General features: G+C 45.4%; 1 protein-coding gene across 1 annotated transcript; it reads right to left on the bottom strand.

Annotated features, from left to right (window-relative positions):
• Positions 1-65,631: 65,631 nt before the first annotated feature.
• Positions 65,632-124,270, bottom strand: MAP3K9 (mitogen-activated protein kinase kinase kinase 9). The gene is made up of 11 exons (XM_066608398.1): positions 123,168-124,270; positions 108,519-108,932; positions 95,275-95,455; positions 91,828-91,976; positions 90,439-90,614; positions 90,080-90,320; positions 88,312-88,434; positions 85,135-85,288; positions 84,020-84,123; positions 79,185-79,976; positions 65,632-77,827 (listed from the first exon to the last, which is right to left on the bottom strand). Exons 1-11 carry the CDS (start codon positions 123,658-123,660, stop codon positions 77,352-77,354), a joined length of 3,303 nt encoding a protein of 1,100 aa, XP_066464495.1. The 5' UTR covers positions 123,661-124,270; the 3' UTR covers positions 65,632-77,351.
• Positions 124,271-130,781: the final 6,511 nt, after the last annotated feature.

Here is a 130,781-nt window from a genome sequence, read left to right as displayed (position 1 = left end):
GCTTGCTGTATTCTCATATTTTAAGGGATGCTTACTGCACATATGCTGCCACCTTTTCATTGGCCCACGCCAGTCTTGCTCTGGAGGGGTTGGTGTACTCAGACTCCAAAGGATGTACAATTGGGAGGTCATAAAAGTCTTTTAGCAAGAACTACTCATTTCTGAGACTGCTGGTTAATCTGGTTATTACCACACTAAAGCCTCCTTCACACGCGTTTATGCATATTTGTGCATGTTTCTGTGGAAAGAAAGTTGCACATTTTCGTGCACAACTACGTTTTTTTACTGTACATTTGCGCGCGTAAAAAAAATATGCACAGATGATCCTAGCCATTGAAATGGCAAAATTCTTTAATGAGAGCCAGATGTGTTCTTTTCCTGCGCAATTGCACTGGAAAATAGAGCATGCTGCAGGGTTTTTTTGTTCAATGCAATTGCGCATACAAAATACGTGCTTGTGAATTAGCCCATTAAAAAAAATCAATAGGTTCTATTTTCTGTGTATTGTGTGCGCAAATACGCCCACGTGAAGGGGGTCTAAGGGCTCATTCACATGGGCATATTTGCGCATGTAAAATTTAGGAAACAGATGTGCCAGCAGCATAGTTATACCACAGCCTGGGGAATCCGGCCTTTCCCATCACTATAATCTCTTAAAAGAGACCTATTTAAGGACAATTTAAATTTATGTTCACACGTAGCACATCTAATCCTATCCGTTCATCTGAAAGGAGTTATGTCTGCAGCACTTGTATGGGTTTTACTAACTCCATTTAGATCTATGGAAAAGCCAAGGAAATTTCTAGAACACATCTGGCAAGTGTGAATATACACTAAGGGTGGGATTGTTATAAAGTCAATTAGCAGATCAAAATGAAATTTCCATTTCTGGATGAACATTTCTTTTCTAGTAAACATAGACCAAGGTATTTTAAAAATTAATCCAACCTGTACAAAAGCATGTAATAAGCACTAAAGAGTAGAGATGAGCGAGCACGCTCTGATACAGCAGTTACTCGAGCGAGCATAGCTCTTCTCGAGTAACTGCTTACTGGTCTGAGCGTGCTATGGGGGGGAGGGGGCGGTGGGCGGTGGCGGATAGCGGCGGGGAGAGAGAGATCTCTCTCTCATTCTCCCCCCCACCTGCTCACCACCGCCAGCCCCCCCCCCTTCCCGAGCATGCTTGGACCAGTAAGCAGTTACTCGAGAAGAGCTATGCTCGCTCGAGTAACTGCTGTATCCGAGCGTGCTCGCTCATCTCTACTAAAGAGCTTTTCCAGATGGTCCCATGGATCAGTGTTTCTAAGCCAAGCACCTGCTACTCAATTAAATTATATGAAAGAATCCTGAACACTATATTATCTGATCAGACACCAGTCTACCCTCTGGGGTCCACATGCTACAGGTTCAAATGCTAGACCGGAGATTGTAACCAAAGATGCGGCATTGGCTTACCATCAATAGTCATATTTTTGCATAGAAAACATGTTCATCTTAGGTTGGATTCATATCAGTGTTTTGTCTTTCATTTTCCTGTTCTGTCCTAATAACAGAAAAATAGAAAAAAAACTGATCCAGTAAATTCCCATTGATTTCCATGCAGTTTCCATTTTTTTGACATTAGAAAAAAAGACTGACCTGCAAGACTTTTTTTCTGTCCTAAAAAATGGAAACTGGACAGAATTGATGACAGATCAGCTTCAGTTTGTATCAGTTCCACATTGTTCTTTTTTGTTTTGAAAAGAAGAAAAAAATGATCCATTAATAAAAGAAAGAAGGCTGATGTTATCCCAGCCTTACCAGGTTAAGGCTGTGTGGGGGTTCCAGTTTCCTGCTCCATTCAGGGAACAGAAAAGGGGAATCCTGTGGCAGAACAGCTTCATCTTATGACAGAACTGAACAGCGCTGAACGGACCCCATTTACTATAATGGGGTCCATTCAGTTTCCCGCTCAGCCACCTGGCTATTTACCAGAAGAAAAAGCCCTGCATGCAGTGCTTTTTCTTCTGGTATTTTGTGCCGGTACTGCTAAGGAACCTCCCAATTGAGGTACCTGCACAGATGTGAAACCACCATAAGACTTTTGCTTTGTTCTCACAATTCCATGCCCGGCACCACAGTCCAAGCGCTGATGTGTAGGGTTGAATTATAGCACTGTTCTTCTTGAGCTGCTAAGTTTCAAAAGTCTTTATGGAATTAATATAAGAATTGTATAGCCAATCATCAGTCCTGCGCTACCAGCTATTTTCATGGTCAATGTTTTTTCTGCTATTATTTGATGCAAGTTGTACAATTACAGAATATACAAAAAAAAGATAGGAACAATGACCAATGTAAAGGTGGCTTTACACGGGACAAATATCGGTTAAAAAAAAATTGCTCTAAAAAGCTATTGTGAGCAATAGTTGTACCATGTACAAACAAAGTGAATAGTGAGCGAATTCTCGCTCAGAGTAAAAAAGGAAGTCGCTCAACTCTGAATGACTCACTGTTCAAAGTGAATGTAGGCAAAAAAATCTAAAGAGATCTCCGGTATGCTCTATCCCTATTCACTGAACGACTATCACTCCTGTGTGAAATCACAGCTCCACAACTGAATGAAGAGGCGCCTGACAGTCATCCCATGTAAAGTAACTGCAAGGCCATTTTTATGCAATATACATCAATTATGAGTTCATGACTTTATTAGCACGAATAATCAGACAGATTGGTTTCTATGCCAGGTTTAAGGTGTGAATCTCTATGGGCCAAACACAAAAGATAGAAGGATAGATAAGTAAAGTTAGGTTGGTGCATTATAGGATATGGTCACTCGGGCTGTCCTATCGGAGATGTGTTTAGAGCCTGTAGCAATGGATAAAAGTTTTACAGATAACAAGATATAATTGAACCGCTAGGCAAGGCATCCGACCTCTACTAGTGGGCGATGTAAATGCAAGTGGCATCAAAATAAATTGTAGTAGGTTGTATTGTGGATTCTCTCCAAGGAGATATACCAAAGGTGTGAAAGGAATGGTCCGACCTAGAGCCTTTGTAATTAATCATTTTAATATCAAGGCAGAGCTGACACTCTTTCCCATATGTCCACCAAATGTGGAAAGTAGAGTCTAAAAGCCTACATTATCTAAAGCAGTAGGGTAAGACCATGGAGTAAAGTCTGTCGACCTTAAGGGATAGCTATAAACTCTACAGCTTTTGATTGTGTCGAACATGGCAAGCTGTGGAAAAGCCTAAAGCAAATGGGAATATCAGAGCATCTGGAAGAATTGATAAGATCACTTTATGAGAACCAAGAAGCCACAGTCAAGACTGCCTTTGGTAACACTGACTGGTTTGAAATCAGGAAAGGCGTCCGACAAGGCTGCATTCTATCTCCAGCCCTGCTCAACTTGTATACCGAAACGATCATAAGGTGATGCAATCTGGATAAATCCCCTTAGAGTGAAAATTGGTGGAAAAAACATAAATAGTCTTTGATATGCTGATGGCACAACTGTACTTGCAGAAAGTCGAAAGGACTTTGAACACCTAATTCGAAGAGTCAAAGAAGAAAGCAAACACATGGGATTGCATCTCAATATCGAGAAACTAAACCTGCTGACAACAGCAAGCAATGTTGTACCACGCGTAACAATCGACAATGATGAAATTAAATCACTCCAAAATTGCACTTTCCTTGAATCGGGCTCTGAAATCAAATGAAGAATCAGCCTTGGTCGTAGTGCAATGCAAAGAATGGCGAAGATATGGAAGAGCAGAGACATCAGCATTACAACAAAGATCTGAATAATCAATGCAATCATTTTCTCAATAATTACATATGTATGCGAAAGCTGGACACTCAAGAAAATAGGCAGAAGAAGGATCGAGGCTAGAGATGAGCGAGCACCAAAATGCTCGGGTGCTCGTTACTCGGGATGAAATTTTCGCGATGCTCGAGGGTTCGTTTCGAGTAACGAACCCCATTGAAGTCAATGGGCGACCCGAGCATTTTTGTATTTCGCCGATGCTCGCTAAGGTTTTCATGTGTGAAAATCTGGGCAATTCAAGAAAGTGATGGGAACGACACAGCAACGGATAGGGCAGGCGAGGGGCTACATGTTGGGCTGCATCTCAAGTTCACAGGTCCCACTATTAAGCCACAATACCGGCAAGAGTGGGCCCCCCCCCCCCTCCCAACAACTTTTACTTCTGAAAAGCCATCATTAGCAATGCATACCTTAGCTAAGCACCACACTACCTCCAACAAAGCACAATCACTGCCTGCATGACACTCCGCTGCCACTTCTCCTGGGTTACATGCTGACCAACCCCCCCCCCCCCCCCCCACAGCGCACACCAAAGTGTCCCTGCGCAGCCTTCAGCTACCCTTATGCCACACCACCCTCATGTCTATTTATAAGTGCGTCTGCCATGACGAGGAACCGCAGGCACACACTGCAGAGGGTTGGCACGGCTAGGCAGCGACCCTCTTTAAAAGGGGCCGGGCGATAGCCCACAATGCTGTACAGAAGCAATGAGAAATATAATCCTGTGCCACCGCCATCAGGAGCTGCACACGTGGGCATAGCAATGGGGAACCTATGTGCCACACACTATTCATTCTGTCAAGGTGTCTCTGCATGCCCCAGTCAGACCGGGCTTTTTAATTCATAGACACAGGCAGGTACAACCCCCTATTGTGAAGTCCCTGTGGACCGACAGCATGGGTGGCTCCCTGGAACCCACCGGCGGTACATAAAAATATCCCATTGCATTGCCCAACACAGCTGAGGTAGTAATGTTGTGCTTAATGCAGGTGGGCTTCGGCCCACACTGCATGCCCCAGTCAGACTGGGGTTCTTTAGAAGTGGAAACAGATGCATTTACAAGTCCCTGTGGACCCACAGCATAGGTGGGTGCCAGGAAGCCACCGGCGGTACATAAAAATATCCCATTGCATTGCCCAACACAGCTGAGGTAGTAATGTCGTGCTTAATGCAGGTGGGCTTCGGCCCACACTGCATGCCCCAGTCAGACTGGTAATATGTACCTTAACAGTAACCGCGTTGGTGGTAATGTGTTGGTGACTGCGGACCTAGTAGCGCGGTTTTATTTTGTTGGTTTTCGGAATGTGGCCAGGATTAAGTGGGCTGTGGCGGGGGATGTTTTTGAGGCACTACGTGTCCTCTCCACGTGTCCGTGGTTATATGCACCTTAACAGTAACAGCGTTGGTGGGAAATGGCCTCGCCGCCATCATGTCTTTGGGAAGCCTCTGTTTCCACACCCCAGAGACATACCATTAGCAGCGGTATAGGCAGAGCCCATAATTGGTAACATTTCAGCGGTAGCATTAGGACAGGCCCCACTAACATATCACTAGCAGCATTATAGGGGGAGCACAGTATGCGTTCCATTTCAGTAATAGTAGCACTCAAGACAGGCCCCAGTAACAATTCCGAAGCAGCAGTATAGTGGGAGCGCAGTCTTCGTTCCATTTCAGTAGCTGCAGTATAGACAAGGCACAAGTTACATTTATGTAGCTAAAGTGTAGGCCAACCCCACACACCTTTCTGTACCATGAGTGCAGGCGAAGAACATAGAAATTGCTATGATTACACTGTAGGCGAGGGGCCACAAAAATTGCTGTATCAACAGTACTAATGTACATCCACAAAATTGGCCATGGCCAACCAAGAGGGCAGGTGAAACCTATTAATCGCTTTGGTTAATGTGGCTTAAGTGGTAACTAGGCCTGGAGGCAGCCCAGTTTAACGAAAAATTGGTTCAAGTTAAGGTTTCAACGCTTTTAAGAGCATTGAAACGTATAAAAATTGTTTAGAAAAATTATATGAGTGAGCCTTGTGGCCCTAAGAAAAATTGCCCGTTCGGCGTGATTACGTCAGGTTTCAGGAGGAGGAGCAGGAGGAGTAGGAGGAGGAGGAATATTATACACAGATTGATGAAGCAGAAATGTCCCCGTTTTGGATGGTGAGAGAGAACGATGCTTCCATCCGCGGGTGCAGCCTACGTATTGCTTAGGTATCGCTGCTGTCCGCTGGTGCAGAAAAGAAGTCTGGGGAAATCCAGGCTTTGTTCATCTTGATGAGTGTAAGCCTGTCGGCACTGTCGGTTGACAGGTGGGTACGCTTATCCGTGATGATTCCCCCAGCCACACTAAACACCCTCTCTGACAAGACGCTAGCCGCAGGACAAGCAAGCTCCTCCAGGGCATACAGCGCGAGTTCAGGCCACGTGTCCAGCTTCGACACCCAGTAGTTGTAGGGAGCAGAGGCGTCACGGAGGACGGTTGTGCGATCGGCTACGTACTCCCTCACCATCCTTTTACAGTGCTCCCGCAGACTCAGCCTTGACTGGGGACCGGTGACACAGTCTTGCTGGGGAGCCATAAAGCTGGCAAAGGCCTTGGAGAATGTTCCCCTGCCTGCGCTGTACATGCTGCATGATCTCTGCGCCTCCCCTGCTACCTGGCCCTCGGAACTGCGCCTTCTGCCACTAGCGCTGTCGGATGGGAAGTTTACCATCAGTTTGTCCACCAGCGCCCTGTGGTATAGCATCATTCTCGAACCCCTTTCCTCTTCGGGAATGAGAGTGCAAAGGCTCTCCTTATACCGTGGGTCGAGCAGTGTGTACACCCAGTAATCCGTAGTGGCCAGAATGCGTGTAACGCGAGGGTCACGAGAAAGGCATCCTAACATGAAGTCAGCCATGTGTGCCAGGGTACCTGTACGCAACACATGGCTGTCTTCACTAGGAAGATCACTTTCAGGATCCTCCTCCTCCTCCTCTTCCTCCTCCTCAGGCCATACACGCTGAAAGGATGACAGGCAAGCAGCATGGGTACCGTCAGCAGTGGGCCAAGCTGTCTCTTCCCCCTCCTCCTCATCCTCCTCATGCTCCGCCTCCTCCTCCTGAACGCGCTGAGATATAGACAGGAGGGTGCTCTGACTATCCAGCGACATACTGTCTTCCCCCGGCTCTGTTTCCGAGCGCAAAGCGTCTGCCTTTATGCTTTGCAGGGAACTTCTCAGGATGCATAGCAGAGGAATGGTGACGCTAATGATTGCAGCATCGCCGCTCACCACCTGGGTAGACTCCTCAAATTTTCCAAGGACCTGGCAGATGGCTGCCAACCAGGGCCACTCTTCTGTAAATAATTGAGGAGGCTGACTCCCACTGCGCCGTGCAAGTTGGAGTTGGTATTCCACTATAGCTCTACGCTGCTCATAGAGCCTGGCCAACATGTGGAGCATAGAGTTCCACTGTGTGGGCTCGTCGCACAGCAGTCGGTGCACTGGCAGATTAAACCGATGTTGCAGTGTCCGCAGGGTGGCAGCGTGCGTGTGGGATTTGCGGAAATGTGCGCAGACCTGGCGCACCTTTCCGAGCAGGTATGACAAGTGGGGGTAGCTTTTCAGAAAGCGCTGAACCACCAAATTAAAGACGTGCGCCAGGCATGGCACGTGCGTGAGGCTGCCGAGCTGCAGAGCCGCCACCAGCTTACGGCCGTTGTCACACACGACCATGCCCGGTTGGAGGCTCAGCGGCGCAAGCCAGCGGTCGGTCTGCTCTGTCAGACCCTGCAGCAGTTTGTGGGCCGTGTGCCTCTTATCTCCTAAGCTGAGTAGTTTCAGCACGGCCTGCTGACGCTTGCCCACCGCTGTGCTGCCACGCCACGTGACACCGACTGCTGGCGACGTGCTGCTGACACATCTTGATTGCGAGACAGAGGTTGCGTTGGAGGAGGAGAAGGAGGATGGTGCTTTAGTGGAGGAAGCATACACCGCCGCAGATACCACCACCGAGCTGTGGCCCGCAATTCTGGGGGTGGGTAGGACGTGAGCGGTCCCAGGCTCTGACTCTGTCCCAGCCTCCACTAAATTCACCCAATGTGCCGTCAGGGAGATATAGTGGCCCTGCCCGCCTGTGCTTGTCCACGTGTCTGTTGTTAAGTGGACCTTGGCAGTAACCGCGTTGGTGAGGGCGCGTACAATGTTGCGGGAGACGTGGTCGTGCAGGCCTGGGACGGCACATCGGGAAAAGTAGTGGCGACTGGGAACCGAGTAGCGCGGGGCAGCCGCCGCGATCATGCTTTTGAAAGCCTCCGTTTCAACAAGCCTATACGGCAGCATCTCTAGGCTGATCAATTTTGCAATGTGCACGTTTAACGCTTGAGCGTGCGGGTGCGTGGCGTCGTACTTGCGCTTGCGCTCAAACTGTGGCGCTAGCGACGTCTGGACGCTACGCTGAGAGACATTGCTGGATGGGGCCGAGGACAGCGGAGGTGAGGGTGTGGGTGCAGGCCAGGAGACGGTAGTGCCTGTGTCCTCAGAGGGGGGTTGGATCTCAGTGGCAGGTTGGGGCACAGGGGGAGAGGCAGTGGTGCAAACCGGAGGCGGTGAACGGGCATCGTCCCACCTTGTGGGGTGCTTGGCCATCATATGCCTGCGCATGCTGTTGGTGGTGCCTCCCCAGCTGATCTTGGCGCGACAAAGGTTGCACACCACTGTTCGTCGGTCGTCAGGCGTCTCTGTGAAAAACTGCCACACCGTAGAGCACCTTGACCTGTGCAGGGTGGCATGGCGCGAGGGGGCGCTTTGGGAAACAGTTGGTGGATTATTCGGTCTGGCCCTGCCTCTACCCCTGGACACCGCACTGGCTCGGCCTGTGCCCACAGCCTGACTTGGGCCTCCGCGTCCTCGCCCGCGTCCACATCCTATAGGCCTACCCCTACACCTCAGCATGGTGTATTACCAGTGATTTGATTTCCCAGGCAGGAAAGAAAGTGGCGCAAGCCTGCTGTAAAACATAGCTGGTTGCGTCTGATTTTTTAACGTTCTCCACGCAGCACACACATACCCAGAGCCCCGAGGACTGTCAGAGGCAGGCCAAATATACTTTTTTCCCCTTTTTTGTAAAAGGAAAGGCCCACTGCGTCTATTCACTGAATAATAAGTTTAATAACTGTGTTGTGGCCCTGCAAATGTGTCAGAGAACTGCAGTGATGCAAAGTTATTCGCTACAGCAGATCAGGGATTTCCCATGCAGGAAAAAAATTGGCGCAAGCCTGCAGCCAAAGTAGAATTTTTTCCCTTGTTTTTCAAAGGACAAGCCACACTGCGTGTATTCAATGAATACTACTAAGTTTAATAACTGTGTTGTGGCCCTGCAAATGTGTCAGAGAACTGCAGTGATGCAAAGTTATTCGCTACAGCAGATCAGGGATTTCCCATGCAGGAAAAAAATTGGCGCAAGCCTGCAGCCAAAATAGAATTTTTTCCCTTGTTTTTCAAAGGACAAGCCACACTGCGTGTATTCAATGAATACTACTAAGTTTAATAACTGTGTTGTGGCCCTGCAAATGTGTCAGAGAACTGCAGTGATGCAAAGTTATTCGCTACAGCAGATCAGGGATTTCCCATGCAGGAAAAAAATTGGCGCAAGCCTGCAGCAAAAATAGAATTTTTTCCCTTGTTTTTCAAAGGACAAGCCACACTGCGTGTATTCAATGAATACTACTAAGTTTAATAACTGTGTTGTGGCCCTGCAAATGTGTCAGAGAACTGCAGTGATGCAAAGTTATTCGCTACAGCAGATCAGGGATTTCCCATGCAGGAAAAAAATTGGCGCAAGCCTGCAGCCAAAATAGAATTTTTTCCCTTGTTTTTCAAAGGACAAGCCACACTGCGTGTATTCAATGAATACTACTAAGTTTAATAACTGTGTTGTGGCCCTGCAAATGTGTCAGAGAACTGCAGTGATGCAAAGTTATTCGCTACAGCAGATCAGGGATTTCCCATGCAGGAAAAAAATTGGCGCAAGCCTGCAGCCAAAATAGAATTTTTTCCCTTGTTTTTCAAAGGACAAGCCACACTGCGTGTATTCAATGACTACTACTAAGTTTAATAACTGTGTTGTGGCCCTGCAAATGTGTCAGAGAACTGCAGTGATGTAAAGTTATTCGCTCCAGCAGATCAGGGATTTCCCATGCAGGAAAGAAATTGGCGCAAGCCTGCAGCCAAAATAGAATTTTTTCCCTTGTTTTTCAAAGGACAAGCCACACTGCGTGTATTCAATGAATACTACTAAGTTTAATAACTGTGTTGTGGCCCTGCAAATGTTTCAGAGAACTGCAGTGATGCAAAGTTATTCGCTACAGCAGATCAGGGATTTCCCATGCAGGAAAAAAATTGGCGCAAGCCTGCAGTAAAACGTAGCTGGCTGCGTCTGATTTTTTTTAACGTTCTGCACGCAGCACACACGTACCCAGAGCCCTGAGGACTGTCAGAGGCAGGCGAAATAGAATTTTTTACCTTGTTTTTCAAAGGACAAGCCACACTGCGTCTATTCAATGAATAATGTATGTCTTCTGGCCCTGCCAACACAATTCTATCCCTGTAGTATTAATGCCGGGTGCAATGGTCTGCACAGCCGGTTTTGAGAAGAAAAAAAAAAAAAATGCAACACTGCTAACAGCAGCCTGGACAGTACTGCACACAGATAGATGTGGCCCTAGAAAGGACCGTTGGGGTTCTTGAAGCCTACACTCACTGCTAACACTCTCCCTGCCTAACCACCACTTCTGTCCCTATTGCAGGCCGCAATGCTCTGCAGATCCAATTTTGAAAAAAAAATAAAAAATACAGTGCTAACACAGTACTGCACACTATTAGATGTGGCCCTGAGAAGGACCGTTGGGGTTCTTGAAGCCTACACTAACTCCTAACGCTCTCCCTACAGCAGCTCCGGCACGATAGCACTTTCCCTCAGCTAACTCACAAGGCATCTGAGCCGAGCCGCGGGAGGGGCCGATTTTTATACTCGGGTGACATCAGATCTCCCCAGCCACTCACAGCAGGGGAGTGGTATAGGGCTTGAACGTCACAGGGGGAAGTTGTAATGCCTTCCCTGTCTTTCAATTGGCCAGAAAAGCGCGCTAACGTCTCAGAGAGGAAACTGAAAGTAACCGGAACATCGCGTGGTACTCGTTACGAGTACCGAGCATCCCGAACACGCTAATATTCGCCCGAGTATCAAGCTCGGACGAGTACGTTCGCTCATCTCTAATCGAGGCCTTTGAGCTTTGGTGCTGGCGGCATATGCTGCTCATACCATGGACAGAGATAGTAAAAAATAAGGCGATCCTAGACTGTGTCAGACCAAAAGTATCACTAGAAAGCAAAATCACCAATTCTCTGAAAACAATATTAATGTTTGGCACAGGCAGTGGGTCCAGAAGAAGGTGCCAAAGAACACGCTGGCCAGACACAATCAAGGGGGACATGAACATAACTGTGGAAAATCTGCAGAAAGCGGCCAAAGACAGGGGAGCATGGCGTATGCTGATCCACAAGGTGACCGAAAATCTGCAACGAGATATCATAATCATAAACTCTATGTAAGGTGTCTATAAGTGGTACCTGCCAACTAAATTTAGAAGCTATGGTGCAACTTTGATACCAGGTTTCAAGAGGTATGGGGAGGGGGGGAAGCTGTAAATAAGTGATAAGAATACCTCTGTCTGAAGCATTATATAGACAAACACTCAAATGCAATAGGATTTATCCTAGCTGGGGTATCACAAAGGAGTAGAGAAAATTGGATATCTGGAGGACCCAGAAACCTTTTTTATCTTATTAGTGGCATATATTGAATATTAAAATGTGTCCATGTTGTCAGTTTCCCATGAAGTAGGAAGTCATAGAGAAATCTAAGTTTAGAATTTTTACACTATTGAAACTGGTGGACGGTAGAACAGGCGGGAATATTGTATTAGAAAGCATAAGCATCATAAAGAAAACACTACAGTCGAACCTCAAGTTTCGTTGTCTTCTAGTTTCGACGGCTTCCAGTTTGGCAGATTTTTCAAGCCAGAATTTTGCCTCTAATTTCGCTGGCTGCTTCTAGTTTTGCCAGCTGGCTGTGATTGACTGAGAGGGCTGTCACTCAGCTGATTCAGCCAATCAGAGTAATCCCTTGCTGGGAGGCGGGGAATTCAATCCCCGTCACTAGCAATAGATGGTTTGCCGGCTTGACAAGCGCCCGACAGCCGGCCAGAAGCTCTGAAAGCAGCGGTGGGGACCCTGATGGCACCTGAAAGGTGAATATTTATGCCACCTGCAGTCCTATGAAACACCACAAATAACACAGTGATAACATTTATGACAGATAATGATGCCACCAGTCCTATGTAACAGCACAGATAACACACAGCTCTAGATTAGGCTGCTTTTTTGGTATTAAAAACCATATTTATTATCTATTAAATGTGGTTTGCTATGTTTTTTGGAATGTCTAGAACGAATTAATTGGATTTACATTGATTCCTATGGAAATAATTACCTCAAGTTTCATTGGTTTCAAGTTTGGCCAATTGCTTTCAGATGGATTACCAACGAATCTAGAGGTTTGACTGTATTTTATAAGTAATATCTGTAAGCTAACTGCAATCAGAGATCTTGAAAACCAATTTATACAAAAAGTATATTTTTACTTTCTTTTATACAAAAAGATTTAAAAATGCAATAAAAAACTTTTTATTATACAAACAAGATTTTTTACTGAAACCCAAACAGCCCTTAAATGCAACACTGCACAATAATTCAGCCTTATAGGCCATTCAAGGTGTATAGAAAGCTGGGTTGCTCTATGAATACCATACAGGTTGCCGGTGGTTGTTGCCAGCCAGCATCTCTAACACAAAGGAGGGGAAACCAAGATTAAAGGGAATAATATACGGGTAGTTACAACATATTACAACTAGAGATGAGCGAGCATACTCACTAAGGATAATTGCTTGATCAAGCATTTTCCTTAGCGAGTATCTCCCGCTCGGAATGAAAGGTTCGGCTGCCGGCGCGGGTGAGAGGTGAGTTGCGGCCATGAGCAGGGGGAAGCGGGGGAAGGAGAGAGGGAGAAAGAGATCTCCCCTCCGTTCCTCCCCACTCTCCCCCGCCGCTGGCAGCCGAATCTTTACTCCCGAGCGGGCAGGTACTCGCTAAGGGCAATGCTCGATCGAGCAATTGCTCTTAGCGAGTATGCTCGCTCATCTCTAATTACAACCCAGAGCACCAAATTCCACCTACCAGATAAAATAAAGAAATCCATGGTTTAAATACAGAGGTTTATCAAACTAACGGAAACACCAAGGATTGATAATGGTCATTTAGGTGCTTCCATTATTTAGATAAACCTCCTTACGCCTACACACACGCTGGAATAACGATAGAATGAGTATGATGAGAGGCATTCATAGAAATGTCAATGTCGCTGTATCCCACTGTGTAGTCCCTGACCTAAAACAACCTAGTCTTCCAGCTGAGCAGTCTGTGCTGCCTCTAGGCATGAACCTGCCCTACATAACTGGTTTACTACTGCGGAGAGGTACAAAGTACAAGATGGGAAAAGCAGCATTAGTTAGTGGAACGAGATGTCGACAAAGGAGTACAAAATAGGAGAAACATAAAGGTGGAGGGAGATCAAAAGCGAACAGAAGAGCAGTTACTCATCGCAAGCAGATTCCAGCGCTCATTTCTTGTAAAACCTTTTTGGAAAAGTAAAGCAACCTGACTAGTTACTACAGGCAATGACTACGCTTTTACTCTGCAACATTTTTAATATAACTCCTCAAACATTATTTCCCCAGTCGTCTCCACGACAGCACCAATTGAGATTGCCTCCTCCTGATAGAACAGGAACACACTGAGAGGTTAAAAGCTCCCCCCCCTTCCTCACTTTCCTCAGTGTCTTCCTGTCCTGCCAAGAGGCAGGATCTCTGAGAGGAGCTGGTGGAGAAGCCAGCCAGGATTACTTACAGGCGGATCGGAGGGCAGTGGCTCAGCCTGTCCTCCCTTCCAAGCCAGACGACTCCCGGGACGCCACATGGGGTGGTAACCCACGGGCCAGGTTCCTCCCGCGGCGGCCCATGGGGGGTACAAAGCAGGAGCCTCAGTCCCCCTTGTCCTCCCTGCAGAAGTTAGAGCGCGGTGCTCCAGGAAGCCCTTCGACGGCGGGGGGCGGGGCGCCGCGTCACGTGTCCAGCGCGATGACGTCATCGCGTCTGCATCAGGCGCGGAGGGGGCGGGGCTTAGCGCAGGAGCGCGAAAATTTAAAAAAAATAGGAACCTGAGAGAAGCCAGAACAAACCAGCACTACAGGTCGCAGGGTGTCTGCAGCACCGGTATAGTAATGAGTGCTCCAGCCCCAGAGACAGCTGAAACCTCAGCCTCAGCGGCCATAAGTAGCCAGTGCGGCAAAAAATACAATGCAAATATCCAGTGTATTGTGTATGGAAAATTGCATATTTACCCGCAAAAAATGCTTTATTTGTCAGGGGGATAAAAAAGACATCACCCCCAGAACAAAACTCAGAAAATGCGTGGAATGCGGGATAAAACTGCCAGCTACGTACCAGAGGCCTCTAGGCAAGGCATGCGTAGCTAGGCTAGTTAAAGAGGAATCGGGAGGACGTTAGGAAGCTGGTGAAAGAAGAGGTAGATCAGCCCTAACGTCACAGCTGGCGCCGCCAGCGAAACGCCAGAAAAGGGCGTATGTTCCTGACGAGCCTTCCGACTCCGAGAGTTCTATCGGGTCGGAGCAAGAGGAAAAGGCGGCCGAGGAGTCCTCAGATTAGGAGGACTACAAAAAATACTTATTCCATCAGGACGACTTAATGGAATTGATTAAGTCAGTCAGGGCTACACTAAAAATGGAAGAGCCCAGAGAACCACGTACCCTACAAGATGAGATATTTGGGGGACTAGGGGAGAGGCGCAAGCATACCTTCCCTGTCCACAAGAATATCACCAAAATAATCCAAAAAGAGTGGAGGACGCCGCACAGTTAAAAGATCCCATGGATCGCAAAACTGAGGGCCTTCTAAAGAAATCATGGGAGGCAGCGGCAAACATACTTAGGCCAGGGATCGCAGCCACTTGTGTGGAGCGAACTCTGGGGGTATGGCTAGAACAGCTACAGCTACACCTAACCAATAAGACGCCGAGGGAACAGATCCTAAATTCCCTTCCGATCCTGCGTATGGCAACAAATTTCCTAGCGGACGCCGCAGCCGAAACTGTCAAACTCTCGGCGACAGCTACAGCCCGGTCTAACTCAGCCAGAAGAGTGTTATGGCTGAAATCGTTGTCAGGCGACCTAGCCTCAAAAAATAAGCTATGCGCCCTCCCGTTCTACGGCCAGTTTTTGTTCGGACCGAACCTTGACAAGATTCTAGAGAAGGCGGCCGACAAAAAGAAGGGATTCCCGGAAGAAAAGCCACAGAGAGGGAAAACCTTCTTCCGGGCCCCAAGGCAACAGCCAGAGGCCTACCAAGGCAAGGGCAAGACAGGCCGCTGGAGTTACCCCAAGGGGGGCAGAGGAAGGAACATCCTCTTTAACCCCCACCAGGGGGAGCCAAAGCAGAGACCCTGACGCCATCCCCGTAGGGGCAAGACTGGGGGGGCTTTGTGGATCAAGGGGCCGCGATTTCCGAAGGTCCATGGATCCCAAAGATCTTACAGCAGGGATACCGGATAGAGCTGGTGTCCCTCCCCAGAAGAAAATTCATTATCACGGGAGGCTCCAAACAACAGTTACACCTACTAAGGCAAAGCGTTGGGGACCTGCAACAACTAAATGCAATATCCCCCGTACCGCAAAACGAGGAAACCCAGGGCCATTATTCCAGGCTCTTCCTAGTAAGGAAACCCTGTGGGAAACAGTGGATGATAGTGAACCTGAAACCTCTGAACACCTGCATCAGATACAGAAAATTCAAGATGGAGTCCATCTCCTCAACAATAAAGTTGATTCCCAAAGGAGCCTACATGGCATCCATCGATTTAAAGGATGCTTATTTCCACGTACCGATCCACGAGGGGTCCCGGAAATACCTAAGGTTCGCAGTGGATATGGGCAAAGGAATAGAGCACCATCAATTCAGATGCCTGCCCTTCGGGATCTCCTCAGCACCCAGAATCTTCACCAAAATTATGGCAGAGGTAGCCGCCTACCTGAGGAAGAAGTCGGTCCTAATAGTACCCTACCTGGACGATATTTTAATAATAGCAGAGTCCAGAGAACTCCTAACGAAACACCCGAGGATAGTGCTAGAACTTCTCCAATCCTTAGGATGGATCATAAACTGGGAAAAATCCAGCCTAGATCCCGACAAACAGAAAACATTTCTGGGTATAACGCTCGACTCAGAATCGCAATGCTCCTGCCTACCCGAGGAGAAAATACAAAAAATCCGACGGCTAGTCAAAACCTTTTTACGGAGATGATTATGCACAATCCGGGAAGCCATGTCTCTCCTGGGAAGCTTGACTTCATGCATTCCAGGAGTGGCATGGGACCAGGCTCACACCAGAGCCCTGCAAGCCTCAGTCCTATCCACGTGGGACAAAAAGCAGTCCTCTCTAGGGACAAGAATGTACATTCCAAGCGCGGTGAAAACATGCCTGCGTTGGTGGGCATCCCCAGAGAACCTGCGGAGAGGGGTTCATTGGCTACAAAACCCAGCCACTCGCATCACAACGGATGCAAGCGCCTGGGGATGGGGAGCGCATGTGGGGAACCAGTTCTTTCAGGGCCCATGGCCTCAAAGGACAAAAGAACAGCCCTCAAATTACAGGGAACTACAGGCCGTATGGCAGGTCCTACAGCAGTTAGGGAACTCGCTACGGGACCAGCATATAAAGATACTGTCAGACAATATCACCGCGGTCGCCCATATACGACACCAAGGGGGCACAAGATCTCCCGCTCTGCAAAACATCGCACAGAAAATTTTCCGCTGGGCAGAGGGCTGGATCCTCTCGATCACGGCAACCCATTTGAAGGGGACGCTAAACCAAAAAGCGGGCTTTCTCAGCAGGAGCCAGGAGATCGTCCGACAGCAGTAGACGCCCTAGGCCAAGACTGGGGAGAGGGGCTGGTGTACGCCTTTCCTCCTATACCGTTGATCCCCAGAGTCTTACAACATTTCAGAACCCAGGTATGCACACTAATCCTCGTGACCCCCTTCTGGCCCAAAAGAAGCTGGTTCGGTCTTGTAGCAACATTGAGCGTCCAGGACCCAGTCAGCTTCCCTACCTGGACAGATCTTCTATCGCAGGGGCCACTGAGCCATCCGAGCCTAGACAAGCTCCACTTAACAGCATGGCTCTTGAGGAATCCTCACTAAAAGAGAGGGGATTCTCAGAGAGAGTAGTAGAAACGTTAATGTCCAGCAGAAAAAAGACTACCCACCTTATCTACCAGAAAGTTTGGAGAAGGTTTTCCTCATGGAGACAGGGAAGGGATCGCGGGGATTCTATCCCGGACATCCCTCTAATCTTAGAGTTCTTGCAGGAGGGCCTAGAGATGGGCCTCTCTCCAAGCACCCTGAAGGTCCAGGTCGCAGCCCGTAGCGCCATATGTGACACAAAGTTCGCAGACAACAGATGGGTCAACAGGTTCCTAGCAGCAGCAACTAGATTACGGCCTAGGCCCATAAATCTTTTTCCAGACTGGAACCTTAATTGGGCCGTAAGGGCCATGACAACGGTACCATTCGAACCGATCGAAGCACTACCCATAAAAATGCTTACTATCAAGACCATTTTCTTAGTAGCCATCACCTCCGCAAGACGGGTTAGCGAGCTGCAGGCCTTGTCCATTCGCCACCCGTTCCTGAAAATCTCGGACACCAAATTAGTCAAATTAGTATTTAAACCGGACCCGGCATTTATGCCAAAAGTAGTATCACATTTTCATAGGTCCCAAGACATAATAATCCCCTCATTTTTTAGTAAACCTAAAAATGAGGAAGAAAAAACCCTAAACTGCCTGGACGTTAGGAGAGCAGTCCTAGGCTACATAGAGGCGACAAGCCACTGGAGGCGGGACGACAACTTGTTCGTCCAGTTCAGTGGCCCAAATAAAGGGAGCAAAGCAGCAAAAAGCTCCATAGCCAGGTGGATCCGCCTGGCCATCATAGAGTCTTATAAAGCCCTCAGGAAGGAAATCCCTTTAGCTCTTAAAGCCCATTCTACAAGAGCAGTAGCCTCCTCATGGGCCGAACATAGCTCAGCCTCGGTCGAGCAGATATGCAAAGCCGCAGTCTGGAAGAAACCCCACACGTTTGTTAAACACTATAGGGTAAAAGTGCAGCAGGACGAGGACATGGCCTTTGGCCGCAAAGTCCTCGCGGCAGCAATCCCACCCTAGGGAAACTTTAGTTGGTACGTCTCAATTGGTGCTGTCGTGGAGACGACTGGGGAAAAAATGGATTATACCTACCTGATAATCGGGTTTCCAGGAGTCTCCACGACAGCACCCGTACCTTCCCCCCCTAAATTGATAGAAAAGAAACTATATAATATAATATAAAAAAACATATATATAATATAATTTTATTTAAAAAAAACAAAAAAAAACCCCGGTTAAAAGAAAAAAATCTAAGTTGAGCTCCTACCCCGGCAATTCGTTAGAATCCACTGAGGAAAGTGGGGAAGGGGGGGAGCTTTTAACCTCTCAGTGTGTTCCTGTCCTATCAGGAGGAGGCAATCTCAATTGGTGCTGTCGTGGAGACTCCTGGAAACCTGATTATCAGGTAGGTATAATCCATTTTTTTGAAAGCCAAGGAAACACATAAAAGTTACACAGATAGACAAGGATAGAAAGATCGACCCAGTGAAGGTGTGTGTCCATATGTTTTCCTATTTATATATCTACGTGTAGATAGAAATAGGCGGATACATCAGATTGTTATCTCAACCCCTTTGTAACCCGCCTATTTTGGGCCTTAAGGACAAAGCGATTTTCATTGTCACATTGCAAAGGCCATAACTTGTTGGCATAGCCCTATGAGGGCTTTTTTGGTATGAGTTGTATATTTGAATGGCACCACCCTTGGGGGACATGTAATGTGCTGTATAATTTTTAAGACATTTTTTAAGGGGAGGGAAAACCCGCAGAAATCCTACCAAAGTTTTGGGGTTTTGTTCTCATAGTGTTCATAATTTGCTAAAAATAAGATGATAATTTTCTTATTTGAATCAGCAGTTTATATAGATTTTACTACTTCTGCACAATAAAAAACATATTTTTTAAAGAAAAACTATTGATTCTGCATCATCACATTCTAATTTTTAATTCAACTTTATTAATTTTTTTACACCATTTTTTAGTCCCTTGAGGGCACTTAAAGATCAGCTCATTCAGTTGCTAGGATAGTACACTGCATTATGAATGCAGTGCATTCACCTAAGCCTATGACAGTACCCTATTGGACTTTGCGCTGATTTACATAGAGGCCTTTGTTAGGCATCCAACTGTCATGGCGACCCATTGGTACCTTGTGATCACATTAGGGAATGCTGATGGGTGACAGAAGGAGCCCCCCTCCCCCTGTAATCTGCTTGCATGCTGCAGTTGCTATTGATTGTGTCATATAAAGGGGTTCAACTGTCAGGATCTGAGGTTTGTCCTCTCCTGGCTGTTAGAGCAGGAGCCTAATGGTGAAAAAGTAAAATGGAAGTGCCCTCAAGGATTAAACTATTAATACTGCTTTTGTAAAATAAAGAACCAAAATATAATGCGTTTAAGGGCTTATTCACTAGCAGAATCTCGCGCTAGTTCTATGCATTGCGAGACACACAAATATGAACTCCATTCTATTGAATGGACTTATTCACATGAGCGATTTTTTTTTTCCTTGGAGCGATGTTGCAAGGATAACAATCACAGCATGGTCTATCTCTCTCTCAGAAAGCCTCGCCTATTGTGACAGTGCATGGCACTCACATGCCGTGCGATGTGATGTTTCCCATTGAAATCATTGGTTAACATTTGCGATCGCCATTTCACAGAGAATGAGAGTCGATTTTGAATAAAAAAAACACCTTGCATCTGCGTGAAAAACTAACATAGGCAAGCTCAATACTAGACTAAGAAACAAGCTCGCCCATGTGAATGTAGCCTAAGGCCAATTTCTCATGGCCATGAAACTCGCTCAAGATTTGTGCGTTGCAAGATGCATAAATATTGTTCAAATATGAATGCCATTCTTTTGAATGGAGTGATATACAAGAGCAAAGTTCTCCAGCACCACATCCAGGTGCGGAAAAAATCGTGGCATCTTATCGCGTTCCTCAGAATGCATCGCTTATTGATTTCAATGGGACCTTTAATGCTTCGCATTCTAGTCCTCTATGACACATTAAACTCGTGCAAGAGGGTTGAAACTTCATTGCTGGGCAACAAGGCGTTTTTGCCTGTAAAACATCTCACATTCATGGCTAAATCCCGTATGTAGGTAGCCTAAGAGGCATTTTTTGTCAATATTACCTCCAATATCATAGCATGTATGGACAAGGAATGTATAAATATATCACTATGTCCACATGCTTCATAAAAGTAAAGGAGGATCTTTATTCCTGGATCTCAAGATTAGCTTTGGAGGACCAAATTTCATCCTCCTTGACAGCAGTACTCTCAATTTTTGAGAATATAGTCTGGTGTGAAGATCAATTGGGATAAAACTGGGCCGCTAGCGGTTGATGCGCCTGTGACCTCTCCGGCCTTCCCTGCCCCTTTGTGGTGGACAGACAGGTTAACTTACCTTGGGATAGTGGTGTAAAAGTCTGCTGACCGTTTCTATGAGAAATGGGAAGGAAGCAGGATGTGACGACACACAGAGAGCAGCAGCCATCTTTGCAGAGAGAGAACCAAGTGTCTGTGCTGCATGGAGAGTGTGTGGAGATCTTATAGGACTTTCCTGTGCAGCTAACCTGTGTGTAATTCAGTCCAGAGGCAGACAGAGTGTAAAGAGACAGTATGTTCAGTGGAGCCATGCTGAAAGGACTGTGCCCAGTGGCTAACCAGTAATACTGACATTGTGGCTGTGGACATTGCCACCAAAGTTAAAGACTGGCAGTGCTGTTGAGTACCGGACGGTAACTGCACAACCCTGGCTTATATCACACCGGGGTGTATGGATTCTGCAGGACTGTCGGTGTGCTGAGCTACTTGCTGTTGGATTTCATTGCCTCCATTTTGTTTTCCTGCCTGCTGAGAAGAATCTTATTGCCTCGGATGTTGTGATAACCGTGAGGAGAGGACACTTCGCTATACTAGAAAGGGACGACATCGGGCCCCAACGCGCGCTTCTACAAACTGTAAGCAGTCCACCCGGACCACTGGTAAGAGGGGTGCGCACCCAAATGTGAAGTTAGGGTCAGTTAGGGATAGTTTTAGGACTATTGTTCTTTCAGTGTCCGTGCTGTGGAGGTGGACATAGTAACCGTGGAGTATATTGTGAAATCTAACTTGAATTGTTCCAACTATACTGTGTATTTTGCTTGTCCTTATTCCTGTTCTTTTACCATTAACTTGCCTTTATTAACCTGTAGTAAATACATTTTTCTTAACTTGACCACCCCGTGTGCGTCCTTTCTGGTTGCGGAGACCAAACCACCTGCCTTGCTCTCGGTTCACATCAGGACCGCCCCTTGATCAGTGCAAGGTACAGGTTAATCCAAGTCAAATTTTTACACAGCATCTACTATACTCCCACTCGCTTGTGTACCATGGGCCTAATTCCCAATGCAGACTACACAATTATGCATATGTTTTGGGAATGCCATGTTTTGCAGACCTATTGGAGAGATGTCCTCGAGTTCTAGGAGACGCAGCTAGGGGCCCCGCGCATCCTAAAATCTGTCTCTTTGGCCTCGTGGAAGACATTCCGGTTAATACAGTAGCATGCACTCTATATAAATTGTTGTTCTTTTATGCTAAAAAAGTTATACTGCTTAACTGGAATCACCCCCAGAAACCTACTAAGGTTGCTTGGCAGTGTGAAGTAAATCCCTCTATATAAATTGACATATATGGCCCGAGGTTGCCCCGCCAAATTTGCTAGGATATGGGGTCAGTGGGTTGACTGCCCTAATACCGCATCAGGCATATCTGACTGATTTCTTGGCCAGGGGAAAATTGGGAGGTCTCTCCTCTCCTACTTCTTATTATGCGCGAGGATACTGATTGTTTGCTGTGAGGATGGTTGTGTCGTGGGCAAAACTTTTGTTTTTATGTTTTAGTTATTACGATTTCCCAGGTTGGGGATCTAGGGTTCTGCTGTTTGGAAAGAAAGGGGGGGGGGGGATAAAATAAAAGGGTATATGTAGCTAGAAAGGACGGAAAGAGCTTGAAAGTTTTGACTATTGAAATTCACAAAATACTGCTGATGTCTCCTCCTATGCATGCTTGTATTATATCGTATGAGAATACCCCAAAAAACGTTTCTTTAAAAAAAATTTCAGTATCATTTTATTGCAGCGAGTACACCACGCTCCCACAATATACTTAATCATTAACAAAATTACTAAAGTGTTGCCTTTGCACTGGAGGAGAGATGAGAGTTGCCCTATCCAGCATACAAGCTGAAGTGCGATCTTTGCAGCATCTATCCGCAGTACTGGCAGCATCTGACCTTGGAATATCCCTCTCTAAAAAGCCAATTAAACATCCTAAACCATAGCAGGAATCTAATTCAGTCTTTAGATTGATTACCAGCAGCGCTATGAAAAAACCATGAAACTAGACTGTAATATATCACAAAATTTGCCAAGAGGGATGTTGGAGGAAAGAGAAAATATCCATCAAAATTGCAATTTTTCACTGCACAATATCTAATTTCTGTGGGATTCGTTGAGTGTTAGGGCAGTAGTAGTACTTTAAAAATCTCAGATTTTATGCCAACGATGGAGACAGCCTGAGGCTGAAATGATGCTTTAAGCCATCAGTACATACCCAGGGAATTGTAGGTAGGTGCCAATTAACCATATAGTATGCTTCAAATGGCTCATCCTAAAGCAGGTCTCAAATAATCAGAAAGTAACAAAAATGACTTACCAAAAAGTGACATTTTAGTAGCCTAGAAATGTACGGTCAGTAATTGGCTGCAGCAGTCATATGTCTGTATCGAAAGGGATCAGGAACTAGAGACTGGTAGGGGACTCTGGAAGCATCGGAATGGGAGATGCCAATGGGTTGAAAATGGGATATCAGCTGTATATCACAGCCGTCACTTACTGTGAATGGTGCAGCCACAGCTTCCCAAGCCTGAACATCCACTGGTCATAATTCTACACCCATGTGTGGGAATGCAACACAATGGCTGTGATTGGTTCATCGAGCGCTGCAGTGATTGACTGAGCTGCGGTGCTCGAGAACCAATCAGAGCCAGTGGTTCCTGGAGGCGGGGATTTTGAACCCCCCAAACCAGGAAGCGCTAGCTTAAAACTACAGACAAGTGTGCAGGAGCTTCAGAAGCAGATGTACGGTGGAGCGCAGAATGCCTGCTAGGTGATATATAGTTTTTTTTTTTTTTAAATGTAGCTAGGGCTTATTTCAGGGCTCAAACAGTAGAACTTCCTACGTTAAAAGTTAAATTGCGCCGCACAAAAACCACGTTTTCGTACAATGCGATGCACCACTAAACTAATACATGAAATGAAGGGACTGGAATACCCAGAGAGGCTATCAAAATTGGGATTATTTACCCTGGAAAAAAGATGGCTAAGGGGCGATCAAATAACTATGTATAAATACATGAGGGGACGATACAAGGCTCTCTCCCAGGATCTGTTTATACCCAAGACTGCAACGGTAACAAGAGGGCATCCGCTACGTCTAGAAGAAAGCAGGTTTCATCACCAACACAGAAAAGGGTTCTTTACTGTAAGAGCAGTTAGACTGTGGAACTCTTAGGTTAATTGTTAATCCGGGTATACAGCAGGTAGGAACTATTAGGGGTTGATCCAGGGAGTAGTCTGATTGCCATTAGGGAGTCAGGAAGGAGTTTTTTCTCCAAAAGGGCTAATTGGCTCCTGCCTCTTGTTTTTTTTTTGCCTTGCTCTGGATCAACAACATAGGAGGATAAACAGGCTGGACTAGATGGACATTGTCTTCATTCCGCTTTACATACTATGTTACTATGTTACCACAAAGGAAGCCTCCATAGGGAAACATGGGCTACAATACATTGTAAATCACGTCTGTATAGGGTATGCCGCGATTTTGTATTCTTGCAATGTAGCAGCCTACAAAACATCGCTCGTGTGAAAAAACCTATTGGAAAGCATCGGTTTCACATACATGCAATTTGTAGAAAATCGCACAATTTTGTCGCCCGTGTGAAACCAACCTTAAGCCTGGCTCACATGACCATAGGCTCACTGTGTTTTACCGATGCAGTTTTTAGACTCATGATAAGCAGAATGTATCTTCCATACACTTTAATTGTGCCACTTACACGAGCAGCGCAAAATAGTTATTACTTTTAGAAACTGGCTGACTTAATACTTTCCTGTCTGATCAAATATTTCCATCAACACAGTAATTAACTGAGACCTGCTGGGCCCTATGGGGTCAGATCATTTACACCTGAGGTTGGATCAGGAGATGGTATTTTTGTGCTTTGTTCTTGTTTATTTTATGTAGCCTTGACTCAAAGTATCCACAAAGTGATTATTCTTATCTGAGAGATGATACATCATAATATGTTGATGAGATAAGCAAACATTTCTGCTAGGTTTGCTTCAAATATAATGCAAATATGGCTGAGTAATAAAAGATTAAATGGACTTGTCTAAACAGACCTGGATATGTTTAATTCAGTGCAGTTGGTTTTCACTGCATTTATTTTATAGGAGGTCATCCCTGTATATCTACAAGGAAAACCGTATGAATATTGAAACCAAATGGTTTTCTGCTATGGACATGAGGGTTTTCAGATGAGCTTTCAGACAGGTCTACACCTAGAGAGGGATATGAGGTTTGAAGGCTCAAGTTACAATTCTATCCATAAAGACATGATGCATTAGTTGCAGTTATGATGTACAGGCAAGGATGATACAGAGGAAAAATAGTTCTACTAGTGGTGCTAAGCAAACCAAACTAGTAGAACCATGTTTCGGATCAAACTTTGGTAAAAGTTTGGTTCAGCACACACCCTAGCCAAGCTTTAAGCAAAGTTGTACCGGTTTGGTTTGCTCAACACTAGTCCTGAACACTGGTATATTACACTGTCTAAGAGCCATATGTATTACATTCTAAGTGTTATTGATGGCTTTTATGGCTCTTAGACAGTGTTATATAGCAGTTTTAGGGGTTTTAGTGAACTTCTGTTCAGTCTGAACTAATTCTTACGAAGCTGAACTTTTTGCAAACATTTGGCAAACCTGCCGAACACAACCTTCACAAGTTGGCTCACCACTAGCAGCTAGCATGGTTTGAAAAATTCAATGACCTTATCAGTAATGGGTTTTCCTATTAAGGGTTAAAGGACAGATCACCAATAGCAGTTTGACAGGGGTCATAGGTAGCGATAAGCAGATGAGAAGGAGCTGCAGCCTCAGTTTCAAAATGCCATCTCTTCTGTAATGGTTGGTAGTGCAGCTTCACTGTCATTGAAATGCATGTGAGAGAGCTTCATGACCATTCCGGACCGCTGCAGAAGAGTATTTTGAGACCTCCAGCAGCGCTTTCTCATCAGCTGATTGGCAGGGGTCCCAAGTGGCAGTCCCGCACCAATTCTGCTACTGGAGACCTATCCTGAGGATAGGCCATCAATAATTTTCTGGGTGAAAACACCTTTAATTGTTCCCTTAAAGCAATTTAGTCTATAGCAGAATGTCTCAGCTGCCGCTATAACACTGCCTGATTATTACTGTGCGTTATGACCTGTAGAATAGTGTTTAATCACATGCATCTAGAATACTGCTTAGTAGAAAAGGTCATTGTAGGTCATTACTTCCAGCACTAATACTGCAGACAAGGGTTGTAGTCGCCATTTTTGGATAATAGGGGGGGATGTCATCTATTCCTTTATTGTGCTGTAGCCATCTATGCCTTGAATAGCGCTGGGGTACTGAACAGATACAACCTAAACCTATAGCTCTCTTGTAAGCCTGTTAGTCTTTATCAGTGTAGGATGTAGTAACCATGACTTTTGGGTAGTAATCAGGTGGTAGAAAGTTTAAAAGGGAGTCTGCCAGCAGTGTTGCATTAGTAATACTGCTGATATGTGGGACAATCCAATGCAGAAGGGAATATACTTGCCTTTTAGATGAGTTTTATCATCAATAGGACTGTGAAAATCAAGTTTTAAGCATCTACACACCACAATGGGAATACTCTGCAGACGGGACCTCTACTTCAAGTGCTCTGCTCCTTATTCAGTGAGCTGCTTTACAGCGGATTGACAGCTACAGCAGTCTCCTGGTTGGACAACTCATCTGTCAATCAGAGCTGTAGAGTATTCTACAGGTTATGGCTACTAGATTAGTAGAGTTGAATTGTTTAGCCAGGTATTTATTCTGATTGCCAGATTTGGAATAGGAAAGTAATGTTTCCTGAAGCTAAAAAGAAAATTGGCTTTTGCTTTGTAAGGATACACTGTTCTACCAAAAAGTAATTGAACACCTGAGCAAGAATCAAAAGTAGTATTTATTTACATATCGAAGGGAAAATAGTTCCAGGTCACGAAGGTAAAGTGCAAAGTATTGATTAGTACTGCATTAATACCAGACTATGGTTCAGATTATAAACCCGACACATTTCAAACTTAAACGTTCTTATTCATGATATGTGTCGAATAGAAAAAGCATCTGCTTTTCAAAACCAAACTATCAATGTAGATGACATCATTGTGTAACTCCTTGCTGTCCATTACGAGACAAACATTGTAAGTATGCTACCTGGATTTAAACTATCACAAAATGTATTTTAAAACAAGACCATATGTACTGTATTTTTATTGATAATTCATTCCATAAGGGGTTTTGGTATTGCACTTAAGGATTCAGTAGGCTTCTCGGGTAAATAATGCGTGCTGCCAGTTCCCATCTCTGTGCGGTTTATAGACTCGTTCTATAGCATAAGAGTAAAAAGTTTAAATATTCTGTAAATGACAACGAAATGACGGACAACACCTGAAGATCGGAGCATACTTTTAGTAATATAGGCTAGATATGTGTGTTTTTTAGCATGTGACTAGTGCATCCAATGTATTTAATATTATATTCTGTACATTTGCTTATGGCTAAGACACAGAACAGCACCAGAAATGTGTCAGAGTTTTTTGCACTGTGGCTGCAATTCAAATATCTTTTTAAAGCTAAGAAAGTTTTGGCTTTTAATTTTTCAAGCCTGGGTTGGCTTTTCCTATAACTAACCTAACTTTCATGCTTTGTCCAAGCAAACACATGCTCTACATGCCGATGCCTGGACTTGAAGAGCTGGATTTTTCTTTATATATTGATATCTTCTACTAATATCTGATACACTTCAGCTGATATTTCCCTTCATTCATCCTGTAAATGTCTAACTAGTTCTCTCAAAGAAAGTGCATCAGTCAATTTACAGTAGTCCAAGGAATATTATCATTGGACAGTTGAGCAATGGAAGAACAGTCTATGAAGTGATGAACCATACTACTCCATCTTCAAATCAGATAGACCTACCTGGAGGAGGCTTGGGAAATGCCTTTTAGCTGAGTGTATTGTGCCAAGAATTAAGTACAGCAGAGGTTCCGTTATGGTCTCGGGATGTTTTATGTGGCATGGTCTCAGTGTGTTGACTGTAGTGGCAAGAACCATGAGAACTGAGGTGTACCTTGACATTCTAGACAATCAAGTGCGGCTGACAATGTGTTAATACTCTGGGAATGGTCAGCAATACTTCCAACAAGACAACGTGCCTTGTCACAAATCCAACGCTGTTTTACATTGGTTAGAGGATATGGATGTTCCACAATTGGACTGATCTGCAGAGTCCCAACCTCAACCCAACTGAACATCTTTGGGAAGAACTGAAATGTCAGGCCAGGAAATACGAACAGCAAACATGTTTTTTGAGATAACTCGACAGACGTTTGCAGGATGAGTGGAGGGAAATACTATCCGCAGTGTATCCTATGTTAGTAGAAAGTATGCCATGCAGACTATCCAATGTAATTAGGGCCAAAAGAGACCCCACTAAGAATTAACCCCTTAGTGACAGCCCCATTGCCTTTTTTTGTCCTAGCTTAGTGGGCTTTAATCCTCAGGGACGTAAAAACATGCTTCCTCTGAGGATTAAAGCCCCGTGGGCTGAGGACGTGACAGCTCCAAGCTGTCAGCTCCCGGAGGTAGCTGACAACCTGGAGCTTTCATTGGGGTGCCGCGGAAAGCCCTCCCCCGTTTATGCGATTGGCACTATCCACTGGATATCGCTGATCGCATTAAATCACATCCATGGGGGCTGCTGAAACTATTCACTCCTGTCCTTGGCAATTATCCAATGACCCGATCTGGTCTAAAAAGGACCTTCGGCCACCTCCTGCGCATGCACACCAAAGGAAAAATGGGGACACATGTGCAGAAGACCGGATCGTCATGGGACATTTAAAATCTCCTGCTTCCCGATTACTGAAGGTAGCCGGGGAGCAGGAAATGTCACCGCAGTGGCCGGTCCCCGGGCCCGTGATCGCTGGTAGCCAATGGATAACAGCGATTACGGAAAAGTTCAAAAAGTAAAATAAAGTTATAGTTTCACCTTCCCTCATGAAACGGATCAATGAGGGGAGGTGAAATAATCACCCGCGTGCTCCGTGATGTCCCATGGCGATATGGTCCTTCCAGGACCTTACGTTGCCTTCTGCGCATGTGTGCCCAATGGAAGAGTTGGGCGCGTGCCGGAAGGGCTCGTGCCCCGGGTGATTTAAAATCCCTCTGCTCCTGGCCAGCACGAGTAGCCAGGAGCAGAGAGATATCACTGGAGACCGCTGTATGCGGTTCCTGGTCACATGATCACTGTTATCCAAAGGATAACAATGATCATATAAAGTAAAAAAAAAGTGTAAAAAAAGTTTAAGTTTCATCTCCCTTCACGAATGATATCCATGAGGGAGGATGAAAGTACATAACTAAGGTCCCCAGATTTATCTGCGGACCTTACCCCGACTTCTGCGCTGTCGCCAAAGTAGCGGACGCATGCGCAAAAGCCGCAGATTGCCCGGGTAATTTAAAATCTCTCTGCTCCTGGCTACCGAACGTAGCCAAGAGACTGGAGATTTCACTAGGTGCTGCGGTAAGCAGTCCCTCGTCATGTGATCGCTCGCTATCCAATGAATAACGGCGATCACGTAAATGTAAAAAAAAGTTAAAATTTCACCTATTGTCACGGATCCGATCCATGAGGGGAGGTGAAATTACTTACCTAAGGCCTCCGGCGATATTCCTTGATGGAATCTTTATCTGCGGACCTTTCCCCAACTTCAGCGCATGTGCCCATTAGCAGAATGGCGGAAGCAAGCGCAGAAGCAGGGGAGGACTCGGGAAATTAAAAATCTCCTTGCTCCTGGCTACTCAAGGTATTCAATGGTATCCAATGGTTAATGGCGACCACATTAAAGTTAAAAACTGTGACTTCAATGCTCCTTTTGATTTGGGCCCAATTATGCAGCCAGACAGAAGATTAGGGCGACAATGGGTAGGTTTCTAAAAACAGGACAAACAGGGGTATCCATTTTGGGGCGAAAGTCTTCATTCATATTTGTGATGTATAAAAAAACATAAAAATGACATATTTGCAAAAAAATGAAAATTGTATTTTTTCCATCTGCTTTGCTTAGATTCATTCAAAAACTGTGGGGTCAAAATACGCTGTACACCCCTAGAGGAATTCATTAAGGGGTCTAGTTTTCAAAATGGGGTCATTTGTGGGGGTTCTCCATCATTTTGGCCGCTCAAGGGCTCTACAACTGTGCTATAAAACACCTTCAAGCAAAATTTCTGTTCTGAAAACCACCTCCTGCTCCTTTCGGTTTGGCCCCGTTGTGCATATGGACATAACATTAAGGTCACAACGGGTATGTTTCTGAACACAGGACAAACAGGGGTATCCATTTTGGGGTGTAAATCATTATTTTCATGTGTATTATAGAGAAAAAAAAACTGTCTTTAAAATGACATATTTGCAAAAATATGAAATTTATTTTTTCTTCTCTAAATTGCATTAATTTCTGGAATAAAACTGCGGGGTCAAAATACTCATGACACCCTTCAGTGAATACATTAAGGGGTGTAGTTTTTGAAATGGGGTCATTTGTAAGGGTATATATCAGTCTGACACCTATGAGCCTTTGCAATCTTGGCTTGGTGCAGGAAAACAAAGTGTTCCTCAAAATGTTAAGTAATGTTAAATTTGTACGTCTCCTAAATAGTTAAAAAAACTAAGTTTTTCATATGTGCCCAGAATAAAGTAAACAGATGGAAATATATATCTTAGCAAAAATTTGTACAGTATGTTTACACATATTTGAAATATTTCAGTTGAAAATATTTTCCCAAATTTTCCCAATTTTTGCACTTTTAATTAATATACACAAATTCTATTGGTCTATTATTACTACCTAAATGAAGTACAATATTTGGTGAAAAAACAATGTCAGAATCAGTTGGATATGCAAAACTTTTACAGAGTTATTCTATGTTAAAGGGACACATCAGATTTCCAAAATCTGGCTCCGTCACTAAGGCACAAAATGACTACTTTTGATTCTTGCTCAAGTGTCCAATCATTTTTGGTAGTTTATTTGTCTTCCTCTGGATCAACTTTGCAGGATAATTGGCTGGTCTGCACGTATGTATATATTTTTCAGCCTTACAACCCATGTATGTTATTCTGCAACAAGCTTGTTCCATCTGTTTCCAGGTTGGATGAAGCAACTCTGTGGCTTACAATAGCAGTTCACCTAAATACAGTTTGCTACAACAAAGAGACATCTGCTTGTCCCCCCATGCAAATCTCAAAGTGTATAACCACTTGCTTTTGAGATATGCCATAGAAGTAGTGACAACCACATACCTTACAGTCTTCAGTCGAGGGCTTTTTAGTTTCCCTCATCCAATGACCATAGATGCTTGTCTTCATTACACAAGGTGCTATGGGATCCTCTAGTTTTGGATGATTGCACACATCCCCTCCCTCCAGCAGATAGCGGTTCTTTTTCTTTAGAAAGATTTAGGAACATCGACTCTGCCAACTGCAAGCCTGCTGTGTCCTCACAAAATCAAGGTCATTTATTGTGTTTATTTTCTGGTGCACCACCTCAGCAGAGATAATGTCAGGAGAGGCACAGCTGCCAGAGGCTTGATAAGGAACCGGCCAGCAAGATCTCTCTGATGTCTGCATCTGAGAAACCTAGCAATTAATTAAAAATAGCGCCTAAAATACCTCAACGTGAGTCTTCTATTCTTCTATCTAATACGGATTTCTTTCTCCTCTGGCGAGTCCCATTTTTCTTCAGTTTCAAAGCACGCTCAGCGTAATTTAGTGGAACACTAGTGGAAAATGTCAAGAGAAAAGAATGTAATTTTATCTACTTTTGGTTACTTTTTAAGATCTATTGCCAGACTTTTTGGTTCTATAAACTACTGTATAACTAACTCATCACCAAGTAAATAAATTCAGTTGTCCTCTTCAACCGTATTGTTAAAAAGGTTTTCCACTCTTTCATTGAGATAGCTGGATGAATAGCAATATAGCTGCCATTACACCTCCCATAGGGGTTTTGACCCAACTTTCCAGATCACCTGATTATTGTGGGTCTGGCTTCTGGAACAACCCCCACCCCAGCAATCAGCTGTTATCACCAGGGGAAGTCCTGTCCGACCATCTGAATATGAATGGCAGCCATGATGTACATGGACAGCCTGGTCTGCCACTGGGGGAGCTGTTCTTAGTTGCTCTCCTTTCTGAGTCGTAGAAAGGGGTCTTGAAAAGGAAGAGCCATCTTCATAATGTCTATTTTCCCCAATAGCGTATATGGAAAGTTGCTCATGTAACAACTATCCACATGGAGTAGTAGGTCATATAAGCACCATAGAGGCGGCCCAGCTTAAAGGAGTTGGTAAATTTAAAGATGAGGTCCAACTGCTGTAACCCTAGCAATCAGCTGTATCATTTGGGGAAGCTGTTAGTGCCTCCATTCTACTAATACATAGTCATGCCAAGTCCTTTAGAGCAAAGTGTGAGTCTTCACTACATATGGGAAACGTCCTTTGTTATGTCCACATGGTCAAAACAGAAAACTATAAAGGGAAGTTCATTGCTTGGAACTTCTCTCTATCAGTGGATACAAAGAGCCATTGTTTACGGGCATGACCATATATTACATATCTACTTTTTGATTTTTGTGAGTGCTATGGAAAGTGGAGGCACTAGCAATTTCCCACACAACAACAGCTGATTTGCAGGGGCTATAACAGCCAAACCTCCACTTTAAAGAGAGCATGTCTGCAGATTCATGCTTCCCTAATTACGGGTAGCATTAAATAGTATCAGGCGCCTTCATTACAATTAATTTATTTTTCTTCTAAAAGAGTCCAGGTTTAAAATAGAGTCAGGCTCTAAGGTAAGAGTCCACTGGGTGGGGCGTAGGATTTAACACTTTATAACTGATGGAACTAATGAGTGCCCTACAATTAACCATCGGAATTATGGTACAAGGAAAAGACGAATTAGCCTTACCGGTAAGACGGTTTCCTGGAAATCTCCATGACAGTACCACCTGAGATTGTCTCCTTCCTGATAGGACAGAAAAAACACAAGTGAGCTTTAAACGATCCCCCTTCCAACCCTCCTCAGTGATTATTAACGAACAGGTAAGGGTATGAACAGAATTTTTAATATATACATGTTTACAAAACAGTTTATGGGAGGGAATACATGGGTGCAACCACAGAGACTTCCCAGAAACTGGATTACCAGTAAAACTAATTAGTCTTTTCCCCATTAGTCTCCATGATACAACCACCTGAGAAGTACCAACGAAACCAACTTAGGGAAGGACTACTGCAGAAAGGACTTTACGTCCAAAGGCTTAGTCTTCATTTGCCTAAACAACTAGCCTGTAATGTTTGGTGAAGGTATGTAATTCCTTCCACACAGCCGCTTTACATATTTGATCAACAGACGCTGAAGCCTGTTCTGCCCACTAAGTGGACATGGCTCTGGTAGAATGGGCTTTCAGACCTTGAGGGATTGGTTTATTAAACGCTTTGGATGCCTCAGTTATAGCCAGATGAATCCATCTAGACAGGGGCGTAGCTAAAGCCTCATGGGCCTGGGTGCAAAAGTTTATCTTGGGGCCCCCCAATTTCTCTTAACCCCTTAACGCAGAGGCATAACTTGAAGTTCCTGGGCCCCGATATAAAGCCCCAAACTATAATGCTTTATTCATAGTACTGGGCTCCCTATATGGGGAAGAGAGGCCTTATGGGCCCCCTAAGGCTCCTGGGCCCGGGTGTAACCGCATCCCCTATAGTTACGCCAGTACATCTAGAAGTAGAGCTGTTAGCTACTTTTTTTCCCCACTGTTGCGACCTAAAAACTGATAAAAATAATTTTTGTCCTGCCTGCAATGGATTGTGGATTTAATGCACCGGAGAACTGTGCTAACATCAAGACAGTGAAAACTACTTTCTTGGTCATTTTTTGGTTTGTCACAAAAGGAGGGAATAATAATATCCTGGGATCTATGGAAAGATGACACTGACTTGAGCAAGATCGAGTGGTCTCATTTGAAAACAATTTTATTCTCAGTGACCCTGCAGAATGGCTGCTGAATTGATAAAGCCCCATGTCCACTAGGAAATTCGGGCCCGCGCGGATTCACCATGCAGAATCCCGCAGCAGGTCCCTCCTTTCCCGCGGACATGGGGCCTGAAAAACGATTTAACTCACCTGCCTGGACGCTGCGGGTTCCCGTCCGTTGCAGCCGGATCTTCTTTCCCTCTGCCCGGCAGCGTGCCACACTCATGTGCCATTCTCTCTTTTTTTTTTGAACTCCTGCTCTCCCACGCCGGAGAGCAGAAATTCAGCTGCAGGTGTACCACGGATCCGGACGGCTTCCATAGGCTTCTATGGAAGCCTGCGGGAGACCCGCAGAAAATGGAGCATGCTGCGGGTGATTTCCCACACGTGCGATACGCGCGGCAAAGACAAATGACATCCACGTGGATTTCCTAATTTTAATTGTCCAGTGGACATGAGGCCTAAGGCCTGAAGCTCACTAAAGGTCCACTTACACGCACCGATTATCGCTCAAAGTTTGTTCAAGCGATGGCAAATGAGCGATAATCGTTGCATGTAAAAGCGGCCATTGTTCACTTTTCGCCTGAACAGTGATTTTAAGGCGAACTTAAAATCCATTGTTCAGCCGGAAAGAGATAACACAGACCGCACGCTGTGTTCCCAGCGGGAATCAGAGATTACATTGTATTCTTTCAGTAGCCCATGCGAGAACAATTCAGCTGTGTGCAAAGCCCAACCCACATGCTGGTCTCTGCAAACAACTCCTGGAGGCCCTTTTACACGCAAATGCAGGTGATAAAGTTTTAATGGACATTAGTGTTCATTAACACTTTATGCAAAATGATCGCTAAATCGTTTGAAAGATTGTCTTTATGTGTAAACGGGCCTTTACTCTTTATGCTGTAGTTATAGCGACTAGAAAAACTGGTTTTAGTGTTAAGGTTCTAATTGGGATAGAATTTAAAAGGTTCGAATGGAGCCGACGCTAAGGCTTTAACCCCTTCCCGCTCCAGGGCGTAAGTTTACGTCCTGGCAGCGGGATACTTCCCGCAACTGGGCGTGAACTTACGTCCTGTGCTTACAGTGTCGCCGCGGTGGCAATTACGGTGACACAGTAGTGACGTCTGTTAACATTGTTAGCAGACAATCACTACGTGCGGGCCAAGGACCAATCACAGCGGTGTGAAGAACTCACTGACCAATCACGGGTGAGAAGAAGAAAGCCCGCTGTTTATATTATAGTCTCTCTCTGCAATCACCTCACAGTGCTTTCAGCAGTTGTAGAGAGAGATAGGGCTCTGTAAAAAAAAGAATATAAAAGTGATCCGTAGTGTAGTGAGTTTGTAGTGAGGTGTAATCAGCAGTGTAGTGTAGTGAGTGTGCACTGTAGTGTAGTGTAGTGTAGTGTAGTGAAGTGAGGTCTGATCAATAGTGTAGAGAGGTGTGCTTTGTAGTGTGATCTGTAGTGTAGCTGGGATTTGTAGTGTAGTGTGTGATCTGTACTGTGATCAGTAGTGTAGTGTAGCTGGGATCTGTAGTGTGCATGATCAGTAGTGTAGCTGGTATCTGTAGTGCAGTGTGATCAGTATAGTGGTGTAGCACATTTCGTAGTCCCCCTTCCCGTCATTAGTCAGCGTAGTGTGTAGTTAGTCAGCATAGCGTGTAGTTCCTCAGTGTACTGCGTAGTCAGCGTAGTATATAGTTCGTCAGTGTACTGTGCAGTTAGTGTAGTGTCAGCATATCTGTCAGTCTAAAAAAAAAAGAAAAGAGAAAAATAAAGTTTGTTCTGCATTTCTGATCCTGGTCCCTGGTCACCCCATCCCAGTGATCCCGCAGTGTCCTGTACAATAACATTTTCTTTCTGGAGTGCATATTACACTTTTATAATGGCCCGCAGGAGATTTACTGCTGAGGAGGCGTACACACATATTGCCTCTGATTCAGATTCAGCTAGTGGGGATGACGCCACTTTTCTGGCATTCTCCTCCTCCTCCTCCTCATCTTCACCTAGTGAATCTAAACTCCCTGTACCCCCAAGAAGGCGTCCAAGGACCGCCACTACTGTAGACCCCGATACACCTGATGTTAGTTGGGGTACCCCTGAAAATTTTAGACCCCAAATCCCTGACTTCTTTGGCAACCCAGGGATTCAGTTTGATACTTAAGGGCTCAGAGCGAGGGACTTTAAGTTTTTTTTTTTTTCAGATGATTTTATTGCCCACATAATGACCCAAACAAATTTGTATGCCCAGTATTTTATACAGCAATATCCCACCTCCAGCTACGCAAGACCCAATAAGTGGACCCCTGTGGATGCATTAGAAATAAAAAAATTTGGGGGTCTTGTGTTAACTATGGGTCTAGTAAAAAAGCCGACCATCAGGGTGTACTGGAGTACTGATATTTTGTATCACACTCCTATGTTCCGCATGGCGATGTCAAGGACACGTTTTGAGATGATCCAAAAATTTTTACACTATAACGATAATGCTGAGTGCCCCCCAAGTGATCATCCCAATTATGATTGCTTGTATAAAATCAGGCCAGTATAAAATCAGGCATACACCCCAGAAAAAAATATTGCAGTAGATGAGTCCCTGGTGCACTTCAAAGGGAGGCTTAAATTCCGCCAGTACCTGCCCAGTAAGCGGGGACGGTATGGCGTGAAATTGTACAAGCTGTGCGAAAGTACATCGGGGTACACCCACAAGTTCCGCATTTATGAGGGGAAGGACACCAAAATTGAGCCCCCAGAATGCCCCCCAATGCTGGGAGTAACAGGGAAAATTGTGTGGGAACTAGTGCACCCACTATTAGACCTGGGTTACCATCTATACCTGGATAACTTTTATACCAGTGTCCTTTTGTTTCAGAGCCTCGCTTCCAGAGGAACAGTGGCATGTGGTACCATCCGAAAAAAATCAGAGATGCCTCCCTATAAGATGCTGCTTAGGCAACTGCTCAGAAGGGGTGAGAGCTGGGCCCAATGCAGCGACAAGATGTTGTGTGTCAAGTATAAGGACAAGAGGGATGTCCTTATATTGACCACAATCCACGGCCACAGCAGTACCCCCTGCCCAGTATGAGGTACCAGTACAGGAATCCCAAAGCCAGACTGTGTCCTTGACTATAATAAGTACATGGGAGGGGTAGATCTATCAGACTAGGTACTGGAGCCATATAATTCCATGCGGAGAACACGGGTGTGGTACAAAAAACTGACCTTGTACAGATGGCACTGTACAATGCCTACGTGCTATATCAGGGTGCAGGCCAGAGGGGCACCTTCCTTGAATTTCAGGAAGCCGTTATCAAGGCCCTAATATTTGGGGACCAGGAGGTGGGAGAGCAGCCCAGTACTTCTGGAAGCGAGGCCACGAGGATTGTACCAGGGCAGCACTTTCCCAGTGATATTCCCTTCACTGGGAAGAAGGGAAGCACCCAAAAAAAGTGCAGTGTGTTACAAACAAGGGATAAGAAAGGACACCATGTATCATTGCGAAAAGTGCCCCACACAACCCGGCCTGTGTATAAAAAATTGTTTTAAGACATACCACACATCCCTGAAATTTTAATTTTACTATTGCCCTGACGTTTTACCCTGATGTACTTCGCACAGCTTGTACATAAACCCACATGCCAAGTCCTTCCCTTCTGAGCCCTGCCATGTGCCCAAACAGTTTACGCCCACATATGGGGCATTTCTGCACATAGGAGCAATTGGGTAATGCATCATGGGGTACCTTTTCTCCTTCTGCTCCTGGTAAAAAATATAAATCTGGGTCTAAAGCAAAACATTACTGGAAAAACTTGAATTTGTCGTATTCAACTCAAATTGTTAAAAAAATTCCTCAAACAGCCATGAGTTCAAACCGCTCACTACTCCCCTTACTAAATTCCCTGAGGGGACTAGTTTCCAAAATGGGGTCAATTCTTGTTTTTTTTTAAATGTACTGGTACCTTGGGGGCACTGCAAACACTACATGGGATCTGAAAATTATTCCAGCAAAATCTCCATTCAAAAAGCCAAATAGCGCTCCTTCTCTTCTGAGTCCTGCCATGTGCCCCAAACAACAGTTTACATCCACATATGGGACATTTCTAAAAACTGCAGAATCCTGGTAATACACTTCGAGTTTTCTTTCTCTGCTAACTCCTGCTGTTTTATAGAAAAAAATGGTTTTAAATTGAAAATCTGTAGAAAAATTGAATTTTTCTAATTTCTGATGAACTTTAGTTTAATTCCTGTAAAACATCTAAAGGGTTAATAAACTTCCTAAATGCCATTTTCAATTCTTTGAAGGCTGCAGTTTTTAAAATGTGGCGATTTATGGGGGGTTTCTGATATACAGGCTCTTAAAATCCACGTCTAAACTGATTTGGCCCTTAAAAATTCAGATTTTGAAATTCGCTAGTAAATTTGAAAAATGACTGCTAAATTTATATACTTTGTGGAGTCTCAAAAAAAAAAAAAATAACGCTTAAAAAATTATTGCAGTATAAAGTAGGCCTATGGGAAATGTTAAAGGAGATGTCCCGAGGCAGCAAGTGGGGTTATACACTTCTGTATGGCCATAATAATGCACTTTGTAATGTACATTGTGCATTAATTATGAGCCATACAGAAGTTATAAAAAGTTTTTTACTTACCTGCTCCGTTGCTAGCGTCCTGGTCTCCATGGTGCCGACTAATTTTTGGCCTCCGATGGCCAAATTAGCCGCGCTTGCGCAGTCCGGGTCTTCTGCTGTTCTCTATGGGGCTCCGTGTAGCTCCGTGTAGCTCCGCCCCGTCACGTGCCGATTCCAGCCAATCAGGAGGCTGGAATCGGCAGTGGACCGCACAGAAGAGCTGCGGTCCACGGAGGAAGAGGCCATCTTCAGCGGTGAGTAGAGAAGTCACCGGAGCGCCGGGATTCAGGTAAGCGCTGTGCGGGTGGTTTTTTTAACCCCTGCATCGGGGTTGTCTCGCGCCGAACGGGGGGGGGGTTTAAAAAAAAAAAAACCCGTTTCGGCGCGGGACATCTCCTTTAATTATTAACTATTTTGTGGTGTTTCACTATCTGTCTTACAAAAAGAAAAATTCAAAGTTTGAAAATTGTGAATTTTTCCACACTTTTTCTAGTTAAGACAAAATTTATTGATGCAATTTTTACAAAAACCTAAAGTACAATATGTCACGAAAAAACAATCTCAGAATCACATCGATAAGTAAAAGGATCCAAAAGTTATTACCACATAAAGTTACAGATGTCAGATTTGAAAAATAAGGCTTGGTCCTTAACCCCTTAAAGACATGGCCTATTTTGGGCTTAAAGGGGTTGTCCCGCGCCGAAACGGGTTTTTTTTTTTTCAATAGCCCCCCCGTTCGGCGCGAGACAAACCCGATGCAGGGACTTAAAAAAAAAACCGCACAGTACTTACCCGAATCCCCGCGCTCCGGTGACTTCTTACTTACCTGGTGAAGATGGCCGCAGGGCTTCTGTGCGGTCCATTGCCAATTCCAGCCTCCTGATTGGCTGGAATCGGCACACGTGATGGGGCGGAGCTACGAGGGCAGCTCTCCAGCACGAGCAGCCCCATTCAAAACGGAGAAGACCGGACTGCGCAAGCGCGTCTAATCGGGAGATTAGACGCTGAAAATTAGACGGCACCATGGAGACGGGGACGCTAGCAACGGAACAGGTAGGTGAATAACTTCTGTATGGCTCATAATTAATGCACAATGTACATTACAAAGTGCATTAATATGGCCATACAGAAGTGTATAACCCCACTTGCTTTCGTGGGACAACCCCTTTAAGGACCCATATTAAATCCCAGGTTGGAAATAAGTTAAACCTTAAAATCCAGAATCTATCTGTTGCTTTCAGAAACCCATGTGACTGAGTATTGCCATTTGGAATCTTAATATATTGGGTGAAAGGCCCATGTCTAGCCCATTTTGAAGAAAGTAAAAAATTTGAGATAAATTTGGGGTTAAGAGTTGGAACCTTGATTCCCCACGCCATGACGTGACCTTTTTCCATACTTTAAGATAAATCTTGTTGGCAGTATCCTTCCTACTAGCTAGCAAGATTTAGATCACTCTCACTAACAGACCCTTCTCCAAGAGTATGGCTTTTTCAGTATCTATGCTTAAAGATGAAGGTTTAATACATTTTGATAGTCTAATAAACCTGGAAAGGTTGAAAAATGAACTAGTTCCTGGATGCTTAGGCCTCATGTCCACGGGCAAAAGAAGAATTAAAATCCGCAGCGGATTTTAACTCTTCTCCCGCCCGCGGATCCGCACCCCATAGGGATGCATTGACTACCCGCGGGTAGATAAATACCCGCGGATGGTCAATAAAAGTGATTTTAAAAAAAATGGAGCATAAAAAAATCTGGACCATGCTCCATTTTCGTGTGGGTCTCCCGCGGGGACGGCTCCCGCAGGCTTCTATTGAAGTCTATGGAAGCCGTCCGGATCCGCGGGAGACCTAAAATAAGAATATACTCACCTGCTCCGGATCTTCCCTTCGCCTTAGTTGCAGTAAGTCCCCAACTCCCTATTGCAATAGACTTAGTTGTGACGAGGGGAAAGAAGATATTGTTAAATTTTGATGAAGGAGAGAAATAAAGCTTTATGTGGTATCCTTCCTTTATAATGTCTGGGTTCCAGGCATTCTCGCAGAGCAAAGCCCACTTCCCCGAAAAAAAAAGTCTGTCTTGTCCCTACCCGGATGGCGTCTTTGTTTTAGCCTTTAAGCATCCTTTCAATTGGGGTTAAAGAGGAAGTTTCTTCCTCTACCCCCTGTTGCATAACTCCAGCATCCTGTTTTGACTTTTCCTATACTAGCCTCTTACTTTTGCCCTGAGATAAGAAAAAGAACCTTTTTTTTTTTAGATCTTTCCTCAGGAAACCCTCTTTTCTGTCTGAAGCCTTTTCCAATTTTTTTTCTAGATCTGCTCTGAACAGAAACAGACGAGGGAAGGGCAAGGAACACAACTTATTTTTTGACACCATATTCCTTAGCCATGATTAAAGCCAAGACAAGCCAAAAGTTTGACCGACTCTGCTGTCACGTCTGACAAGAAGCCTTTGGCTATTTGAAGAACCGAAAGTGAATCTAGAATCTGTTCATAGAGTGGGGGGGAGGGGGGGGGGGGTTGTTCTGAATTTGTAATTCTAATTAGTTTAGGCAAACAAAGTGTTCTAGCCACACATGTAGCTGCCTGGTTTAAATAAGGCTGAAGCTTCCTTCCATGTCTTTTTTAGAAGACTCTCGGCTTTTAAATCCATAGGATCCCATTCTACCATGTAGCATCTTCAAAGGGTAAGGAGGTACACTTAGCAACTTTATCTACTAGGACATATACTTTTAGTATGGCCTCCCAGTCTGCACAATCATCCTCTGAGAAGGAATAACGTCTATTAATCGCGGTTAGGCTTCTGGAAGCGTATATCCGGCGCCGTTTTAACAGCTGGACAATAAACTCTACGTTGGGAGAGCTAAAACTGGTGAACGGGTGTACAAATCAAGCGTTTGGGTGCCCGTTCAGACGGCATGCGCCCCGGCGCATATACACCGAGACTGCCATGCCGACGCCCCTTTTCCCTCCCTCCCCATCGCAGGCTCATCTGTCCTCTTCTTCCTGCTCGTTCTTTGCAATGGGCAGAGCCAAGCACCGTCCCATCTCGCCTCCTCTCATTGATGGCTACGGACAAGGGGCAAGTAGAGGGCGGGAGCTTAGCTCTGCCCCCGTCCTGCCCCCTCCCATTGCAGAGAGCCAGCGGGGAGGAGAGGACAAGTGAGCCTGCACGGGGGAGTAGAGCAGTGGGAGGGTGTTTAGCAGCCACGCTACTAAACTCCCTCCCACTTGCGGTCGCTCCCATAGGAGCCCATGCAGCTGCGACGTATTCCGGCCCAAAAGATAATTCCAGGACTATCTTTTGGGCCCGACGTAAAAACGCCCGGCGCTATATTGGCCTAGCTGGGCGCTTTTATGTCTCAGGAATACAGCCATGTGATCTGATGGATTGGAATCCAATGCATTAGATCACAGCTTATATCAGCCAGCCGTGAAAATGGCCGACTGATATACGCTCGTGGGAAAGAAGCCTCAGAATGAAAGAACCAATTTCAGGCTTCTTCCTAATAAATTTGTGAACACTCTTGTGGACTGGCAAAGTGTGTTCATGTTTTTCTCCAAGCCACCAAAGAACTCATCCTGGATGGTTCTAGGTTTTTTTTGGCTTATCCATGTTAGGAGTGACTCTAATTGCCTTGATTAATTAGTCTATATCATGAATTGAAGAGGAATTTTTGTAGTCCTTATTATCAGCAGAATCGTTCACATTTTCCATGTACTCAGAGAATATTACACTTTTTTCGGAGTCGAAGCAGTTACCAAAACTAATTGTTCTCTTGACCAATATTGGAACAGAAGAATTGGCAAAGTGTTTTGAGGTGCCAAAGCAGAGCGCACTTCATCTCAAATCAACACTTTAATATGATTCATAAAATCTTCAGATTCTTCCTTAAGAATTTTAGCTATACACATTTTGCATAATAATTTAGTGTATGCTGGAGAAATATGTTTTTACATGACGCACATTTTTTTCAGCCTGACTTTAGCAGATACGGCAGAGTTCTTGTCCGTCTAACAAAATGAATAGCAGGGAAAGAGTCAATGCACATACACATAGGCATAGACTATATGATGCACTCAAACGGTTTGTAGCTGGTTCTGGGTTGTTAGATGCTGGAGAGCTCATAGCTTTGCTAGCACTGCAGGCACTCTTTCCTTTATTTAAGAAATGGAATTCAGACAGGGAGGTCTTGTCGTCACCTGCCTCCTGTCTTTATGCGGTTTCTAATGCTCCATTCGGTGCTCGCAGGCCCCGCACTAAAACGTCAAGCTGGACACAAGGCCACAACAGAGCACCGTGTACACCCCTACAGCAAGGTCCATGTGCGTCTAGCGGTGGTGATAGATCCTACCCAAGAAGAACTGCCCCTGCAGCATCCCGCAAATATGGTAGTCCTGAAAGGGAGAGAACAGTCCCTGCTGCCTCCAATGCACCAGAAGGAAAAGGAGCTCTGAGCATCTCTCTGAATACCTGCCTACTTACAGGAAAAACATTGAGGATGGGAAGGAGGGGGCGCTTAAAACCTCTCTGTGTTTTTCCTGCCCTATTAGGGAGAGAATCTCAGGGAGTGCTGTTGTGGAGACGACTGGGGAAAAGTTTTGCCTTATGTTTTAGGGCTCATGTCCACGGGCAAAATATGATTTAAGATCCGCAGCGGATCTCCCGCATGCGGATCCGCATCCCATAGGGATGCATTGACCACCCGCGGGTAGATAAATACCCGCGGATCGTCAATAAAAGGGATTTTAAAAAAAATGGAGCATGGAAAAATCTGGACCATGCTCCATTTTCGTGCGGGTCTCCCGCGGGGACGGCTCCCACGGGCTTCTATTGAAGCCTATGGAAGCCGTCCGGATCCGCGGGAGACCTAAAATAGGAATTTAAAGTATTTACCATCCGTAGCGGACCGGGAAGGTCTCCTCTTCCTCACGGCCGCATCTTCCTTGCTTCGGCTCGGCGGATGTGCCCGGCGCATGCGCGCGGCACGTCGACGACGTGCCGGCGACGTGCCGCCGGCGTCAGGAATTCATCCGCCGGCCGAAAATGAAGATCCGGCCGTGAGGAACAGCTGACCTTCCCCGCCCGCGCCGGATAGGTAAATGCTTTTAAATTGCTATTTTCGGCGCTCATGTCCGCGGGGCAGGAGGGACCCGCTGCAGATTCTACATGGAGAATCTGCAGCGGATCTGATTTTCCCCGTGGACATGAGGCCTTAGTGCATTACTGATCAAGCTAAATAGAGGTGTTTATAGCTGAAGATGTTCAGGTTGTTCATAAATTATATTTCCTGATCACTTAGGGTGATTTCACTCGGGGTTACACTTTCCTAGACAGGAAAGGGGAATGTCCATGGCCGAACAGACGCCATTGACTATAATGTGGTCAGTTTGCTTTCTGCTCAGTTACCCAACCTTTAGCCAGAACAAAAAGCTCTGCATGCAACTTTTTTTTCTGGTATTTTGTCCTAGTTCTGTGGCAGAACTTCCTAATGGTGGTTGTTGCATCAGATTCATACTACTAAAAAACTTGTTGTCTTTGTACTTCAGCTGTGTGAATTGCAAATCAATCGTGTGTAACATCTAGTAAGAGATCATAGCTATTTCATCGATTATAATGAACTCTAGGTCTCTGCATTGTTGTCACATGACGTGTAAGTAGTTTCCGGTCAGTGGTGACTTACCTGTGATTTATCCATCCCAAAGTTGCAGTATTTACATATAGGAAACATATGGTTTATGGGTATAGGGAGGTTCTAAAGAAATCAATTAAAGCTGCATCTTCAAGCAAGAAGCACATTTACTGCAGCACTGGATGTAGTGTTCTACTAAACTCTTAATGAACCTTGCTTCTAGGGCTGTTACTGCAGCATCTGTCTAGCACCACCTAGTGGTGAATTTAAGTGTTGTATGATAGCTGTAATGTCGTAAATGATTAAATAGATTTACAAAACATAAAACATAGATGTACATATTGTAGCACAGAAAAAAAATCTTTGATCTGGTATTGTAAATGCTTCATTATTAATTATTCTGGATAGCTGCCCGGTTTTAAACAAGTGGATAAAACTTACTGAAAAAGGATGAACGCCTGTCTGTTTACTCTTCTGCTCCTGGTTTTTGTGATTTTAGTTTATCATGAAGTTCTGTGCTAGAGGGAAAAAAAACAATCAATTTCTGGATTATCAGATGGCGTATTATAAATCACTTCTGCAAAGATTGGCAATATAGACTAAGGATACCTGAAGCTTCTGAGCTCTCACAGGAGGCCGTTTCTTCAAGGTGGCACATACAGAGATTGCTTTACAACTGGAATGTAAGTTTAAACACCACAAAAATTTTCCACCCTGTTTTAAAAGTTTGTCCAGTTCCCAATAAAAGCACTTCAATAGGGACCCCTGTATGAAAATAATAAACTGAGCTGTATTTCATAGAATCATAGAATGGTAGAGTTGGAAGGGACCTCCAGGGTCATCTGGTCCAACCCTCTGCTCAATGTAGGATTCACTAAATCATCCCAGACAGATATTTGTCCAGCCTTCGTTTGAGAACTTCCTTAGAAGAAGAGCTCACCACCTCCCGTGGTAACCTGTTCCACTCATTGATCACCCTCACTGTCAAAGTTTATTCTAATATCTAATTTGTGTCTCCTCCCTTTCAGTTTCATCCCATTGCTTCTAGTCTATTTCTGTGCAAATGAGAATAGAAACTTACCCCTTCACGGCTGCCGGGACCCAATGCTGCAGCCTCGATGTGGTCCTGGTGTTTGCTGTGACAAATGTCACAAGAAATCAGGTGACCACTGCAGCCTATGAGAGGCTGCAGTGCCAAGCTCATGAATTCCTTGCATCATGGTGCTCAGTATATAAGTGCCAACACCAGGAGAATGAGCAGGGACGCTGCAACTTTTCATTGGCTACAGCAGTCACCCAATTTCCTGTGAGATCATCTGTCACAGCAAACACCAGGAACGCAGCGGGGCTGTAGCGCTGATCCCAGCAGCCACGGATGAAGGCCTCATGCCCACTTCCGAGTCCAGTTCCAACTGCGAAATCTTGCAGCGGAATCAGACCCAGTATCCCCTAGAGACCCATACTTGGCTGTCCGGATCCACCGCAAGTGTCGCGGACAGCGAGCCCGCGTGCAATGTAGCACATGACCCGCCGACGCTGGGCTATGACATGGATTCCTGCGATACTTCTGCAGTGCTCACTGCGGAAGTATCGCGGGATGAACAGCTACCATTGACTGCAATGGAAGCCCTTGGTGTGATTTTCTGCACAGCATAGAGCATGCTGTCATTCTCCCCCATGAGCAGAAAATCACAGTTGATTTCCGCTCGTGGGCAGTGGAGAATCGTTTAACCTAGCATGTCTATGGACGGACATTGCTGCGGAAGTCGCTGCGGGCGCCTGGCCGTGAATTCCGCAGCGAAAATCCATCCATGGGCATTCAGCCCAAATACACAGTTGCATGCATATTCACAGTATTTTTGCGCATATTGCCAGGAGACCGTAGGTAAAAAAAAATTGTGACATCAACTGGGCCTTCTTGTGGCCTCTTACACGTGTGAAAAACGAATATTTTTGGTATAACTTACCGTAAAATCTCTTTCTCGTCACGTTCATTGGGGGACACAGCCAGACCATGGGATATAGCCACTGCCACTAGGAGGCGACACTAAGCAAAAGTGTAAGCTCCTCCCACCAGGCTATATCACCCCTGCAGGCACTCAGTTAATTAGTTTGTATGCAAGCAGTAGGAACAGCCAGTGGGAGTACACAAAAAATTATTTACACTTTAACGTAAACCAAGGAAAGACATGCCAGTCTTCTGGATATATATCTCGTCATCTGTGACCCGAGACCAAAGGGCTCCGCCCTGCTACAAAGAAATTAATCCTTGGGAGGGTGCTGTGTCCACCAATGAACGTGACGAGAAAGAGATTTTACGGTAAGTTATACCAAAAATATTCGTTTCTCGTCCTTATCATTGGGGGACTCAGCCAGACCATGGGATGTACAAAAGCAGTCCTGGAAATAAAAGGGTGGGAATTCCCAGAAAAAAAGGTCCCAGTAGTCAGGGGGCTGCCGCCTGTAGAACCCTTCTACCCAGGGCAGCGTCCACTGACTCATAAGTATGGACCGTATAGAATTTTGCAAATGTATGCAGGGACGCCCAAGTGGCTGCCTTACATACCTGTAATACTGAGGCTCCATGCTGAACTGCCCAGGAAGCTCCCACCGCCCTTGTAGAGTGGGCCGTTATCCGGAATGTTTGCTAGTGAGAAAACGCATGAGATGTATATGACGGTCCTCACACCAGCTGAAAAAGCGTCTCCATACGTGATAATAAATTCTCAATGATGTCGGCTTCCTGGCTTGGACCATAGTTCGGATAACTGCTTCCGAGAATCCCCGTTTTAATATCGTGGTCTCAACGGCCAGGCCATCAAACAAAATGACTTTGGATTCGGGTGGAAGATTGGTCCTTGTGATAGTAGGTCCTCCCGTTCTGGGAGTGACCACGGAGCGTTGGCCAACATTTCGATTATGTCTGGATACCATGCTCGCCTCGGCCAATCCGGAGCGACCAGGATTGCTGGTCCTCCTTCCCTCTTGACCTTCTTTAATATCCTCGGAATGAGTGGAAGAGGAGGAAACTAGAGATGAGCGAATGTACTCGTCCGAGCTTGATGCTCGGGCGAATATTAGGGTGTTCGGGATGCTCGTTACTCGTAACGCGCTTTTCTGGCCAATTGAAAGACAGGGAAGGCATTACAACTTTCCCCTGTGATGTTCCAGCCCTATACCACCCCCCTGCTGTGAGTGGCTGGGGAGATCAGGTGTCACCGGAGTATAAAAGTCGGCCCCTCCCGTGGCTCGCCTCAGATGCATTGTGACAGAGATCAGGGACAGTGGTATCGTGTTGGAGCTGCTGTAGGGAGAGTGTTAGGAGTTAGTGTAGGCTTCAAGAACGCCAACAGTCCTTCTTAGGGCCACATCTAATTGTGTGCAGTACTGTGGAGGCTGCCTTTTGCAGTGGTGCACATTTTTTTTTTTTCCAAATCGGCCGTGTAGAGCATTGCGCCCTGCAGTAATACTACAGGGACAGAAGTGGTGGTTAGGCAGGGAGAGTGTTAGGAGTTAGTGTAGGCTTCAAGAACCCCAACAATCCTTCTTAGGGCCACATCTAACCGTGTGCAGTACTGTGGAGGCTGCTGTTAGCAGTGTTGCACATTTTTTTTTTTTCCAAATCGGCCGTGCAGAGCATTGCGCCCTGCAGTAATACTCCAGGGACAGAATTGTGTAGGCAGGGCCAGAAGACATATTTTATTGATTGAATATAGGCAGCGGGCCTTTCCTTTAAAAAAAAAGGGCAAAAATTCTATTTGGCCTGTCTCTGACAGTCCTCAGCGTTCTGGGTACGTGTGTGCTGGGTGGAGAACGTAAAAAAAATCATACGCAGCCAGCTAAGTTTAACAGCAGGCTTGCGCCAATTTATTTCCTGGCTGGGAAATCACCGCTCTGCTGCAGTTAATAACAGTGCAACACTGCAGTTCTGTGACACACAGCAGGGCCACAACACATTTATTATTGATTAAATATACGCAGTGGGCCTTTCCTTTAAAAAAAAAGGGCAAAAATTCTATTTGGCCTGCCTCTGACAGTCCTCAGCGTTCTGGGTACGTGTGTGCTGGGTGGAGAACGTAAAAAAAATCATACGCAGCCAGCTAAGTTTAACAGCAGGCTTGCGCCAATTTATTTCCTGGCTGGGAAATCACCGCTTTGCTGCAGTTAATAACAGTGCAACACTGCAGTTCTGTGACACACAGCAGGGCCACACAACACATTTATTAATTGATTGAATATAGTCAGTGGGCCTTTCCTTTAAAAAAAAAGGGCAAAAATTCTATTTGGCCTGCAGGCTTGCGGCAATTTATTTCCTGGCTGGGAAATCACCGCTCTGCTGCAGTTAATAACAGTGCAACACTGCAGTTCTGTGACACACTGCAGGGCCACAACACATTTATTATTGACTAAATATAGGCAGTGGGCCTTTCCTTTAAAAAAAAAAGGGCAACTATTCTATTTGGCCTGCCTCTGACAGTCCTCAGCGTTCTGGGTACGTGTGTGCTGGGTGGAGAACTTAAACAAAAATCATACGCAGCCAGCTAAGTTTAACAGCAGGCTTGCGCCAATTTATTTCCTGGCTGGGAAATCAAATCACTGGTAATACAGCATGCTGAGGGGTAGGGGTAGGCCTAGAGGACGTGGACGCGGCCGAGGACGCGTAGGCCCAAGTGAGGGTGTGGGCACAGGCCGAACTCCTGATCCAGGTGTATCGCAGCCGACTGCTGCGCGATTAGGAGAGAGGCATGTTTCTGGTGTCCCCACATTCATCGCACAATTAATGGGTCCACGCGGGAGACCTTTATTAGAAAATGAGCAGTGTGAGCAGGTCCTGTCGTGGATGGCAGAAAGTGCTTCGAGCAACCTATCGTCCACCCATAGTTCTGCGCCGTCCACTGCTGCAAATCCGAATCCTCTGGCTGCTGCTCCTCCTTCCTCCCAGCCTCCTCACTCCACTACAATGACACATGCTCAGGAGCGGGAAGACTCCCAGGAACTGTTCTCGGGCCCCTGCTCAGATTGGGCAGCAGTGGTTCCTCTCCCACCAGAGGAGTTTATCGTCACTGATGCCCAACCATTGGAAAGTTCCCGGGGTCCGGGGGATGAGGCTGGGGACTTCCGGCAACTGTCTCAAGACCTTTCAGTGGGTGAGGAGGACGATGACGATGAAACACAGTTGTCTATCGGTGAGGTAGTAGTAAGGGCAGTAAGTCCGAGGGAGGAGCGCACAGAGGATTCTGAGGAAGAGCAGCAGGACGATGAGGTGACTGACCCCACCTGGTTTGCAACGCCTACTCAGGACAGGTCTTCAGAGGGGGAGGCAAGGGCAGCAGCAGGGCAGGTTGCAAGAGGCAGTGCGGTGTCCAGGGGTAGAGGCAGGGCCAGACCGAATAATCCACCAACTGTTTCCCAAAGCGCACCCTCGCGCCATGCCACCCTGCAGAGGCCAAGGTGCTCTAAGGTCTGGCAGTTTTTCACAGAGACGCCTGACGACCGACGAACAGTGGTGTGCAACCTTTGTCGCACCAAGATCAGCCGGGGAGCCACCACCAACAGCCTCATCACCACCAGCATGCGCAGACATATGATGGCCAAGCACCCCACAAGGTGGGACGAAGGCCGTTCACCGCCTCCGGTTTGCACCGCTGCCTCTCCCCCTGTGCCCCAACCTGCCACTGAGATCCAACCCCCCTCTCAGGACACAGGCACTACCGTCTCCTGGCCTGCACCCACACCCTCACCTCCGCTGTCCTCGGCCCCATCCACCAATGTCTCGCACCGCACCGTCCAGCCGTCGCTAGCGCAAGTGTTTGAGCGCAAGTGCAAGTACGCCGCCACGCACCCGCACACTCAAGCGTTAACCGTCCACATAGCCAAATTTATCAGCCTTGAGATGCTGCCGTATAGGGTTGTGGAAACGGAGTCCTTCAAAAGTATGATGGCGGCGGCGGCCCCGCGCTACTCAGTTCCCAGTCGCCACTACTTTTACCGATGTGCCGTCCCAGCCCTGCACGACCACGTCTCCCGCAACATTGTACGCGCCCTCACCAACGCGGTTACTGCCAAGGTCCACTTAACAACGGACACGTGGACAAGCACAGGCGGGCAGGGCCACTACATCTACCTGACGGCAGATTGGGTGAATTTAGTGGAGGCTGGGACAGAGTCAGAGCCTGGGACCGCTCACGTCCTACCCACCCCCAGAATTGCGGGCCCCAGCTGGGTGGTGGTATCTTCGGCGGTGTATGCTTCCTCCACTAAAGCACCCTCCTCCTCCTCCGCAACCTCTGTCTCGCAATCTAGATGTGTCAGCAGCAGCAGGACGTCGCCAGCAGTCGGTGTCGTGCGGCGTGGCAGCACAGCGGTGGGCAAGCGTCAGCAGGCCGTGCTGAAACTACTCAGCTTAGGAGATAAGAGGCACACGGCCCACGAACTGCTGCGGGGTCTAACAGAGCAGACCGACCGTTGGCTTGCGCCGCTGAGCCTCCAACCGGGCATGGTCGTGTGTGACAACGGCCGTAACCTGGTGGCGGCTCTGCAGCTCGGCAGCCTCACGCACGTGCCATGCCTGGCCCACGTCTTTAATTTGGTGGTTCAGCGCTTTCTGAAAAGCTACCCACGCTTGTCAGACCTGCTCGGAAAGGTGCGCCGGCTCTGCGCACATTTCCGCAAGTCCCACACGGACGCTGCCACCCTGCAACATCGGTTTAATTCTCCAGTGCACCGACTGCTGTGCGACGTGCCCACACGGTGGAACTCTACGCTCCACATGTTGGCCAGGCTCTATGAGCAGCGTAGAGCTATAGTGGAATACCAACTCCAACATGGGCGGCGCAGTGGGAGTCAGCCTCCTCAATTATTTTCAGAAGAGTGGGCCTGGTTGGCAGACATCTGCCAGGTCCTTGGAAAGTTTGAGGAGTCTACCCAGGTGGTGAGCGGCGATGCTGCAATCATTAGCATCACCATTCCTCTGCTATGCCTCTTGAGAAGTTCCCTGCAAAGCATAAAGGCAGATGCTTTGCGCTCGGAAACGGAGGTGGGGGAAGACAGTATGTCGCTGGATAGTCAGAGCACCCTCCTGTCTATATCTCAGCGCGTTGAGGAGGAGGAGGAGCAGCATGAGGAGGATGAGGAGGAGGGGGAAGAGACAGCTTGGCCCACTGCTGACGGTACCCATGCTGCTTGCCTGTCATCCTTTCAGCGTGTATGGCCTGAGGAGGAGGAGGAGGATCCTGAAAGTGATCTTCCTAGTGAAGACAGCCATGTGTTGCATACAGGTACCCTGGCACACATGGCTGACGTCATGTTAGGATGCCTTTCTCGTGACCCTCGCGTTGCACGCATTCTGGCCACTACGGATTACTGGGTGTACACACTGCTCGACCCACGGTATAAGGAGAACCTTTCCACTCTCATTCCCGAAGAGGAAAGGGGTTCGAGAGTGTTGCTATACCACAGGACCCTGGCGGACAAGCTGATGGTAAAATTCCCATCCGTAGCAGGGGAGGTGCGGAGATCGAGCAGCATGTACAGCACAGGCAGTGCAACACTCTTTAAGGCCCTGGACAGCTTTATGGCTCCCCACCAAGACTGTGTCACCGCTCCCCAGTCAAGGCTGAGTCGGCGGGAGCACTGTAAAAGGATGGTGAGGGAGTACGTAGCCGATCGCACGACCGTCCTCCGTGACGCCTCTGGAGGTGCTTGCTTGTCCTGCGGCTAGCGTCTTGTCAGAGAGGGTGTTTAGTGCGGCTGGGGGAATCATAACAGATAAGCGTACACGCCTGTCAACCGACAGTGCCGACAGGCTTACACTCATCAAGATGAACAAAGCCTGGATTTCCCCAGACTTCTCTTCTCCACCAGCGGACAGCAGCGATACCTAAGCAATACGTAGGCTGCACCCGCGGATGGAAGCATCGTTCTCTATCACCATCCAAAACGGGGACATTTCTGCTTCATCAATCTGTGTATAATATTCCTCCTCCTCCTCCTGCTCCTCCTCCTGAAACCTCACGTAATCACGCCGAACGGGCAATTTTTCTTAGGGCCACAAGGCTCACTCATATAATTTTTCTAAACAATTTTTATACGTTTCAATGCTCTTAAAAGCGTTGAAACTTTAACTTGAACCAATTTTTCGTTAAACTGGGCTGCCTCCAGGCCTAGTTACCACTTAAGCCACATTAACCAAAGCGATTAATGGGTTTCACCTGCCATCTTGGTTGGGCATGGCCAATTTTTTCTGAGGTACATTAGTACTGTTGGTACACCAATTTTTTTGGGCCCTCACCTACAGTGTAATCATAGTAATTTCTATGTTCTTCGCCTGCACTCATGGTACAGAAAGGTGTGTGGGGTTGGCCTACACTTTAGCTACATAAATGTAACTGGGGCCTTGTCTATACTGCAGCTACTGAAATGTGAAAGAGACTGTTATCTCCCTAAACTGCTGCAATGGGAATGTTACTGGGGCCTGTCTTGAGTGCTACTATTACTGAAATGGAACTAAGACTGCGCTCCCCCTATACTGCTGCTAGTGATATGTTAGTGGGGCCTGTCCCTAATGCTACCGCTGAAATGTTAATAATTCTGGGCTCTGCCTATACCGCTGCTAATGGTATGTCACTGGGGTGTGAAAACAGAGGCTTCACAAAGACATGATGGCGGCGAGGCCATTTCCCACCAACGCTGTTACTGTTAAGGTGCATATAACCACGGACACGTGTAGAGGACACATAGTGCCTCCAAAACATCCCCCTCCTCCTCCAACAATGAAAACATTCTTGGCAAATACCTTTGCATTGGTCTGTCTGGTGGCAGTCCAAGAATTTCACCTTTAACGACACAACAAGAGAGCACCACCACCATCCCCCCGCCACGGCCCACTTAATCCTGGCCACATTCCGAAAACCAACTACATAAAACCGCGCTACCAGGTCCGCAGTCACCACCACATTACCACCAACGAGGTTACTGTTAAGGTACATATTACCAGTCTGACTGGGGCATGCAGTGTGGGCCGAAGCCCACCTGTATTGTATCTGACGTTAGCTCTGCTGAGTAGGGCACTGCAATGGGATATATTTATGTACCGCCGGTGGGTTCCAGGGAGCCACCCATGCTGTGGGTCCACACGGAGTTGTAACTGCATCTGTCCACTTGTAAAGAACCCCAGTCTGACTGGGGCATGCAGTGTGGGCCGAAGCCCACCTGCATTAACCACGACATTACCTCAGCTGTGATGGGCAATACAATGGGATTTATTTATGTACCGCCGGTGGGTTCCAGGGAGCCACCCATGCTGTAGGTGCACACGGAGTTGAACCTACGTCTGTCCACTTGTAAAGAACCCCAGTCAGACTGGAGCATGCAGTGTGGGCCGAAGCCCACCTGTATTGTATCTGACGTTAGCTCTGCTGAGTAGGGCACTGCAATGGGATATATTTATGTACCGCCGGTGGCTTCCTGGCACCCACCCATGCTGTGGGTCCACAGGGAGTCGTTACTACATCTGTCCACTTGTAAAGAACCCCAGTCTGACTGGGGCATGCAGTGTGGGCCGAAGCCCACCTGCATTAACCACGACATTACCTCAGCTGTGATGGGCAATACAATGGGATTTATTTATGTACCGCCGGTGGGTTCCAGGGAGCCACCCATGCTGTAGGTGCACACGGAGTTGAACCTACGTCTGTCCACTTGTAAAGAACCCCAGTCAGACTGGAGCATGCAGTGTGGGCCGAAGCCCACCTGTATTGTATCTGACGTTAGCTCTGCTGAGTAGGGCACTGCAATGGGATATATTTATGTACCGCCGGTGGCTTCCTGGCACCCACCCATGCTGTGGGTCCACAGGGAGTCGTTACTTCATCTGTCCACTTGTAAAGAACCCCAGTCTGACTGGGGCATGCAGTGTGGGCCGAAGCCCACCTGCATTAACCACGACATTACCTCAGCTGTGATGGGCAATACAATGGGATTTATTTATGTACCGCCGGTGGGTTCCAGGGAGCCACCCATGCTGTAGGTGCACACGGAGTTGAACCTACGTCTGTCCACTTGTAAAGAACCCCAGTCAGACTGGAGCATGCAGTGTGGGCCGAAGCCCACCTGTATTGTATCTGACGTTAGCTCTGCTGAGTAGGGCACTGCAATGGGATATATTTATGTACCGCCGGTGGCTTCCTGGCACCCACCCATGCTGTGGGTCCACAGGGAGTCGTTACTACATCTGTCCACTTGTAAAGAACCCCAGTCTGACTGGGGCATGCAGTGTGGGCCGAAGCCCACCTGCATTAACCACGACATTACCTCAGCTGTGATGGGTAATGCAATGGGATTTATTTATGTACCACCAGTGGGTTCCAGGGAGCCACCCATGCTGTAGGTGCACACGGAGTTGAACCTACATCTGTCCACTTGTAAAGAACCCCAGTCTGACTGGGGCATGCAGTGTGGGCCGAAGCCCACCTGTATTGTATCTGACGTTAGCTCTGCTGAGTAGGGCACTGCAATGGGATATATTTATGTACCGCCGGTGGCTTCCTGGCACCCACCCATGCTGTGGGTCCACAGGGAGCTGTTACTACATCTGTCCACTTGTAAAGAACCCCAGTCTGACTGGGGCATGCAGTGTGGGCCGAAGCCCACCTGCATTAACCACGACATTACCTCAGCTGTGATGGGCAATGCAATGGGATTTATTTATGTACCACCAGTGGGTTCCAGGGAGCCACCCATGCTGTAGGTGCACACGGAGTTTAACCTACATCTGTCCACTTGTAAAGAACCCCAGTCAGACTGGGGCATGCAGTGTGGGCCGAAGCCCACCTGTATTAAGCACGACATTACCTCAGCTGTGATGGGCAATGCAATGGGATTTATTTATGTACCACCGGTGGGTTCCAGGGAGCCACCCATGCTGTAGGTGCACACGGAGTTTAACCTACATCTGTCCACTTGTAAAGAACCCCAGTCAGACTGGGGCATGCAGTGTGGGCCGAAGCCCACCTGTATTAAGCACGACATTACCTCAGCTGTGATGGGCAATGCAATGGGATATTTTTATGTACTGCCGGTGGGTTCCAGGGAGCCACCCATGCTGTGGGTGCACACGGAATTCCCATTGCGGAGTTGGACCTGGCTGTGACTATTTATAAAAAACCGCGGTCTAACTGGGGCATGCAGACACCTTGACAGAATGAATAGTGTGTGGCACATAGGTTCCCCATTGCTATGCCCACGTGTGCAGCTCCAGATGGAGGTGGCACAGGATTATATTTCTCATTGCTTCTGTATAGCATTGTGGACTATCGGCCCGCCCCTTTTATGGGGGGGGGGGTCACTGCCTAGCCATGCCAACCCTCTGCAGTGTGTGCCTGCTTTTCCTCTGGCAGGCGCACTTATAAATAGACATGAGGGTGGCGTGGCATGAGGGCAGCTGAAGGCTGGGCAGGGACAATTTGGTGTACGCTGTGGACACTGTCGTGCGGGGGGGGGGGGGGTTGGGCAGCATGTAACCCAGGAGAAGTGGCAACGGAGTGTCATGCAGGCAGTGATTGTGCTTTGTTGGAGGTAGTGTGGTGCTTGGCTAAGGTATGCCATGGTAATGAGGGCTTTTCAGAAGTAAAAGTTGTTGGGAGGGGGGGGGGCCCACTCTTGCCGGTATTGTGGCTTAATAGTGGGACCTGTGAACTTGAGATGCAGCCCAACATGTAGCCCCTCGCCTGCCCTATCCGTTGCTGTGTCGTTCCCATCACTTTCTTGAATTGCCCAGATTTTCACACATGAAAACCTTAGCGAGCATCGGCGAAATACAAAAATGCTCGGGTCGCCCATTGACTTCAATGGGGTTCGTTACTCGAAACGAACCCTCGAGCATCGCGATAATTTCGTCCCGAGTAACGAGCACCCGAGCATTTTGGTGCTCGCTCATCTCTAGAGGAAACACGTATGGTAGTCTGAACCCTGCCCACGAGACCAGTAGGGCGTCCACTGCTACCGCCTGAGGATCTCTTGAGCGTGCCACGAAAGGGAGAACCCTGTAATTTAGTCTGGAAGCCATCATATCCACGTCCGGGGTGCCCCAGCGCTGACATATCGCTTGAAAGACCTCCGGATGCAGCTGCCATTCGCCGGGGTCCACTGTCTTTCGACTGAGAAAATCCGCTACCCAGTTTTCTACCCCCGGGATGTGAACTGCCGATATGGACTGTAGATGTTTCTCCGCCCAGCTGAGTATGCCGGATACCTCTGTCATTGTTCTCGCACTTCTTGTGCCCCCCTGCCGGTTGATGTATGCCACTGCCGTGGCATTGTCTGTCTGGACTTTCACATCCTTTCTGTTAAGCCGTGGATGGAGAAACTGCAGTGCTCGCCGGATGGCTCGCAGCTCCAGGACGTTTATCGGTAGCCTCGCCTCGTCTTGTGATCACCTCCCCTGGGTGGAGTGTCCCTTCAAAGTTCCGCCCCAGCAATAACAACTGGCGTCCATGGTCAGTATCCTCCACTGTCCTGGAAACAGTGACCGACCCCCTTGGATTCTCCTGAGACTCGTCCACCATCTCAGGGCGAGGCGAACCTTTGGTGTTATGGAGATTCGCTGGTCTAATGTCCACTGCGACCTGTTCCAGTGTGCCAGAATGAAATGCTGAAACTCCCTGGAATGAAACTGTGCGAATGGTATGGCCTCGAAGGAGGCTACCATCATGCAATACCTGATGGTCGTTTGCCTCCCCTGAAGTAGCGGGCGCACCTTGTTGACTAGTGTTACTGCTTTCGCTTGCGGCAGGCGAATCTGGTGCTTCTTGGTGTTGAACACCATCCCCAGAAATTCCAACTGTTGGGTTGGTACTAGACAGGATTTCTCGTGGTTTATGACCCAACCGAATTCCTCCAAGGTCTGAAGTGTGATTCTCAGGCTCTCTAGATTGCCTTCCTGGTTTGGAGCCTTCACCAGTATGTCGTCCAGGTAAGGGATGGCTATCACCCCCCTTGTATGGAGTAGTGCCATTACCGCTGCCAGCACCTTTGTAAAGACTCTAGGGGCTGTCGAGAGCCCGAACGGCAGCGCTACAAATTGGTAATGGCTCCCCTGGACCTCGAAGCGTAAAAACCGCTAGTGAGAGTCGCGAATTGGAATATGCAGGTACGCATCCCTGATATCCACTGATGCCAGGAACTCCCCCGGTTCCATAGACGCTACCGTATTACCGACTTGAGGGACTCCATCCTGAAATGTCTTGCTTTGACGTAATGATTTAGCCTTCGTAAGTCGAGGACCGGTCTAACTCTGCCATCCTTCTTGGGAACCATGAAGAGATTAGAATAAAAACCCCTTCTGTGCTGACACCTCGGCACCGACACCACTACTCCCTGCGCCAACAGTTGTTTTATTGCCTGGCGCAGCTGTGTTGCCTTTCCTGGGTCCTTCGGTATCCTGGATCTGATAAAATGCTCCCGTGGAAATGTTGCAAATTCGATGGCGTACCCTCGTGAGACGACCTCCTGTACCCAGGCGTCGGTCACGCGGGCTAACCATACATTCTGGAACCCTAAGAGCGTGCCCCCCACCCTGTGAATAGCGGGTGGGGAAAGACCCTCAAACTGATACTCCCGTCCTTGCGCCCCTAGGTGCCTTGGAGCGAGCTCACCAGGCTGGCCTGGTCTTAACGGCAGGATTCTTCCTCTGCTCTGCTGGGGCCCTCTTTGACCGTGTCCTGATGTGGGCCGGGATGTAACCTGCCGAAAGGAACGAAAAACGGATTCCTTCCTAGGTGGCGCCATTCTTGCGCCCGTAGCATCCTTAATTATATAGTCGAGTTTTGGGCCAAACAATCTCTTGTCTGACAGTGATGACACTGCGGACGCTTCCTCCTCCTCCAGACCGCTACTACCCCCCGAAAACCCGTGCGGAGGCTGAACTTGGTCTGCGGCTTGAAGTGTTGAGGAACATGAGGCCCGTGAGGGATCCGATCTAACCTACCTCCCTGTATGCCGAGACTGCTTAGAAGCTTCCCTGGACCTATGATACGTCTGGGATGCTTCCCTGGAACCAAGAGGAGCGTGAAAAGACTCTCTAGATTGTCGCGACCTAGAAGATCTGGACGACCTTCTGTACAGACAAGACCTGCGAGAAACCCCTTCAGAGCTGCGGGATCTCCGCCTTTTGCGTGACCCTCCCCGCGAACGCCCCGGGGAAGACACCTCCGAATCGGACTCTAATCGGCGCAATATTGCAGCAGACGATCTGGCTAGTCCTGACACTGCTGCGGCCAGTGATCTAGCCCATTCAGGCTCGATTACCTGCTCTACAGGGGCGGCGGGGGGGGCACTGGGGTCCCCGGAGCTGATCGCACTGGGTTACAGGCTACACAGCGGAGTTCCGCCTGACCGCTTGGGAACTTAGCGTTGCATAACGTGCACGCATAGTATTTCGCCCTCCCCATAGCCTGACTGGAACCCTCTGGTCTAGGGTCAGACATGACGCAATCCACACCTATAGATAACCGCAAGGGGTGGTGGGAATAGGGGTAGGGTGTCTCCGTGTACTGCTGAGAGCGAGTACCCGCAGGGGGGAGCAAACACAGAGGAGAGCTGCCTTGGCAGGGCTTACCCCGTCCTGCGGTTGTCCTGGCCCAGCTGGAGCTTCTGGGTCCTGGCGGCCTTCTCTGGGGTTAAAACGCTGGAAGCTGCCGCCGCTGGAGACTGTCGCTGCAGGTGACTGTAGCTGCTGGTGACTGGTGCTGCTGACCGACGGGTGCTGCTGCCGACTGGTGCTTGCTGATTGTAGAGCAAACCGCACTGCCAGGAGGTGCTTGCGGTTTGGAGAAAAAAACCTGCCGCAGTAAGTGCCAATGGCAAGAAGTGGAGCTGCTCACTAGTAAGTAGTTCCTTGTAAGAGCTACTGGGAGCGGCCATCTTCCTTGCTGGCCGCCTCCCTGAAAGTCCCGCGCGGCCGGGGTGGGCGTGGCCTGCCCCGGCAGTCCGGACGCGTCACCGGAAGTGCTAGGTGCACCACACTAATGCGTCCCCGTGGCCGGCGTCCCGCCCCCCGGGGTGCCGCAGCTCACTCTGCAGCCTGCTCCTTGTCCCACAGCCGTGATCCACCACCCGCGGCCGCAGCGGTTGCCCGCAACCATACATTCCTGTGGGCGAGCATCCACCCCCTCCCAGCCTTGGCCGGTAAGCACCCAGCCTCCCTTGTTCAGCAGTGTCTCTGGATAGAGAGGGGGGAGGGGGAGAGGGGCATAAACACATATGCACTGAACTAGGCAGATGAGAGAGGAGGAGATAAGTAAAGAGAAGGAGTAAATGCACCTGAACTCCTTTCCCCAGGACCTTCCAAGGTGGTGGGGGTCCTCTGAAGGGGTTCCTGGCAGCCGACCGCAGACTTGGAGGGAGGATTAACGTTCCGTTCCCTTCTCCCGGATACGCTCCCTTCTCTCCATCTGCGTTCCAGCAGTGTTCCCCCCTGCGCTCGCCGTTTGAGAGGGGCGCTGCTCCAGAGGGGAGAACCCTATTGCTGGTGGGCCAACGACGCCAATGCACATAGGCAGGGTCGTGCCACCTTTTCTTTGCTGGGTAGGGCGCCGCAGAGTGGTGGAGACACCATCTGCCTGCGCCCTCCCCGGGAGTACAGGAAGGCCAGGGGGAAGCCCCGACTCCCCGTATGCCCGCCATAAAGTCCTCCTGGACCTGACCTGTCTGCCTCCTTGCAGACACTAAGCTAAAAAAACTAATTAGCTGAGTGCCTGCAGGGGTGATATAGCTTGGTGGGAGGAGCTAACACTTTTGCTTAGTGTCGCCTCCTAGTGGCAGTGGCTATATCCCATAGTCTGGCTGGGTCCCCCAATGATACGGACGAGAAACAGTAAGGCCTCCCTCACATGCGCTGTGATTGGCTATATCAGCCTGTGACATCCCATACATAGGCTAATGCAACCTGTAAACAATTCAGTCCAGGGAAGACCCAGCGCTGCATACAGTGGGAAACTGGGAGAGGTGAGAACAGTCTTTTTGGTTATTTTTACACATGGGGAGCCTAGTTAAATAAAAATTGAATAAAGCCGGCTGCATACAACCGAGTCAGATTTCTCACGCGTACCTTTCATTTCTTATTCTCTTCTGTACTTCGAAGGGTACACACAGCTCGTTGTCAGACATGCGCAGTACAGATTTTTTTTTTTTAAACTCCTACTTTTCCCTTGTCATCGCCTAGCGATGATGCGGAGTTCACTACCTTTCCACTATGTCAGTTGCGGAAGGGCTATGGGACGGATGGCTTCCATTGACTTCAATGGAAGCCGTCCACACAGAATCTGCTCAAAATTAGAGCATGCTGTGATTTTTCCTCTGTAAGCAGAAAATCACAATTAGTTTCCATAGCATGCTATGGAAGGTATTTACTGTGGAACCCAGAGGCAGATGCCTGCTCCGGATTCCGCAATGCAAATACGGTCCAGTGCAGCCGACCAAACTCAGACAAGAATTTTAACACAAGAGACAGTACACTGTTGGCAAATGGATCTGGATAAATTGTGGGATTGGGCAGAAAAGTGGCAAATGAGGCTGAACACTGGCCATGTGCATAACCTTATCAGAGTAAATACATGTCACCATTACACACTAAATTGGAAACCACTGGGTAACACTGACATGGAAAAGGACTTGGGGAGTTTAGTTAACTGTAAACTTAACTGGAGCAACCAGTGCCAGGCAGCTGCTGCCAAGGCAAGTAGAATCATGGGGTGCATCTAAAGAGGTCTAGGGGCATATGATGAGAACATTGTTCTTCCTCTTTACAAGTCACTGGTCAGAGCACACATGGAATATTGTGGACAGTTTTGGGCACCGATACTCAAGCAGGATATAGCAGCTTGAGCAGGTACAAAGGTGGATACCTAAAGTAATAAATGGAATGGGCGGACTACAATACCCAGAGAGGTTATCAAAATTGGGATTATTTAGTTTAGCAAAAAAGCCAGCTGAGGGGCAACCTAATAACTATGTATAAATATATCCAGGGACAATACAGAGATCTCTCCCATCATCTATTTATACCATGGAATGTGACTGTAACAAGGGGGTGCCCTCTACATCTAGAGGAAAGATGGTTTCTACACCGACATAGGTGGTTCTTTACTGTAAGAGCAGTGAAACTATTACATGATATAGTTACTAATTACTTCTGAGTCGGTGATCCAGAGATAATTCTGATTGCACGACTGCAGTCTGGAAGAAATTTTTTCCCCTCTAATAAGGAAAATTGGCTTCTACCTCATTGTTTTTTGCCTTCCTCTGGATCATCACTGCTATATAAGTCTGAACTGGATGCACTTTTTTCAGCCTTACTGTACATATTATGTTACTATAACAATTCGAGAACATCTTTCCTTAGTAATCTGTGCTGAGCTGTTCTTCTGTTATTCTTCCTGGAAATCTATCAAATAAACAAATGTACGGAGCTTTTCCCTTGCCAATGCAATGTGACCCCTACAGTGTGATGCTGCACGTATCGGTGCAGATAGTGTGAAGGATGCTATTACATGGATCGATTTGGTCAAAGAATTGTTCAAACGAATGAAAAGTGAACAATATAATTCAGTCTAAACATGAATTGTTTGCTTCTCATTCGTTGTTCCTTTTCTGCAGGCATAAAAATGATTGTTGGCTCATTCACTTGTCGTTCAGTTTAAAGCGGCGCTCCTTCAGTCATTCACATTACCGAGCAACTAAATGATGAATCTGCCTGTCTAAACATGCATGAGAGCGAATAAGCTGGTGATGACGTCACCACCTTGTTCGCTCCTACAAACAGCGATTGTGCCGTCAAAAAAGAGCCTTAAATTGTGCTCCAAAATTATTATTTCATGGGTATACAACCTTTAGCTAAGGCAAACATGTCAAGATAGCAGACAGGTCATCTTTAACCCCTTAAAGTTCCAGGACGTACATGGATGTATGGGGTTTCTATGGAGGGGGAATGATCAGAATTTAGGGGTCTTGAATAGCCCCCTGCAATATTGTGAGGTGCTGTTCAGTTGCTATCGCAGTCAGGGGCCTTCTGAAAGCCCCCAGGGCTGCCATTGCAGGTTGCCTAGCAAGCCATGCCTGTAGCGTGGCTTGCTAAATTGCCTGTGAAATTGCGGTATAATGGAATATTATAGTATTATATCATACTGCAGAAGCAATCAAAATATCACAATTTCATAAAAATAAAAAAAAGGTTTTATTATTATTAATGTATGCGCCCGCCGGCGCCATAAAAACGCCCGCATGGCAAAGGGCCCCGAGCATATACGACGAGGCTGCAATGCCGTAGGGCCTAGGGAGACATTCCCTCCCCCTCTCTCCTCTCCTCCGGTTATTTGCAATGGGAGGGGGAGGGACGGGAGTGGAACTAAGCTTATGCCCCTTGTCCCTAGCCAGCAATGGGAGGGGGTGGGACTTAGCTACACCCCACCCCTCCCATTGCCAACAGCGGCAAGGGGCGGCAGTCACGCTGCTAAACTCCCTTTCACATACCTTCTCCGGCAGCTAGCATAGGCTCCCATAGGAGTCTATGCAGCTGCCGCTGCCGTCGTGGAAGCACCCGGTCGGGCACTTTTACGCCCCTGTGCAGTGATGAATTGTAAGTCAATGCATCAGAAGGGCAGCGTATATTGGCCGGGCATGAAAATCCAGCCGATATACGCCTGTGTGAATAAGCCCTAAGGCTTTAGTCAGACGGGCGTTTTTTCGCGTGATTTGCGCATGCGCATGCGTCCGGCGATTTTTTTAAAACCATTGCTTTGCAATGGTATCGGACACATGAGCGCTTTTTATGCGCTCGTCCGATAAATTATAGAACAGAAATCGCAGATCGCACCTATCTGCGATCTGCGATTCCTGTTCTCTTCTCTATATGCGCTCAATGGGGCCGGCGGCAGCAGCGCCGACCCCATTGAGAACATATAGAAGACAAATCATTCTTCTCTGCCACAGCTGTAACAGCTGTGACAGAGAAGAACGATGTTTGCCCATTGAATTCAATGGAGCCGGCAATACAGCCGGCTCCATTGAAAGCAATGGGCTGCCGGCGTGCGCGGGATGAATTGTCGGGAAGGGCTTAAATATATAAGCCCTTCCCTGCAATTCATCCAGAAAAGTGTTAAAATAAAAAATATATACACTACCGTTCAAAAGTTTGGGGTCACATTGAAATGTCCTTATTTTTGAAGGAAAAGCACTGTACTTTTCAATGAAGATAACTTTAAACTAGTCCTAACTTTAAACAAATGCACTCTATACATTGCTAATGTGGTAAATGACTATTCTAGCTGCAAATGTCTGGTTTTTTGTGCAAAATCTACAAAGGTGAATAGAGGCCCATTTCCAGCAACTATCACTCCAGTGTTCTAATGGTACAATGTGTTTGCTCATTGGCTCAGAAGGTTAATTGATGATTAGAAAACCCTTGTGCAATCATGTTCACACATCTGAAAACAGTCTAGCTCGTTACAGAAGCTACAAAACTGACCTTCCTGTGAGCAGATTGAGTTTCTGGAGCATCACATTTGTGGGGTCAATTAAACGCTCAAAATGGCCAGAAAAAGAGAACTTTCATCTGAAACTTGACAGTCTATTCTTGTTCTTAGAAATGAAGGCTATTCCATGCGAGAAATTGCTAAGAAATTGAAGATTTCCTACAACGGTGTGTACTACTCCCTTCAGAGGACAGCACAAACAGGCTCTAACCAGAGTAGAAAAAGAAGTGGGAGGCCGCGTTGCACAACTAAGCAAGAAGATAAGCACATTAGAGTCTCTAGTTTGAGAAACAGACGCCTCACAGGTACCCAACTGGCATCTTCATTAAATAGTACCCGCAAAACACCAGTGTCAACATCTACAGTGAAAAGGCGGCTGCGGGATTTTGGGCTTCAGGGCAGAGTGGCAAAGAAAAAGCCATATCTGAGACTGGCCAATAAAAGAAAAAGATTAAGATGGGCAAAAGAACACAGACATTGGACAGAGGAAGACTGGAAAAAAGTGTTGTGGACGGATGAATCCAAGTTTGAGGTGTTTGGATCACAAAGAAGAACTTTTGTGAGACACGGAACAAATGAAAAGATGCTGGGAGAATGCCTGACGCCATCTGTTAAGCATGGTGGAGGTAATGTGATGGTCTGGGGTTGCTTTGGTGCTGGTAAGGTGGGAGATTTGTACAGGGTAAAAGGGATTCTGAATAAGGAAGGCTATCACTCCATTTTGCAACGCCATGCCATACACAGTGGACAGCGCTTGATTGGAACCAATTTCATCCTACAACAGGACAATGACCCTAAACACACCTCCAAATTGTGCAAGAACTATTTACAGCAGAAGCAGGCAGCTGGTATTCTATCGGTAATGGAGTGGCCAGCGCAGTCACCAGATCTGAACCCCATTGAGCAGCTTGACCGTATGGTACGCCAGAAGTGCCCATCCAACCAATCCAACTTGTGGGAGATGCTTCTAGAAGCGTGGGGTGCAATTTCTCAAGCTTACCTCAACAAATTAACAGCTAGAATGTCAAAGGTGTGCAATGCTGTAATTGCTGCAAAAGGAGGATTCTTTGACGAAAGCAAAGTTTGATGTAAAAACAATGTTATTTCAAATACAAATCATTATTTCTAACCTTGTCAATGTCTTGACTCTATTTTCTATTCATTTCACAACGCATGGTGGTGAATAAGTGTGACTTTTCATGGAAAACACAAAATTGTTTAGGTGACCCCAAACTTTTGAACGGTAGTGTATATATATACTCACCTGCTCCCGGCAGCCGCTGAGCCAATCAGGGGGCAGGTCTGACTCACACCCCCTTCACACCCACTGCAGGCCGGCCGCGCGGAACTCCGGCTGCCGGGAGCAGGTGAGTATATATATATTTTTTATTTTAACACTTTTCTGGATGAATTGCAGGGAAGGGCTTATATATTTAAGCCCTTCCCGACAATTCATCCCACACTCGCCCACAGCGCATTGCTTTCAATGGAGCCAGCTGTATTGCCGGCTCCATTGAATGCAATGCGCTGGACAGCTCCGGCCCGTTTCTAATGAAACGCGGCTAGGAGCAGATTTTCGGGCGATTTTCGGGCACCGGTCACGCGATTTGCGGATGCGCATCCGTCATGCGATCCGCAAATCGCGCGAAAAAACGCCCGTCTGACTAAGGCCTAAGGATGCGGCTGTTTTTTCCTCCCCACGTTAAAAAAAAAAATCTGAACTTTGGCCATCAATGTAGATGTCCGAGGGTTTGTTTTTTGCAAGAGTTATATTTTTTAAATGGTACTATTTAACGTAGCATATAATGTACAGAAAAACTTAAGCTTTTTAAGTGGAGTGAATTGAAAGAAAAAAAAAATAACCAAATTCTGCCATCTTAGAATTTTTTTTTTTTAAAGTTTCTCAATACATTAAATAGTACTATTGAAAAATACAACGCGTCCCTCAAAAAACAAAACCAAACAAACTTCTCAGACATTTACACTGGACGATAAAAAGTTAAGGTTTTTTAAAAGTGGGGAGGGGAATAAAAAAAAAAGGGGGGGGGGTGGTAGTGGGGCGGTAGTTAAGGAAAATAGCATTTAATACATTGTATCACCTACTCATTGAGGACAGCAGCCAATATCTCACACACAACCGCTAAAAAGAACAGTAAGGCCCCTGAAGTTTTACATCCAGATGCTTGACTATAAAAACAAGAGAGGACACATGAGGGAGTGTTTAACCATTTTATTTATGGTCTGTGTGCTCTAATATTCAGACCAGGCCTAGGGCAGCTCATCATATATAAGAACATTTCCAGTTGCACCAAGCCGGCTTGGTAATCTTCATTTTAATATTAACATACAAACCAAAATAAAAATGAATCCCATTAACTTCTGGCTCCAACTTAAATACTTTGACAAACAATAATTTAATTTAAAAAAACTGAAAAGGAAAAAAAAAAAAGTTTCCAAATAACAAACAGGTTACACTCACAGTAAACTAGAAATAGTCAAAAGTAAGAAAAAAAAAAAAAAAAACACTAGGATTTGCACAATCTTAACCCTTTCCTCTCTGAAGAGATTCCAGGTGCATTCAGTCTGTGGTCTAGAAACGGTATAATATCGTCAATTGGCCAATATACAAGGAAGGCCCAAGCTACATAGTCATAATGTATTTTAAAAGCAGACCATCAACCTTATAACGTTTGTCATTTTAAGATAGCGTTATAACAATTAGTGACATTTCACAGCTAGCAAGCGTGCAAACTTTAAAATGATTAGCAAATATACATTATACATTCTAGAGAGGTCAAATAAAAAAAAACGACCCACACAGTGCACACCGCCCTGCTCCACAACCAAATAAATCCAGGATATGTTTGGTCAAAGCTATAACATCTGCATATTAAGTGTGTCACGAGTGTCAAAATAGTATATTTCACTGGGGACTATGGAACGATGAGTGTAAACAGCAGACGTTCAGTACTGAACGACCACTGTGTTAAGTAAATGGAGAGAGGCGGGGTAGATCGGGGAGAGAAATCTCCTCCAGCCGCCCCGCTGCAAGCCAGCGATACTAGCTCCTGTGCAACAGCACGGGAGCGAGTACATGCGGGACGAGTGTCGAGCATCGTTTGACCGACATTCGTTCCGTGTAAATGGGGCTTAAGTCATGAACTGTAAATTGGTGAGGGTCCATTGCTGGGACTCCTTGCTGATCAGCTGTTTGCCAGGAAGGCATCTTTGTGTAGTGAGCTGATTTCTGCAGGAAACAGACAGCTCCATTCTTGCTGCAGTGGTTAGGCTTAGTATTGCAGGTGAAGTTACCATTCATTTCAATAGGAACTTGGCCTACAATACCAAGCCTAACCACTGCAGTAAGAATAGAGCTGTCCGCTTCCTGCATAATACATACTTCAGTACACAAGTGCATCGACTCAGGGCCCAAGCAACGGACCCCCGCTAATCTACTACTGATGACTTATCCTGAACATCGATAGTTTACAACTGGACAACCCCTTTAAAGCAGTGTTCCCCAACTCCAGTCCTCAAAGACCACTAACAGGTCATGTTCTCAGGATTTCCTCAGTATTGCACAGGTGATGTAATTATTGTCGGTGCCTCAGACATTGCCACAGGTGTTCTTACCATAGGATATCCTGAAAACATGACCTGTTGGTGGTCCCTGAGGACTGGAGTTGGGGACCCCTGCTTTAAAGAATCTACTATACTCAAAGTATTTTATAGATGGGCTTCATCTATTGCTTGAGAAAGGTATGTATCAACGACTCTTACCAAGAGTGAATGCACCTTCAGGCCTTGTTCACACAAAGCACTTTTAGGCTAGGGTCACACAGGGCGGAGTTGTTGCGGTTTTGCTGCGGTTTTTCCGTTGCGGTTTTGCCGCAGAAGAACTGCTTCTGCGGCAAAACCGCTTCAAAGGTTAATTTGGGCTTGCGGATTTTCGTGTGGAAAAATCCGCAAGCGGTTTTTTCCGCAGCGCTTTTTTACTTTTGTCGCGTATTTGGTGCGGTTTTGGCTGCGTCCATAGAGGTCTATGGACAAAAAAGCGCTGCGGAAAAGACCAAAGAATGAACATGCTGCATCTTTTAAAACCGCGCTGCAGTTGCATTTCCGCACTGCGGCTATGTGGAAAAAATCCGTCCTGTGAGAACAGCTTTTTGGCAAATCTCATTTGTGCTGCATTTCACTGCAAACGCAGCGGTTTTGCCGCAGTGCAGATATGCAACGGCAATCCGCGGCAAAACCGCGGCAAATCCGCCCTGTGTGACCCCAGCCTTAGTGTAGTTTTTGATGCTTTTTCTTGCAAAGTCCTAGACTGGATCCAAACTAGAGGAAGAGTATGAAAAGCTTTTCCTTTTTTTTGGACTATTCTGTATTTTGGCATTAAAAAAAAAAGCACCAAAAACTACCCTAAGTGAAAAAGGCCCAGCACAGACCAGGTTTAAGCGGCCTTAACACCAAGCCTTAGCCCAACCTGCTGGACCATGACTATGATGTAAAAAAATTGGCCTATTCAATTATATTGCCCAACGGCTCTGTATAGACCAAAGAACATACTAAATACTGACCTGCATGGTCTATGCTTGATATCAGTAGCTAGTCAAACATCAACTCATGATAGAACATATAAAAGGCAGCAGAAAAGAATACAAATATCTACATAAACATGTGATACATCAAAAAGGACAAAACAGCGTCATTGTCCTCTTACTGCCAATAAAAATAAGACAAAACATGGAGGGTCTCCAAAAAGTGGTGCAGATATGGGAAAGAGTACATTGTAATACCCGCAGATTCACAACAACGATAACATTTGGGTCAGTGCACAAACATCTCAATACGGTTACAATACATTTTGCCTTTAGGTGGGAATGATTCAGACTTCCATCAAAACATCCAGTGTTACGGTTAAGAGAAAAGTACTGCTTTTTTTTCCTGATGGTTCGGGTAGGTATCTAATCAGCTCAATAACACTCAAAAGAAATGACAAACTCCCTGCAAAGTTTGGTAGATGCCTAGGTTAGGCGCACTCACATTTTAGGAATGTAGCACCAGGGTACAGACAGTAACTTACCACTGCAGTTAATGGGGTTTCTGGTCAATGGTAATACTCATCAGGACATAAGGTTTGAAACGTTCAGATCTTAAAGCAAAAAGAAGAGCAAACCTTGATTTTACAACTGACTGACCAACCAGAAGCTGTCCGCAAGCTTCTATATTTTGCCAGTGTGACCAGAAAACACTTATTGGGGCTCCAAGATGTCCTGGTATCAAAGGTGATGGGCAAGACAGATGGGTTTTTCTTTTCTGACCTCCGAGATAAGTGGCATCTAGCTGCCTCTTACCCCTCTCCTTTCATCATAAAATTACCATGTTCTTTCAGCCAAGCCTAATAAGCACGATCCTATTGAGAACATCCAATAGCAGCCAACTAATTAATTAGGCCATCATGGGACATGTAGTAATTTATTTCCTGCCAATTCAATATAAGGAGCATCCTCATGCATACCGATTACCCTTGACAAAACACAATTGCAAAGAGTATATATCAAATCTCTAACATGGGTTGTACAGATTGACACAAGTTTTAGCCTACCATTTCATTTTTGGGGGGGGTTCTTATGAAATCCAGAACTATTCTACTCAGTTATGATCCAAGCACTCAACCCAAGAGTGAAGTTACAAGAAAAGAGACTTTTTAGTATCCAGCAAACTTATTTTTAGTGGTTTATTATAACTTTTTGGCATAGCAATTTAGTAGAGCACCCAAACCTCTACACATTGTAGAGAAACGCTACACATGTTTTTTTAACTTAAGTTTCTATTTGACCATTTTTCAATCTCACAAAAAAAATACTGCCGTAAAAACACCAAACCAGAGAGGCCAGCATAAAATGGTAAAATTCAAACACATTAAAAATGATATGCTGTATATTAGAAATGCATCTGCATGCCAATGTAAAAGCGGATACATGAAGTTTTCAAAGGTTTCCTCATTAGACACTATTTGTGCAATGCGGTCTTGTAAGGATATTGGCAAAAAGGCCAAAAAGGATATCAGCTCTATGACAATCAGTAAAAAGTCAATAAATTAAAATGGATTATACTAATTCGTATTAACATTTACCCTGCTCCAAATGGATCTGAAAGTCTTACGACTGTACTTTACAACCTTTACTACATGGGGACTTCTGCCACACAATTCTTGGCAGCTTGTCAGGGGTCAAACTAGAATCACAAGTGTTCCCCATCCAGATGAGTGGGCATAACTTGCTGATTAGTGGGAGTCTCACCGCTAAGACCCCAAAAATTGAGGTCCCGTTTCCCCTCTTCCTCTTCACTTCATGCTTACTGCACCCCTCGCAGTTGAAAACTGAATGGAACGCTGGTTATACAAGCATGCTGGCACTTCATTCATTTTCAAGGCAACAGCCTGAGATAGTCATGTGGCAAATACTTGGAAATTTCCATCATCCCCAATGAAATGGAGCTCAGCCAGCGCTCCATTAGTTCGGACGTCATTGCAGAGGGGGATACAGGTCCCCCAATCTCGAGATCGGCGGAGATCTCAGTGGTAAAACCCTCACGATCAGCAAGTTATCCCCTACACTGTGGATTGTAGTGAACTTGTGATTCGGATATAACCCTTTTAAATTGTACAGCATAATGCTACATAAAGAAGTCTTAGGTGTGCGGCCCATTGTGGTCACGATGAAGCGGCCACCAAAGGTTGTCGTTTATCAACTACAGCATAGCGATACAGTTGTACTCCAATAGGAATCAATCAATTTAAGTCTCATTTTGTAAAGTGAGACTAACAGCATGCTTTACCTCGTCATAACCTGTTAGTGGCACATTAGCACTGTAAGCTACCCTGCTCATCTGGAACAAGGCCAGTCATGATTTGCCAGTTAGAAGTATGCCAGGAATTGAAGCTCGAAGCCAAAGGCTACCTGCTATTTAACAGCAATGCTTTGTACAGCAATAGTATATCTATGTATCAGATTGTGAGAAACTGTGCATATGGTTAATGTCACAGATCTCTTTGTAGGCAGACATTTAAAATGTATCATGTCATACAAAAAGTATTTCATTTTTCTTTTTTTTTTGTTCTTTTTGGTTAACCAGTTACATAGTAGTCAAAATCAAACTGGATTTGATCTTCATACTGAACAAGAAGCCAGAAGAAGCTCTCTCAAGATGTCATCATTCAAGTTACACTTCATAACAATATATGATTATTATGTTTAAAACAAAAGTACAGTAAATGTATATTTCCCCCCTCGTTAATAATATCTGGCAAGCATTTGGCAGTAATACATACAATCCCAAGTACAGTATTGCCAGTTATTAAGGGATAGCCGGGAAAATACGGCATTATGCTTCCATTTTGAATTCTAGAAGTATTGTAATGACCAACCACATGGACTGCCGAAAGGGCTGCAAGCCTGGGCTCCGGTGCTGACCAAACTGTAATGCTACGAGTCTGACAGGGAAGGACGCCCCAAGACTAACACCCTGGTTGGGTATGGTATTATGGACAATTGCTGTATGTTAGAAGTAGGTGAGAAACTACTGACTAGTTAGCACCTTGATGGGCAAGCATTAATTTTGTTTGAAGGTGGGTTTTCCTTGCCATTGCGGAATTTAAGAAAAAATAAATAACCTGGTTGGACTTTTACATGGACCGAGTGAGCAACTGTGTCTTCGCACCCCCACGCAGACATTGGCACAGCATGTGAAAACAAACTTATATCTTAATACCCCAATGCAAATCCGTAAAAATACGGCTGTAATACAGACAGAAACTAAGCCCATGTAACTATGCCCTACATGTTTTTGTGAATATATTACATAGACCCATTCTGAAGTCCCAGATTATGACGACACACACCTATAGGTCAGCTGCATAGTAACGCAAGTAGTACAATTAAGGCCAATATTTCTGCCACAGCTTGTGCCATATATCACTAAGACAATACTACAGATCCTTAAGGCTAAAAGCAATACACAGTAAAAACAGATTTCTGGTTAATTTGGAAGACTACATTTTAGAAATCACTGGTCTTTTGATTGAGGAGTTGTGTAGTTTGGACAAATTGTGGCCCCCAGGAGCACAAAGTATCTCGCTGCTAAAGGTTTAATCTCTATCACCACCTAAAACGTTGCAGAAATATCCACTGTTAAAGGAAGGCAAATGAGCAATTTAATACATTGAAGGTCTGAAGTCCACCAGAGAAGCAGTCACCGCTTCGTAACGGCTCTTCAATCTGGCTAATAGAGGAATCTAAACTGGGAATCCCCCTTCAGGGTGGCCATAAGCCCTTATAGGGCAAATGGACGGGGGTTGTTTTCATGGGCTAACCCCTTTAAGTAAAGAAGTGAAAACCTAATATAAAACATCTAATTTCTGAACTCAACATTTGTGTCCAATAACAAGCAGTAATTGGACACAAATACAGAAATACCTGGAATGCCTACTGCTTTTCATTGGTCAAAAATTGTGCGATGTGTTTAAATTTTTTTTTTTTAATTTTGGCCATTATTTAGTTACAATTTGTAGCATGTAACAACTGGCCAAAAATTTCCAATTAAGACTGTTAAAAACTACTAAATCTTTGCACTTATTGATATACATTTCGTGTGGGTTTATAGAACCAACATAAGTTTGTACTTGTTTCCTTAGAGTCTCAGTCTAAATGTATTTTTACAAAATTTCATTTAAGGAATTGTGCGACAGTTTACATAATTAAAGGAGTTATCAAAGGACATATTTTTTGCCAAAAATTTGCTCAGCCTGCTGTAGTGAAGAAAAAGAATAGATACTCCCCTTCCCCGCTGGTCTTTATTTCTGGGTGCGGGGAGCCAGCAAGGATGTCCCCAACAAAAGGGCCGTGTGACTTCTGTGGCCAGGGAATACTTGACCTAGTTTCATTTAATCATCACTCCCCTTCTGGAAGTGAAGTTCAGCAGGGACAAAGTAGAGGTGATAGAGCCGCAACGGGAGAGCGGGAAGGGTGAGCATTAGAGATGAGCGAGCACGCTCGGATAAGCCAGGTACTCAAGCGAGCCTCGCTCTTCTCGAGTAATTGCATGCTTGTCCGAGCGTGCTGGGGGGGGGGAAGGGCTACCTGAACCATGCAGGATTAAACCCGCAACCTTCAGGTCGTGAGCAAGAGATTAGCACTGCTTTCTGCTACCTTAGCACTCTGCGCCACACAGGGCTCTAATAAACTAAATGAAAATCTTCCCACCCCACTACCCCAGTTTTACTGCAGTAGGCTGAGCAAGCTTAAAAAAAAAATGGGAAAAATTATTATGTCCCTGGATAACCCCTCAAACTGCAGGAAAAAAAAAAGAAAAAAATATAATTTTTATATATTTATAATTCTTCACATGTTAAATGCCCCACTACAATAATGTGGCACACATCCACATGACCACTGCAGCCAATCCCTGGCCTCAGAGGTCATGTGCTGTACACAATAGCATCATTGTGGAGGCCAGAAATGAGCACATCATAAAACCAAAAGGGACCTACCAAAATACTGGTGTTCAGGAATCTAACAGGTAACATTTGTTTTTGTATTTTATATAATTTCCTGCAGTTTAATTTTTTAAACTCTGGGACAGCACCTTTAATGTTTCCCCTACGTTGGTGCTGAAGGAGAGCCGAGAACTTACTGACTGGTTCCTCCAATGAATTACAGTTAATGGCTAAAAGTTCCAGCAGGATTACGCCCTGTGATACGTTTATCATCAATAGACCCTTTTAGCAAAAAGGCATTATCCAAATCACACCATTTTTTGGGATGTGCTACCTGACAACCCTACTTACAGAGCTGTCACCATTAGGCAGTGTACCCCTTCCCCCCTGGTGACCATAATGTATTTTTCAGATCTCTATCTCATGCAGTGTTATTAAATCGCAAAAAATACTTTTAAAATGAATAATCTAAAATCAGAAATAAGGCAGCAGCTCATCAATTCATAAAATGATGAAATTACAAACATAACCCACAAAAAAACAATACAAAAACTCAGAGCAACCAGGTTAACAAACCAAATATAAAACAAAAGAAATGTCAATACTATAATTACAGTTGGGACCTTATTGTCACTTGTGGATAAACATGATTTCGAGTAAGATGAAGAAAATATTCAGCATTTGATCTTCATGTTAACAGAAACTTTTTTTAAGATGATGGCCTAGAGCAAGAAAGGAAAGAAGATCTCGCCAGGATGCCTTGCTGGATAATTCAAGACAATTTAATTGTTGTAAATGGGTTACTGATCTGTAAATGTTCGTTCTGCAGTTGGAGAAAACAGGATTCTAGGGTCTCAGGTAGATGTTAATATGATAGCTGAAGAATCGAATCAACATTTTTATCTAATTGAAGCACAATCCATATCATCTTAGTGGAACTCTATCTTGGAGTCACTTTAGTGTAGGCTCGCCTTTGGATATCATTTCATACTTTCGATACAGGCATAATCTGAATAATTCTGAGTTGCACTATATATTATAGTCTACGTTCATACAGAGCTGCGTCTGCAAGCAAGTTCAGTGCGCTTCTGAGCCATCCTGGCCATCCAGCATTTCCTGCTTATTCAGTCTCTGTTCAAAGTTTAAAAGGGGTTGTTCAGGGTTAAAAAACATGTCTGCTTTCTTCCAAACACAGCTCCACCCTTCTCCATAGGGTTGTGTGGTATTGCAGCTCAGCTTCATTGTAGTGAATGGGAGATGAGTTCAAATACCAGGTCAACGGTGGCGCGGTGTTTGGAAGAAAGCGGCCATGCTTTTCCAACCATAGATAACCCTTGTAATCTACAGATTTGCCTGTTGAAGTCTTTGCTTCATATGTCTAACATAATCTGATGAAGGAAAAAGAAAAAATTAGTGTAGAAGTCTGTTAAGGGGGTTATTGAGTAGTTCCAATAGCAACTAGTTGAATCGTGAACGCAACTGTAGACTACGCCACAGGCTGTACTCCAGGATAAGTCTAAGACATGTCCAGCATCTTTTCATGTAAATTAGAAGCAGCTAATAAACTAAAACAAAAAATACCAATACATGGTTTAAAAACACTAAATTTACCCTCCCTCCCCCCCAAAAAAGGCACGTATTGGAATTGTGAGACTTTTAGTTGCAAAAGCATTTTGATAACATCATGTAACCTTGATGCTTCCTAGCAGAACCACCTGACAGCACAAGCTGTAGTCTGCTGACAGGTCTGCATGGAGAGATTGAAATTCCAAGTAGGTCTGTGTTAGAATATTCCTTTTTATCAGCAGTAATGTTCTAACAATGACATTCCTAATATATTCTCTAAAAGCATCTCCAAGGGGAACATCAATTTGAAAGAATCCTCAGACACAGGTATATGCTATGAGATGGGGGCTGATAGACAAAACCACCGGCGCTCAGGGGTGCGTCCTTAGCTCTTGGAAGGTATAGAGGTTAAATCAAATAAAACTTGTTATTTGAATAGAACCAACGTGTTCTGCAGCACTTTCGAGTATTTTCTTTATTTATTATCCCCCTCCAAGCTGGGTATTTTACCAATCTCAGAGGGATGGAAGGCTGAGTCAACCTTGAGCCAGCTACCTGAACCATGCGAGATTGAACCCGCAACCTTCTTTCTGCTGCCTTAGCACTCTGCGCCACACAGGACTCTAATAAACTAAATAAAAACTATAGAATAAACTTGCTCCACTAAAGGGGGTAATGCAAATATCCACTTTTCCTCTTCCTCGGATTCTCTTCAAATGCTCAAGAGTTCTGGAGTGGGATCCATGGACTGGACAGATCTGCGTTTTGAGAGAAGATAATTTAAATTTGAAGTTGACGCTGTTACTGGGACAGAAGAGGAATGGATGGATGGAGAGGCAGCCACTGCACCCAGCCGAGACATGTCCGAGGGGGGTGCCATCAATGTATGTGAGGGTCCGTATGCTCATTCACAGCATCTGGCCTCTAAGGGACTACCTGGTGCTACGAATAGAGTGTTCACAGATCACAATCCAGAACCTGTGAGCATTTGTAGAGCATACTAGGGAGGACGTACGTTGATATTTCTATTACCCCTCACTCTAATACGTTTTTCTATATTCTTCATCCAACCTAAAAACCTTCCAATAGATGAATACATACCCCTGAGCGCTGGTGTATTTTTCATCAGTCTCTGCTTTTGTGTGCACATACCAAGATCACAATGGGCACTTTGGGTATCTATTGAGCGTTCTCTATACTTGGATGTTCATTTGAATAGAAAAACTGTGGCACCCTGGATTACTGAAAGGGCCTCTATAAGCATATTGGTGCGACGGTGACACTAGAACACCAGGCAAGTCTGTTATACACTTTCCAATAAGTGTCTACATTCCGGTGAAGAGCGCTGTCCATTTTTTAAAATCTATTTTGCTTAATAAATAAGGACACCTTTAAGATGGTCACACAAGAGAGCCATGTTACGCCAACACTGAAAGAAAGCATAGACTAAACCGAACTCTTCTAAAGCCCAGCCTATGTGTCCTCTTCATCAGGATTCAGAACCTCCAAATCTACAGGCATCTTATAGACGTCCCAACTTTAAGAACCACAATCGAAATGACAGGGCCTAATCAGGAACAAAAATATGAACAATATTTCTGAGGCAAGCTGCTTCACTTAAAGCTGAATGCTGACCAGCTGTGGGTCTACCCGAAAAAAAGCTTAAAAGACAGACACATAAAAGTTACACATTAACAAGACACAACTATATAAATCAATGCAATGAGAACAGTGTGAAAAAATAGCTTATTTCAACATTAGCCAAGACCTTCTAAAAAGCATTCAATGTGTGAATTTTGTCCAGAGACATCAAATTGGGTCGGCATGGGAGACTATGGCAAACGTTTCTTCAAGCCCTTATATGAACTGAGTCATACATGTGCATTGAATTCTCTTGGTAAACTAGGCTCAATGGTCAGCAACACCAACCCCATCATTCAGCTCTGTAGCATGCTGATCACTAAACTACTCTAGAAACTACATTAGAAAATTGGATGTGGACTGGTCAAGATAAGCAATATCTAGGCGCTCTTTGACACTTTACTGACAAGGCCGTGAGCAAACATGTCTGTCTATACTAGAAATAGCTATGCACTGCAGTTCCTTCTATCCGTTCACAGCTTACAAAGGCCCCCTAAGACTAAATAGGGATGGTCCGTTATTTAAACAATAGGCTACCCATGCAGTTATAGAGAATAATTTAAAAACATCATTACGATATATCTGCCAAAAGACAAGCAAATTCTGTCAACACCATCGACTACAAATAGTGTAACCAACTTTTTTTCAGCTTTTTTGAGTCAAAGTTCCAGTGTATGTTTGATTCTAGAATATGGCACCAGCATTGCCAACGGTAGGGAATGGGAGGGCAATGTACATAACACCATCATAGGTCACTTAACCAGAATAAATACATAGGACAAACATTTGCATATATCATTGAGGACTTAAAACAGTAAAAAAAATTAAGATGGAAATAACAAAGAATCAGGAACTACAGTGTTTGACTACAGCGGGAAAAAACAGGAATATCAATGAAATTACAGCAACAGGACAAAAAAGTTGATTTCGGATACTTGCTTTAGATCTGGTTTAAATTTTTCCATCTGGGGGAAAAAATATAGATATATAAAAAAAAGAAGCTACTAATGAAATCTATGTCAGGAGCTCTTGCTAGATTGTTGAAACGTCTGAATATTAGAGTATTGCAAAGTCTTCAAGATGAAAAGGCGTATTTAAGGATAATCAGGGCGAGCAGCATAATGACTAAATTTCATATTGCCTTCCAGTGATCTTCTGAATCCTCAAAGTGCATTCAGTGCAAGATACGTGGTCATGTCAAGCTTCTGCTGGCTGCAGATAGACATGCCGCTTTAAGACCAGAACTCTTGTTTTTGTTCACAGGTTGTCGTTTTGAAGGTTTTAAGTTTGGTTCTGCATAGCGGAACAGTGCTATCCTGACTCTGGCCTTCTACATCCACATCCAGTAGTGTTCGTTCACCTATTGGGTGCGTCCCATGAACAGGGATGAAACCAGAGAATCCCGGCCTCTCCTCCACTGTGCTCCCACTGCTGCTGGCAAAGCAGGAGTCCACGTTGCTTGGAGTTTCAGTGCATGAACTATTAGCAGGAGATTCTCCACGGTTTCTGCTTGGCGATACAAACCACCACGAATCAAGTCTCTGTCTGTTCGTGGAAGGTCGGGGTCTTGGAACAAACTCTAAAGTTTTGGGTCTTTCCAGTGTAGAATCTTGCTGAACATTCGAGCGCCGTGGAGTTGGGGGAAACACCAAATTGGGGTCAGGAAGACGGGGAACTTCTTGTGGATCTCGGTTCGGAGACACAACATCTAAAATGAAGAGAAACCAGAATTTCTATTTGTACATTTAGGGAAGGCTATGTTAGTGTCTGCATTACGGTATCCAGTAGGAGAATCATTTGCAGATGCCACTGTTTTTTCTGGTCAAAATACCTTCATGACACCCATGATCATATCATAAGTCAATGAAGTCTGTCAGGTACCCCTGGTGACCACCCTAGGACGGCTCTGTCTGAGCATTGTGGCGTCTGTTTATAACAAAAGCAACAATTAAAAGCGGTTACCCAGTTGTAAACAGCTGATGGCATATTTTCAAGACAAGACATAAGAAGTAGATCAACAGGGTTCTGCTGCCTGGAATCCCCATTGATCAGCTGTCTGCTGGACCGGTGTGCTCGTGCACCAAGCTGATTTCTGTAGGAAGCAGACCGCTCTGTTCTCTCTGCAGTGGTTTGGCTTGGTATTGCAGCTCTCTCCCATTCACCTCAATGGGACTTTGCCTGTAATACAAAGTCTGGCACTACAGTGGGAACATAGCTGTCCGCTTCTTGCGGAAATCGTCTCAGTGCAGAAACATACCAGCCTGGCAAACAGCTGATCGGTGAGGGTCCCGGGTGGCGGACACCCCACTGATCTACTATTGATGGCCTATTTACAGTATAGGCTATCAATAGTTTACAACTGGATAGCCCCTTTAAGATACTCTGCACGTCCCGTTCCAACACTGTGCCCCCAAGAAATCAATACTGTGCTATGCGTGCACTTTCTCACTGATCTCTATAGGAGTGTTCACACACAAAGCAGTCCTAATCTGCACGTGCTGAACTCTCAAGGGCACAGAGCTGGAATGGGGCGGATCCGGTAAGTATAAAAATCAGCACCCCGAACCCCACATTTTCTCAACTTTCCGTCCCATATTGTAATTTATGGGCTCAAAGGTGCTCACAGGTTCCCTTTATAAATGTATGCATGCGCATTTCCTCTGCTACCAGGTCTCTCAATCACCATCTTCCCCATGCATGGTTTTTCTAATGCTAGTATATAGAATCTATATATTGCTGAGAGTCTCTGCAGTGCTCTACACTGCAGCTCATTGCTTACAAGCAGTTTTTCATAAATGAACAAAAGCAGCTAATTTGTGATTACGGCTTTATTTAGGTAAATAAATACTTGGAGCACTGCTAAGGTCGGAAACTTTTTGAGGAGAGCAAAAAGTTTTGGAAATCAAGGCTCAATTCATTTTTAAAAGTATACCAGCACAAAGAATATTTATTTTCATTATTCATGGTGTATTGAAATTAATGAGCTCTAGTATATGCAAGTGAGAGATGGTACAATATCATCAAGGACAGGCAGGAGAAAAATGAATCAATATGATATAACTTACTTGATCCTGAACAGCTTACTAAGCAGTTATTGGGTGGCGCCCCATTAGTAATGACAGGGATGACTTTAATGGCACCATCTGAAGGGGTCCTTCTGTGTTCTTGGTGAGCTCGAGGATTTAGAGTCACGTGAGTTGGAGTAAGGGACTGATTGGGGTCCCGTTTAAAAGTTTCAATGTGAATATTCACCAGCGGATTGCACACAACTGGTGCTTGTTCTTCTATGGGAGTGCTGGGCATCTCATAAACTACTATTTCATCACTATCTGAGCGCAGTAGGGAACGAGTAGAATTACATTCAGAAATGGAAGACAGGGACTGCATTGTGATAGAGGTTGTTGGCTCTGCAGGATGAGAAGGAGAATCTTCTTTCCGAAAAAGTTTTCTAGAGGGGGGGCTGGTGCTTCTCCTGGGACGGGCGGCACGCTGAAATAAGCTCTCCTTTTTCTTCTTCTCTTCTTTTGGTTCAGGTTCATCTTGACCTAGGTTGCATTTACCTGCTTCTAACAGATCAAAGCCTAGACCAACGGTGGCAAGAAGAGCTCCACAGCCTAAGAGAACCATTGAGCATCTCTTATGCTGAGAGCCACGTTTGAGGCTATTGGTGGGAGTAAGCTGTGGAGTGCTCGTAGCAGAGTTCACTGGGGTGGGATTGTCACTGGTATCGCTGAAGGGTCCCTCCACATCTTCTCCTTTGTGGAATGGTATGCAGAGGTAGGATTTGTTTGGAGTGGGTGTTTGGGAATCTTTGACATCCACCTGATTCACAAATGGTTCAGCAGCATTTTCAGCTTCTGCTCAAAGTAGATAAAAAAAATACAAGCATAATATTCAGAGTATAAAACAAATGTGGTAGATTAATATATTCAGATTAACTAGATTATTTCATCTGGATATGGGATTTTAAAGGGGTTGTCTCGCGACAGCAAGTGGGGTTATACACTTCTGTATGGCCATATTAATGCACTTTGTAATATACATCGTGCATTAAATATGAGCCATACAGAAGTTATTCACTTACCTTCACTGCGCTGGCGTCCCTGTCTCCATGGCTCCGTCTAACTTCAGCGTCTAATCGCCCGATTAGACGCGCTTGCGCAGAAGGGTCTTCTGCCTTCGGGTCTGTCCGGCAGCAGCGGCATTCTGGCTCCGCCCCCTTCTACGCGTCATCACGTAGCTCCGCCCCGTCACGTGTGCCGATTCCAGCCAATCAGGAGGCTGGAATCGGGAGAAGACCCTTCTGCGCAAGCGCGTCTAATCGGGCGATTAGATGCTGAAATTAGACGGAGACATGGAGACGGAGACGCCAGCAACGGACTGGGTAAGTGAATAACTTCTGTATGGCTCATATTTAATGCACGATGTATATTACAAAGTGCATTAATATGGCCATGCAGAAGTGTATAACCCCACTTGCTTTCGCGAGACAACCCCTTTAATTCATTTAACCCTTTCCAATCCACTGTCTGACGTGTAAAGACATTCTGATTGAAGGCTGTACAGCTCCGATGCCAGAAGACGTCTGGCAGGGTATCCTTACTGTATATTACTGTCCGGCTCTAATGTCAGGGGCATGTCCCATACCGCAGTACTGGCTCTAGCCAGTAGATGACGCCATTGTATAACGGCAGAAAGAGAAAGCCCCCTAGGAAACCCTGAATCCAAAATTGGATTGCAAAGGGTTAAGATATTTTACCTCTAAGAAAGCTGCTGCAAGTTTTTCTACTGGACTGCATAGAACTATTCCAATATGAAATCCGAACACAGCTTCTAAGCCAACGGTGTATGTAGTGCACTGCCGATGTGGAAGGCCACCAGGTGATTATGTAGTCCTGTACACAGATTGCTTAGAAGTAGTGTTCAGATTTCACATAGGAAGAGCCTTATGCGGTACAGAAGTGGAGTTCCAGCAGCTGTTTAGAGGCAAAGTACCTTTACAAAATCTATAACAAAATTAACTTTACTTTTTTCTATTTTTCATCCGGATAAGTGAAGTTACTCTTTGAAAGGGGGTTTCCGGACTTTTACTAGTGATCACCTGGGATCTCAAATGGCCGATCCCTATTGATTAGAGATGAGCGAGTATACTCGCTAAAGCATTGCCTTTATAGAGTACCTGCCCGCTTGAGACGAAAGGTTCGGGTGCCGGCGTGGGGGAGCGGTGAGTAGCGGCTGTCAGCAGGAGGGAGCGGGGGGGAAAGAGAGATCTCCCTTCCGTTCCTCCCCACTCTACCCCGCAGCTGTCTCGAGCGGACAGGTACTCGCTAAAGGCAATGCTCGCTCGAGCAATTGCCTTTAGCGAGTATACTCGCTCATCTCCACTATTGATCAATAGTAATAGCCCATATTAAAACCTCTTTAGAGCATCTCAAAAAGACGCTCTATGCCTCCTCTTGCCTACCATTTGTTAGATTACAAAAACAATTTAAAAAAAATAAAAATTTCACATTAGTATACGCTTTGCAGACTATTTTATTAAATCATTCAAATGTAGAAAATATAAAGAAGTTCCTTACAACTATCACTTTTAATAGCTGCCGTCACACATCTACTATGCATCACAAAATTGTCCTCTCTAGATTGTACAACTTTTTTAGTAATCTGGCTTTACGATTTAGAATTGCTCCGACAGCTTCATTTACTTTAACCGGACCCGATAACATTTAGTGTTTTCTGCTGAAAGTGCAAGTGAGTGGAGTTTGAATCTTCCTGGCTTTTTTTGCTCCATTACTCTAATAAAAGCTGCTTGTAAAAAAGGAGCATTTTTTTTTTTTTTTTTAAAGCTCTCTTCCATTAAAACTTATGTAGCTCTGATAGGTAAACAGCAGCTCTGGCAAATATCTGATCAGCGGCATTGCCAAGCATCGGACCCATGCCAACCTGATACTGATGACCAATCCTGGAGGATAGATCATCAATATTATTAAGACCAGAAAACTCATTTAAACAGCTACATCTAAAAAGATCTGGCTACTACTGGATTTACATCTTAGGAGCCTAAAAAAGGTACAAAATGCCCCCCAGGGAGGATTCTGATAAGTAGCGACAAAGCAATTGGGAACTCTAAATCAGGGGTCCTCTAACTTTTAGCAAATTAAAATAAGTGAAGTACATCTGATTTTAATTTCTTTTTTACTTCTATGACCAGTAAAATGAGCATAAAGATTAGGTTGGTTTAGAAGACAACTGTTTTAATATAATACCGATAGTTGCAAGAAAAAGTAGGTGAGCCCTTGAACTATTTTTTTTCTCTAGTAGTGAACACATGATCAGAGGTTTTTGCAGTTAACCCTTGGGTTCTTTCTCACCTCTTCCAGGATTGCCCATTCTACTCTTGGAGTGATCTTACCAGGACACCCACTCCTAGAGTAATAACAGTCCTGAATATTATCCATTTATAGATAATTCGTCTAACCATGGGTTGATGTACACCCAGGACTGTAAATGCTTTTGTAACCTTTTCCAGCTTTATCTGTCTCTATGACATGTGGTCTGAAAAGTTGTTGTATCGAGGCATGGTTCACATTAACCAATCTTCCTTGAGAAGAAAAGATTTATCAATAACCAGACCTTGTGTGCCTTTGTTTAACCACCTCCCATCCCCCACCCCACAGTTTAGGATGATCTTTGTTCTTTCTGCAGGAAAAGGGATATTACAGTTTTGGATAAACAGAGTATGTTCTATTTCAAACAGCTAAAGTTCCAGTTCTATCAAGATTCTTGGCTTTAAAAGGACACCAAAAGCATGTCAGTAGCACTCAAAGAACCGGAGCTACAGACGCTTGAAGTGGGGATGGGAATAATTAATTTACAGCTGTCAGTTTTAGGTCACTGGGCAAAGCAGAGAGGAAGGGGAGCAAGCAGGCAGCAGAGAAGATGAGCGATTCTAGGGAAGGGGTAACATGGACTTTTCTTTATACATGCAATGGACATCGCCACATCCATTATAACCCGTACTATAAAATAGTACATTATTAACCCAGCACACTAAATTCTGTAAACAGCTAAAACAAAAAGAGAAAATGCCAAAATAGCCAAGAGTACTTAAAGTATTAAAAAGTAGTGCAAAAATAGTAAAGCACAAGAAACCTCTATAAACTTGGTGTTGTCGTAATTGTAATAACCCCTAGGAGACAGAACATAATATTTATACCACGTCACTGCTTTGAAAATTACTCCCCCCAAAAAATGTTGAAATAGTTTTTTTTTCAATTACCCCCGGCACACAAAATGAATGAGGTATTCAATACACGATATGTACCCAAAATTAGGTCTTATGAAAACGATAACTCGTCCCAAGTCGAGATCTCATACAGCTAAACGGACAAAAAAAAATAGAAAACTTTTTTGTATTTTCTGCACCAAATATATTTACATGAGTTGTAAATTCAAAATCTACCATTAAAAAGAAGACATTTTTGGGAGTTTTTCTTAATTTAATGTGACTCTTGGGGGGCTAATGGGTGAAGCATCTGTGAACCGCACACTTACAACCTCATCGCCTTAATTACAGCAGCTTTTGCCAATTAGCTCTTGAAAAAATCATTAACACAGAGGTTGACTTTTTCTTCCTGCACTGTGGAAGCCAACTCCGTATGTTCAAAAAAAGACAAACAGTCCAACTGTGTGTGTTATTAGTTTAGATTGTACTTGTCTATAATTGTGACTTACATAAGCAGACCACATTTTACTGCTAATCAATGCAAAAATCTAATTGATTTTATAAGGGTTTGCTTACTTTTTCTTGCAACTGTAAAACAGAAGGGCCACATAACCAATACAACTCATTTCCTACCCGCTACATGACGCAATACATGACAGCTCTCATCTTGCATACCTGTTTCAGTCACAGTGGTGAACCCAGGTGCAGCAGAAGTTTTGATCGGTTTCCCATGGTTTGAAGTACTGGAGGAACAAGACTTTGAACTTTCCAGAGATATCCTGCAGTTTATAGATAAAGACAGATTTCCCTGAGATAAGCTTATAGATTGCAAAGAATCATCAACTTTTTTTTGCAGCATTCTGTGTTGAAAGCCTTTAGCATTCCATGCTGGTTCACTATCTGTACAGTATTTGTGATTTGCATTCTGAAAAATGTAGTGCTGCAAATGGTAGAGAATCTTTTAAACCGGTTGATAATTTATTGTTATGCATTATATTAGGGAATTCTGAGATAATACGCTGGTTCCACCCATTCAGAATTCCTATTCTCTTGTCCAGAATGGTTAGAAGCAGAATCCCATTCACTTCAATAGGACTCAGTCTCCGCTCTGCTAACGAAACTAGACTGCGCACCCCTCTAATTCAAACTTCTCATTCCCGCCTCCAAGACTTCTCCAGACCAGCACCAGTCCTCTGGAATGCACTACCAAAGGATACCTGGGCAATCCAGGACTCAAAAAACTTCAGGCGTGCTCTAAAAACGCACGTCTTAAGGGAGGCATACCATATCCCCTAAACCAAACCCCTGTGTACTCCACCTGACAACATGCTCCCTGACCTATTGACTGCAATCCCTGCTAAGCATCATAAACTGCCCCTGCAGTCATAACAATTCTGCCATCACATGGCTAAATGTCTCACCATTGTCTATGTCTATGTGTTCAGCATCCCTCACTCTCCAACTCGCCATACCGTGCACATCTGCAGCCCCTTTACCTTCTGTCTCACCCCATTACTTGTAGTATGTAAGCTCGTTGGAGCAGGACCCTCACCCCCATTGTTTCCAACAACTGATTACTATGTAACCGTGGTTCTGTAATTTTTGTACTTTTGTCTTTCTGCATCCCCCTGGCTATGTAAGCGCTGCAGAATATGTTGGCGCTATACAAAGAAAGATTATTATTAGTAGTAGTACCAACCCTGACCACTGTGCAATATACAGAGCTGTTTGCTTCCTGCACCAAAACAACTAGCAGTAGGGCAAAACTTAAAAAACTTTTTCACATTTACCTGTCCTCGCCAGCACTGAAATCTTTACTACCCAAAGAAGCTGGGGCCCAAGGCCGAGATTTTTTCTTTGTTTCTTTCTTCTCTTCGTCTTCACTTTCATCCTTTTGGCCAGTAGTGCTCCGGTTTCTTGATTTATTCGAGTCTCCTGGAGTCACTTTACAAGATAAAACATATGTAGTCAGAATAACTTTGCACAAAGAGTGTGTAGCAGTAACATTAACATAAGACTAGACTATTCTATGTAGAGATGTCCATAGTGTTTATGATACTGGTACATGCATAATGTACTACGATATCGAATCACTGCCAGGGCAAAAAAACAAAAAACTTTTGACAGACTTTCAAAATCACCCCTTGAGGATGTATTAATTCACAGCAGCCTATTACATGCACTTAGGACTACATTTATAATTCGCTATGTAAGGGAATTACCCATTATTTTTTCTAATGAAGACTTCATTAAGATGTCTTTCTGCTGATCTCATTTGGGCTTGCTATATACTTTTGTGTATGATGAAAACCACTGCAAATCCTGCTGCCTACTGTATACCATTACTCTTTACATGCCGTCCTGTTCTTTCCAACTTTAGCAACAGACAACATAAAAAGATATATAGTGGCCTGTAAAGAATCCTGTATATTGTGTATATCACAGCACAGTGTTACTACTATGGTCCAGTGTAGGCTTCTCATCGCAAGCCGACCAGAGCCATAAAATAGGGAGTCAAAAGAGTTTTCCATTTTCCCTGTAAGCGGATACAAAAATGAAGGGAGCTAAAGTCAACTGGAACATCCTGACTTGGAGAGAAAGTAACAGGAGAAATGAAGGATATGGCAATAACCATATAAATCAGATTAAAAGGACTAAAAAAATTGTCACGTTTACAGGAGAAGACAATCCCTTTTTGAAATCAAAGGCTTCTGAAACCTCCAGTCATGCATACATTTCCCCTATCCCAAAACACCGGACTAGACATTTCCCCTCTACAGAGAACATCGTTAATACCTAATTTTCTCCTGTGTTCCCTCTTATTTTTAGTAACCAATTACCTGAAAGCCTGAAGGGACAGGCAGATAAATAGCTAAATATTTGCTGTCTACTGAAATGGGATTGGTCTGCACTTGCTCTTGCTGGAGATAAGGAAGTATTTAATAGAAGTATGCCTTAAGAAGCTAAAAGTAATTTAACCATCTATTGCACTCTCAAAATGGGAGGATACAATTTAGTACATTAATGTACGCCACCATTGAATCACTGACGTTCCCCATAACCTGCTTCTGACTACATGATGTACATTGTGTATTAGTATACATTGGTAGTCTAAGACACTACATGCTGCCCTGATTGGCCACATGAGCAGTGCTGGACAGTCAGAGAAGCATGTAGTGTCAGACTACTGATGCCTACTAATACACCGTGTGCGTCATGTAGTCAGAAAAGCGGTGCGGCCATCTTTGGATCATATGAAAATCCAACATGGCCGATTCTTTTTTTCACCCCAAAGCAGGCTATGGGAAACGTCAGTGATTTGGTCACGGCATACAATAATGTACTAAATTGTATCTTCCCATTTTGCAGCCATCTTTGTTTGTCCAGGACCAGAGGGTCGCTTCAATTGCTTGTTTGACTCATCCAAGCGTTGCAGGGGAGATAGGACCAAAGAGCCTCCGATTCATCATCATAATTGAAGCATCTCTTTTTTTTATAGAGGCATTCCCTGTCAATGAGCTGATTGGAGAGTATCCTGTTATTAGGATCCCCAGCAATCAGCAGCAAGTCAATTAAGCATTTTACAAAAAAAAATGGACAAGTAATAGAGACACTCATCGCAGCCACTCCACGTTTTGGCTGGTTAAAAGGTACCTTTATACGGGATGACTGGTGGGTAGATAAGCACCAGCAGGCATCCCACCAGCTATCGAGTGACAGTCGTTCAGAGAATGGAGGCGAAGCATGCCGGAGATCTCATCTGGCTGCCCACCTTCATTCACTACAAACAGGCAGTTGAACATAGATAAATGACTGCCTGTTTACACCACTTGTTTGGTTTTAAAGGTCAATTAAAAACCAAGCGACTCCAACAAGTGAGTAATTTCTGGCTCAGTGCCCTGCTGGTGGCCACATGCATACGGGACGCTATTGCCAGAATTTGCTGTTTCCAGCAATTATTTAGGCGAAAATCTCCCTGTGTCCGAGTAAATTAATAGAGGAGGGTCATTATAGTAACACAAAATACCCCATTTGATTTCTAAAAGTAAAATCAGAAGAAATTCCTTAAAAATATCTGCTTCACAACAAAATGGCAGATAGACAAAAGTATGAGTGTTGGCCAGTTAATGCAATGAAAATGTCTAATGGCCTCATTATTATATAATACACAGACTTGTCAGCATTAGGTGCACCAAGTGTTAAACTTCACTTTAGGGCTCCATCTCTCAGACCACTTTTTTTTAGCTGTTTTCAACACAAAAAAGAATTCCAAGAATTTTTTTTTTAAGTAGCACCCGTAATGTGATTATTATAAGGTTTGGGGGTTTTCAGATAAAAAAAAAACACTACTGAAAAAATGCTACATCCAGATCATGCTGTCCAAGAAATGCCAAAAAGCAAAACAAAACAAAAAAAAGTCAAAAATTTTCTATGCAGTCTGTAATATATATTATTTAAGAAAAAAGAAAAACACCTCAAAAACACCTCACACAAAACATGTAAAAATGTAAGAACCGGATGACAACACAGGTGCTGCAATTCCAACTTTCACAGAGGTTGTCCCCTGCTTTCCCAGGCGCCCACCTTGCCACATAGCAATGGTGAGGAATATGTTGATGGTATATGAAGATTATCATCATTAGTGGGTCATTACACTTTAGCCAGGACATTACTTGGGTTTGGGATAATTGTTACAAAGTGCACAGAGGCTAATACAGGGCTCAGACATTATGGCAGAAACATGACAATGACCACCATGATGCTCTAAAAACACTACAAGAGTCAAGGGCGTTGAACTAATGAGCCATACATGTTCTAACAAATGAAAATATATATCTGCACAAAGTGAGGTTCAGAAGCAGCTCAGTCGTCGGATGCTCTCTGGTAACCTCAGTGAGCGAGAAGCATGTGATGTGTATCGGCAGAATTAAGAGCTGTAACAACCAGTCTTTTGCATGGCTACTTACACTGAATGGCTCGGAGCCGTGGAATAATGGTGGGACTTGCAGGAGGGCTGAACTTGGTGCTAATTAAGCTCTTCCTTTTGTCCATAGTTGGGGAAGCCTGCACAGTGAACTTGTGTTGGAAATCTGTAAAGCACATCATAAAGCAGAGGAGTGCCGCTTAGCAAAACAAGACATCAATGGCTGCTGTGGTCACCAGTAGAAGCTGACATTAAAAACATAGTACCTTTATCACAAACAATAACAACATTGTAAATAAAACTAGATCATTTCTAGCCGTGAGGTCCCAGTACTTAAGGCCTCCCTCACACAGATGATTTTTGTACAGCCAGGGTCCCTGGCGCTGCCTTCAGGGGCTTCGGGCACTTGCTCCAATTGGCTAATCCAGCGCCAATCACAGCCAGCACTGACTGCACCAATCACAGCCATTCAATGAATGAATGGTTCGCGGCTTAGCCAATTAGAGCAATCTCTTGCTGGAGGCGTGGTCTTGAAACATTACCAGCAAGAGATGCTCTGCAGGCACAGACAAGTGCATGGAAGCCTGCAGGGACAGGGCCTACTAGGTGAGTATTTTATTTTATTTTTTTTCAGCTTTCTTGGCTGCGTTATCAGCTGTGCTGAAAACGCAGCCAAGATGCATGTCAGCGCTGCTGAAATCGCAGTCAACGCAAACGCCTGTGTGAGGGAGGTCTAAGTCATCAGTGATTGTCTTTTTTAAGCAGTTAAAAGTGTTCTACCCATCTAAAAGAGTGACGGCATATGCAAGTGATATACCATCATTTTATAGGACAGGAATAAATGTAAAAATGTAAAAAAAACAAACAAACAGCAATCACTAACTTTATGATAGGTCACGAATAGGATCAGACATCTTTGGCAACCATTTATCCTGAGCATTGAACAGTAAAAATAGGTTCAAAACTGCTGATTATTTCTTAAATTTATCTTAATAGTGGTTTTAAGGGCTCATTCACATGGGCGTATTGTCACCGCGTATTACGCACGCTGTGAATGGAGGCAATTAAAATCTGTCGACTTTCATTCTTCCATTCACACCTACATGTGGATACTGCGTATCAATATGCAGGAGAAATAAATCTCAGGATACTCTATTTCTCTGTGTATCAAATGCAACCTTTGAATGGGCTATGTATGAAACGCTGTCCATATGCAGCCATGGAAAAAAGGGCAGGGTTTTGATATGCATCCATGCTCTGAACAAAGCGAAGAATTTAAAATAATTAATTAATTAAAAAAATAAATAAAAAAACACACCGTGCATTTCCATGACGTCAGATTCCCGGGCATGTATAGTACCAATCGTAGCCCTACATGGTCTCTGCCGGGAAGGCGTATGGGCTGTAATGCGTACAATGATGCGGGAAACGTATACGCTCGTGTAAATGAGCCCTAAACAACATGCAGTACTTGCTGCCTGAAAATGCCACTAGATGGAGCTTCTGAGCTCACAGCAAGCCATATACACATTGAACATCCTAAACATGTATACTGTAATCTCCCAACACCCCCTCCTAGTGGCGGCTGCAGGCAGACAGAAAGTTAGCTTTTAGATCCATGTCCACACAGGACATTTGGAGCTCCTAGCTAGAAAAACAGCACTTCAACTGCTGCAAAGACATTGTAAGAAACCCATTTTCTGAGGTGAACAAAACAGTTACAGCTTTACAGATACACTTTCTACGATATCTTAAGTAGCCTAAAATGTAAACTGTCTTGTTAACCATTATGAATACACCAAAGGGCGTACCTGATGGCAGACTGATGATGTTTCCGTCCTTCAACTTAAGGCGACTCTTCTTGAACTTGCCTTTTCGTTTTTTCACCTTAGGCTTCTCTTGGCAGAGTTGGTGGATGATTATGTTTAGTTCTCGCTCCAATATGTCGATTTCTCGCTCTGCTAACTCTTGCTCCCTTCTTCGAAGTAGTTCTTCATGATTCTTTTGCTCTAGGGCTGCCCGGGACAGTTCTTCCTCCCAGCTCCGTAACTCCTATGTAAAAAGAGAAAAGGAAACAAGAAACATTGGTATTTACTTCTCGGCTCTTGTCCTCTGCAATGTAATCGCAATCACACAGTACAATGCATATAGACAAGTACGTCAGTCATACCTTTTCCTTTGCCCTGAGCTGGTCAAACATTTCCTGGATCTCCTGCTTCCAGTCTTCTTGCAATGAATGAAAAGAATCTTTGGGCATCTCAAAGAATCCAGATTCCTCTATTGTGGTCAGCTGGAACAGGATGTTTGTGAAAGAGGGGCGGCAATGGGGATCGGGGTTCCAACAATCTATGGAAAAGTAAAAAAAAAATACAGCCAAAATTAATGGCCTACAAATAAATGGTGAAAACATAAGTGAATTAGCGCCAAGCCATTCATTAAAATTAAAGGGATTGTCTAATTATAGAAATTATTTTTGATAGGCCCAGTGAATAGAGGGGGAGTCCCCTGTTCAGCACATCTATCCATTACCCAAGTGGCTACAAACACTGGAGGACCAAGCATATCCATGCATAAGAAGGACAGCTCATTGATTTTAATGGGTACAGTGTAATGCTTCAGTTATACTGTAGAGGCGCTGCAGGAAAACTGAGCAGCTATTGCCATGTTCTCTCTCAGATTACAGCTGATAACTGTGGGACCAGCTTATTTTTGGGGGATCTTTGTAAAATAAAAAGGGAGCAATCCATACAGCTTATTTTTATTTACATGGCTTGAAAAATAAAGTAATTGAAAAAAAGTAGAAGAAACATATAAAGAAAAGTAAAGGCCTCAAGAGCACTTAAAAAAGTGACTTTTTTTTTTGACCAGGGTATTCTTTGCCCATGCATGGAGTAGTGTCATAAACCTCCCTTCTCTCTATACAATGAAATATCTCTTATTAGACATTAAAGTAACCAGCAGGGGGAATACTACTTTATACAGTTGATGGGAAGGTTCTTGCATTTGCAAAAAAAATATCATGATGCTAAGGAAACTGGCAGGAAGAACCCTCAAGAGCCCACATTGTGAGGCTGGTGGAATATTGATCTTCAAAAGGGGCTGTATGGGTGTTACACAATTTTTTGAAAATGAATCCTAATCTATTAAAACAATAAAAATTAGCACGACTTACTATCCTCTTCCTCGGAAATCCAGCGCTGCAGCCCCGCAATCCTCCCAGTCTGTTTTGGAACAGCTACCACCTGACCTATGCAGCAAATCAGAGGCTGCAGCGGTCAGGTCTCATAATAGCTCCCTGAGTACATGTGACTGCTATGGCCCCCAAATGGCTGCAGTGGTCAGGTGGTAGCCCTTCCAAAACAAAGGCCAGGAGGACATGGGGCTGCAGCATTGAATAGGATGAGGATCGGATGAGGATGGGCAAGTACTGCTACTTTTATTAAAGTTTCATATTTCGGTGCATTTAAAAAAAATCGTTTAACACAGGGAAACCCCCATTACTACAAACAAGTCTAAAGCGCATACTGCCATCAATCTGATGCTGTAAACATAAGCTCACCTTCCATTAGTCTGGCAAAGGGTTCTGGACAGGTGGAGGGAATTGGAAGGGACAACTTATTCATGGCAACTCCATAGGCAACGGCTAACCCATCAATTCCTCGGAATGGTACTTCTCCAGTCAGCAATTCCCATAGCAGGACTCCATAACTGTAATGAACAGACACAACCCAAGTTACTTCGTGCATGCTCTTGGCCAACTCCCATCAGGCAGGGTTTGTTTCCATCTGGGGGTTTCCCGTTTCCCGCTCTGTTAGCTTGGAAGCTTGGTGGATCCCATTACGACGTCTGTCATTTTCCCAAACATGCTGTGCTATTTCATCATGGATGTGGCACTGGATCTGCAATGGGCGCTCCATACCGAGCCACCAGCACGTATGTTAACACAGGCAAAAAATAAGACAGTTGATGTATTTAAAAAAAGCCCAATTTTTGTGGCTCAATTGCAGCATACACAGTGCCCATATTAACATCAGTTACTGTGCAGAAAGGCTCTACATTAATAATATGTATTATGAAATGGAATATGTTGTTTAACCCTTTCCAATCCAATATACAGCCTTAAATCATAATGTCTTCAGACGGCAGACAGTGGATTGGAAAGGGTTAAGAGTAAAAAATTCAGTTCTTATTATTATCACCGGTGGTGTCTTATTTCCCAAATGGGGTAATAAGAGACATGGCAGCCCCTCCCTATACACTGAGATGCGAGGGGAAACAAGAGACAAGGACAATTGCACCAATTTTGGTTTTTATATGTTGTATTAGAAGTGTAGTTAGAAAAACCTGAAAACTGAAGACAGAAAGCTGGGAATTAACTTGAGAAGACCATTGCTCCGGGAACTGGAGATGGAACATCAGTCTGAATGGATGCAACCACTCATGTTCAGGTTCTTCATCGCCCCATGAGTCTAAGTTCTTCTTCACAAATTGTGTCACAAGAGTGAATAATTCATGCCGAGCTAGTCCTTCACCATAGCTCCCACACACGGACAGATTCTGCCGAGCCATCTTCCTTTGATCGCTTTTGTTTCCGCAGTGCCCCACCATATGCAGGACCTTCATCCTTATAGTGTTTGCAGAGTGAATACTTTGGCACATTGTGAAGTCAAGCACCCTCAGTGAGTGTCACCCCTCTAAAAACATCTCTAACAGCAGCAACCATGCCGTCATTATAGCGGGTGCTTTTCTTGGTATCCTGACAGTGCTTACAAGCACTTCACCCGCAAGAAATAATAGACAAAAATCTCTTATTACCCACGTGGAACACCAAAAACGAAGTAATAAGAGATGCATGCACTGGTTCTCTTTCTGCATGCATTTTCTAGTCACAGCGACCGGGTGCAATTTTACAGCATTCTCTGCAACCACAAAAAACCCCCCAAATAAACAACTACTGAATTTGATTAAAAGTTCCACGAGCTGACCTTTTTTTTTATAAACTTCCATTTGGGCCTATGAATCTGCTGGTACAGAGTTTGCTCATGAGTGTAGATGGTAAAAAGGACAGATGTTCCCTGCATTTGACGGGAGTGTCTGTGAAATTTTTGTCTCTTATTACCCCGCTCTCTTCTAGCCTACATCAACGCTAGGGACGTGTCACATGTGGATTTGAGAATGTGTGTATACAAGCAATACACTGATCTTCATAGGGTAAAACCGACAGCAGTGAAAAACTTGCTGTAGACTGTCGACAATTTTGGTGCAGATCTGCAGCAGATTTCACCCCTTAAGGTACGTTTGCACATAATGGAATAGCTACACAATTTCAAGGCATGTCCACATCCAAAAAAACAAAAAACAAAGTCAAAGTCTGCACCATTGCTGTGGATTTTGACTCGAAAATCACCTGTGTAACCACAGCTAATTTCAGTAGATTAGTGCTCGCCTCACCTCCAAAGTTTTTGCGCTGTCGGCGCTCCCTGCATCCAGCGGCCTGTAGCGAGGGCAGCACTATTGCTTTAGACAGCAAAGTCAGTATCAGCAAGCTTTTATGCAAATTACGTAACAACCTGAGGGTCATTTGTATTGTTTTTGAAGAAATAAAACCTTAAAAGGGAACCTGTCATCTGCCTTAAGCACCATAAACTAACTTAAGGTGCTTTTAGACGAGGTGACAGAGAGCCGGGTGCTGTATTTCTTTTTATACTCCCCCGCTTCTTAGATACTGTCGGTTGAAAATCGGACTCTTTTCAGATCCGGTGTGCGCGCTCTTCTATAGACTTGTACAAGAGTACACGCACATGGGACTCTGTAAAAAGTCACATTTTCGTCTGGTGCTTGGACTTCAATGGTGGGCACCAGGAAGCAAATGAATATAAAACCTAGCTCCGTCACTTCGTCTAAGAGCACATTAAGTTAGTTTGCTTATGCTGCTTTAAGCAGGTGGCAGGTTTCCTTCAAGAAAGTGAATAGTAATATTTAACAATTATGCTGAAAAGATTCCAATTGATGCCAAAGTGCATCAGTCTTCATCAGTGCTGTCGTGATGACATTTTTTCCCCATTTCCATCATTCTTTTACATCAGTTTTGTGATGATCACTTTAGAATGACTGCAGATGAAATATGATCATTACATTCTAAAGGGTCTTCTGCAAAGATCTTTACCATTCGCCACAGAAATGAATAATGTCCAAATTGTTGGGAAAAAACAAAACGCGCCAATACACAGCAGTAAATCTAATTGTACTAAATTATCAACATTATGGTACTTTACAAGTTGCACAAATTTGTGAACAAATTTATGTTCCATGTATCAGAGTGGGGTTGTTTCTGCAACGTGTGCGTGGATTTTTACTAACTCCATCTAGATGCAGATAAACCCCTATAGACGAAATGGAAGACCAAATGTGGCTAAACCCTTATAGAGGAAGCGGAAGACCAAATTTGACCACTATAGTCTCCTTTGTAGAGATGAGCGAGCGTACTCGCTAAGGCAAACTACTCGAGCGAGTAGTGCCTTATGCGAGTACCTGCCCGCTTGTCTCAAAAGATTCGGGTGCCAGCGGGGGGAGAGCGGTGAGTTGCGGGAGTGAGCAGGGGGGAGCGGGAGGGGGAGAGAGTGAGAAAGAGATCTCCCCCCTGTTCCTCCCCGCTCTTCCCCACCGCTCCCCGCCCCACGCCGGCGCCCGAATCTTTTGAGACGAGCGGGCAGGTACTCGCATAAGGCACTACTCGCTCGAGTAGTTTGCCTTAGTAAGTACGTTCGCTCATCTCTAATCCTTTGTCAATCGGTTTTCTGATTATAAATTGATAAATCCCTGGATCTTATATAGCCACTAATAGTTCTCCAATCAAGTTGGGTGAACCCCCGGGAGAGCTGGTGACCGTAGTGGTTGTTGGTAACACAAACACATTGGACTTCACATCTGTGAACTCTATTTACAGTGATCTCACACTACATATCTACAATCATCATTACAACAAGAGGGCAGAGCGCGCTCTTACCTCCATACATCACTGCCCTTTGAGAACATAGAGGAGCGAATAACTTCTGGAGCCATCCAGGCATACGTCCCCGCCGCGCTCATCTTGGTGGTCCTGTGCCATTCTCTTGCAAGGCCAAAGTCCGTGATCTTTAGGACTTTGTTGCTGAGGTCGCTATTCTCCACCATTTCCAGAATTAAAACTGTAATTAAGAAAAATCAGAATAAGACTACTTGTCTCTTATAGCAAGCGATCGCCTTCGTCCAAACGCAGAGATATATGGCTGCCAAGGGTTTTGGCATCACTGTGCATTTATTACATATGGTGAAGGAGCCATTTCCATCGGCAAGAATGATAAACGTTAGCTGAATGTTTCATGAATTTACATCATAGATGCAGACAATGCAAATATCACATCATTTATGCCCCAGAGGGCGCTGTGTACATAGCAACCGTACTGACGCTGAAGGCATTGTACATTATGGGATCACACCAGCGCTACGTTTATTCGTTGGCCATCTCCAACCTTGGAGAATAACAGAAAAAACACAGAAGTGCTAGATCCGGTATATGCTGGACCAAAATGGTGTCGGATAGACCCTACTGACTATAATAAAGTCCATCCGGCTTGAAGCACGCTACCTGGTTCTTTCCCAGAAGAAAGAGAGCAGCGTGCTGTGCTATTGTGTCTGGGAGTCTATGATGGAAACATAAGAATGGGGTCTGCTACAAAGTGGTTCCAGTAGTGACCAGCAGATCTCTAAGGCTGGGTTCACGCGGGGTGGATTTGCCGCGGAAATTCCGTGTGGAATTTCGCCGCGGCAAATCCGCATGCGGCCGCTAATTCCGGGATTAGCCAGCCATGTGGACGAGATTTCTAAGAAATCTCGTCCACACGGGACGAGCTTCTGCCGGCTTACCCGCAGCATGTTCATTTTCTTTTTTTCCACTGCGGCCGCGCTCTCCTCTATGGGAGCGCCGGCCGCAGCGGAAGAGCAAGCGGCCGGGCCGCTTCAAAGCCGCCGCAGGTTTTGCAGCGGCGGTTCTCCCGGTGGAAATCTCGCGTTTTTTCGCTGCAGCCAAACCACGAGATTTCCGCCGAGAATCCGTCCTGTGAGAACCCAGCCTAAAGGTTTGGTCTGTAGCCTTTTAACTAGACCAGACATCATAAATATTCTGTACGGAGATACAAAGATTGAATTGATTGTAGAATAAAAGGTAAAGAACCAAGAAAAATAGTGTTTCTCCCCAAAATATAATCTTGTCAGGATTCGGACTATGCCTGGGGATAAGACGAGAGCCGATGTTTTATATGTACTAGGTGATCTACTCGTGCATTGCATGATGATTTTATGAATAGCGGTCCTGGAATATACAAAGTGGGCCACCAAAATGAGTCGAGCACCGCACTGTTTTGAAAGCGGTCCAAAAGAAAATCTGTGTTGCCCATAGCAACCAATCACAGCGCAGCTTTCATTTTACCTCAGCAGTATAAGAAATGAAACCTGAGCTGTGATTGGTTGCTATTGGCAACAGCAATTACAGGGGAAGTTGGTGATTTTTCATTCCGCCAGCATTCGTCGCCTGGTGCTGAAGAACGCTCATGTAAAATTTCACTCGAATCGGACCAGAACTGTGGATTTGTATGCGACATAAACAGATTTAGCGTTTTATATATAAGATAGAACGCTCTGTTACGGTTAGTTGGCAAAGGCCAGAAATGGCATGGATTTTCCATCCAGAATTCTGCACCCAAAATCCCCAGTGATTACATTACAAGCCAGATAGATGAGATCTAGGGCTGATGTCCACGACTGTGTTGTCACCATGTATTACACGTGCGTTGCACGGCCATGTGATACGCAATGAATGAAGTCAATGGCCTTTCTTTGATCCATGTACACTGCGTACGATACGCACAAGAAATAGACCGCAGCCTGCTCCATTCCTCTGCATACCACGCAGCGTGAGCCCTATACATTGGTATAGGCAGCGTATGAAATGCTGTCGATACGCAACACATTGCATATGGGCGGCATTTTCATACACAACTCCGCTATGGAACAAAGCGAGGAATCTAAAAAAGAAAAAACAAGGTCAGACTGCGCAGCATTTTCACGCTGTGATTTTCCCATCTGGCCGATACGGTGATGGATAGAACTCACACGAGAAAAGAACCCATTTATTTGAAGGCGTTGCTTCAAACAAGCCATTTCTCTCTCAGACCTACAGTCAGAATTTTAAAAATTAGCGCACGTCTTATTTTTATACAATTCTTCAAGAACGGTCCATTATTTTCTACGCGAGCATTACAAAAAATGGATAGTAATGGCAAAATATGCAATGCATGTGTGATACTATTGGAACCGCATGTGATTTTTTTTTCATGCACGTGAAAAATTGATTTAAATCTAATGCAAATTGCACGTTTTTTATCACAAAGCCACGTCATACACAAAGAAAATCGCGGTGAAATCACAAGTAAAACAGTCAGCTTTTCACCATCATCACAGTCGCCCACTAAAAACAGCCAAACACGAAATTTCATCCACATGGTTTAAAAGAAATAAAGCACGCGGAAATCGCAGCGGAACGGATATGCGGTAAAGATTTTAATTCCACAGCATGTCATTTTTTGTGGATTTTGACTGCAGATTTTGATCCCATTGATCTGTATAGGACGGCTTGTGTTTCGGGGGTAGAACGACTCTTTCGTCTTGCTCGCTCTGTACCCGTGTGCAGCAGTATTTCTGCTGGCTGGCTCGGGAAGACAAAAGCTCTGTGTTGTTCTGGCCTTATCTTTCCCACGGGCCCAGCAGGCCAGAAGTACATGTGATCCGGCCTTTTGTTCTGCTGCCACAAGCGGAATGTAACGACCTGCTGTAGTATGGAAGACGAGGGATGAGATTACTCCCAGGAGTTATAGGAGGTCTCGGAGCACATGACTGGAGAGCCATCCATGTATGATTTGTGGCACCTCCAACCAGAGGAGAAGGTAGAACAACTAGTACAAGGAGACCGTCTTCACACAATATGAAATCGATGGGCCTTCCGAAACGGAAAGCCCACAGTAATCACGGTACAGATCCATAGTGGCCATATTCGCACCTCTATACTAATCCCATCCCCCACATCGCAAGTGGTCCTTGACTTGCACTTCACAAGGGGCCGATGGTGGAACAAGCTGTAGGGTGAACACGCGGTGCTGCTGTGGGCCGGTACACGGTTTGTTCCGGCGGGACAGTATACAGGCTCTGTGTGCTTCAGGATACACCCTCCTTATGAGCAGCTGCCGATCCCCCGCACCACCACATAACTTACCCCAGGGGGCAGATCTAGTAGACACTCCGCAGGCTATGTCTGCTAAACCCTTCTCAACTGGCTGGCAAAAACATTTTTTGCCTGTTAAAGTTACAGTAGGACTCATCACATGACAAGATGGTAAAAGTCTTGCCACCATATGCAAATCATATGTCACGTTTGCAACCATTTTGGTCACCATCTCGAGCCCTGTGCGGTATTAAAAAAGAGGTCTAGAAGCTTGTAAACTAAGGATGAATACATTTGTAAAATCTTTCTTTCGAGGTTATTTTACACAATTAACCCTTTAAAGGACAAAGCACGGTAAATTTATGGCACTTGGCCCTGGGCTTTAATCCTGGCCAACGGCAGAAGTTGAACAGGAGCAGGTTGGGTCCCCGACTGTCAGACATAGCTGAAGACCCAGAGGGAAAGGCAAAGCAGTTTTTAACTGCTTCTGTCTTCTCCTTTCCAGGCTACATGGTGCTTGATGAGCGCTATGTACTAAAGAGAGAAAGTAGAAGTATTACTCCCGCTATTCAGACTGGCGATCACGTGACTGCCAAATGCCCCTGTTACAACGGTCCTAGCAGACCCTGATCAGCTCTGTTAGTGACTACTGTCATTACAGGGGGAGGCTTTCCCCTGTAACTGTGGCTCCTATGGATTATGTTTGTATGGGAACAGCTACAGTGGAAGGGTTTATTCAGACAGGCATATATCAGTCGGGTTTTCACGCCCGGCCAATATACGCTGTCCCTGTCTGCAACAGGAGGAGACGGGCCGTAAGCTAGTGCACTGAGCTCCTGCCCCTCTCCACTGCTTGCAATGGGAGGGCGGGACAGGGGCGGAGCTAAATTCCCCCTATCCCGCCCCTTTCCATTGTAAACTGCAGCAAGGGGCGGAACTCTGTGCACTAGCTCCCGGCCGGCCTTCCTCCTCCCCTTGCAGAGAGGAACAGTATATATCGGCTAGGCGTGAAAACCCGACCAATATATGCCTGTCTCAATAAGCCCAAAAAGTGTCAAAAAAACAAGAAATAAAAAACAAAAAAAAAGACAATGTGAATGCCACTGAGGTCTTGTAGGACTTAAAAAAAAATAAATTACAGAGTAAAATAGAAATATACATAAAAAAATGACCCACCGCTGATGCCAACTAAAACTAATGCTATATGTTCCCCATAATCCAAAACTATACAGATTATATATCAAAGTGTCCGAACGCCCATTCCCGTACTTAGTATTTTTACGCTAAAGTAAACCAATTAAAAAAATAAATAAATACAATTTTTCTTTAAAGTCCCTAAAAAGTGTCTGGTCCTTTAGGACCAAAACACCCTGGTCCTTAAGGGGTTAAATATCAAATTAGTAACGGGGAGTAACACACTTTGTTTTGAAGCACTAATCATACAAGTGAAGTGATCAATAGGGGTCATAAGAAGCATTCATGAAGTCTCTCCACCTTCTCTCCTCTCTGATGCCAAAGCAGGTGAAGCTAGAGAGAAGGCAGGGACCCTAGTTGTTCCACTGCTGTATGCAGAGAGAGCTACTTGAAGATGGTATGTCCTCACGTGGCGCAACTGCCGTGGGTTTTCTGTACAGAATTTCTATACTGTGGAGAAAGTCTGTAGAACGGACGTGGTGCAGATATTAAATACTGCAGCAGGATAATGGTCTGCTGTGGATTTAACCCTTTGCTACGCAGGGTGTAAAAGCTATGGCAAATATATAGCATTTCCGTATTGAAAGCCGCTGCTGATTCTCAGAAGAATCAGCAATTCAGTCCTACAAGAACATACCCAGAATTTCTAATGGCCCATTCACATCCGTGTCTGCAGCTCAGTTTAGAGTTGCAGATCCAGCACAAAATCCCGGATGAAGTAGCTCAGCATGCTGCGCCATCTCATCTAGCAAAGTACCAGATGGAATCCCGGAAGGACGCCATTCTAGTCATGGGGTCCATTCAGCCCCGTATCCAGCGGTTCTGATATTTTTATTGTTCGACTCTAATGGAAGCGAACAACGGAAACAGAGTGGAACTACAGGTGAAAGTCCCTAACCTAGCCCCATCTCATCCGCAAGTCCCTAACCTAGCCCCATCTGATCCGCAAGTGTACAGTCTGTCAAACTGCAAGAACTCCGCTGTTGGAGCCTGAACCAAACCGCAAAGCACTTCTTTAGGCTTTTTGAATGTGTCTCATGATACTATGAGACTTTTTTCTTAACCCTTAGCCTTCCGACCCTATACTGACTTGACCCTCATGAATATTGAATACAGTTTTAAAGGGGTAGGAAATCTTTCAATGAAGGAATTAAGGGGTTAATAGCTGACACAGCAGATCATTCAACTTTATGGACAGCACAGGAAGTCTGCCCATAGCAGATAATTGGCTTCCTGCGGAAAGGCTTTATGCTAAAATTACTGGCATCCCGAGGCAAACCCCCCAGTCATTACACTGAGATCTCCAGAGACAAATCACTCATACAAGCATGAGGGCCCTGGCGTTATATGTGTGTATATACAGTGGGGGACAGAGCACTGCGGGAGCCGCTCAATTCACATGAGGGGATTCTTGCAGAAGTTTCTGAGACTGTTCAATAGAGCTAAACGGGCCTGCAGAAAATAATGTGCTTGCTGCAACCACAAGCTGCTCGTTAGTTGGCCAATTGGCATAAGAATGCTCGCTCATCAGTGGTACATCCCCCCGTGTGAACAGGGAAACGTCCCACTGACCTATGGGGATGAATGATCGTATTAGCGATTGTTCATAGCGAATAAGCAGATTCTCCACCTCTGTAAAAAAAAAAGTGAAACAAGTGCCAATCGGCAAGAGTGTTGAGGCATATTTCCAAAAAATACAACACAACGGCAATTGGATTACATTATTCCCTATAACTGGAAAACCTTACGTGGCAGAAAAAACAGATATCATATTTGAATTCAGCGCACTAAAGTTACTATACACCGCCTATCTGCTTATCTGTTACAAGAATTGTGTTGCGCGGTGTTATCTTCCAAGTAAGGTTGTGTTCACATTTTGCTTTAGGTCGGTTTCACAAGGTCGAAGAAAATCGTGTGAGATTTGTGCATTGTGAGATGCACAAATATCACACAAATATGAGATTTGTCATTCACATTTGCAATGCATTCCTGCATGGTACCGGGTTGCGATGCTATGCAGGAAAAAAATTGCAGCCTGTCCTTTCTTTTTGCAATATCGCCCATTGTTTTCAATGGGCCCAGCAGCAGCTCACATTCGCGGATACGATTACGATACGAAAAAATGCAGCATACTTTATTTTGTAGAGGACGGCCTCCATTGAAGTCATCGCTAAGGGATAGCGCGGGAAATACAAACAAAAAAACTGTACGACACTTGACTGACGGGGAGCCGCAGCGGTCATCTGCATTACAGGAAAACAGGTACGGATGGTCGCTGGCAGTGGTCACAGCCGGAATCCGCTGCATGCAGAATCTGGTCCACCCGTGTGAGCCCAACCTCAGAGAGGCACTTTAGTAGCCAAGGATGTTGCAGATAGAGCTATGGTTTCAGTCATGTTTTAAAGCCAAGATCTCCCCCCTGATCCCCACTGCCCCCCGCAACTTTTCTGACGAGCAGGCAGGTACTCGAAAAGGACGATACTCGCTCGAGTGTTGTCCCTTAACGAGTATGCTCGCTCATCTCTAGTCTTTTTACACAGGATCACCCTTCCGGAGCTTTTTTTCACTGATTGTGGGAATCTGAACGAGGCCGTCCATGCGGGAATCCGCAGAAAATAGAACATGCAGCGATTTTTATCCCGCGCGTCCGATCCGCATGCCGTGATAAAATGACATCTGCAGGTATTTAATTACTTGATGATTGTCTACGGGCATATTGAACTGCAGATCGTCCGTGCGGGTGACCTGCGTGGAGTTCGCTATTTAATTTTGCCCATGGACTTAAAGGGGTTGTCCCGCGGCAGCAAGTGGGTCTATACACTTCTGTATGGCCATATTAATGCACTTTGTAATGTACATTGTGCATTAATTATGAGCCATACAGAAGTTATAAGAAGTTTTTCACTTACCTGCTCCGTTGCTAGCGTCCTCGTTCCCATGGAGCCAAATTAGCCGCGCTTGCGCAGTCCGGGTCTTCTTCTGTTCTCAATGGGGCTCCGTGTAGCTCCGCCCCATCACGTGCCGATTCCAGCCAATCAGGAGGCTGGAATCGGCAATGGACCGCACAGAAGCCCTGCGGTCCACCGAGGGAGAAGATCCCGGCGGCCATCTTCAGCCGGTAAGTAAGAAGTCACCGGAGCGCGGGGATTCAGGTAAGCGCTGTGCGGATTTTTCTTTAGGTCCCTGCATCGGGGTTGTCTCGCGCCGAACGGGGGGGGGGGGGGGGGGGGGGTGTTGAAAAAAAAAAAAAACGTTTCGGCGCGGGACAACCCCTTTAAGTCCAAAGGTTTGTAAGATCTAGGGGTCTGCCATTGCCGGCATTTTTGTAAAACAAAGCATACGTAAAAAACAAAAGTGGGATGGCAGGTTTAACAGCGATGTAAACAAGGCCTTAGGGTGGCTTCACACTAGCGATAAAATCGGGCAAGAGTGAGTAAAAACGCAAATCCACGAAACCAATGATTTTCAATTTTTTCACTCATGCGATGTTGCAAGAAAACAAAATGCGTCATGTCCTAGCTTTCCTTCGATTTGCGATTTTTCACAACGTATGCGTAAAAAATACAGCACAGAAAAAAAAGACGGTTGTGCACACAAATATGCGACTTTTATTCTGCAAATACGCTTACGCTTGTGAATCTGGCAACTTGTGCCATAAAGCTGCTGGTCCTCTGCTGGGAGAGCCGCATTCCCTTGGAACGTCCCCTCATCCTCAGCACCAACGGCTCACACGGTATTAAATAATTCAGCGCTGCAATTTGTAACACATCCTGCTGAGTGCGCAGAGTCATCAGATCTCGCATGGAGAACACGAGCGGCCATTACATTACTTCCAATACTCTCAGGTTCTCGCGTTAAACAGCAGCCCATCTGTCGGCATTACGCAGAACAGCACTATACCGCCATTACCACCTAAAATAAATATAAACCAGCACACGCTCCTGCTAACAATGATGCCAACTCAAACTAATCACTTGTGAGAAATAAAAAAGCAAAAAAAGATTTCCACCGAAACACAAAATCAGGTCTTTTATAAAATGTATTGCTCCGCTTAAAAAGTGGAATACTTGGTAAAGCAGCAGTTTGTGCTTCACAGCAGCTTTTCCTGTTGTAGCCACATGAAGTCATTTCGGAGGCTGCGGAGAAGTTTGTGGAAACTACATACAAGTACAAACACTTCCCCCTCCAGCCATGCTTGTCTAAGGTTTTGAACGTTACACCCAGTCGCGCCATTTGTAGCTTCTTGGATTAACATTAATCCTCGCGGTGCAAAGTCCTCTTATAATCTGCTCTGTGGGGTTCTCCCAGTCTATGTTGCAGTGAATTCCTGTACACCACATGCAGCAAACATAAATCAGTGCTAATGGGCAAAATCCGCACGCAGAATTCCGATGTGGAAACTAAAAAGTGGTATGGCACTTATTGATGCAAAAATATGATTTTCTGTGTTGGCATTCTGCACACAGATTTTGCCCATTGACAGGATTTTGATATGGTTTTGGGAGAGGGAACCAATGTGGAAAGTTCCATCGTGTATTCCACCATCTGAACATATCCTTAGCAGGATAATATTCCTGTCCTACATGTAGATTTACTGCAAATTACATTTTTGGGATTGCAAAGTGCAAAATCCACAGCGACTTTGGATGATTTCCATGGCAAATCAACATGTAAGATTTGGATTTGACTGCAGATGTGTGGCGGATGTTTACGTGACATGTCAATCCACCACTACATATTAATCAGAATGGCTTGATCTTCGATAGGTTATTGTGAAGTCACAATGTGCTTTTGGGTAGAAATAGAGAGAAAAGGGCGGCAGACTTTGGTGCGATATAAAAAGACTTATTTTATTCCTCTGCCACAATAAAAACAACCAACAACGTTTCGACCCGCTCCGGGTCTTCGTCAAGTTGTGAATTTTGGGCGTCATTAATGATTTTTCCTTATATGGCACACTGAATACACTTCCTTATTTACAGTCAAAAATCACAAAACAATGTTAAGCATACACATACTGGGCCTTCGGTTATGGTCATCTGAAACAGCTAAGGTGTTTTTTACGCTAGGGTAACTGCTTCCATTAAACGCATGTGCCGAAAAAGCTCCCGATACATGTTTAACGGAGGTTTTGACGAATACCTAAGCAGTGTCCTCTATTACTAATAGTCTAGAATGGCATCTTGTTAAAAAAAACAAAAACAGCTGATAAACGGATGCCATTATAGCCTGTGGTGACATGCCACTGTTGAGGCATCCGTTTAACTCATCTGGCACCCACAGACTGGCGATATCGGTCTACAGTGCTGGTCTGCACAGGAACTCCAGGCTCTTACAGAGTCACCAAGTATATAAAGTATACAGGCTTGTATAAAGAGCCTGACACTGACTTGCAGGAATGCTGCCTTCCAATAGGTGGCGCTGAAGAGGTATTGTTCCATCTTCCTTATTTGCATATTACCCAGAGGAGCATGGATGGCCTTATAAGCCTCCTCACACCTTCCAGGTGCTCTCCTTAAGGAGAAACGATACCCTTTTCCTGAATCAAGTATACAGGGACGTATAGTATGTACTGGACGCAAGCTCAATTCAGAGAAGAGGGGACAAAATATCTTAGGTTACCCTTTTTAAAAGGGATGGGGGGTTGCATCATCCTTCCTGATCATACTGCGTAGTGATCGATCACTGAGCTCTGTCATTGGCTGCAGAAGTCCGTAGACAATAGGTCAATGAAGAGACCTGGAGCTACTGGCGAGGGACTTGTGGGGGGCCGGGAGAGGTGAGTATTAGCTTGTTTACTATTTGTTACATGGGGGACCCATTTACCTACAGATGAACTAACTGGCACAACACCTTCAAAGTGCAAAAATGACTAGAACTAGTACAGACAGCACAGCACTGGCTAAATTATTCTTCAAAATTGCAGGGACAATCATTAGTCACCGTATTCCCAATTGATAAGAATGACCCCCGGTGGACTTCCTGAGCCAATAGTCACATGAATCATCTTCCTTTTTAAAACCGGGAAGGAAATTGTGAATTTATTCATTTCTGATTTGTTTCTAGTATGTGTATGGACATAACATGATACAGCAGACGTCAGCAGCACAGAGCAAAGGCTATTTTGGTAGCATTATTATCCGCGCCAGCAAAAACTGACTGAAAGGGGCCACAGCACTCACATAAGCGCTACTGTCTCTTCAATTTTTACATCTGTCCTGCAAGCTGCTGTCACTCAGAGTGCCGTACTTTTAGTAGTGGTTGTTCTGAGTATTGCAGTTTTGTCCCATTCACTTTCACTATATTTAACATATTAAGGCTGGCTGCACACAACCGGGTCAAATTCCACATGTGGGAGCCCACAGCGGAATCTGATCCTGTGCCCAGCCGGCATCCGCGCGTACCTGCTTTTCTTCTTGGCCGGGTGTACTGCAGATGGTCCATGCAGTGAGCTGTCAGACAAGCGCAGTACAGGGTTTTTTTTAAATCCCGGCTTTTACTGCATCGTCGCTAGGTGATGATACAGAATCCGTGACCTTTCCACAATGTCATTGCGGATTGAACGCCTTCCATTGACTTCAGTGGAATCCGCACAGAAATAGAGCATGCTGCAATGTTTCCTCCGTGAGCAGAAAAATCGCTGTTGATTTCTGCTTGTGTAGAGGAAAACGCATTTTTTCATAGCATGCAATGGGCGGCATTTGCTGCGGAATCTGGAAGCGGACACCCCCTCCAGCTTCCGCAATGCAAATCCACTGTGTGCAGCCAGCCTAAGGCCTCATGTCCACAGCATGCGCGGATTTCCGCAGCGGAAGACCTGCATGCCACTGCAGAAATGCTCGCTGGTGATCACAGATACGTTTGTTTCCCCGCCCGGATGCATTTTGGATCATCCGCGTGGAGAAAATCTGCAACCCCACTTCCTAGCCTTTTCACCACCTCCCCAATTGATTTTAACCTTCAAATCCGCATTGCATCCGCAACTGTATTTGCGGATGCACTGCGGATCATCCGTACCCATTGACCTCTGTTGAGACCATCCACATGGAATCCGCACTGAAGTGGAGCGTGCTGTGATTTGTTTTCCGCACTAAATGGTCCGCAAATCAAATCCGCATGCTTAAATTCAGTTGCAGATGCCAATGCTTCCCTATGGGCACTTGGAATTGCAGGTAACCAGCGCGGATTCCACAAATTAAATCCGCCTGTGGACACTGGACATAAGTCTATTCAGCAGGTTGATATATTTACGGCGATACCACGTTTATGTCATTTTGTTATGATACACTACTTTCGCAGCATAAAATCACTTTAAAAAACTATTTGTGTGTCACCATATTCAAAGAGCCATATCTTTCTTTTAGTTAAAGCTGTGTGAGGCCTGTTTTGTGCGGGAAGAGCTATATTTTTTTTGCACTATGTTGTAGTACATACAACTTTTGGATCCCATTTTACTCTACTTTTATTTCTTCAAATCTGCTTTACTTTTCTTACTATCTACTCTTAACTTTATGAGAGACAGAATGAGCGAATATAGGAGTAAACCATATTTTTCTTAAGAAAAAAAAAGTTTGGGGGAAGTGAGGATTTCAATTTTTTAACTATTTAATAGTCCCACATAGGGAGTTGTAGCAGCACTCTTGGTTGCTTAAAAGGAGTGTACCACAATAGACTTGTCGCCTATACTAGGATAGGGGATAAAAGTCTTATCAGTTGGGGTTTCACCGCTTAGGCCCTTACCAGTGCCAAGAAGGAAGGCTCCTCTGTCCCCCTAGCCTCCTCACTGCACCCATTCAGCAAAGAGGAGACTGTATGGAGCAGCAGTCGTGCATTTGCAGCTCTTCATTTTTAAGGAGACGGCCAGAGACAGCTGAGCGCTTTGTACTTTGCCATTTCTGTCATTCCCATTGAAATGAATAAAGTGGCGCCATGCATGTGTGACCACTGCTCCATTCAATCAGACGTCACTGCAGGTAGGTGCAGCGAATCCAACCATTTGGCACCCTGTATTGACATCAGTGAGGAGGGATAAGGGGGAGGACGTGTGATGGAGTGACAAAGAGCTCCCTCACTTTGTCTAACTACTTAGTTGCCACAGTCAGTATTAACCGCAGCATATAGGCAGTTATATGAAGAGAATCAGAGTTCTCCCGTATACCAGTGGGAGGTCAGCTCCTGCCATGATTGCACGCCTATTGCAGCTGGGGCTGTGCATTCACTGTGTGTACATGTACGTCATTGTGCTTGACTACACGTTGGATCAACTATAATCCCACATATGGACAAATTAATAGCTGTCACAAGAGAAGTGATATAAGGTGGCTAAAGGTACATTTAGATGCAAAGATGATCGCTCAAAAGATGAGCTATCATTTTGCATAATCTACTAATTGGTACTAATACCTATTAGTACCAATTAGTAGCATGTGAGCTGTACAGAGCCCCTGGTGGGGCTGACAGCTGAGAACAGCTGAGACAATGCAATCAGCTGTAATCAGCAGTTCCCAGGCATAGCAGAGAGTGCGGTCCGTCTTATCAGCTGTTCTGCTGAACAACGGATTTCAAGACGAACTGAAGTCCATCGTTCGGCAGAAAACTGAAAGATGGGAACATTTACACGGAACGATTATCGCTCAAAAAGATGGCTTTTGAGCAAATTTTTTAGCGATAATCATTATGTCTAAATGGGCCTGAATACACAACTGATCTCGTCATTGTTTTAATTAACATTACAGACCAGCAGTTTCCCAATTTCATCAAGTCACATTTCTAAACATGTAACTTGTATCTATCTTACTTACTGTTACTTGACTTGAGGTCACGATGGATGACTGGGACAATGGCTTCATCATGTAAATAGTTCATCCCCCTGGCAATCTGAACAGCCCAGTTTACCAGTATATCTGGTGGAATCTTCTTCCCAGAAAGCACCCTATTCAATGATCCCCCTCGGGCAAACTCCATGATCAAACACAAATTGGGTTCCTTCAAGCACACACCCCTCAAGGCAATGATATTGGGGTGCTCGAGCATGGCAAACAGTTTGGCCTCCTGCCGGACATTCTCTATAGTCTGGCTGATATCTTCGTCGGGGTCATGGCGTGCAGCTTTTACCGCCACTTCCTCATCTATCCAAATGGCACGGTATACTTTTCCAAAGCCTCCAATCCCAATAATTTCTTCAAGTAACAGCTCATTAAAGTCAACTTCTTGTACTGTGGAATGGTAAAAAAGAGGAAAAAAGCATTAGAATAGCAATATAAAAATAGACACAACGAGATAAAAGCCAAAAGGAGCAGGTAATAGGAAAATATATATTTATATGTGAAATGGATAGAAGCAAATCCTGATATTTTTGGTTTAGAAATCATAAAAAAAAATAAAAAAATTATCATATACATACACTAGCGTAAACAAACTTCCCTTATAACGTTTCTTTGGTTCCCTGCCGATGTCTGTAGACCCAGTTTGGCCATGTATCATTTCCTGTAACAATTACAGCCTCTGATTGACAAACTTTCACTTGCCAGATTTAGGCCTCATGTTCATAGGCAGATTTTCGCAGCAGAATTTGGAGCGGGCATCTGCCTTCGGATTCCGCAGCAATAACCCCCATAGCATGCTATGGAAAAGCGATTCTTTATGATAACGAGCAGAAACCAATTGCGGTTACCACTCGCAGATGGAAAAAAAAAAAAAAAATCACAGCATGCTCCATTTTACTGCAGTTCCCACACGGACTGCTTCCATTAAAGTAAATAGAAGCCATCCTTCCCGCAGCCCGTCCACGGCACGTCCGCAGTCCAAAAGAAACAAGACTCAGGCAGGTACACAGGGTCGTCGGCACAGATGTGTTTCATTTGCGATTCCCCATGTGAAATCTGTACGTGCCGTGGACATGAGGCCTAACTCAAATGGAGAAAATCCACAATAAATCCTTGTCCAATCTACATCAGTAATGGACATGCCGTGGATTCAGGAATCCACACTATGGGCCATTTTCCATGTAGAAAGCTTTACAGAAAGTAGATGAGACTTGTTAAAATCTCATTCATTCTGCTGCTACTATAGTTTGCGGAGAATTATCCAGCTGAAAAGCCTGACGTAAAATCCGCAGCATTTCCATCTCATTTGAATGTAGCCTTAACCCTTTCCAATCCACTGTCTGACCTCTGAAGACATTATGATTTAAGGCTGTACAGCCCCGATGTAGGAAGACATCTGTCGGTGTTCTCTTACTGTATATTGCCGGCCTCTCTGCTGTCAGAGCCTATCCAACGTGACACCTCATGCAGTACTGGCTCTAGCCAGCATATAGCGCCATCGTATAACAGCAGAAAAAGAGTAAGCCCCCTAGGAAAACCAGGATACGAACTGAATTGGAAAGGGTTAAAGCATGCTTGCAGTATTATAGATACTATAAGATAGACAGACATATACAGAGTGCTTTCCTGTATTTCCACTTACCCTCCCTGATACCCAAAAAGTTAATGTGTTCAAACGCCGGGCTTTATCATATGGGTGTCATTAAAGGGGTTGTCCCGCGCCGAAACGGTTTTTTTTTTTTTTCAATAGCCCCCCCGTTCGGCGCGAGACAAACCCGATGCAGGGATTAAAAAAAAAAAAACGGGTAGTACTTACCCGAATCCCCGCGCTCCGGTGACTTCTTACTTACCTTGTGAAGATGGCCGCCGGGATCTTCACCCTCGGTGGACCGCAGGTCTTCTGTGCGGTCCATTGCCGATTCCAGCCTCCTGATTGGCTGGAATCGGCACACGTGACGGGGCGGAGCTACGAGGAGCCGCTCTCTGGCATGAGCGGCCCCATTCAGAAGACAGAAGACAGGACTGCGCAAGCGCGTCTAATCGGGCGATTAGACGCTGAAGATTAGACGGCACCATGGAGACGAGGACGCTAGCAACAGAACAGGTAAGTGAATAACTTCTGTATGGCTCATAATTAATGCACAATGTACATTACAAAGTGCATTAATATGGCCATACAGAAGTGTATACCCCCACTTGCTTTCGCGGGACAACCCCTTTAATAGATTTTAAACCTGCATGGTGCACTACATGCATCAGTAAGACTGGCACCCTTTCTATGACTTATCTATGTGCAAGTATTCAACTATGTAGCCCCCACTCCACCCAGACTTGTGTTAAGTGTGAGAGTGGCTGCTCAGCAGTATTTTGCGCCTGTGCCATCTCCCCCACTTCTGTTGGGAAGTGGTGTTCATTCCTGCCCTTGTGTATCTCTGAATCAGTAAGTATAGCCTAATTTTCAAACGGTAACTAAAGATAAAGAAAGGGAGGGGGAAGAGGGGGATGAAGCTGCAGTCTTTCTGCACCAGCCTGCATGCAAAACTGGAAGGTAATCAGCACTCTACAGAGTTTGGTCACTCTCACACTGGCTCTGTAAAAACCCCACGTTTTAAACGCAACGTTCTACAGCGTTTTCAAACGCGTTCGATGGCGTTTGCAAATGATGCCATCAGAAACGTCACACTCAACGTTGTAAAATAAAAAGGCCTGTGTGACAGTGGCCTTAGGTGTGAAGAAAAAAAAAGGGCAGAAATAATGGATAGGAAAGGAAAATGATGCAAATGTGCAGGTTACCTACAACATTAGGAACTACACATACCTTTTAAAAGGCAAGTACTATAGTACAAAGCGAATGGGGTACTATGAAAAAAACCAAACTGATCAAACCTCTTATATTTTTAGACATATCTATGAAAAATAGTATCAATGTTCCCACGTGAACCTAGCTTTAGGCCTCATGCACACGGCGCGGGCGATCCGCTGCTGAATGCGCCCATTGATGTGTGTGGAGATTCTTCTCTCCACGCACGCCAGCGGATTTTTTTTGTGGCCGCTCCGTGCCGAAATAGAAAACGCAGCATGCTCTATTTTTAGAGCGGATACGCAGTTTCGAAGTCATTGTAAGCTGTCCCTCCCACAGCACTTCTGCAATGAGCATTGCAAAAGCATCGCGATCCGCATCATCGCCTAGGCCATGGCACGGCGTCCTCTGTAGTGCGCATGTGCGCTGGCAGCACATCCGCATACAGAAGGAAGACGACTTCTGACAGGTACGCAGGGTTGCCGGCAGCAGGCACCGAAGGATTCCGTGCAGGATTTCCGTCACGGAATCCATGCGTGCCTATGTGCATGAGGCCTTAGTGCACCATGCCTCCACCAGAGTAATAATACCGTAATAAAAAAATAAAAACACAACACACAATTATTCAGATTTGTACAATGTAACACATATATGCTGAACACAGTAAGAAAACATCTGGCAACATTTTCATTTTGTTGCCAATATATACATACTCCAACGCGCTGGCACAGCACTCAGATCTTATGCTGACAACATAGATTAATGAGATTCATACAGCGGCTGAATCATTTTAACAAGTTTTTCATTTATTCGAAAAACGGTGCGGACATGAGCAATATTCACAGGAATATGAGCCATTTTCATTTGAAGCTTACAAACAAAACTGTGTAGGACAAAGCATATTATATATATTATACACACACCACAAGAGGCGTCAATGATAGACATTGCTATATGTCTGGGTCACAGATCTACTGGGGAAGGCCAGGGTCTCCTCAAATGCATCTTGGAACTATTTCCAGAGTCTGAAGTGAAACTGAGGAGATCCATGCCGTGGTCTAAAAATATATATTTCTAATATTTTTGTATTGTTGGAAGGTTTTCATTTTAGGGGTCAGGCCTAGGGTCAGCTCAAACCTTCACCTGACCAAAAATCCAGGTAAACTATTACTACAACGAGTAATCTACCTGGTCTACACAGATTTTGTTTCTCTTATGAATAATCCCTGTGGATTTGGGTACGTAAACACTAGAGATGAGCGAGCGTACTCGCTAAGGCAAACTACTCGAGCGAGTAGTGCCTTATTCGAATACCTGCCCGCTCGTCTCAAAAGATTCAGGTGCCGGAGGGGGAGAGCGGTGAGTTGCGGGAGTGAGCAGGGAGGAGCCCGTTCCTCCCAGCTCTCCCCCGCCGGCACCCAAATCTTTAGAGACGAGCGGGCACTACTCACATAAGGCACTACTCGCTCGAGTAGTTTGCCTTAACGAGTATGCTCGCTCATCTCCAGTAAACACGTAGCGGAAATAATGTGGTTTTTCCACAGCGGAAAATTTGAATCGAAATAAGGGTGAAATAAGTTGCAGATCCGCAACAAAATCTGTGTCAAATTCGGCACCAACTCCACTGTGTATGAAGGTTCCCTGTAGGTGGTTTCAGACTGTCAGAATGACTGTGATCAACTGCAAAAGTATGGATGGCAGAGATAAGCCACGTCCAGCAGTGTACACGACAAGTCCTCCCACGGTATACACGCCCTGGGGAATTAAGACATCACTCAATAACAGGTTACAGGAAATAAGACACCACCATCAGCGCCATCATGACGTGACTAGATAGACAATCATTAGATACATCGCAATGCAACATTGCGATTTTCATGTCGCAGGGCATGTAGCCCTAGCCTGAAAAGAGAAGTAATCCTCACAGGACTCCGAGGAGAGACTGAAAAAGTCCCCATTACCCCAGCCACACATTGAGACGTTTGTCGATCACTGTGCATTGGAGGGGTAGTCAGGACTCCCACCGGCTCTCTTTGGAGTCCAGTCTGGATTTACTCTGCTTTTCACTCAAATGCTGCTTGAAGTCATAGAAGCTTATACACATGTAATTAATTGAAGGGGTTATCAGGTACCTTTACTAATCAACGACTTGTCAGAATAGGTCATCAATAGTTGATCAGTGAGGATCGAACACTCGGTATTCCTGCTGATCAGCCGATTGCCTGTTCGTGCAGACAGTGCTGTCCACAATGCTGCAGTCTAGTTTGGTACTGCAGGCACAGTTGCCTTTAAAGACTGCGAGATTTTGCAGCGGAATTGGACCCTGTGCCCTGGCATTGACCCCCGCATACCTGTCTTGTCGTCTTCACTCTATTCTGCGGATGTGCTGGCTGGCATGCCGCTGCACATGCGCAGTGCAGAGAGCCGCGTCGGCGGGACGGACAGCTTCCATTGCAGTCAATGGAAGCTGTCCGTGCGAGGCTCGCACTAGAATAGGATGTGCAGTTGATTTTCGCTCGTGTGCATGGACAAGCGATTTGCTTAGCATGTCCTATGGGCAGTATTTGCTGCGGGGTCTGGAAGCCATCGCAGTGCAAATATGCCCATGTGAATTGGGCCTAATGCATATTGATCAATCGATTACTGCTTTATTAAGTAAAATACAAAATAAATAGTGCTGTTTTAATTGGCCAACACGTAACAGGAAAAGTAGATGTACCTGTATGTCACCATGCTCCCCGTGTCATAGCTTGTATCCAAGCTGGAGGCAGTACAACAGGGTACTAGCGCCTCCATGGCTGCCCGTATCAGTCTTGTATCCAAGCTAGAGGAGGTACAACAGGGTATGCCCGCCCGTAGCACATATTGTATCCAAGCTAGAGGTAGTACAACAGGGTACTAGAGCCTCCATGCCTGCCCGTATCACATCTTGTATCCAAGCTAGAGGAGGTACAACAGGGTATGCCCGCCCGTAGCACATATTGTATCCAAGCTAGAGGTAGTACAACAGGGTACTAGAGCCTCCATGCCCACCCGTATCACATCTTTCACCCAAGCTAGAGGCAATACAACAGGGTACTAGAGCCGCCACGCCCCCTGTGGCATATCCTGCACCCAAGCTAGAGGCGGTACAACAGGGTACTAGATCCGCCATGCGCCCCGTGGCATATCTTGCACCCAAGCTGGAAGCCGCGCAGCAGGGTACTAGAGCCGTCATGCCCCCCGTGGCATATCTTGCACCCAAGCTGGAGGCCGCCCAGCAGGGTACTAGAGCCGTCATGCCTCCGCGTGGCATATCTTGCACCCAAGCTGAAGGCTGCCCAGCAGGGTACTAGAGCCTCCATTTATAGATGAACAACTGCCTTTTTAAATGGGCACTTAACTTTTGAAACCCAAAAACTATTTATTGAATTTTGAAAAACAAATGAAAAATGGCACTGATCTGCCACAACGACCCCATGCAGGGGGCTACGGGCATTTAGAGCACTCCAGAGGTCACTTAGTTATTAGGGGAGCTATATTAAAAAAAAAGCAATTCAGACACCAAAATTCATGTAATTTTTTTATATGCAACTAAAAAAACAAAAGAAAAAAAGTGTGTGAAAGAAGGTAGGACTACCGAAAAGGTTCAGGAGCAGATAGTGATCATAAGTTGCCTGTCTTTTGATGTATTCCCAGAATAACAATCTAATGAATATTGCAGATAAGTGATAGAGATCTTCCAGCATGAGACTGCAGCCATGAATGACTCCTCTAATGTACCTGCTCAGGTAAGGTCGGAGGAGCAGGAAACAAGGCCAGATCCCCATACTACAAGAAGGGAGGAGGTTTCTGTTCCAGCCACAAGGTGTGGCAACCATTTACAATAGGAGGCCAATCCAGCAAAGATCAACACAGGGCGTGTATTCTTATGTGTCACCAGGTCTGAGATTAATCACCTCTGAACTCCAGATCCTACCCAAATACTCCTTACTAGAACACTTCTATATTAACACTTTCTCAATACTGCCCGTTTGGGGGAAAATGTATAGAAGGTGGGGATACCTTTGCAACATGCGTATAAAAAAAATATTATATATAAAATTAAAAAATTTTGCAATTAGAGATGAGCGAACGTACTCGGTAAGGCCGATTTCGCAATCGAGCACCGCGATTTTCGAGTACTTCACTACTCGGGTGAAAAGTACTCGGGGGCGCTGTGGGTGAGCGGGGGGTTGCAGAGGGAAGTGGGGGGGAGAGGGAGAGAGAGAGAGCTCCCACCTGTTCTACGCTGCTACCCCCCCGCTCCACCACGCCTCCCCCCGCCCCCGAGTACTTTTCACCCGAGTAGTGAAGTACTCGAAAATCGCGGTGCTCGATTGCGAAATCGGCCTTACCGAGTACGTTCGCTCATCTCTAGTTGCAATGCATCATCATATTCTGTGATCCATTACTTTTTTTTCTTTCAGTCTACAGGCCGTGCAAACTTTAGTTTTTATTGGTATGAATATGGGGTACAAAAAACTTTTAAATTATTTCATTTTTTAGAAGGCAAGGTGACTAAAAGACAGCAATTCACTTAGTAATTAAAAATTATTTTTTTTACACCATCTAGGGCTTATTCACACGAGAGTATATCGGTGGCTGTTTTCACGTACGGGCGAAATACGCTTCCATCTGATACATTGGACTCCAATGCATCAGATCACACAGGCGTATTCCTGTGGCGTAAAAGCGTCCGACTGGCCAATATAGTGCCGGGCAGGAAATATAGTCCTGGAACTATCTTCCTGGCCGGAATACGTCAGCCGCTCCATTGACTCCTATGGGAGCCAGTGACAGCAGCCGGAAAAGGGAGGGAGTTTAGCAGCATGACTGCTAAACTCCCTCCCCCGTCTCTCCTCCCCTCAGGCTGTTTGCAGAGGAGGAGATAGGAGGTGAGCCGGCGAGGGAAAGAGAAGTGGGAGACAACTTAGTAAAGCTAAACTGTATCCCCAAGCCAACGGCATTGCGGCCTCTGCGTTTATGTGCCGGGCCTGTGCAGTCTGAACAGGTGCACAAACGTTAGATTTGTCTGCCCATTCGCGCATTTTTACAGTGCCAGCGGGCGCACATAAAAACGCATATGCCCGCGTTAATCCAGCCTTACCTTGTGGTAAAAAAAAACAACTAGTATGCTTATTTCTTAATACACATAATAAATATTTCTATGTAAGAAATAGAAAAAAAGGGTTGTGTTGAAAACTTTTTTTAAAATATATTTTTGAATATTTTATTTAGTCCCAGAACATTTTAGCAGTCTTAGGCCTCCTTCCCACGAACGGATTTCCGCCGCGTAATTCGCGGCGAAAATCCGCTGCGTTGCCCGCAGCTATTAGGTTCTATTGAACCTAATAGCTCCATGCTCACGATGCGTAATTCCACCGCGGAATTACGCACCGCGATTTCTCCCGTCCTCACCCGCAGCATGCTCTATTTTCTGCGGGTGAGGACGGGCTGTACGCACTGACGGCTTCCATTGCAGTCAATGGAAGCCGTCCGTTCACGCTATCTCCCGCTGTCACCAGCGGGAGATAGCGTGAAAAAACGCTTTCCCGCCCACCGCCGCGCGTCATATGACGCCATATGACGCGCACGGCCGCATCACGTGACACGGCCGGCCGCGTCACGTGACACGGCCGGTGACGCGCGGCGGTGGGCGGTGACGGGCGGTGACGCGGCAGCGGTGGGCGGGGAAGCGATTTCACGCTATCTCCCGCAGGTAAGTATAGGGGCTCTGGGGGGCGCCGTGACGGGCTTCGCAGCGGAATATTACGCGGCGGAGCCCGTCACGCTCGTGGGAAGGAGGCCTTACATACACAGGATGCCAATCATGGTGCTGGGCACATGGCATGTGGAGATCGCTGTATACTCCATGGCTTAATCACATTATACCTAAACTTGTACGTTGATTATGGCCTGTATCAACAGTATAAATAATTAATTTAGATATATAATTTTTTTTTAAGTTTACATATAATGTATTAAGATTAATGAATGGACTATTCTTACAACTGGTTGTGTAGGTTTTACGTTACTGTGGCACCATTGTAATGAATGCTTATCAAAATACTAATGACCATCTGTCCGTCCGTGAGTTACAAGCTCTGCCCCAGATCACATGACAGTGACATCATCACAGGTCCTGTACACACATGGCTGCTGTCCGGCTAGGTGTTCGTTAGTAGGCCGCAGGGGGTTTATATGGGATGTAGGACCTGTGGTGATGTCACAGCCATGTGATCAGGGGCGGAGCATGACTCATCAAAGGTCCTTCATCCCGAGTGCTGTGGTGCTTGTGATCCCTGTTGCATGGCATGAAGAATGTATGTAGCAGAGCTGTGTGTGTGACATGCATGTAGCAAAGCTGTGTGGCACATTGCACCAGCAGAAACACTGGTACTCTAATTTCCTAATAATTACTACTTCAAAATACTAACGCCACCTGTCCGTGATTGAGTGAGTTACATGTGATGATGTCACCATCATGTGATCACATGACAGTGACGTCATCACGGGTCCTTAATCCCTGTGCACTGAATGAGGGATTTTATGTGATCAGTCACCAGGGCTTCACACGGCTGCTGTCCAGCTCTGCTGGTTTAGCACCTATAGTGATGTCAGAGTCATGTGATCATGAGCAGAGCTCAGAGCCCCAGTGATGGTGAATTATCACATGACAGGACATCACACAGGTCCTGTAAGCACACGGGTGCTGTTCGGCTCTGCTGATTTAGGACATGTAATTAGGGGCGGATCTCATAGCCCCGGTAACTGATCTCATGACGGTGACATCATCACAGGTCCTAAAAGCACACAGTTGCTGTCTGGTTTAGAACCTCTCACCAACTTCAATCCCTTTCACTATATTATATTTGTAAGTGGCGCATTACACCACCAGAAACACTGGTACTAGAATTTCCTAATAATTACTAGTATTCTCCTAAGTTTTGGACCAGCAGCGTAAAGCTAACTTCATACGTGAATGACCGCCTGATTTCGCGCTCGCATCATATCGGGGAAGAAGCAATCCTCCACCGTAGTGGAGGATCGTGGAGTTTCTTCCATTGTTTTAACGTAAAAAACTCTGCATTACACCGCGTGCACGTAGTGCGATGCGGCCGCCAGCCCCATTGAAAACAATGGGAGATGTGATGTGAGAGCACGCACAAAGATAGGGCATGTCACAATTTGCTTCCCGCATCGCTGTGCAGGAAACCGCTCATGTGTATGACTCCATGCAAAAGAATGGGTTCATATTCGTGCTTTGTGTGAAGCTGGCCTTACTGTTGATTACTACTCATTTATTTCATGTGTTTGCACTCTGAATTGGTGGTATAATAGATTCTATTAAGTTGTGATATGATAACTTTATTCTGTGGGTCAGCATGATTACAAAGATAAAATGTATTTAGGTTCTTTTGTGCCAATTTTTAATCTACCTGTGTATATATATATATATATATATATATATATATATATATATTTAACTTCTTGCCAGCGAGGATGATCAATGAGTGGAACAGGTTGCAACGGGAGGTGGCGAGTTCTCCTTCAATGGAAGTGTTCAGACAAACATCTGGGATGATTTAGTGATCCTGCATTGAGCAGGGTGTTGGACCCGATGACCCTGGAGGTCCCTTCCAACTCCACCATAAGCTAGTGTATTGTCTTAATGGCAGTAACACTTTTACTCATTAAGTGCCACTGTGCAAGTAATATTGTCCCTGATGAAACATCTTTAAAGGAAAACCACATCAGGATGAGAAATTGTACATAATTTGAAATAGTGCAGTACAACAACAGAGTCCATGTTGTACATTATCTTGGCCCTACTGAGAGCATTTCTAAACTTGATTGGGACAGTGTTACGCTTTCCATCCAAGTTATGGGTGATTTTGGTCTTCACGCAGCTTTACAATACACAAACACAATTGTTTAATGTATATTACATCTGTAGCAGTAGCTGGGCACCCCGGGTCACTTCACCTCTAGCCAGGTGATTCTTAGTCTTCCGGTGAGGAAGCATCCATTCATTCTCTGCAGTCTCGTTCCTGCAGGCCAATGTACAGTACGCCACTAGAGACGTAGTGTTCACAGCCTAGCAAAGAGTGCCGAGCTATTGCCGAGACTGAGCATGCGTGCCGTCTCTTTGCAACAGCATATGAACAATCGCAGCGAGACAGCACACATGCGCAGTCTCAGCAACAGATCGGCATTCCTTCCTAGGCAGTGAACGCTACATCACTAGTAACGTAACTTACACTGACCTGCAGAAAGACGACTGCAGAGAATGGACGCTCCATACCAAGAAGGCCGGCTTGCGGTGAGATGACCTGGGGACTGGAGAAGATCAGCAAGGAGAAGATGCTTGAGAAAGGCTGCCAGATCTGACTGGCTGATTTAAGGTGTTTAGGGTGTTATCACATTGTGTCAGAACATCCGGCTGGAGGTTTCATCACAGATATGGCTGATAAAGCTGAAAGAAAGAGCGCTGCGTGCAGCACATTCTCTGACGTCCAGAAGCCGTCCAGCTGGGCGGAAAGCAGCGGACCCCATTATAATCAATGGGGTCCGTCCGGTACTGTTCAGTTCCTTTTCTGGGACCGAGCAGGAAAGCTGAATCCCTTACCACTTGTCTGTGGACAAACCCCAAAAACTGTGCAGCCATTTTTAGATAATTTTCTGCTTACCTCTATGAAGTAGAAGAAACCTTGAAGGAACCAGCGGCACTGTTAGGCTGGGTTCACACTTGCCGCATTCCCTGCGGAAATCTCGCGGTTTGGCCGCAGCAAAAACCACGAGATTCCCGCCGGGAGAACCGCCGCGGTTTAAGCCGCGTCGGTTTTGAAGCAGCCCGGCCGCTTGCTTTTCTGTTGCGGCCGGCGCTCCCATAGAGGAGAGCGCGGCCGTGACATAAACAAACAAAAAAACGAAAGTAAACAGACATGCTGCTTCTTTTGAAACCGCGGATTTACCGCAGCGGATTAGCCGTCCCGTGTGGACGAGGTTTCTCAGAAACCTCGTCCACATGGCTGGCTAATCCCGAGATTAGCGGCCGCGGGCGAATCTGCTGCGGCAGAACCGCGGCAAATCCGCCCTGTGTGAACCTAGGCTAAACAGGACCCAGAACAGCGCAAGGATCCTGCTACTAAGACACATTACTTGTCAAATTCTGAGTGCTCCACGCTGGTCTGGGTCCTGTTTACAGCACGGCCGGTTCCTTTTACTTCGTTATCATTCAACAGAGTATTGCTCTTCCGTGGAGGGCAGACGGCAACTACCCAACAGCTTTATTGGTGTTGTGCCTTATAACAAGCCAGCCAGGTGCCATTATTCCGAAATGTTTGCCACCATTTTCTCTCCCGATTGTCTTTTGCCTTACGGCACTACGGGGCGCTTTGTTTAGTTTTTAACTATTGCTCAAGTCTATGGAAGTTTTAACCTGCCAACAAAGAACTCCAGTACTGTCTGTGAGCGTCATTGGCCAGTGAGAGCAGCACATAGCGTCTTAAAGGGGTCTTAAAGGCGTCTTCAAGGGAAATGCTATTGATGACCTATCCTCAGGATAGATCATCAATAGTTTATCGGTTGGGGTCCATTGCTTAAGACCCAGACCGCTCAGCTCTGCGGGCGCATGCTGTCAGCGCCGCAAATACACAGAGGTCAGAGCGGAAGTCTCTGTGCCGACCTCTGTGTAGTGGTCGACGCTTGTAACTGCAGGCACGGCGCCCATTGATTTCAATGAGAGCTGTGTCTGCCGTTACAAGTGCTGGCGCAGAGACTTTCGCTCTGTCCTCAGTGTTATTGCGGCGCTGACAGCATGCGCCTGCTCAACTGATCGGTCGGTGTCCTGAGTGATGGACCCCGCCGATCAACTATTGATGACTTATCCAGAGGATAGGTCATCAATTGTATTTTCCTGGAAAACGCCTTTAAGGCCCTTTTAGATGCAATGATTATAGTTCAGATGAGTGAACGATAATCATTAATTTTATGCATAAATAAAAAAATTTAAAAAATGTTCGTTTGTTTGTCCAGGTTGATTCCGAAGGGGTTTTCTGACAAAACACTGTTGATGACCAATCCTCATGAAAGTTGTCAGCAGTTGATAGTCAGGGGTCGATTGCTCAAGATCCCTGCCAATCAGCTGGTTGAATCAACAGTACTGCTTGGGTGAGCGCCGCTGTCACTTCAATCTATACCAAGTACAGCACCGTACATTGTATAGCAGCTGCACCTGGTACTGCAGCTCAGTCCCATTCACTTGAATAGGAATGAACTGTTCTTAGGCCATGTGACATCACCGGCCGGAGAAGAAGCCAAGGTGCTCATCCGAGCATTGTGGCCTCTTAACAACTGATCGGCGGAAACCAGAACAGCGAACCCAGCTGATCAAATGCTGGTGACCCATTCTGAGGATATGTCATTAATAGTGTGGTCTAGAAATACCCCTTTAAAAGGGGTTTCCCCCCATCTTTTAAGGTGAGGTCATACCACTAGGATATGCCTAGGACCACCACCGATCCCGATTAGTACTTCCTGCACGGCCTCGCTTCAGGAACTGCAGTCGGCCATTTTCACTTAAGTGAGGCCCTGCACAACGAGCGGCTCAGGAGGCGCTTTGCAGGGTAAAACACTGCAGGACTCGGATGACCTTGAGACAGGTAAGGCCGGAATCACAGAAGCGTATATTTGCGTTCGCAATTGCGTTTTTTCCTGTACTTTCTACGCGCACAAGAAATATGAAATGATGCTCTCATTGAAATGGCCAATTGACTGCGAAATGTTCTTTCTCTGCGCAGATGTGCAGAAAAATAGAACACTCCCCCCCCCCCCCCCGCAATGGAATCGCAGATGCAAAATACGTGCTTGTGAATGAACTCAATGAAGTCAATGGGTTCTACTCACTGCGTATTGCAAATATAGTACAGTGAATCCTGTCTTAAGAGATCCTTGCATATGGAGCAACAACACGTGGGCGACCTACAGTATTTGGTTATAGGTCCGCCGATCTGCTGTGCAGATGTCACAGTGATTGTCCGGATATATAAAGATGAAAGCGCCAGTTAAAGATCTCAGCATGAACCTAAGCTATAAAATGTGTGTAGGACAATCAATAAGACCGTTTTAACGAGTAACTGCACTTTATTTTAATGTACATAATAGGCAATAAGTATTTTTTGCAATATGTTTTATTAGCCTATTCTGCACATTTTGTGTAAAATCCCCTCCTCAGCTATATGAAGACAATGCTGAGAAATCCGTCTGCAGCTAGCTAACTGCCCCAGCTGCGTGCTGTTCCTTCACAGTGTACATTTCGCAACGGACCCGATGAACGGTCAGGGTCCTAGTGCATTGGGTTCACATACAGCAGAGTTCACCCAATGTATTGAGACCCTGACAGTCCATTGGGTCCAACGGGAAACAGACGTGCTGTGTGGGGAGAAGCCGTCTGCAGTACAGAACAGCTTCTCCTTACACAACGTAGGGGGACAAAGCAGTGCTAGGAGAGAGACCGCAGAGGCACAGACAAAATATTTGAAAGAAATAAATAAAAACCAAAACCCTCGATAAAGCTGGCCTTATATGGACCAGCTGTGCCTGCACTAGAGAGAACAGTGCAGGCACAGCTGGAGCTCCCCGTTCTGCTATGCAGCTAGCTGCAAACAGATTTCTCACTGCATAGCTGAATCAGGGTTTTGTACAAAAAAAATAAAAATTTACAGACTAGGCTAATAAAAAAGTGCAGTTACTCTCTAATGCTGTTGAATTCATGTAGATTGCAAGAAAACAAAGACTCTTACACTGTAGAGCAGAAGCCGGGCAGCACGGTAGTTCTTCCACTCGTTTGCCTTGTAGTTTACTAGAGAAGCTCTGAGTTCTCGTCACGTAATTGCTAGGAAAGATGCCCACTCGGTCTTGGATCTTTCCAGTCCACCACCCCTCATCACCAGACACACGCGAGTCCTTGGAGAGCACTTGGACCAAGTCTCCCAGACGTAGGGTCAACTCATCCTCCGCAGAGGCCTCGTAGTCAAACACTGCAGTCCAATACAATGGATTGGATAGAGAGTCAGAAGGTGGCCCTCCAGCACCTCCTCCTCCTCCTTCACCACCCCCATCATACTCCTCCAAAAACTCCTGTCTAGTGGGAGTACTCTCTCGATCATCCTGATCTTCTTCGTCGTCTGCAACCAACGGGACTGGTAATACTGATGCATTGGATGTTCCTCTCGTCACTCCATAGGATGCTTTACTACTGCCAGGCAGGGAGAGCAGAGATCTGAGGGGCTCCATTGAAGCGATCCATAGGTGAAGCTGGGTGTATGGAGCCTTGTGCCCATGCACTGCACTTCAGTCCTTGCAATGTGGAGGTCACTTGCTGCATGTACTATTGGCACTCTACCCAATGGGACACTGACAGGTGCCAATCAGGTGCAACCTGGGCTGCAATGCATGGAGAAAAGTTTGCAAAAAGTCCTAAAATTGAGGTTCCAACAAAGCTTTCATTTCTTGAACTTGGAAGCCCAGCACTGGAGTCTGCACAGATGGGGTGCAGGGACAGGTGATGCTAAATGCAGCAGGAACAAAAGGCTGTAGCACTGGGGGAGTCCTGCAGGGGGCAGAGATCATGGGGCCCCCAGCTCCGCACTGCACACAGGGCCTAGCGCTGTCAGGTGGGAAGATGCCCAGACCTCCTTAGGAAGCAGAACTTGCAAGAGCACAGGACACGGCCGTAAAGAGAGGAACCTGGGCCCGCTCTATACTCCCACCTATACAGCCAACTTCACAGCTTCACTTTTACTCGCAGGCATCAAGAAGCTGACCCGCAGCATCTCTCCTTCTCCCCCACACCCGCTATCTGCCGCCCTCACCCATCCGCCCGGCACCCCCACACCTCCTTCTATGTCAGGGAAAAGAGGGAAGGAAGCTGGGAGATTGCGAGCCGCTCACTCATCTCATTGGCTGATCGCGCCGTCCATCAAACCCGTTCCCAGTTCTGATTGGATTACGAACAGACTCCGCTTCAACCTATTGTTCACGCCCCCCTCGTCTTCAAACCTGCTGACCCTCAGCTCTTTTTTTTTCTTCACAAAACTTTAATAGGTTTTTTACATTTGGTAAAAGAATACAAAGACGTAAAAAAAGGGAAGGCGCTCAAGGTGGACGCGGCGAGATCGTTTCGGCAGGGAGATTGTTGTCTGTGGATCTTCCTGCGTTATGAAAGGAATGCCTATTTAAAAAAAAAAAAAAGGACTAAAAGTCTTCGGAAAAAAGATTTTTCCCATTTATTTACAGATTTAATTTCTTTGAAAATAAAGCAGACAAATGTTCTTTTTATATTTGTTAAAAGATAAATAAAAATATGTGTTTTTCATGTGTTTACTTCAATGGGGAAATGAAACAACTGAAACTGCCCCCCCTCCCCGCATTGGCTTTCACTTTTCAAATTAAAACAAATTCTTTCTACGCTTCTATCCAAAATAACGTAATAAGTAAATAAAAGCGAACTGCCAAGAGGAGAAATGCCGACCTGTGTACACCAAACACACTGCTGCCCCAAACAGCGCACAAATCACCTTTATTACATCACGCTATTTACGAAACAGACCTCATTAATAACGTTTAATGACAGCAATTATGTCAGCGACTCCAGGAAAGGAAACCAGGCTTATAGTACCTGCACACGGATGTTTAAAAAATGGTGCCCGATATTCTTGGGTGTGACTCAGATCGGTCCTGATGTACGCGATCCCGCATGTGTACATGTGCTATTTTCGGCCAAGTATAGGATACGATGCATTTTTTTTTGTATCAGACTCTCCGGCCAGGTAAAAAAAACAACACGTGAATATACCCATTCAAATGAAATCCGAAAATCGTACAGAAATATCATCCATGTACGTGTACCCTAGGGCCCCTGCATTCGAGCATATGTGTATATGCACGCGCCTGAGTGCAATGTATTTGCGGACTGAACTATGATTTTTTTTTTAGCGCACATCCCAGTCATTTCAATGGGTTACTTCACACAAGCGATTTTTTTTTACTTGGATCAATAGTCCAAGATTGAACAATTACTGCAGTCTTGATGAAGAATCGCCCATTATTTGTTGTTGCAGCGATTTAAAAAAACGCATGTGATGTGAGGTGTTTTTGAACCAGATTAAGGCTACATTCACACGGGCGAGCGCGATATCGGGTCGAGTTTCTAGTAATACCGATGCATTGGATGTTTCGTATCACGCTTGCCAACGTGCATTATACCCGCGTATGCAAGGTGTTTTTCAGGCAAAAACGCCTCGCATGGCTTATGTGAAATTGTGATCCTCCCATGCGTGTTACCCGTGTGATAGAGGATCACAAGTGTTTATCATTGATTTCAATAGGAAACATCACACTTGCATGCAGATCACCACGGTAGTGTATACCGGCAGCGGTGCTGCGGCTCCCCTGCCAGTATTCACTCAGTGACGCTTCTAGCAGCACTGATCGAGGCGCACACGGGATCAATGCCGGCAGCAGCGGCAAGCTGAGGAGGGGGTAAGTATATGGGTCTCAGGTGGCACTATCAGTACTGGGGCTGATAGAGGGGATACTATTAGTAATAGTGTCCCCTATATTGGCCCCAGTAGTAATAGCATTACTACTGGGGCCATGGTGGGATGTCACTATTACTACTGGGGCCACTGTGGGATGTCACTATTACCACTGGGGCCACTGTGGGATGTCACTATTACTACTGGGGCCACTGTGGGATGTCACTATTACTACTGGGGCCATTGTGGGCTGTCATTATTAATGCTGGGGCTGCTATAAGATGTCATTATTACCGCTGGGACCGCTCTGTGTGCTGTCACTATTACCGCTGGGGCTGTGGTGGGCTGTCACTATTATTGCTGGGGCCGCTATGTGGGCTGTCACTATTACTGCTGGGGCTGCAGTGGGCTGTCACTATGACCACTGAAGCCGCTGTGCGGGATGTCACTATTACCGCTGGTGCCACTCTGTGGGATGTTGCTATTACCGCTGGGGCCGCTGTGGGATGTTACTATTACTGCTGGGGCTGTTCTGTGGGATGTCACTATTACCGCTGGGGCCGCTGTGGGCTGTCACTATTACTGCTGGGGCCTTTCTGTGGGATGTCACTATTACCGCTGGGGCAGCTGTGGGATATTACTATTACTGCTGGGGCCGCTGTAGGCTGTCACTATTATTGCTGGGGCAGCTGTGGGCTGTCACTATTAAGGCTGGGGCCGCTCTGTGGGCTGTCACTATTACCGCTGGTGCCACTCTGTGGGCTATCACTATTACCGCTGGGGCCGCTCTGTAGGCTATCACTATTACCGCTGGGGCCAATTTGTGGGCTGTCACTATTACTGTACCAAACCCATTGCAATTTTCCGCTTACGTAATAAAAATCGCAGCATGCCGCGATTTGCTGCAAATCTACGCGTTGAAGCTTCCACTGAAGTCAGTCCTGCGATAAATCGCAATGACTTTTAATGTTGTTCTGCAACGGAAATCTGCTTGCGAAATCTGATCCGGCTGTGGACAGGCGCCCTTACGGGATGTCACAGGCTGACTGCAGCCTGTAAACAAACAACGCAGCAGAGACCAGTAGTTGCTGTCGGGAGACGAGCTGGGAGCAGGGAGAGGTGAGTATGAGTTCAAGGAGCTCTTTATTATATTTACACACCGGGAGACCCCTTAGGAAAAGAACGTTTATCTTGGACAACCCTTTTTAATGACTATATATCTCAAGAGGGAATTACAAGTGTGGACAATGTTCTTTTTGTCATTGTCTGGTCAAGTAACTATCTCTAAAATTAGGTGCTGTGGATTATACTGCAGAGGACTTTGTAACATGTAAACAAGGGCATAACTTGAAGCTCCTGGGCCCCAGTGCAAAATCTGCAACAGGGCCCTCAACTATAATGCTTTATTCATAGTACTGGGCTCCCTACATGGAGAAGAGGGGCCCTACAGGCCCCCTAAGCCTGCTGGGCCCTGGTGCAACTGCATCCTCTGCATCCCCTAAAGTTACGCCCTTGCATGTAAGTCTAGTTACGTAATTTATGTAGCTTTTTTATTCTTTGTGGTTTTTATTATATTATAAAGATTATACGCCCTACGTTTGTCCGTTTTAGGGAACATATTAGATCTATTACTACTGGGGAAGTCTGTCCTCGCTACCTTGCAATATGCAGGTATTGAGTGGATGGATGTCCTCAGAGGTGATAGACATACTGCTTTTTTAAAGGGCATAACTTTCAGCAGCATAAACGTTATGGTGCTCAAAGGTGAGGTAGCAGGGAGTCCGGAGAGATATGTTTTACACTCACACTTTCTTCCGTTCTTTTACTGTGCCCCTGTGAACTTTGTGAATGCACACAGTGTGACTCTTTTCAGATGGCTCTGTGCACGCACTCTCTTAAGTTGAGCGATCACTTTGCACTTTAAGCAGGGTATGCAGAAGCCAAGCGGGAACGCTTTTCTGCATCCAACTGTTCTCTACTTGGAGCGCTCTATTTTACCAGACCTGCGTAATGCCAATATTATTGTACGGCTCGGAGACCTGGACCTTGCTGTCACAAACCACTGAGCGTCTGGAGTCCTTTCACATGCGTTGCCAACGCCAGATTCTCTGTGTCCATTGGTTTGACTTCATCGGAAACAGTGAGATACAGGCTTGCACGGGGCTTGAGTCAATCACGAAAACAATAACAAGGAGACGACTTGCACTTTTTGGTTATGTTGTACGCTTGTCAGAAGCTGTCCCAGCCCACGGTGCTCTAACTGCAGTAATTGTTAGGAAAATCGATAGACAACCCCTGCAGGATGGCGGAGGCCTCCCGGTCGTCCGCGGCGCTCGTGGGTGCAACAGATAGGCAACGGTACCTCCTCTAACACTGCATGGAACAATGCTCTCGGTCGTGGTCATTTAGGATCGGCACTATGGACCCTCGTCGTCCAAGCGAGATAACTAACTAACTAGCGCTCAGCTGGTATACAGCTGTGCGCTCCATGCGCTCCATGTGGCGTATGCAGTACACAGTGGTAGTTATCCTCTTAACTTACTGTTTAAAACACCCTGTTGCCCAACCCGGTGGCTCCAGCTCCTGCGCGAGGTTTTTTCCTTGCCACCTCAAAATCAAGGAGACCCCAAGGTGTTCTATGGTTTCATCAGTCAATGCCTGATCCATTTTAAATTACAGTCAGCTCAGTTTCCTACTGATCACTCCAAAATAGGCTTAATAATTTCACTACTAAATGAAGAGGCCTTAGCCTGCGTTACTTCACTGTGGGAGTATGGTAGTTCTGTCATCAGTAAACTCCAGGCATTTCTAACCACCTTCAAGAGTGTATTCGAGGAGTCAGGTTGGGCTTCATCAGCTGCCTTCTATCTGTTGCGTCAATACGTATACTCTATTCAGTTCTTTATATTAGCCTCTGGATTAGAGTCAAATGAGCAGATGCTAGTGGCAACCTTTTGGTAAGGTCTTTCTAGTAGAATGAAGGATGAACAAGCAGGCCATGAACTACTTATGACCCTCAATGATCTAGTTGTGCTCTCAACAAGAATTGATAGCCAATTCCGTAAATTACACAATCCATGCAAGACAAAAGGAGAGCTCAACTGGCACCTCGGTTCTTGCGTTCTCTGCAACCATATCCTCCTCCCTCAGCTGAGATACCTATGGAACTTGAGAGTACCCAGTTGTCCCCTACTGAGTAACAATGAAGACACACCAAGGACCTTTGTCTGTAATGTGGTCAAAAGGGTCACTATCTGCATTCTTTCCCAACTAAGCTGGGAAACTGCCACCTAGAAGTAGTGGAAGAGGCTACTCTAGGTGACACTAGTTCCTCCAAAGAAATTTTATTCCCAGTGATCTTCAGCCATGGAATTACTTTATTTTTTTCTGAGGCCTGCTTGGATTCCAATTCAGATGGAAACTTTATCCATCAAGTAATGGTGACTGAGCATAAGATACCCACACCACCCTTAAGAAAGGCAATGTTCATCACTTGGGTTGACTGGGAGCTCTTGCCTGGTGTCATTCAGTTCATCACTTTGAACATGCAGATTGGGGTTCTGCTTGAAGAAAAAATTGCTTTCTATGTTTCTACCAAGATCTATTAATTATGTTCTCATTGGACTTCCTTGGCTTCACCTGCAGTTGTCAGTAGCACATTGGGTCTATTAACAAGTATCCCGTTGGGGTACTCTTTGCCACTCATAGTGCCTGCTTCTATTTTTTTCAATGTGCACGACATCAGTTACGAAGGATCTGTCGGGCCATCCAACTCCTAATGCTGCTAATGCAGATGTTTTCAGTAAACAGGAGACTCTGCTGCCTCACAGACCCTATGACTGCCTGATTGACTTAATACCAGGATTTATACTACCTTGTGGTCAAGTTTACATCCTCTTTTGCCTGACCAATTACACTCAGGAAAATATTGAACTGATATCCTCTGATAATCTTTCTGTCCAGTTGGGGAAGGTTTTTCTTTGTTAAAAAAGGATGGATGCCTACATCCCTATATAGACTATCGAGGTCTAAACACCATTACTATTAAAAATAAATGTCCTTACTACTGATTTGAGAGCTCTGTAACAAGACATGAGGAGCCAATGGGGCCTATTATTTATTCTGAATTCGAGAAAAAAATGAATTAAAGGGGTTGTCCCGCGCCGAAACGTTTTTTTTTTTTTTTCAATAGCCCCCCCGTTCGTCGCGAGACAAACCCGATGCAGGCATAAAAAAAACAAACCGTCCAGTACTTACCCGAATCCCCGCGCTCCGGCGACTTCTGACTTACCTTGTGAAGATGGCCGCCGGGATCTTCACCCTCGGTGGACCGCACGTGACGGGGCAGAGCTACGAGGAGCCGCTCTCTGGCACGAGCGGCCCCATTCAGAAGGGAGAACACCGGACTGCGCAAGCGCGTCTAATCGGGCGATTAGACGCTGACGATTAGACGGCACCATGGAAACGGGGACGCTAGCAACGGAACAGGTAAGTGAAAAACTTCTGTATGGCTCACAATTAATGCACAATGTACATTACAAAGTGCATTAATATGGCCATACAGAAGTGTATACCCCCACTTTGTTTCGCGGGACAACCCCTTTAATGACAGCATTTAATATCCGCAACAGTCACTACGAGTACTTGGCTATGCCATTCAGTCTATGTAATGCACCCTTGGTATTCCAAAACTTGATTGATGCGGCTTGTCGGTCACGATGGTGTCGTGGTGTGGTGGCCGCGATACAGGGATAGACCTGTCATCCTGTTACTATGTAGGACACTGTTTAAGGCCTCATGTCCACGGGCGGGTTTGAATTCCGGGATCTGCGTGGGGCACCTGCGCGTATGATCCGGAGTTCAAGCCACCCATAGGCA

The sequence above is a fragment of the Eleutherodactylus coqui genome, chromosome 6 (assembly GCF_035609145.1).
Source record: "Eleutherodactylus coqui strain aEleCoq1 chromosome 6, aEleCoq1.hap1, whole genome shotgun sequence".
NCBI classification, from domain to species: domain Eukaryota; kingdom Metazoa; phylum Chordata; class Amphibia; order Anura; family Eleutherodactylidae; genus Eleutherodactylus; species Eleutherodactylus coqui.
The sequence above is the reverse complement of the archived record's forward strand: the minus strand, read 5'-3'. Positions and strand labels throughout refer to the sequence as shown.

Coding starts and splice junctions, on each gene's coding strand:
- MAP3K9 (XM_066608398.1), bottom strand. CDS start 123,660: ATGGAGCCCCTCAGATCTCTGCTCTCCCTGCCTGGCAGTAGTAAAGCA. Junction 108,933..123,167: donor CCCGGCTTCTGCTCTACAGT/GTAAGAGTCTTT, acceptor ACCATTCCACAG/TACAAGAAGTTGACTTTAAT. Junction 90,615..91,827: donor CTTTGCCAGACTAATGGAAG/GTGAGCTTATGT, acceptor ACTTTTCCATAG/ATTGTTGGAACCCCGATCCC.